Genomic DNA, 101112 nt, shown 5'->3' on the forward strand with positions numbered 1-101112 from the left:
TTCCCGTGGGGGCTGGCCTCTGCCAGCTTGGGGGCATCTGCCAGACCAACGAGGCTTCTTGGGAGCTCAACCACCAGAGATTAAGGGAGAAATATTAGGGCTGCGGAGCTCGCTCCTGTCCTCTCCCCAGCGCTGCAATGAGCAGGAGCTCCCGTCTTTGAAACAAAGGTATTTGTTTGCAGTAGGGTGTTTGCTTGAGAAAGGGACGGATTTAGGTGCCTAACCGAAGTCTTTGCCCTTTAGTGTCCCGCGGGGCTTTCTTATCTCTGTACTCGAGGATGAATGATTCCTATCACTTTTGCTGCTACCTGGAAGTTTGCACAGGATCAGGAGGGTTTCTGAAGCACCGCTATATCCGCTGCTGCAGCAACAGCTTCATGGGAAAGCAGCCTGATGTGGGGCTCTTGTTTAGAGAACAGCACCCTGAGCACCAGGGCAGCTCTCCATATTCAAAATCCAGGGAATGGGGAGATGTAGAACAAAAGCCAAGACGGGAGAAAAGCTGCCAGGGAAGCGGTGTCCCTGTTTTCTCGCCTGTTGGTCGATTCCTTACCAAATTACACCGGCGCAGCTGTTCATTTGACTCCATTGTAAAACTACCTTTGCTTTCCATGGAAATGCATACTGTATTCTTTAGTCTTCCTGGGGTATTTGAGTTGTTAGCCTGTTTAGAAAAAGGGTTCCAATAAAGATTCAGATGGTATCTGGTTCTCATCACAGCCCCGTTTCTCATGTTCCTTTTGGATGCGGCTGGGTGCGGCAGGATATTTTGGGTTCTTTCAGCTGCTCGGTGGGGCAGGACATGTGCCTGCACTCTCAGCTGCTGAGAACTGGGTCCTCAGGGCACGGACTGGAGCAAAAACAGTTGTTCAGGTTCCTGCCAGCTCTCCTTTCCTCGCTGGGCTGGGCTTTTGCTGCCCTTTGCTGTGGGATTTGGGTCACCCCCAGTTCAGCCAACGCTAGCGCAAGCCAGAAACACAGCTGTCGTGCCAGGGGGGTCAGGGTTTGGGGGCTCCACAGGGATGATGCCCCTCACCTGGGGACGCTCCTCGGGACCAGCCGTGAGTGCTGGTTGTGGCATTGGGCTGAGCCCCGATGGCAGCTCAGTTGTGCACCCAGGAAGGCTCCGGCCATGGGACAGAGACAACAGGGACATGGGGCAGTGTCCCCACGTCCCTCAGCAGATGGGTGGCCGTGCCGCACTCCCCAGAGCTGACGTGGCGCCGCTGGCAGCCGTGGGGCTGGCTGGGCGGTGGGAGGCGACTGGGAGGTTTGGAGTGACAACAGGAGCTAAATCGGGATGGCCCCGGAGAGGGACGTGTGACTAATCGGGATAAACAAGGCGACAAGGCGAATTCCTGGCCGGGGAGGGAGGATGGCCCGGAGCTACTGGGGAAATGCGGGACTGAGGAAGTGGGGAGGCTCCTGGGAATGCAGCAGGGATGGTGGTGGCCATGGGGCTGCACCAAACCTCCCCAAGGCTCAGCCCCTCTTTCCATGGGCTGGTGTCACCCCCAGGACACCTGTGTCACCCCGATGGGGGGGAGCCCTCAGCCAGGCAGGACAAAGGGACAGAGAAAGGCGCTTTGGCCTCTGCTGGCAGCTGCCTCCCTGCTCCTCCCAGGCCTATCCAGGGCGTCCCCTTCGGTCCCCAGGGAGCCCCCGCCATGCCTGGCCATGCCCCCACGCACGCAGCGGTGCCGGAGCCGAGGGATGAGCAGGGGAAGCGGCCGCTCCCTACGCCAGCCAAGGCAGCTCCCTCCCCAGCGGTGCCGCGCCGGCGCAGCGTGATTAATGCCGTCAGAGTGACCAGCAGCTGAACCGCCGCGCGGCCTGCAGCGCGTTGCGGCCTCCCCACTGCAATTAGCGCCGTCGAGTCCATTAGAAAAATTGCAGGAGCGGGAGGCAGAGCCGGGGAGAGGACGCGGCGTGAGGAAGCGGTCCAGCACCTGGCACTGCGCATCCCTTGTGCATCGCCCACCCACCCACCCCAGCCGTGCCAGGACCCCCTGCAAGGACACCACCAGGTACCCCCACTCGCACCACCGGGCACCCCGCTCACGCCGCCGCCACCGCACCCCTTCCCCCTGCACGCTGCCCTGTAATTAGCTCTGCCACCACCGCGCGGGCTGTGATTAGCGCCTCGCCCTGCTGCGGCAGGGCCGGGCACGCGGCGAGGAGGAGGAGGGCGAGGGGGCGAGGACCCTGCCTGGCTGGGCTCTGTGGGGTCCCGCTCTCCCCAGGCAGTTTGGGAGCATTGCTCCAGGCCCAGCCCCGGGCATCAGCCTGCAAATCCCAACTGGCTTCGTCCCCTCGTGTGCCATGCTGGGGGGTGGCGGTGATGCATTTCCCAGCACAGGGGGCTGCTCAGTGGCATGGGGACACGTGGCCATACAGTGCGGGGGCCGGACCCACCGGGGGGGTATTTTTAATGGGTGACATTGGGGCGAAAGCGATGAGCTGCGGGGTTATTTTTAGGCAGGGGCCGGGGCAGCTGCTGAAAACGCCATGGCCCCGTGGCTGCAGGGATCCTCGGGCCAGCAGGAGAGGTCAGCTGCCGCAGCCCAGATTCTCCACGGCTGTTTCATCCTCTCCAAAATACTCGGCTGACAGGGCAGGAATTGCAAAACACAGCCTCCCCCCCTCCCAAAGCCGTATAAATAGCGCTCGCCCGGCGGCTGGAAGGTTACAGAAGTTTCTCGGCTCCGAGCTCAAGCATTTATTGCGGCTCTCACCCGGGAGCGGCGGGGAAGCCGCACCGTGATTGTAGGAGAGAGAGGGGAGAGATAAGCTTTTAATCTTGGGATATTCGTGTTTGTTTGGTTGTTTTTTTTCTTCCCTGGCCGAGAAGTTTTATTTTCCACCGCCCGATCCCTGGGACTGAAGCCAACCAGGAAGCTTTTTTTTTTTTTTTCTTTTGGTCCAGAGATCTCCTCCGTCCTTCCTGCACTTGCTTTTCGAGCGCCGAATGGTTCAGCCCTGAATCGGGGTTCCTCCGTCGCCCTCCGCCTGGTACCGGGGAAGGAGCAGCCCCCACCGCGCCCACCCCAGCCCCCTCCCGTGTGGATGCGCCTGCCCCGGGCCGGGCTCCCCGGGGAATTTTACAGCCAGGAGCGGCCCCACTGAGGCTCCGTGAGCCCCGAGCCGCCGGAGCGGCGAGCCATGGCCGACAGCCAGCTGCCCTTCTCCTGCCATTACCCCGGCAGGCGAAGCGTCCGCGACCCTTTCCGGGAGCCCGGCTTGACCTCGCGCCTCCTGGACGATGATTTCGGCATGTCGCCCTTCCCCGGGGACCTGACGGCGGACTGGCCCGACTGGGCTCGGCCCCGGCTCACCACCACCTGGCCGGGCCCGCTGCGCGCCGGCATGGCCCGCGCCTCCGCCATGGCCCCCGGCTACGGTGCCCGCTTCGGGGGCTACCCCGAGAGCCGCAGCCCCGTGCCCGCCTCCCGCGAGCCCTGGAAGGTGTGCGTCAACGTGCACAGCTTCAAACCCGAGGAGCTGACGGTCAAAACCAAGGACGGCTACGTGGAGGTGTCAGGTGAGAGCCAAAGTGCGGGGACGAGGAGGAGGAGGAGGAGGATGGGGCATGAAGGTTCTGCCCTGCCTGCGGCCACCCCACGGGCTTGGCACAGAAGGGGTTGGGGATGTGGTGGGGGACCCTGCTCAGGAGCCGCGGTGGCACGCTTGCTGCCCAAATGGGAAGGAAAGGCCTCCTTTGGGGTAAATCTCCCTGATTTTAGTCCCAGCTGGCACCCAGCAGCGAGCTGCCGAGAGAGGCCCCAGCTTGTCTGGGTTAATTATAGCCGTGTGAGGCCAGAGCAGAGGGAGAGAGGGAGATTCCCTTTAAAGGGGCCGAGAGCGAGGCAGCCAGAAGCACCTCCCTAAAAACCCAGCCACGACGCCCCAACACGTCGCCCCCAGCCCCGAGCATCCCCCGGGCCGATGTCCCACACCTCCTGGGGCTGCCACAGCGCAGTATTTGCCCTGGGGGCTGATTTGGGGTGTGGGGGGACACTGTGGGTTGGGGGGGCCCGAGCAGCCTCGGAGCTCCAGCCCCATCTGGGGGGTCCTCATGCAGCACCTGGCAGCTGGCAGAGGATGGGGGCGAGGGGATGGGGCCCCTCCAAAGATTTTATCACGTCTGGGGGCTCCTTCAGCTCCATCTCTTGGCAGCAAGCAGGACCCAGGCCTTCATGGGAAACGAAGGTGTTTGGCAGGGGAAAACACCCCCTCCTCCTCTACTTCCTCCTCCTCAGAGCAGTGCAGCCCCAGAGGCCGGGCACTTGCTGCTGCCTCAAGCTGCTGGCATCTCCCTTCACTTTTTTTTTAACAAACACTTCATTGTGACGATCGCTCCCATTTTAAGCTCAAGGCCTGGCTGGGTCTGGCGTCTCCCTCCCCACGTGGAAGCCTCTGTGCTGGGGAAGGGAAAACCTCTCCTTTGGAAACTTTCCTGGGTTTGGTTTTGTTTTGCTTGTTGGGTTAACCAAAGGAGCCCTGTGGGGTGGTGACACTGCCTTTGTCCTTCCCCCCAGGCAAACACGAGGAGCAGCAGGTGGAAGGAGGCATCGTCTCCAAGAACTTCACCAAGAAAATCCAGTAGGTATCACCCGGCCCCAGGGCATCCTCCTACGCCCTCTACAAGCACAACCCCATCCCCGTGACATGGGATGGCCATAAGCACTGCTGTCTCCACCCCAAAATCCACCCTGACACAAGAGCGGGCAGGCACAGAGTAGCGCCCGCGGTGCTTTTCGGTCCCCTCCCTGCATTTTGGACCCCAGCAGGAGAGGGGTGCACGGTGCCAGCACATCCTGCGGGGCCGCGATGCGCTGATCCCATCACCAGCCCCAAAATACACCCATTCATCAGCGCGCGGCCGCGTGCGTACCCGAGTACACATCCGAGTGATGTCAGGCAGATCTCTATCGCCTTGACTCACTCGGCTAAGAGCAGCGGGGAAGGGGAGCCAGCGCCAGGTGCAAACCGCAAGGCAGCGGCGGGGGCTTTTTGCCGCTCGGCTTCCCCAAAATATTCCTGGGAAAAGGCTGCATGCGCGGGGCGGCCGCGCTGGGCGAGAGGCAGGCGCTGAGGCTCCTTTTACGGGCAAGGCACCGGGCACGGGGCTGATTTACTCGTGCTCGGCAGAAGCCGGCGCAGGCGGCGGTGACGTCCTGTCAAACACATCTGCCGTGGAGATTAAACAGAGCGCCCGGCGGGTGGCGAGGCGGCCAAGAGACCGCTCTAAATATCCCCGGCGCGTTCCTGGGAGCTCCGGGAACAACGGGGGGATTCGGGGAGCGCCGCGGGGGCTGCTGACCCTGCCCATATGGGCATTCCCAGCAGGGGTGCTGCGAGCCACACAGCCTCCCCAACTCCCAAACCCATTTGTCTGTCTGTCCCCGTTCCAGGCTGCCCTATGAGGTGGATCCCATCACCGTCTTCGCCTCCTTGTCGCCGGAGGGGCTGCTGATCATCGAGGCGCCCCAGATCCCCCCGTACCAGCAGTACGGCGAGGGCAGCTGCGGCAGCGACATCCCCGTGGACAGCCCGGAGGCCACCTGCGCCTGATGGCCCCCCGCACCCCAGCAGCCTCCTCTCTGCTCCCCGCTCCCCCCTGACCCCGCTCCCTGGTCCCCGGCGGGGTGGCCCCGGGGCACAACCTCTCCTGCTCGTGGGGACGGCAGCACCCGCCACCCCCGGGACCAGCTGCCACGGCCGCCAGGCCACTGTCACCGCAGTTTTGCAGCGGTCTGATGCTCCGGTAGAGGGTTTTGTGTCCGTCAGACCGGGCAGAACGGGTGTCCTCGGTACAGTCCTGTTGGTTTTTTTTTTGCTGTAAGGTGAGCGGGCGGGATGTTTGTAACGATAGCGAAAAAGTGCCCTTTCCTCCTCTTAAATTGAAGTGGAATCCTGTGGTCCTGTGTCGTCTTCTTCTTCTCTGTTTTTGGTGTTTTTTTTTTTTTTGAACTCCACAAACGGCCCCTCGCCAGCCTGAAGGCACGCGTCCGGCAGCAAGGGCCGATGGCACAGCCCTGTCCCCCCGACAGCCAAACCCCCACCGGACCTGCTGAGAAACGTAAACTGTCTGCATGTTTGAACATTTTTTTTTTCTTTTTCCAAAGAGAACTTGTGCTTTTACTTTTCAGACTTGAGGAATAAAGATGAGTTGATGTTCTTAGCCTCTGCTGGTCTTGGCTGAGCTGAAGGGCTGGGAGGCGAGGGCAGGGGCGGATGGGGATGCTCGTGGGCATTTCTGTACCCTCTGGATGGGCTGCACGCCTTTCTTCCTACTTGGAGATGCTAAACCAGCCTCTCAGCTGGGAAATCGGGGTTTGTCCCCACATCCTCCCCACTCACACATCCCCCAGCAAGCTCCTGGCCGCAGCTCAGCCCTGCAACCCAATGCCCAGGGCACGGCAAAGCAGCGGTGCCAATGGGCGCCTGGAGCAGGCACCTGGTTTTCCATGGCGCCAGGAGGGCCTTGGAGTTAAAAATACAGCTCACATGCTGCACCCGGGCTCGTTCGGGGCTTGGTTACCAACAACAGCCCCGCCATGTGCTGTAAACCCTGGCCCTGGCATTCCCCCGAGCACGGCAGCCTTGCTCGCACAGGGGCTGGGGGGGATGAGCTGCAGCTGAGCCCCGTCCACCCCTGGGTATTTGGGGAGGGCTCCAGGCCTGGGGCATGGAGAGCCCAGGTTTGGCCTTTTGGGAGCTGGAGTAGAGGTAGGAGCTGCTGGGTGGGTGTTGGTGAAATGGGAGCATGTGATTCAGCCTCTAAAACCCAGCAAATGTCCCCAAACTGCCCTGGGGGGTGGTGAGGGATTGCCCAGCTGGGTTCCATTTGCGGCGTTCCCTCCTGCTCATCTGCAGCTGGGGGAAAGTGGTTTATTTCTTTATTCACCTTCTGGTCTATTTGGTTCTGTTTCCCGAGGAACTCCTTAATAACATCTTAGAAACAATGCTGTGAAGTGGACCAGTGGTAATTCCTTACCAGCTGAGGCTGCATCGGCAACAAAGCCCCCTAACAGGGGCAACTTGCCAGGGCCTCTTTGGTGAGCACCCCCTCGAGCTGCTGGATCTTCCGGGAACCCCACGCCAACAAAATGGGTGCAGATCAACACTTTTTCTTTCTTCTTCTTCTTTTTTATTTATTTATTTATTTAAGTGCTGCCTGATCGCTGCAGCGAGGGAGGCTTTAAAAATAAATACTGCTCCGAGTGCTTCAGCAGGTGGAGGAACAGGTTTGGAAACGCTGCGGCGTGATTCCAGCAGCTCGGCCCCGTGCCCGGGGCTGTCTGTCTGTCCTCAGCCCCTGGGTGAGCTGAGGCTGTGAAACCGTCAGCCCCATAACAAAACACTGCGATAGCCACTCCAATTACATTATGTTTTTATGGCCTCGTTGCAATTAGGCTGCATTTTATGGTGTCACGGCGTATTATTGTGGCTTAATACCCGCTCCGGCGTGGGGCCTCCCATGCAGGGAGCACCGAGGGGTGTCCCACGTTTCCTCCCCCCCCCGGGGATGAGGCGAGCTCCTTGCGTGTCCCCGAGGATTCGTTTCCCAAAAATGGAAGCAAAAAGCTGAACTGATCGCTTTTGGCTGGCAGCACATGGGGCAGGGTGAGCAGCACACAGGCAGCTCCGGGGAGGGCTGGAGGCACCAGGCATCCTCGGAGGCCCCCTGTCATCCTGTGGCTGAGGGGGATCTGTGCCCCTCGTCCCCCCCTGGCTCCCCCCCTGCCCTGCTCAAGTCTCTGCAGGGCTCGATGCAGCTCCTTGGGCGTTTTTTCCTTCCCAGAGCATCCCTCAGCGTGCTTCCGGCTGGCTCTCACACAAACCCAGGCTCACTCAGCGTGAATCCGTTCCTTTTCTCCCCAGAGACCATCCCATGATGGTTCTGGTTTTCCTCTGCCGAAGTCCACATCATTTTTAGAGGTGCTTTTGTCACACGATGGTCACTGGGACAGAGAAGCAAAAATGCCTATTTTTCCCATAATAAAAATGAACCCGATGCCATAGAAATAACACAACCAGGTGCCTTTCCATGCCTTAAATCAGAGGCTGAGCACTTCAGCAGAAGCTCCCAGCCTGTGCTACCACGCTGCGGAGCATCACCAGCCCCTTCCAGGGACCCCTGCTTCCTCCCCCAGCAAATAATGTGCTGTACCCATGGGGGAGGACTTCTGGAAACACCACAGATAACTAAGGGCCATCCTGCCATTTGGTGTAGCAGACAGATGCTCTGCAGCACCCCCCCCTCCCCCCCCCCGAAGGAGCCCAATTCCCTCTCCCTTTTCCTCTTTCATCTTGCAACAAAAAGCCCCCTGTCCAAGGCAGCCTTGGAGATCTCTCCTTATTAAGCAATCTCCTTGAAACACATTACATCAGCTGAGGAGGGTGGTCATGAAGCACAGAAAGCCTGCAGAAGAGCTCATTAGAACAAAAAAAAAAAAATTACAACTAATTGGAATAAATCAAGCTAAACCATCTCCAGCGTGAAGGTAAAGCAAGGTGCAAGTGAGTGCTTTTCCTAGGCTGGTGCTGACCCCAGGCTCCTCTCTGGAGCAAAGACTTTGTGGGAAGGCTGCAGTGTTTCTGCTGCTGGGATGGAGCGAAAGGTGACACAGAGCTGGGCCTATGGGTTTTGGGGGTTTTTAGTTGGTGGTAGTGAGACCGCGTTGGCTTGAAGTCACTTCTCCTCTGGTCTGGAAAGAGGTGTGGGATGCGTACCCTGAGATGGGTGCTGGGGGGCACCTTAGGGTTCCTGCACCTCCCAAGAGAAGTTTTGGAGATCTCACCATGCTCCTCACCACCGTTAACACCAAGGGTGCCAGGGAGCACAGGGCAGCAGCATCAGGGTGCCCCACAGTGCTGGCTGTGGCCGGGGCACCAGGGCTGGTGGCATCACTGCCACCTGTGCTAGGAAGGGACATCGCTCCAGCATAGGGAAATGAATTAGTTTCATTAAGTCGAAACGATTAGCTCCAGGCATTGATAATGGTACTTAATGGGTGTAATACATTTTTTTCTGATTATGCTGTTGTATACAGCAGTGTATATCATTAATATCCCTCTTTAAACCTCCTTCCTTTCACTACCACTCGTTATTTTTGAGTCCTTATGCCCGAGCACACTGAGCTGCCTGTGGGGCCTCTGCCCACAAGGAACACCCTGGCTGAGCTGGTGGCCAGGATCAATGGGCAGCAGGAGGATGGGATTTGGCTGCAGGAGATGGGGAAAAGCCTGGAGCTCTCCATTGCCCCCTAGGAGCATCACCACCTTCTCCATGCTCTTGCTGAAATGTGGCATTGCCCTGAGGAACAGCCAAGCCCGGTGGCTCTCCTGCTCCTTCCTCTCCCGACCCCTTGCGATCTGATTAATTCGTTAGGATTAACCTCTCTTTAACAGCTTGATTAGCTGCATTTTAAAACTCCATTTGTTTTCTCTTTGCATCAAGCCTGAGCCAAAAAAAGCGGCCAATTTGCAGCAACGCTGATTGGCTGCAATTTCCGAAAATCAGCGCAAGTTGCGGGGAGGCGTGCTCGGCATTTCGATCCCTGCTCGGTGATCAGGAGCTAGCTCTGGGGGAGAAAACAGCAGGAATGGCTCCCAGCGAGGGAGGAGGGAAATGTCCTGCTGGGGGGAACTGGGGCCCACACGAAGTGACGAGCATGGGGCAGCAGGGCCAGCCCCCAGCGGGGTTTGATGGCCAAAGATCTGCTCGTGTGGTCCAGAAGCTGTTTGGGTGAACTGGCTTGGGGTCGGGCTTGCATTATTTATGCAGCTGCTGAGCTTGAAGGCAACCCCCTGACCTGCAGTTAGCTCTCAATTCATCCCTCGGGTGTTTCCTTTAGGTGGAAATCAATGCTTGAGCATCGATGGGGCAGTACAAGTCATTGACATGTACACGTGCGTGCCTGCAGCTTCACCTAGTTAGGAAAGCAGGTTCAAGGCAGGTTCGCAGTGGGTCCAGAGCTCTGCTAGGGAGTATTTTCCTCCTTCCCAAAGCTAAACAAGCATAAAATGAGCAGAAATCGCCACAAAGCCAAGCACAGGGCTTTGCTCAGTGGCACCGCAATGCTTGAAGCCAGGCTCACCACCAGCCTGCGTGGTGGTGCTGGGGCTGGGGAATTCTCGGAAGCCGTCTGTGAGCTGTCAAAATATCTCATAAGCGGCAGCTGGGGCTTAAAATGCTTCACGCTGCCGCACAATTTAGGGGGAAGCATCTCGCATTTCCATAGCCATCCAGTGCGATTTCCTGAAATTGCAATGATATGAGAAAATGTCTTTTAAAGTGGCACCCAGATGGCGGGGGGGGGGGGGGTGGGAATTGTGCTGCTTGGGTAACACTGAAGCTCAAAGGACCTTAAAGGTCGTGTAGGATTTTCCCTGGCGTGGGGCTGCGGTGTTTGGCCACCAACCCCCTGAGAGCCGCAGAGCTGGCTCCGAATCCATCCTCAAATAATCCAAATCCATCCTCAAATAATCCTAATCCATCCTCAAACTGTGCCCGCTACCAGCACTTTTCCTTCTGCGATGGGGTGAGGTTTGGGCAGCTCTGCAGGAGCTCGAGGTCCCCTCCCAATCCTCAGGGCATCTTCACGCCCACCTCCATTTTCTGCCTGGTGTAAACTCCCCCCCCCGCGCCTGCCGCAGGGCACAAAATGGAGGATGGTGCCGGCGAGGGGGCGGCTGCTGTTTTTGGAAGGATCTCTTTTTGGAAGGATTTCTTTGAGATTTGGGAGCAGCGAAGATGCTGTGAGACTGAGACCTGACAGCACCTCAGGTTCCTCAGCCTGTGAGGCGTAGCGCTGATGAGCCGGGCCTCAGCAGCCTCATTGCAAGGAGCCGAGAGCTGCCTGCCCCCCAAAGAACCCCCGAGGCCCCAAATCTCTTCATGTTCTGCACCATGAGGGCTGGGTGGTCGGTGCTCCCAAAGGCTGGGAGCTGGGACGCAGCTATCGTGTGGAGAAAATGGACACGTGGAGAAAAGGGTGAGGACTGAAGAGGCCGTTCCCACAAAGCTGCCGAAAGCAAAGGGCTGCTGAGCTCAGGAACAGCTTGGAGTATCCACGGCTGTCCTTGAGGGGTAAGAAAATAAAAGCTAAGGACAAAATGAAAAGAAATAGCCTTACAGGCGGTGACAGCAAACACTGAGGACAGCAGTGATGAGTGTAACCTCCTCCTCTGCAGCAGCAACAGAGAAGAAGATAGGGCTGTAATTGGTAAAAGCTGTTAAATTGCCACCAAAAATTGTAAGTTGGACAGAGAAATGACATGGAAGGAAAAGAGGAATAAATGCATACCTGTCTGTCCCCAAATGCCTTGTGGAATGGGAGCTGGCAATGAACAGGGTGGGAGAGAAATGTGCCCAAGAACTGGGCAAAGTCTGCACCCAGCACCTGCTGTGGAAATGCCTTCATGTGCTGACCCCCAAACCACAAGTTTTCAAGGTTTTGAGGCTGTTTTGTTGTTGTTGTTTTAATAAAAAACAAGCATGCACTGGGCAGCAGCACAAAGTGGGGCACACATTAGGCACAACCCCAAAGCACAACAGCACTGCAGCCTGCAAGAGCAATCAAGCATCTTTTTTTCAGACGCAGAAGCATCGTTGTGTTGGTGCAGAAGCACATTTTTAGGCATTAATGCTGCTTCCAAATCCCACTTCCATAGTTGTCATAACCTTGTTGTGGTATTTCTCACAGCTGTCGCAGATACCAGGCATGGGGGTGTTTCTTCTCGTCACGATCGTGCTGCGGCCAAGGAGAAACTCCATGCTAGTTGCTGCCTCCTGGTGCCCCCCAGTACGGCTTTTACAAGAGGAACCCCTTTGCAATCCCCAGCTCTGGCCCTGTTGGGGGTGCAGCAGCGCTTGCTTTGCATGGCCGTGCAGCGCAGCCTCAACCCGAACACTGAGCAAGCTGCCATAGGAGGCACCCGTGGTGCAAAGCTTGTTCCTCAGCCATGCAACGGGTTCGCTACATGGCCCCTCGTGCACGGCGCTGTGCAATGCTCGCTGCTCAGCCCCTCGTGAGCGGCCCCGTGCAACGTTTGCTGCTCGGGCGCGTGCACGGCGGGAGGGGGGGGGGGCGCTGCGCGCGCGGCGTTTCCCGGGTGACGGCGGGCGCGCGGCTCCTCGCGGCAGCGGCGCCGCCTGAGGGCTCCCTCAGGGGGTGGCGGGGCTGAGGGGGGGTCCGGTCCTCAGGCGGCTCCCCCACAGGGGTCGGGGGCGAGGGGCTCGCTGTGTGAGGGGCTGTGGGCAGGGGGAGGTTGAAAACGGTGGAAAATAAAGTTTCTGTGAGGTGGAGCCCTTCAGAGGGGTGTGCCGGGTGCTCCCCAGGAGGCAGGTTGGGTTTTGGGGTCCCCTGAGGGTCAGGGTTCGTTCCGCAGGGTGAGGGGGAGTGAGGGGTAAAGTGGTGTTAGTCCATGGCTGCTGCGGGGTTACACCTCAGAAGGGTAGGAAGAAAGCTCGCATGGAGGTTTGAGCAGCAGGCGTTTGTTTTCGTGACTGGAAAAGTGGAATTATCGATAGCATAGGGAGTTAAAACACAGCGGTCCCCCTTCAGGAGCAATGCCAGCACCAGCTGCACCTCAGAGCAGCAAAGTTGAGGCACCTGTGGCCACCAGCACGGGTAAAAGTGGCAGGCCCAAGGCACCTTTGTTGCCAGACTCTGTTAAAACTGGTGGGGTTAAGGCGCTGGCAGCCACTAGGGTGTTGAACCCTCAGGATTTTGTGCGTGTTCAGGCTTTGCCTGGCGTTGCTCAGAAGGAAGGGAAGGTCTTGGCCAGAAGCAGGACGATTTACAGAAGCAGTGAGCCTTCAAGAAAACAAGTGTTCTGGGAAAACTACCACAGAAGGCAAAAGCAATTCACGCAGGGACACTTCACCCCCATGGCGAAGCCATACCAGGAGCTTGGTGAGATTCTCTACACAGACCCAAAGAAACTCACCCTCTACTCCTTGGGACAGCTCGCGCAGGTAGGCACAACTTTCCTGTTTGTGTTTAAAATAAAAAATCAAGGAGGCTTTTCTCCTAAGTGCTTTGCATACCCCTACTTCCTGGGAGAAGAATGACTATTTCTGTTTAATGAAGCGTTTGAAATATTCTATGCCTTTCTGTCAGTAATTGTAATCTGCTTTTATATTTGATGGAAGTAGGGTCTTTGTAGGTAAAGTGTAACCACTTTGACACGTGTATTATGATTTTGGGAACTGATTTTTGTAATTTCTCTAAAGTTCTTCATGAGAGCAATTAAAATGGAGCAAAGATGATAGCAGATTAATGAATGAAAAGGAAAGTGTAGGATAATGAGCATACTTAAAGGAGAATACTCGGGGCAAGGTATGAGATCCATCTTGAGAGGTCTTTGAAGGAGAGGAATCGTGCTGAGGGCATGAGGATAATAGGGTGTAAGGCAGGGATGAGAAATGGTGGTGGTTAAGGGGAGGGCATAAAGCTCAAAGTTGAGCATAAGAAGGGTATGAAGAGTAACGTGTTTGTGAGACAATTCACATAGGTACGGATGGCTTTGGTGGTGGTGGATTAATTATTTTCTTTTTTATTTTGTGTCCATATTTAAGTTTCTGGAAGGTCTGACAGGATTAGCTTGGAGTGCCTGTGTTTGTGAACATTGTTATTTTCTCCTGGTCTCCATGGTACTACATACCTGTGAACTCCCTGGGTCTTTTTCTATCTCAAGTTGCTTTTAAATGCAGCTGGAATCGTTAAACCCCAAGGACAAGGACCAAGCTGCTGATCCTTGAGATGAGACTGGAGCATTGTGCCATTTTCTTTCCATTCTGCCATTGCTTCATGCAAGGACATCTGGAGCAACCTGAGTTTTCTGTGCTCCTTCGGGTAGAGAGCAGTTGTCCTTGTGGTCTCTGTGCACAGAGAGGAGTAACTCCTGGCTCTACAGCCCACAATCTGCACATTCGGTCCCTGCGACTTTGAGCCTACTCCTTCTAATGGGGTGCCCAAGGGACACTCTCTGGCAGCTGCTACAGAAGCAGCATGGTTGTTATTTAGGGTAGGCAGGAACAGGAGAGAAGGTGCTGTTGTGTTGTGTGAGTAAAGGCTCCCAAAGGGAGTTGAGGTGTACCCAAATGCTTCTGTGGGGAGCACTTTTTGATGGGAGAAAGTAGCGCCGTACATGTATTTTAGGGTCATAATTAGGGTTAGGCTTAGTGTCCCAGTTACGCCACTAAATGTGTAGTTGTGTGATTTGTGCTTTAGATGCATGAAGCTGAAGCTGTTGGGGGATATAATTGCACATCCTTCCTTTTTGCGGAGAACGTGGCTAAAAGCACTAGATAGTCTTGAAATATCAGGCTAACTATTTTATTTTCTCCTAAAGGGGATTGGTTACTGTGTTAGAAAATCTAAACGCGTTCTTGGTACTGAATCTGACCAGTTTTTGGCTTCCCTCCATCAGGACAGACTGGGGAAAGCCCTGAATTTCATGCTGTTCATACACCAAGTCTCACTACTGAAGCTACTCTGCAGATACCTATTTAAGTGTGTTTTTTCAAAGATACTAAACCAAACAAACAATGTATTCCTACTGCCTATTTGAAAAATACTTCATATATAGCAAAAACACAGGTTATGGGTTTTTTACCCCCATTGCCACCCACCCCAGCAGTCTCTGCTATTCAGAACACCTTGAGAAGATTGTAGGTCTACTGGATGTGTCTAATTACAGGTGTCTGAGAGCATAATATTCCTAGTGTTAAGAAATATGCTCTCCTTAATTATTGCATTTGTACTCATCTCTGCTTTCTGAGTTAATGTTTTCCTCAGCAATAACTACAGCTGATGATTTGCAGTGGTGAATAAATTTTTTTGTAAACTGCAAGAAGATGATAAAAGGCCTGTGGGTTCAATGGGACTTGGGTATGCTAATATCTGCCAGCAGATTACACTTTGTAAGCTGGTATTATCAAAAATAAGATCTTAAGAGCTAAAAACGTTTGCATAATAAGTATGCTGGGGTAGTAACACAAAATGATGTGGACATTGGATATGTAGTAATTGCATGTTTAAAATTCTTTCTGTACATATACATGATGACGACAAACGTGTTTAGAAAAGTGGTATGTTCATTGATGCTTTTTGTGTCTGTATTAAGTAAATTTGACAGCTGAAGCGTGGTATTTGAAAGTTCTGACTGTTGCGTTGGAAACTCTGCTGTCCTGTGGTCACACAGGGAGTACAGCATCTGTCTTACAATACAAGTTCTAAGTAAAGCTGGGTCCATGCAGTGAAAGAATTTCTTTCCCATGCAGCCTGATGGAACAAAGTAACCCCCTTCCAAACTTCTAGTGGTACCACAGAGGGAGGGGGGAAGCTCAGCAAGTGGAGAAGTATCCTGAGAAGTTGAATGGGCCATGCATTTTAACCAGAGCAGCTACACCAAGCAGCTTCCCGACAGTTTTTAAGTTCTTGCCTATCAAAATTCCCTGGCCTGGGAGGGAGTGGCTGCCTGGTTCTGCGTTGTCAGTAGGTGTCTGTGCCTACATAGCGTGATGGAACCTTTCAAGCTTCCCTTACAAATAATTGCAAGTTAGTTTTGTTTGAGATGTTTTTTCCCCCTGTTCTCAAAGGTCGGGCATACATTGCAGACAGCGCTGATTCGTTAACAGTCAAAGAGTGTAGCTTTCCAGACAGTATTTTTGATTTTTTTTTTTTTTTAAGTGTTCAGAGCAACGTGTTAAAGGTCTTTTTTCTTATTCTTTAATGTAACAATGCATGGTGATGTTAGTCATCTTTTATCATGTTTATATAGCTTCTTTCCCTTAATTGCTATGACAAATTAATTTGTAAAACCTCTGCGGTGACTTGTTGACTTTTTACATGGGAGAAAGTTGGCTTTCCTGACCAAGCCCTAAAAACAATCCAAGTCCACAAAATCTTCAGTGTTATTAGTGTCAAAACCTGCTCTGTACTTGTCATAAAAATCTATACTGTAATTGTGTGCTTTACGTAAATAGATCACCAGATAAGACTGACAACAGCATCAGCAATGAAAGGTTTTAAGCTGGAAACTGGAGAAGAAAATGGAGCAATTTCTTTCAAGAGAGAAATTACACTGATGTTATTTGTTACTGCTCCAGTTAAAGATCTGTCAGTTTCCAATCTAATACCTCACTTCCCAGAAGACTGAAAAAAAGTATTGCAAGGCAGAATTTAGAATGCAGGGAACCTTTTTGCTGCCAGCCATGTGAAGGTCAGTCATAATTCCTTATCGCTCTGGGAAGAGCAGGAAAACATTAGTGGTGGTTGTCTTACCAGTATCCCCAGAATAGGGAAGCTGGTCTGGCCAGACCACATGGATTCGGTGGCATTCCTAATGCTTTCTGAATTGGGTAACCAATCTGTGGTCATTTGATGAACCCAGGTCTCATATATGCATCTAGGAAATGCTGTGCTTTAGTCTTTTTTTATTAAAAACAAATGAAATTAAATAAAAAGAGAAAACTTAGTTATGATAGATTTAGATTAGGTTTAGACGAAGCTTCAGAAATATCTTGGAACTTCTTATTCAGACAGTGTAAAATTTCAACAAAATCATAGAAGTGATTTATCTTAGCTAATTGCATATAGAAAACTGTGAAGGTGGTACTACAGTGAAGAATTCTCTGATCCTGAGCTCTTGCTTGTTCTCACAGGACTCCTTGTTTTATCTCTTAGAGTGTGAAACACAAAAATGGTGATACAAGTGAGACTGGAGATCAGGGCAATATGTTTCCAAAACTGATATTTTTTTAATTTGGCTTTACTTTATGACATGAATATTAGATTTTAGGTGGTACTCCTGACCTGAGCTGAACTACCGGAGAATGCTGTGTGCGATAGAAATAAAAGCTTTATGATTGCTGAATGAGTTTGACATATCTCTGGAATAGCAGCTAACCCGCGTGGTCCACACAATTTCTGTGCTATTAAATGCAAAACAGTCTAATCAGTTTCAAAAGTTCAATTTCTATTCCTAAAGGCTGCTTCCATAATGAATTAGGGGAAGCATAGCAAATGTAATAATGCATTGTTATTAAGGTTTTAGTAAACTTGCCAAATGCCAGGCTGCTGGTACAGTCATGGTGCATTACACTTGTGTGATTACATTTCAGTTGTCATTTTAGCAAATTGCATTGCTCACCTAGCTTTGGGAATCGATCTGCAATACTGTGCCTCGGGCAGGAGAGAAGTGAGTTTGAAAGGTGATGTTTCCCTGTAAGTATTCAAAACATGAAGTTTTTTAGTGTGTTTAATGTCTGCTTCTCCTAAATAGTGCATACAAATACTCTGTAAGTTACAGAATGAAAGGAATAGACTCTTCATCCCATTTGAAGAATCTTGTGCTCCCCACAAGTGTGGCCAATTAAGTGTCCTTTGCTATCTGGAAGCACTTGGTCAAACGGTTATTTTGGGGTGAGAATGGGGAAAAAGATGTTTCATAAAACACTTTGAGATTTGACTAGAAGTGCCATGTAAGAAATAAATGGTTGTCACTGTTTGTGGGTGCAATTTGTTCTGTTTAGAACTTGCGGTGGACACTAAGGTTAACACTGTTTGTAATTCATGGATGAGTTTCTGGTTTAAGTTCCTCTGTATTGCTCTGAGAGCACAAAGGAGTGTTACTGCTGATCTTACTGGGCAGTGGAGGATTTCCCTAATGCCATGTTCAGTGGAGCTATGTCAGAAATGCATACTGGGAAAGTAAGAAAACATTTTAGATAGGAAAAGCTGCACTCTTTTTTGTATGTGGCATTTTTTATGAACCTCTCTGTGCATGTGATCACTAGTAGGAAGTAGTTATTTAATTAGGGGAGGGGGAGCATGAACAATGTGGAAATTTTTATAGCCACATTTAAAAAAAAAAAAAAAAAAAAAGAAAGAAGAACTATGTAGTAGTGTAGGACTAAGTTTGTGGATAGGTTGGGTTGTGCTTGTTTGTAGGAAGGATGTGTATATAGAGATCAGTTGCACATCCTAAATGATGCCAAAAACATTTTGCAGAATGTAGAGGCCATGTCAGCAGGCTGTGGCTAGCCATGGCTGGCAGAGCAGTACTACCTGAGTGTTTAGGATAGAGTCATGAAGAATAATGTATCCAGTAGAAAAAGGGAAGGCAAACTCAGATGGGCAGACAACAGTTTAAACAAGTTTCGCCAGGACAGCATGCTAATTCTCCCCAGATTCTGCATGGAAGAAGAGCAGAGGAGAAAGTATCCTTCTCATAACAAAGAGAAACAACTTTGGGGTAAGTTGATGAGAATGTGGAAATGTTGAAGTGAGTTCTGAAATTGGGCTTTCTCCTGCAGGCAAAGCAAATGAAGATGGTCAGTAGTGAGGGGGAAATTATAGGATTTAAAGCTTGAATTTTACTTACAAAGGACAACCTTTTGTGTACAAAATCAGATCGATGGTATTTTGCTTTCCTTGAGACTGTAGGATGATGTCTTAAATTACAAGCAGTAGAAAGCAGCCCTGTGTGTGGCTAGAGTCACTTCTCATTATTCATGTGATGTCCGTGGGAAGTGTTAAATGCACAGAAGCAATGGGGGGAGGATGGTAAGCAGGGGGAGGACATAATGTAATGTCACTACACTCCTTGTAGTATAATGTGGCCTTTCCATTAAATTAACGTTATGCCATTTGCACAAAAGGAGAGCAAAGATGGAGAGTGTTTTTAGGGGACAATAGCGAAGTTAATTGGGTAGCTATATAACTGTCACACTTTACATAAGAGCTCAAAAGCAGGATACAGGGAAAAGAGGTAGGAGCTGTAATGTTATTGTGGATGCTTTTGGTTGGAAAAAAGTTACTTTGTGTGGAAACTGGGCATTGAATTTGTTTGGGGTACTGTTTTGGAACACTGTTTTTTGTCCTCTCCAATGTATTAAGACCAGTTTTGACATAATTCCTCAATGACTTACAGCTAGAAGGTTTTCATGGCCTCTGTGCTAATCTGAGCATTATGAAAGAAGGATTCTGAAGTCCCTGTTGGTGTACAATCCTCAGATATTTCATCTCTCTACCTATCAACCTCTGTGGGTTAATCGTGGAGTAAGGCACAATTCCTCAGGTGAAACACTGCCAGACTATGGTCTGACTTCATTCACACCCACACAATTTCATTTATGGGTCAAAAGGTGCTTCATGAAGCAGTTGTGATGTTAATTTTAATCACTCATTTGTACACTCCATCCATTACTAATTTTAACATTAAGGATTATTTTTACCTTTTAACTCATAAAAGGCAAATTCTTGCTATGTTGCATTGGGCTCCAGGTAACAGTCTACATCTCTGCACTAAAGAGACTGCAAAACTGGCGTGTGTTTGTTTGTTTGTTTTTTGTAATGTTTTCTGTGCTGCAATTAAAGGTAGGTTACAGTAAATTACAGAGCCCACTGAAGTCTCTGGCCCTTTCTCATCCCGATGAGTGCGCTTTGCTGTGTCTTTGGCCTTGAGCTAATGCCTGTGGAGCTTCTGGGGGGATGAAATTGTGTGGTTCCTCACTTGTTAGAGCAGTCCTTGCACTGCAATCCTTCATCCTTAATGTATTTACTTCAGTGCTGACCTTTATGCTGCTTTACCTTGTTGATGCTTTATGTGTTGGGCTCAAATACTTAAGCATTCAAGAAACTGAAAGCCTTTGTCATATAACAGAAGCACGTTTATTGTTTCTTTTACCACTATCAGCAGGTGATAGGTTAACTACAGGTATACCACACGCTGCTTCAATTTTTTTTTGGTTAGGTTCCCCTGAAATGTTAGAAATGAATTCTTGGGGTCAGTATCTGCTAAACTGACAGCAGATCAAAGCTGTGAGACAAATTGCTCATCACAGTTCAGGGAGCTGAATCCTCCATGCAGACAGCTGTATCGTCACTGGAGGGTTCTCAGGCACTTCACCCGCGAGCTCTGACCTGAGAAATGCTGCCATTGTTCATTGGCGAAGCTCAGAGGTGGATTTCTGTAAAATAAACTGACTTTAAGCTCCTATCTGAGGCACTGCTGTGTTCTTGAAATTGTTTGGGTGTGTTTCTTGTCACCCTATATAGAGCTTGTGTCACTATGCAACAGCCTGCACTGCAAACAATGATGTTAATCCGTGAAAAATGAAAAATTACACCCTGGCTGTATCCTAATGATCCATTTCCAGATTCGTCAGAACAAAGCTTTTTTTTTTTCTTTTCCTCCTGGCTTTTTTCTAAAGGCTTGGAAGTACTGAATTCATTCAACTTTGCTGTCTGACATTCAGAAATCACCCTTGCTTGACAGTAAGTTTAGTTCATCTTTTAGTGAATGCAGATTCTAAAAAAAAAATATTAAAAAAATTAGAAAAAAAAATTGTTTTCTAAATAGGCACCTTGCCATTTCATTTAGCTCATCAGAAGCGTTTGAATCTTTCTGTTTTAAACAAGTTGCTTCTGGTAAAATACTGTCTGTAACTTTTTCTCCTTTTGGGTATTTCATTTCTAGCTGTTCTCATCACATACTGTTAGCTTGTATCACTTACATGAGGTGTCTGAGGTCTGAATTGGTGCGTGGCAGTAATTGGGAAGTCAGAATGAGTTGGCTACGTAAGATACGGGCTCTAGAGCAAGGCTTTCCATCACCTATTGGCTGTACTGGCAAATTGTATGAATGGAAGTCTTTGTCCTGTCTTGCTCTGAGGTCAACTAGAAGACACTATTGCTTGAAAACAGTGATTTAATGGCAGAATGACATACAGCCTTAAAACTAATGGAATACAAAATAGGAAATCAAAACAAAGACAGTGCTTAAGGAGAATGGGCCACAGATGCAATGCAGTCTGTGTGTGCAGCTGGCATGGCTATCACAAAATGTTTCTGAAAATAGCTGTCCTCTGGAAAGTCAAGTTTTTGTGGCTTAGCTGTGGCTTACTCCCTTATTTGTGTCAAATGTTATCAATTTTGTATTGAATTTCTTTTATCAGAATTGTAGAGTAGTTCCTAAATATTAATCATTTTTTTTTTCTTTTAAGTCACAGATAAAATAGTATAGGGCTTATTAGCAGATAATGTAGTCAAATCTTTGAAAGAATGCTAGTTAGCTTCATGTGATGAGTCAGCCAGATATAAGTGAGGTGTGCGTGCTTGCTAGTGTTTTAGTATGAGTTACTAAAAATCCCTTTTTTTGTTCAGTATATTGTGCCTAAAACCCATGCAGAGCTGTTTGCTAGGACCTTAATGTAGCTATCAAGAGCACTTGGGGCTTTGTCTCAGAACTAAAGGGTACTCTGATCTTGGAAAAAATCATAGCCAATAATTCTTTTCTTGATGTGGTCCGTGTTTGTCACGGACAAAGTTGGTGCCAGCTGGACTGTGGGTACCCTTCGTGCTGCTGTCACGGTATGGACTGTATTTATCCCTGTCAAAATGTAAACTTGGTCAGGAACTTTATTTCAGCAGAGTATGACCCTTAAAAAACATAGACTTGAGTGAAATTACCAATGGTTCAGAAGTTGCTTATCTTTTTCCTTGTAAAATTTGTTTTCAGTTTAGGTGGGTAGAATGTCCGTGTATGTCGTAACCAGTGAATACTCTTTGAATATTCCTTCTTGAAGTTGAAAACACTGGAAAAATGTGAAGAGATATGTCAGCTTTTTAAAATTCATATTTATTTTAAGGAAGTAACAAGAGTGGCTGCTTGGAAAAATAGACTGGAACTGTCAGTCCCATATTGTGATGTGCATGTGGAGAAAAGATGACTTTTTTAGGGCTGGCAGATGTGCTCTGTTCATTTTACAGGTCATTAAATTTCTCATTATACCAACTCAATCATCTGAGTTTTTTAAAGTATGATTTGGAATATCCAAAAGATTAGACAGTGTGCAAAATAAATACAGAAGTTTTTTCAAATTGTTTTGTCTTTCAAAATTAAAATGATAGATAAACTCCATAATGATCATACTATATTATTCTCATTGTCTGCCTACCCCATATGGAAGGTCATATCCTGAAATTAGGTATAGCACCGCATGCAGAGTAACACCAACCAACGTTGTATTTGTCAGTCAGTTTAGAGATTCTGATTAACGTGTCTGAATTCTTAGAGGAGAGAATCTCTAATAGGAATTTGTGCATTAGAATATTATCTTTCCAGGCATAGCTAGCAATCTGCATCCCTTTTAATACTACTACAAAGCGCTGTGATGGCAGAAGAGAATTATTGTTGCTAAACTTCTCTACCCTTTGTAGGGTTTTATATTTCCTAGTCAGTGAGTCTTCTCTGTTTGGGGGGGGCGGGGGGGGGGCAGAGAGAAGAATCCCCCCAACCTTCCCTCTCCCTGAACTGGATATAATGTGTTTTTTTCTTTCTTTCCCCCAAAAAGCTCAAGATTACAGACATCAGTGACCTCTTTTCCCCAAAGTTGCTAGTTGTGATATCAAAATAAATGTTTGACTGCAGAGTTTAAAGTTTTGTAGATGCTATTTGTGAGTAATGAGTAGCATAGAGCTCTGGAAGCTAAAGACACTTTATGCAACAGACATGTTTTTCCATGTTGTTGCTGTTCCAACCTCCCACTGGTCCTGCCCATCCTCTTTTAAGAACAGTTTCTACAAATCACCTCAGTCTAATAGGCGGGGCATGAGCCATGTTGGCATCAGGCTGCCCAGAGATTACACCTTACTCCCTTCTGAGGATTCGAAGTCATCATTCACATTAGAAAGCTTTCAGACTTTATCTACATAGGAACTGTTCAAAAGAGGAATCAACTCGGGTGGCATGACAGAGTGCTAAGTTGGAAGTCCAGGAACCCCCCTGTGGCTGCTGCAGGAGGCCGGTGTGCCCCAAACGGCTGCCCTGTTTGCCCCGTATGCACTGATCCTAGACAATTCTCTTATCTTGTTTGAGTGTACCTCTGTAGTAGTGCAATTAGTATTGGAAAATTTAAGTAACGTAGAGAATGTATACTATTTTTTAAATATACATATATATACCTCCAGATTGGGCCATTCCAGAAATAAGTGCTAAGTGGACACACAGCTGGCTGCCATAATCAGAAGCCTAGCAGCTAGTAATTTGACTCAAAGTACAAGAAAGGGCTTGGAAAAATTTCCTCCTTAACGTTTTTACTCATTTACAGGAACTGAATTCTAATAAACCTTATGAACGTAAGCTATCAGGTTTTCCTAAGACATCAGTAAAATCAACCACATAAAACTGATAATTCTGAACTCTGTATGAGGCAAAGCTGGGCTTGCTTATGCATCCCCAATTCCTTCTACAGGCCAGCTTCAGGATAATTAGTTGCTCATTCTCTCAATAGTTTTTGTGTCCTCATACCTACTACAAAAAAAAACCTTCTTTCTTAAGATCAAGGAAGTTCTAATATCTAGCTTGTTTGAAACAACATGCTTCAGAAATCACAGCCAACTCTTTCCTTCTTTCCTTCTGATGTACTGGGCCAGCTGTTGTTTGAGCAAATTGTGCTATAAAGTTTGTCATATTGTACTATAATGTGTTTTCCTCTGTTGTTGGAGTTTGAAATGAATGTAGATATTATGAAAAATGCTCAATTAAGTCTGTACAGAATGAGATTTGCTATTTATTGACTAAACCAGTAGGAGTGTTGCATGTTTGTTCCCACTGTTTCTCAGAGAATGTATTTCAGGAGGAATAGATGCAGTAATGGTACTGCTTTTGGCCCCAAATCTTTGTTCTCTAAATGGGCTACAGCAACTTGAAAGACTCTGAAGTGAGTTTCTTTTACCTCGGGCTGTATAACGTATCTCAGTGTATGTCTGTAAGACATTGTCACTTGAATTTTTTCCATGGTAGGTCTGGCAATGATATAGGAAGTAGCTCATTGTGCTGAAGATTTTTCTGGGCCAGTGATGGTTCTTTTAGTAGAAGTCAGGTCTGTTTCACTGAAAAAGCAAATCAACTGTTTTGGTATGTCTGCCTTGAATCAGACCTATTCAAAAACATGACATATATTGCCACGGGGGAAAAAAGTGCTGTAATATTGAATTAAGAATTCTGAAATTCTTGCTAACACGACTGTGGCCTTTGAGAAGAAAAGGCTCAAATCTTCATGCACTTTATTTGCTGGATTGTTCCTTCATCACTGCCCTGCCTCTTCTGTCCAATGTGTAAGGATTACACATTAAATTGGCATTGGCAAAGTGGAATGATGTATTACCCCCTGAGTGAAGGACTTACTCTGTATATAGTTTTAAGGTGTAAGCTGGGCAGGAGGGGAAGAAGAATTCAGTTACTGCTAGGGAAATGCTACAGCTCAAAAGGACAGCTCGCTATTTAAAAACAGGTGAGGTATCTCCATCATCCAAAGCTGCCTTTACCTTTTTGTTTGTTTGTAGAGCTTCTGTTTTTATTCATTCTAACTGCACTTCTGTGAAACATTCTTTTAAGCCTTTCAGTCAGCACAGGGCAGCGTGAAGATTGTTGCACATTGCTTTACTTTATCTCAGTCTCTGGTGCCAGTTTAGCATTTTGCAGTCTTTTGCTGTTGCCAGTTAAAGTAACTCCTGACTAGAAGGCTTGTGTGTGGGGGGGGGGGGAGGGGGAGGGGGAGAGGAAAGGTCATATCAAAACGCAATTTCTTTTACTCTGTAAACTCATGGAGTAACTACACTGTCCTGCTCACATATGAATGCCAAGACTTTTAAAGGAACTGCTTGAAACTGAAGACCTTAAGGTCCATGGGGAGTGGTGGAGGACACAGAGAAAAGGGAAGAGAGCGAGGTGCTAACAGTACACCTGGTATTCAGTTTAATTTGATGTTCAGCATCCACATGATCAACAGTTGTGGCATATTAAATTAAAACCTGGTTGAGAAAAAAGGAGATATTCAGAAATCTGCCTCCTTTAGTTTTCTTCAGTGATAGTCAGATGTGCTGAAAGATTGAGTCAGACTGTGGAGTTAGACTTCTAGCTCAAGTCAAGAGGTGAGCTTTTGAGCTTCAGAGACCTGCTTTCAATTCCATGCCCTTTGTGTGTGTATTCTGTGTGACCAGGGACAAGTCACTTACCTGGTTGTACCTTCATCCTTCATATATACAGACTGACATGTATTGCGACCGTTAATACTTTAGGTGGTAGATTGCTGTAGTAATGGGGACCCTGCAGGTACTACAGGTAAACAGGTTCTGGAGTCTTCACTGCTCTTGGATGCCAGAGTAGCCCTTGTGGTCCCTCCATCTCTGCCTTGCTTGCAGATAGTCCATTGTGCTGAAAGCCAGCTGTGTTTGGCTACACGTCTGTGACCTCCAGGTGTGACTGTTGCTACTCGTCTGTGGTACAAAGCCAAAGGAGATGTAGGATCTTGGTCTGTTTATTAATACAAGTACAAGAATAAGCGCTATGCCTTAAACTGCAACAGCAAATAATTCCTACGTTGCTGTTTAGTAGATAAAAAGAAAGTGTGGGAGAAACTGCAGAAGTTCAGAAAGAAACAGGTGGTGCTTTTTGTTTTGCTAATCCTGAAGTGGTGACTGGACAGTTTAAAATTCAAGTAAAGTGTTAACAGTCTTCACAGCTGAGAACAGCGTGTGTTGGCCAGGATCAATTATTAACTTTTATATGCACTGCTTATTTATTGAACCAATATCCTTAACCCTCTTTCTTTCTTCCTGTAAGAGAAAAGTTCTTTGGTCTTAACATGACCGAGCTTTGTAGTAACTTTCAGTTTTTGTTTTGTCCTCTACCAGGTGGCAGTCATTGTGCTTTCTATTCTGTGGCTCTTATTGATTTGGTCAAAAGTAATTAAAGAGATAATTCGTTCTCAATTACATTTCCCTGAATTTCCTGGGGCTGGTAACTCTGCTTACCAGCTGTGTGTTCCCCCAACTCATTCTCAAATTAACTTTGTTTTCACTATGAAATAAAACAGAATGGCATGTTCTTTATTTTGTTTGTTGCTTTTGGATTGAATAGTGACTCTGTGCTGTAGAAGGTATTGATCTGTTAATTTTATTATGTACTCCTGCCTCGGTTCATGAACTTTCATGTTTTTAGCATAGCATTCCAATAAGAAATCATGTGTTAGACTAGCAGAACTAAGAAGCTAATTTTTTAGAGATGTTAATAAGGGTTTCTGTTTTTTTGAGTTTCCTTTGTTACTAAGTGGATCTCTTCAGCACTTTGTAAGTTATTTTAAACTACTAAATGCAAGAAGGAAATGAGCATTATTGTGGTACGTGAGGGTTTTATTTTCTCAGTTAAATACTGTTTACATTAATTTCTAATACAACAGACTTTCTGGCAATCCAAAAGCTTTTTAGGATATTTGGTTTTCTGTAAGCAGATCTGGGGACAACATTTGTAATTCTAAATTGAGTAGAAGTAAATATCTAGAAAACAGTAGTGAAGGCTAACTATTATTTTGATTAACAGTATGCCACCAAAAATATAAATAAAAGGCTTTGGGAGAGCTGCATAAACCTAAATTATTGACATGTTGCCCAGAGACCAGGTAAATGGCAGAAATATGAGGCATAAAGAGACATGTTGTATAGGAGCAGTTTTCTTTTATGTTTACTTGTAAGGACACAATTCAAAACCTTTAGATCATGGAGTTTTCAGATCATCCTATAATGAAATGGTTTTACATAGACTGTAAAGATGGCAGGTCAAATAATGTAGTTGCCTAAGGGGCTAAAAGCAACTGGGGGGTAAATACAATGGCAACAATGGCATTACAGTCGAGATTAATTTGATCCAATTATTTTTACATAATTTATCCCTTATCAGAATTAAGTAAATATTCTTTGGAGAAAATAAAATGCAAAGAGGATTTCCCAGAGAAACTCCCTGAGGATAAGCTGAGGCAAAGTGATGGAATAAACAATAATAAGCTATAAGGCAGGGGGTTAGAACTAGGTGGACCTTAGGGGTCCGTTTCAACCCAAAAGATCCTGTGGTTCTGTTTTGGTATGAAAGCAATGGTCTTTCTGTACGTATGCTTTCCACCGCTATAATAGTTGAATAGTTCATAAAAGTTAATGAATAAGAAATGTTGTTTTCCCCATTTTTGGATATGGGGAACAGAGGCCTAGTGAGCTGAGGTGCTTGTACCAAAATTCATTTAAAAAAAAAAAACAAAAAAAAAAAACATGGGGAGATAGGGGAGGGGAAAGCTCTTAGTGGCTGATGGAAAGTGTTAAATGTTTTATTTAGGATGTCAGAGGAAGTTTGATAGAGATGAAATTGAGTCTACTTATTCTAAATTTCATTCTTACACCTTTACTGGTAAACAACCTTTCTCTCACTTAACAGGAAAAAGGAAGGAGGCAGCTGAAATGTCTTTATTGACAGTAATATGTTCGTTGGAGCATAGAAGGAGAGTGGACGGAACTGGAGCTCCCTCCCTCATTAATACTATGGTGAAACAGAGGGATGAGTACCCTCCTCCTTCGATAGTGGGATCATTTCTGACCAGAGACCAAGGAATGGAAGCTGCTGTAATAGCACTTAACAAGTGCTCCCCTTGGCAGCAGAGATTCTCAGCTGCAGAGTGCTTTGAATTATTGATATGGTACAGCACAACCTTAACAAATCAGGTGTCTTGTGTTTGAGGCTGAGATATATTTGCATCTGCGGATTTAGTTGTGGCATAGCTTAAGCTGGAGCACTAAAATAACATTACTCCTAGAGCAGACTTAATTTTCTGCAGAATATTCTTACTGAAGTCCTTTGCCTAGGAGTCTCTTGTGTTTAATTTAAAATTCTCTTTTGGCCCTGATGTCTGTTCCATGTTCCCACATTCTAGTGAAAGGGCAAAAAGGGTCAGTATTGAGCAGCAGCAGAAGCAGAAAAAAAAATGCATACCCTGAGTACTTGGCTAGAATGCGTGCTTTAAAAATCAACATTTAGAATGGTACCTGCAGAATAGCAGTAATCATCTCTGTATGGAGTGCTTCACGAGAGCTTTCTAAATGTTTTTGTAAAATTAAAAATACATTTCACCAGGTTGGGCTTGCATCTGGATGACTAAATGGGTGGCTTGTGATGAAGCTGTGCTGATTTATTTTCATCAAAACACAGTCACCTTTTGCAAATGTAATCATAATGCTCCTATTCAAGCGATATTAGAAAGAAGAGCGCAATAGGTGTGTCAAATCTATTTTTCACAATAGCATACCAACCAAATGGGTTGACCAGAGTGGAAAAAAGCTTCATGAATTGTCAAGGAAAGAAGTTCTTTCACAAGCCTAAGTAAAATAAATAAATATATGAACACAAACTGAAGGCAAGCTTGGTGTACCTCAGCTCTCCCATCTGTAGATGACATGCAGATCACCAACTCATTTTTCCACAACAGGATTTGGAAAACAAAATTGGAAGTTTTCAAAATTTACAGAATGACATCTGCAAAGATAAGTGTATGAAATGGGAAGCGTGTTTATTAAAAGGAAGGAAATGTCAGCTGAGGAAATTCTATTCTGCAGAATTTAAAATAGAAAGTGGAAGTGTCTGGGAATTGTTAGGATGAAATCTAGTGTCTGGAGGTGGTGGCTTGTGATTGAAACAAGTTATTGAAAAGAATTTATTCATCCAAAAATACTTGGAACTTTCAATCTTCTTCTTGAAGCTGAAGAGGACATGCAAAGAGCAGCCAAAGCCAGTAAGGAGGAATGCCAGACCTTTGTGTGTGCCACCTGCGATAGCTCTGGAAGGGGCTGCCTCCAGGTCCGCAGGAGCAGTTGATAGGGAACCAGATGGCATCGAGCTCCACCTGCTGCACTATCTCTGTAGTTCATTTTACTGAGAGCTGCTGGGTGTGATCTCAAGAAAAAGGACTTCAAACATTTTCAGGGAAACTTTTGGATTAATTTCCTCAAGTGATCTCACTTAGGACCACATTTCCTATATTACCGTATGATTTTTTTTTTTGTATCTGTTTAAATTGCCGTTCTTTCTTACATACGGAGTTGTATCTTATTCTGTTACTTCACTATAAAGAAAGCAGGAAATGATCACTGAAACAAACCTTTGATAGCTTAAAAGCAAATTAGATGGACTAGGATAACAGTCTCCTTAAGTTGGAAACACTTTAAAAAAAAAAAAAAAAAAAGTGGGGGGGCAGGGGGGGACCTCCAAGCCTGTTCACTGTTTCTGCACTAAGATTGTTCAGGTTGTCATGATAACATATTGTTGAGCCTAACAAATTAGACTTGGCAGCATTATCTCAGTCTTTTATATCTGCACTACAAATTATGAAGATGGAATTCTCCTGTTCTATCATTATGTACTGTTACTGCTTTAAGCTCAGGTTGCACCTTTTCAGTACACGACATAATGAAAGATATCGTTGTAGGAAAGGAAGCTATTTCCTTCTGTTTTCTGTGATAAGGCTGATTGAATCACATTATCAGTACCTGGGTGGAAGGGTAGCATATGTGATACCTCCCTCCCCTTCCTTCCTGTCAAACTGTGCAAAGGTTAGGTAGGCTTACAGCTCTTTTCTCTTGCCTTTCCTCATGAACTGGCAGAGCTGCCTGACCAGAGGTGGGATGCAGGATAACATTGCATCCTGTAAAACGTTGATCACAAATTTATTTTTTCCCATTGTATCCAGGAATCTCTGAAAGTTCTCTTTGAAAAAAACTTTTCTCCCAGTGCTCTACGGCATTGCACATTTGCAAAGAATGTGCCTAAATGGATTTTGAGCCAGTACTGGTGGTCAACGTACCTCTAAACCATTGAAGTCTTTGGAGTAATGAGTTATTCTGAGAGATTTTTTAAATCGATTTTAATCACGTCATTCAGGGTATTGCCAGCTGTAAAAACAATGGTAGCTGGCCATGGCCAACATATTGCTGCTTCTGCTGGGAGAAAAAAAATAGTTTCAGGAACAAATCAGACTGGAAATTTGGCTGTTTCTGAAGCCTAAGATGCTTCTGCTCCAAGTCCAAATCAGGTTTCTAATAGCTTTCTCTTTAAATACAGATTAAATGTTTGCAATTATAAAACAAAACAGTAACAAGAAAAACCACCACCAGCATCAGTCTGCATGCTATTCCTGTAGCAAAGAAGATGAGAACTCACATGAGCTTACAATTTTGGGTTTTGTTGCTTATTATACTATGGGATGATGCTCAGATAAGGTTGGTGGTTAGCATTGTAGATTGCAAGTACAGAGGAGAAAGCCAGATGAAAGTAGTTCAACCTTTGTTCTCCTCTGCTACTGTGTCAAAAGACTGAGAATTTATTGGAGCTATTTTTTCCATTGTAATCTCAAAATGATGTGTGCCCTAATGTAAATTAAATGTTGTTCAAAATATTAAAATGTTGGATGGGGGGAGGAGGATGAAAACCTTTCACATTTTGAAATGAAATTGGTTCCAGGCCAGGTTCTCTGAAGGCTTGTTTCACCTAGGAAGTCATTTACCCATCCATCTGGCACCTTTCTGCTGTGAAGAGTACTCTGAAGTTTAGAAGGGTGGATCAGCGAAAAATAATAGTTACATCGTTTAGCATTATGTTTCAGATATTGTTTGTGTGCATTAATATACATACAGTTATGAATATAGTTTTTTATGCTGAAAATAAAAAATCAAAACCACAAATACTGTGTTTTGTTTGGCAACAGATTTCTGAGATCCAGTCAACTTTTGAAAGTCTGTTTTCACAAATAAAGACATGGGACTATTCAGACAAAATGTATTGATTATGGCATATAATCATAAATAGTTGCACTGAGTTTTAGGAAAAATAAAATTTAAGACTCTCTTCACTGACTGCATACTTATTTCCAGTAATTTCCTCTGATGGGGTGAAATACGGGTGCCTGCTCAGGCTGTAAAATGATTCCTTTCTCATTCAGTGTGTGAATGAGCTTTTCTTCACACACGGAGGCAGCTCTTGGATGTATCAGGGTCCCTCTAAGATTTGTACTCCCAATCCCTGTCAATTTGCCATCTGTCCCTGCTCCTGCTGACCAATCTTGTTCAAGTGCTCCCCAATTGCATGAAATAGCAAAGCCTTTGGACACTTGTCTTTGACATTTTATTAGTTCATCTTTACATGCTGCAGAAAATCTTATTTCTATTCCAGCTACTTTGCTTTTAGTACCATTGCTGCTTAATTTTTTTTCCAGTCTTTTGTTTATGGGCTGCCTCAGTGATTACATTAGAATGCTGGTGTTAGCAGTTTTCTAGGGGGTGAAGAATACTGCTCCGTACACCTTCAACCTTTGTTCTGCTGAAATGTTACATTGGAACATAGATTTGGAAAGCAGTTTGTGCCTTCCCAAGTCAAGATTCTAAGCAAAGTGCTGTGCTCTTAGGGATTTTTAAAACACTTAAGTATTTCCAGGCTTTGCACTGTTGTGCAAAAGCTATATAGTGTAGCAAGTATTTCATCCACAGCTCTGAATTTGCTGTGCAGAGACTTTCAGACTTCGTTGTACATCAGCTCTGCCCAAGCTATATGGCTGTGGCTTTCTAGGGCCTCCAGCTTTGCTTTGCTTGGAATCAATAAATGAGCTCTTTGATCTGAAACTACTCCAGGAAGGAATTTCTATTTTCATATCCTTTTAGCCTGAGCACCATACACTGCTGAGTGATCTAAAATCTTTTATTAATCTACCTGCATATATACCTATGTATATAAATATTAATAGGAGGGAATCTGTCTTCCTTCCACTTGAATAACCTACTGGTTGAAGGAGAACTAAAAATGGGCTTGTGTTTGACTTCAGGGCTTTTCATGAGTCTGTGCCATCCTTGGGGGTGAAAGCACAGACCCAAGAATAGTGATCTAGCGTGGTATCTATCTTCAGGGAAGAACAATTACTGGTAAGTAATTTCCTATTCCTGTTTTGGAAATTGGATTTTCTTTTTATGTTAGACGCAGTAGATAAATCTTCCATAAGAAAAGTGTTTTTTTTAAACATTCAAGCACAGTAATTTAGAAAGCGTGTATGCACTTTGCGCGGTAGGTTTTCCATAGGTGCTTCACATGAGAACCTCTCTGTGTGCCAGATTTACTCAGTGACATTTTAAGTGTTTCTACATAAGACTAGCCATTATATTTGTTTTAGTTTGCCTCCCTGTAGGACAACTTATTTGCACCACTTAATTTTGAAAATGGTGACCAGCTACTGTATGGCTAATGAGCACTTCAAATATGGTTACATGTTTTTGTTAATATTTTAGGAACCAGCAAAAAAAGATGGGCGGGAAAGACCACGCAAAGAAGTAGCTAAGGTTCCTACTAATGAGTACTCTTTCAAACCAAAGGTAAGACTACATAGTTTAATTACTGTTGAAGCTTTGATTCGGGATTAAGTTAAAGAAGCCAACAGACAGACATCATATTTAAAATATATACATAAGTGTTTACTGTGTTCAAGGCTTAAAGCCTTACTGTATAAAAGGAACTGGCCTTTTTGCTGGCTGATGAACATATCATAGGTTTTATCTAGTAAAACGATCGCTAATGAGTGAGATAAGTTTATAGTGTAATTTGGTAAAAAAAAAAAAATACTATTCAGAAAATTCACTTTAGTGTTGCTAGTTATTCCATTCATCAACTCTGGAAGGCCAACCTTCAAACTATACAACAGTTTAGCACAGAAATGACTAACGTATTCAGAATGACTGTTTAAGCATTTTGTTTTTTGAAGGACGTAGGTCAGTATTGCACATCCTTATATCTCAAAAACCTGTAGGTGAAAGGGGTGTTGGTCATCTTTATTTCCTTTACTGGGAATTTATTTTTATGGGCACCCTAGGACAACTTACAAGATGCACAAAATTGCCCAAAGGAATAGCTTAGGCTGCCCCTCAGGTTGTGCACGCCAATATTACTCTTCCCAATATATGGCAATTCAGCCATGCATTCCTTGCACATTGAATGCTGCCTCAGCTGCATATTTTATTAGCTTAACTAACACATGCAAAAGCACTGTATGCACACAGCATGTGATCATCATTCTATAAAACTGATGCAGCTGTTCTCTGGAAGCCCCAAGGATACTTCTAAGCCATGGCTAGTTCAACAACAAATGTAAACTTTTATCTCAGAGATGTTCAGAAGAAAACATGTTGCATGCATTTGAACAATGTACTAAGTTGATGATTTTAATTCCCTTGTGTGAAATTGCTGACCTTGTGTATATACTCCTTTTAAAAATAAATAAGAAACCATTATGTTCTATGCTCCAAAAGCAGCCACATCTGTGGAACTTTTCATATTGCTTTCATCTTTTTGCTTTGTTTATGTGTGTTTGTTTAAAAATGCCTATCTCCTTGTTTTGAGTCTGAAAATCTTCTTGGACTGGAACTGCTAAAGTATTTCTCTCTCATGTATACTTCTTGTAGTTTGCATAAGCAGTCACAGCAGTCATTCCCTTAGTCTAGGCAATTGAACAGTCTCTTCTTGTCTGATAGTTTAATGAGTCTCACAGGTCCTTAACTGCTTGTAAGGCTTCTGTTAAATCCAAAGTCAGCCAATGAGTTAAAAGCTGTTGAAACGCACGTGTCTACACAGACATATCATATAAAGTTTTTTTACATGCTTATGAAGTGTCCTAATGCTGTCCCAGATATTTTCTGACCATCTCAGACAGTGTTTAGTGATTAAAGCTGAACTCTGAGACTGCACATATCTTATCTCTGCTGAGCTCTTATTAATACCCTAATGCTAATTATCAACTTTATCACTTTCAGTCTGACCCACCGGAATCAGTGAAGAGACTCACCTCATTTAGAGAAACAGGAAAGGAGCTGAGGACTCTTAATAAAGCTTTAGCTCAGTCAAGGTAAGGGAATCCAGAGCACACAGAAACGGACCAGTCAAGACTAAAAGAATTGTTGGTTCTGCAGTGGCAGCAGTTGGATTAGAGACAAAATAATCAACTGTACTAACAGCTTAGGGAAAGATGGCTCATAATTTTCTCTCTATGTGCTGTTGTGTATACTCAAAATTTTGACTCTGGTGCATGAAGAATGATTGATAGCCCTGTTGATAATTCTACGTTGTTTAAGTGTTCATTATAAAGGTGTTTGCTATTTCTTTGCAGTTTTTTTTGCATAAAACAGTATTGTGCCAAGATCTGGTAATCAAAGTAGTCAGAAATAAGCAAAGGTGTCCACTGTGGTGGAAAATATAATGGTAGATATTCTCACTACAAACAGAAATACATGCAGAGACTCATTCAGAATATTCCAACTTGAGTCTCAGGAAGATGCTGACTTGGTAGGAACAAACTCTTGTGCTCCTTAGTTGATGGGAATGGGGATGTTTTAATCAGACATAAATCTGGGATCCTATATAGCCTTCAGCCAACTGTTTGAACAACAGCCATTATTTGATTTAGGGGGTTGACCATAAAAATTGGTTGGGCATGCTTGCTTTTCCTAGAATGTATCTTCTATAACCACTGTCAGAGATGCAGTAAGCTGTCTCTGCAGGGCATTTCTTATAGTCCCATTAAAAAACAAAACAAAACAATGAAGCCTATTGGGCGTAGTCTTTAGCAAAGAGTGGTTTCCAGTTTAGGTACTCATACTTTTAAATGCACTTATGCTGTGTTGACACCTGTGTTTCAGCATTGTCACTACAGCTGCTCCTTAAGTTGATGAGACCGAGCCTTCAATATGCTGTTCTGTTTCAATCATACATTTTGATTGCACTCCAAACTTGCCTACAGAAACTATTCACTGTATTTGCTAAGTATTAGCTTAAGTAATTGCTAAACCGTTTAAGTCTTGCAGTAGGTGACTCTGGAGTTTCTACATTTTCCTGGAACCTTCTAGCTTTCTTGATGTGAGTATTAATCTAAGAAACAAGAATCATTTGCAACTGAAACAGCAAGCAGTAGTACAAAAAGGTGATTTACATCTGGCAAGGTTTAGTTACAGCCTGCTGCAAATAAAATTGACAAATTGCTGCTGCCAGCCCCAGCAGGGTACACCTTACATGAGTGTTTACCACGTTTGTAGACTTTGAGCCTTTGAAGAACATTCACTAGATAAAAATAGTTGAATCAAAGCAAGCAGCAACAAGGCAGACATTTATATGGAAACTTAATTTAATTGGTTAAATCCAAGGAAGTCTGCCAGTCAAGAGAACACGTGATATTGTATCTTCATAATATGTTAAAGATTGTTTGAGATTGTAATGGTACAGAAATCAAGGAAGTTAGAGAAAAGTAGCTTCTTGGCATGTGCTACTCCAGAGGAATCACAACTTTACTTTTCACAATGTAGTGTTTATACAATGTAAACATTTTGAAATATTTATACTATAAACATTTTTACTAAGCTGTATACTACTTACTCATTATAATGTTAAATTTCACATTCTTCCCTTTTATCCTTATTTTAATCCAGTTATTTTTCATTTATTTTGTTAATTTGTGAATTTTCACTTTATAAATTTGACTGAAAAGGTGATAAACCATAAGCAAAATAATAAATGTTGCATACTTCAAATGTTGAATGAGCCATTTTAGTAAAGGCTGGCTTGGTTTTGCTGTAAATGCAGTGTTAATTATGTTTGTCTGCCTTCATTGCTAACTATTAGTGGCATTGTCTCTTTGAAGTCAAGTTAAAGTTCTTTTGATGAAAAGCTGTCAGAGGTCAGTTTCTTCTTGATTTGTGATTTGCAGGTGCTTGCGGCTTGTTTTAGGATGTTTTACATCCTTTAATTTTGAATGAGTAGGATAAAAAAATACTTAAAACGTTTTGTAGGATGAAGTTTACCATCACCCGTGATATGAAAAGGCTTGATTTTTAAGTTTGATGCAACTGATTTGCCAGGCATTTGGATGAAGCTAACTGAACCATTCTTCTCATTATAATTTATAGTTCAAAGAAATTGAGTGTCATTTTGCTAGTAGGTTAACCTGAGGGGGCCTTGGTTTGTTACTTGCTGGGAAACATTTTGAAATGTCAGTAGGAGCTACGTAGTATTTTTGCATACCTTGACCAATGTAGAGATGTTTAGGATCAACTGAGCTTTTCCACATCGTTGAAATTCTCTGCAATTAAATAGACTGAGTGAGCTTCTAATTATATAATTATAGAGATTTTATACCTACAACTTATTCAGCATATGAATGGACAATACAGGGCTGTTTTTGCAGAACCTGGTGTTTTGAGCTCTTGATGAGGAGTACTGAATCTGAAGGATTCAGTGGCAAGAAAAACAATGCTTTTCCAAGGTGGCTTTGCTGTGTGCTAAAGCAGCTCCATGTAGGACAAGTGGTACAAACTGCAGCTGGATGTGATTAGTTCATACCAGAAGGAGAAAAGTAGATGGCCTCTCCACGCTTCCTGCACCTTCTGCTCCCTGTTTCTGAGCATTATAGCATTGTGGTGAGTGCTCTATAGGGAGGTCAGAAATTGGGAGTGGGGGTATCAAGACGGTGATCCTAACTCCTGCTGAGCAGTGCTCTGTGTACCTTTGTACAAATCATTTGACCTCACTGCACCTCCGTCAAGTAAATTGGAATCAGAAACAGTGCAGTGTATCTGAACTAAACTTACTGCATAAATATATAGCTTTTAATTTGGCATGGATGGCAGAGTGTGAATGAAAATTGCTTTTTTTTTTAACATACAGGGTTTTTTTCTTTAACCATTTGTATTTACATTCTTTATTTTCAGTCTTATTACCGTTATCTTACGCTTTCAGGGATGTTAGCTTGAAAACTTGTATGATGCCTAGCACTCAGGGCATGCAAGCATTGTCTTAAGTCCACAGCTCTGATGGGTATCAGGTAGATGATGATTACTCTGATAGGAAATAGGAAAAAATCAAATTGTGGATGTAAGATTATCACTGGAACAATTGTGACTGGAACTCAGGTGTCTCAGGTAAGTAAATACTTGAGTTGTTATTCTAGATTTCAGTGATGTCTCTTTCTCTGATTCTTTTTCAAAATTGGGCCACTAAATCAGAAGCTCCAGGGAAAGACTTTAAGAGATCCAGTCCATCACTCTGGGTGAGTGCAGTTGTTTCCTATAATAGGTGAAGTGATTTGTGTAGCCTACTTTTAACTCAAGACACATGCTTCACATAATCATAAATGCAGATTCACCTTCAGCTGGATGTTTAATGGTAATGTAATCTGCAAAATTATGTTAAATGCAGACTTTTAATGATGTGAATAGATTTGATCCTAATGTATTTTGATGTTATGTTTTCTGAGTGATTTAAAAAAAAATAACAAAAAAACACAGCTAAAAGGACAGAGAAGTTCTTATTCTTTTATGGACATTATCAGCAGAATTGTCTGTTAAGTCCTGATCAGTTGTACCTGTACCACAACCACAGAGGACAGGAATGTTGGGCAACTTCCTAAACATCTAATTTGGCCCACAGAATGTTTTTTTACTGCTGATGCAGAAAATAGACAGACCCCAACTCTATTTTAATATCCCAAGCAGAACTTGGTGTGCTGACAAGTAAGAAAATCTATACCTGTTAAAGCATCTCCAACTCCTCCGTGTTTTTCTAGTTCCATAAACTTAGTTTTCAGTTGTATGCAATACTTGCTTCATGTAATTTCAAATGCCTGAGTGGGATCTATTCCTGTCCACTGATTTTCCATCACCATTGAAATGTAGGTGGAACACAAAGCAAAAGAAGACTTAATCTTGTGTTACTGCACAAGTAAATTTATATTTACTTTTTACATTGACAGCACAGTGTGGTGCCTTCACACTGATGGCTAGCAAAGTTCCACTATACTTCTCTCTCAATCTTCTTCCTCAAAGGAAGAGAGGGAGAAAATAAAATGAAAAGAGCTTGAGGGTTGAGATAAGGACAGGGAGATCACTCACCATTTACCATCACAGACAAAACAGACTGAACATAGGGAGATTAATGTAACTTACTGCCTATCACTAACAGATTAGAGCAGTGAGAAACTAAAAGCAAACCAAAAGCATCCTCCCATCCACACTATCCTACCTCCTTTCCCCATGTGGTGCAGGGGAACAGGGAATGGGGATTACAGCCAGTTCATAACACTTCATCTGCTGCTCCTTCACAGTCGTTCTCTGCCCCTGCTCCAATGTGGGGTCCCTCCCAGGGATGCCATCCTTCCCTAACTGGTCCTATGTAGGTTTCCCACAGGCAGCAGCTCTTCAACAACTGCTCCCGTATGGGTCTGGACAATCGGGCTGATCCTTCAGAAGCAGACTGCTCCAGCATGGGTCCCCCACAGGCTGCAGCTCCCCTGAGACCTCCTGCTCCTGCGTGGCCTCTTCTCCACAGGTAGCAGCTCTGGCTTGGGGCTTGCTCGGGCAGGGATTCTCCATGGACCGCAGCCTCCTCCAGGCCACATCCACCTGCTCCACCGGGGGCTCCTCCACCCATGGAGGGGCTGCAGCATGGAGATCTGCTCCATGTGGGACCCATGGGCTGCATAGGGACAGCCTGCTCCACCAGGGGCCTCTCCATGGGCTACAGAGGAACTTCTGCCCCCCTTCTGCACTACCCTTGGTGTCTGTAGGGTTGTTTCTCTCTATATTTTCTTACTTCTTTCTACCTTAGTGCTGTTGCACAGCAGGTTTTTTGTTTGTTTGTTTGTTTTTCCTTTTCCTTTCTTAAATCTGCTCTCACAGAGGCACAGAAGCATTGCTCTATGGCTCCACTCTGGCCATTAGCAGATCCCTTTTGGAACTGGCTGGGACTGGCTCTTATCTAATGTGGGGCAGCTCCTGGGCTCTTCTCACAGAGGTTGCTCCTCAGCCCCCCTGCTACCAAACCTTGCCATGTAAACCCAATCCACACAGTAAACGATAAATTTACACATTTGGGTTTTGGTTATTCTGTTTTATGAATATCAGAAATTTAGCTTGTTCAGTGCCTAATCAGAGGTTCTTAGCAAGCTCATGAGAAATGTGTTTGCATACTGTTGTGCAAGCAATGGTCACTTGTTTCTTGAGAGCATTTGTTGTCTGAATACATGTTCAAATGAAGTTTGCCTGTCATTTTGTGTAATACCACACATTCTTTACATTGTAATCCTGGTGGTGATCCTGCAGCACATCTAATAAAGTTTATTCTATTCATTGTGGGAATTAAGTCACAAATCCTATATGCCTTATATAATTTAAGAAGTGAAGTATGATGTGAACTACAATGGCCGTGGAGAAGTTTGCTTGAGAAAAAATAGGGAAACTGATTTTTGAGATGTAGACTTGCATCTTCTAGTGCTTTCTAAAATATGCAGTAGCCAAATGACGTGATATGCAGAAATATATCCAACATACTTTATATCTGGAAATCAAGAGTAAGCAATAACTTTTTTTTATATTATTCTGTTGTATAAGCCTGGATATTCCTCAACTGTCGCTGTATGACCTTTTAACAATGAAAATGCTACCCATTCACCTTGAGTGTTTGTACAATGCTGCTTTGACTAAATCTGCATGTAGGATAAAAAAGAACTGTAAGAAAAGCAAGGAGATGAAACCAGCACCCTTTTTAACCAAATATTGAGATACAGAGTTTCAGGAAAAGATAATTTCAAATGAGAATTACTGTACTGATGGTTTGGACCAAAGAGCATGTCAGCAATACTTCTTAGTAACAAATTCAGACTACAGAAAAGGAGCTATTTTCTGGGGGGGAAGCAGAGTGGAAAATGCACAAAAGAAGAAAACTGGAGTGTAAATCATTAGGACAGCAACTTTTTATTTCAATGAAAGCAGTCAGGCTAGCGGAGCAGAATGCTAATACATACTACAGGGAGTCAGTGAATACAAATGACCTTTGTGGATTTTTTTTTGCTGCCTTTCCTTATGATTGAAAAGGAACAGCGAGCAGTTGTCTTAATTGGATGTTAATTGATACATATTCATGGAAAGTAATGTCTGTGATCTTGCAGCTTGTTTGTATTAACAAGTATAATGGAACAAACTGAGGAAGTTTTTTAGGAATAATGATCAGAGTGACATAGCATAGTAGTATGAATTTTAAAATTATCTCAAAAATGTTTGAAGTCGTTACCAGAACAGACTTAAATGCATTCATAACGCTTTAATATTCCACTTTAAACATTAAAAAACATGAAGTGCAGATAAACCATATAATTATGAACTCATACCTCCTCTTAGTAATATTCTCTTTAAGTATAAGATGATCTTCATGATAATATACAAGAGGGTGATGGCAATGCAGAGGTTGTTCAGGCTGTCATCTTTCATAAATATCAGTCTATTCTAAGCAGAAAGTCTTACCAGTGCCTTCCGGCTAATGAGGTGTACCAAATCACTTTAGGGAGGTATCAGAGAGCTGGCAGGTTACCATTTTAACTAAACTACAAGTTAAAATATAGGAAGGAATTGCATGTCTTTTTGTAGCATAAAAAGATCTGTTTGGGAAATCTGTAGATAATGGTAATTCTTCTTCGGGGATCAGTGCGTCTTAGTTCCAGTGGAGGTTGCACATGTAGACAAAGAAGTCCTGAGTTACTTGGCTCAGAATTTCTCATTGATTCAGTGGGTGGAGTACAGTATGGCAGAAAAGATGACACCTTTATTTGTGACACTAGGCCAGGCTACCCATGAACACCTCCAGGAAGGGGGCATCTGCAGCTTCTCTAGGCAACCTGTTGAGCACCTCACTGCCCTCAGTAAAGAATTTCCTCCTAACATATGATCTACATCTGATGTCTTTTAGTTTAAAACTGTTCCCCTTGTCTTACCACTATCTGCCTGTGTAAAAAGTCACTCTCCATCTTTTTTATAAGCCCCCTTTAAATACTGGGAGCATTCTCTTCTCCAGACTGAACATCCAGCTCTCTCTCATAGGAGAGGTGTTTTAGCCCTGTGGTCATCTTTGTAGCCCTCCTCTCGACCTGCTCTATAAGGTCCACATCCTTCTTGTGCTAGGGGCCCCAGCCCTGGACACAGCACTCCAGGTGGGGCCTTGGGAGGGCAGAGCAGTGGGGGACAATCCCCTCCCATGACCTGCTGCCCACTCCTCTGTTGATGCAGCCCAAGATGCAGTTGTTCTGAGCTGCCAGCACACTCTGGCTCATGTTGAGCTTTTTGTCTCCCAGAACCCTCAAGTCCTTTTCAGCAGGGCTGCTCTCCATGAGTTCTTCTCCCAGTCTGTACTCGTGTCTGGGATTACCCCAACCCAGGTGCAGCACCTTGCACTTGGACTTGCTGACCCTCATTAGGTTCTCATGGGCCCACTTCTCCAGCCTGTCCGGGTCCATTTGGATGGCATCCCTTCCTTCTGGTGTATTCACTGCACCGCTCAGCTTGGTGTCATCTGCACATTTGCTGAGGGTGCACTCAGTTTCAGTCTGTCACTGATAAGATGTTGAAATATCTTTAGCTTTGCTCTAACGATTATATTTTCATTTCTACAAGAGGAAATATTCTATTGCTATTTTTTACTAAGACAAGAAAAACTGAATAAGTACAGCCACTTTGAAATGACATTCAGCTTTGAAGGAGATACTTTTTTTTTTTATTGCTTTGTTGCAATCACATCTGTAAATGTGATCCAGAAATAATGTTAAGTCATCCACAGCTGCATGAGGATTGTATGAGAACCAAGAAAGTAGAGGTCTTTGTAACTAATCATAAATTGTAGCAAGATGTAGGAACACTTACACAGCAAAAAAAGATTACCAAAGCATTGGAGGCTTGTGGTTGTTAACACAAAATAAAAGCAGGTAGCCATAAATCACTTCTGTGAGCTAACTCAGCCAGAAAGACCATGCAAGTGTGCTGGAAATACTTGTTATTAAACATCACCACAAAAAAATAGAGCTTAAAAATATATATATTGCTTAAAATGAGACTAGTTGAAAATATTATCTTTATGTAAAAAAGAGGCACAAAACGTGAGAGCAACTGGAAGCAAAACCAAACAGAATGTGTTACAAAGGAAACATCTCAATTCCATTAAGGAGACAAATGTTTTCTTGTTTTTCGTGTTTCTGCCTCAGTTAAGTCCTTCTGATAAATGGATTGCCAGGCAAAATTGGTAATTATTTTCACTGACCCCCCAAAAGAGGTAGAAATACAGATTTTTTTTTTTTGATGCCAAGAAAGGTGAGAAGAGGGATAATGTTTTTGAAAGTCTCTCTTCACCTAAGCTCTACAAATGGTGCAGGCTGCCAGACTGCTGTCCTTGTGTTCCTCTTCCCTGCACGAACTGATTAATACATCCCAGTTCCGCTCTGTGGCAAGGCTGAGGATATGCACTGAGGTGCACAGTGATGGAGTAGCCTGTTAGAAGGTCATTGTACTGGTGGATTTGCACAGTTTAAATACCTGACTGTAGGCATGGGGCTGAATTTGTTTCATCTAGAATTAGACATTTACCTGAGCTTTCTGAATTAGAAGCCCAGTCCCCCTAGACTACTTTTGCCATTGGATAGAAATAGACGTATTGAAGGATGATTCTGATCCTATGTTAACTTAAAGTCTGCCTTCAACTTGGGAGGAATATATGCATTGTAGAGGAAATTAAATGAGTTTAGACTAAATAGTTACTTCTCATGAAACAGAGCTACATCTTGAAAAGCAGATGTATTTTTTAGGTTTAGTCTAACATAGTCTAACAAACTACATGGGAAAGGAAGCAGAGGTGATGTGACTGCTTTGCCAGGGCACTCTCATTCACTTTTGGCAAGAAAAATAGGAGATGAAAAATCGTGTTTACTTTGTTAAGTGTGTCTATTTTCTTTAAACTGAAGCACTTCAATTATCACAAATTGCAGGTGTTTTCTATGGCTTCCAGCTATACCAGTAAGATAGCTTGTGGTTATGATATGTAGTATCAGAAAAAAAAAAAAAAAGAAGAAGAAAATGGACCTTATCTCTGTCAACATAAAATTACAAGAACTGCTCACATGGTGACTTATCTAAGCATAGGTGCCCATGTAAAAATGACACGTTGTGGTCATCCTTAGTCAGTGATGCCTAGGAATCGACAGCTTTGAGCTACAAGCCCAAAGGGAAGGAGTTCATGCCATTTTGTGAGCCATTCAAGCCTTTATTTGCAAAATGGATGTGCCAAGCCTCTGTAGATGTACTGCATTTCCTATAGTTTGGAGAAAATTGGCTCCCCTGCCTCTGTTCCAGTAGTGTTAGTTAAATAAAACTAAATGTCAAACTGTTGGCAATTTTGCAGTATTTCAGTGGCTGATTTTTATGTTTTAAATTCGAAACTGTATGTTTCTTTAAAATGGTTCAAGTTTCCTGAAGGCAGATCTCTAAAAGTCAGTCTGCTGAAAGCTCAGGCTCTACTAATGCATTCTTTATGCCCGCAACAGCAATTAGACTGACATACCCTAAGAGCTGTTTCGGCTACTTCTCTTCCTGCTAGTGGCTTTGTAACTAGCTGTCTTTGAAGGATACTTTTTAATACAAAGCCACTTGAGTTTTGTGATTGAAAAGGTAGCTACTATGGGAAGACTTTAAAAGGCAAGAGATGAGTTGGGTTTGGAATTTTGGTTATGAATCTTGACTGTCCTTACCTGTGGATCTATACCAACCCTGTTTTAATATATACAGGCAAAGAAAACTTCAGTGGAGATTCTGATATATTGGCATTCATTAATGTGCGTGGTTTACTAAATGATTCAGTGGAGCGTGTGAGAGTGGAGAGGAGACCGTGGTTACAAACCAAAAAAGTCAGGCAGAACTAACTGAGAAGGTGCAATGTCTATCTGCCAATATTAGTTTCCAGTGTACTTAATACTTCCTAATGTCAGTTGCTTGGAAACCAGTGTTGTGTGCCCTTTTGCTGCTTGGCAGAAATCACTCTAATTGGCATGTTTCTAGCACTGTCACTGCTGGCAGTCTGCAGCATTTTTTTTTTTCCAGAAGCAAAAATTTTCTTTACATGAGTGATGGCTCACATTAATTAGACAGCAGTCATGGCCAAAGACATCCATTTAAGTGTATGGATGTATGAATCATCATCTCTATCATCAATCACTGGAAAGACTGCTATTCCCATCAACATTTCTGTCTTTCCAGGCTGTTCATTTGAGTCTCAATCTCTTTTCTTCTCATGCAAAAGTATGTTTATTATTTGAAAATGTGTAAGTGGAAATAGTTCATTGCGTATTAGATTTTACTACCTAAACATGACAGTCTAATTCCTTGTATTGTGACAAAAAATGACACATTATGACTGAATGTTTGAACAAAGCTACCACTTAAAATGGGTTTTCCACTACTTAGTAGTAAATGTCATTGTTCTGTGTATACCTTTGTGTGGTAAGGTAAAATGCTAGATTGTGAGGAGTAGATTCTACTTTCATGTGAATATCCTGAACTAACCGTATTTCTAAGAGGGTCGGGACCTCATTGGAGTTCCACTTACGAAGTGTGTTTTTATGTGAAACGTGAACTTAAAGTTGTTTTTGTACTTTCAGGGAAAAAAAAAGTAAGCCTAAAAATCTTCAGATGACTTTTTTTTTTTTTTTTTTCCTTCTGAAGTTTAAGTAATCATTTCCCCAAAGCTTTGGGAGAAGAATTTGAAGCAAAGCCTCAAAATTGATAAATTTTTCTTCCCTTCATCAGTACAAAACTATCTTATCTGTGCTGCTCTGTAATTACTTCCCCCCCCCCTCCCGACCTTAGTTTATGTACTTTTCCAGAGAAACCAGGGGCTAGAAACCTAAACATACCTGCATCCTGCATGCAACTTTTCCATTACCAAAATCGGCAAGAATAGATTTTACAGCACAGTGCAACTGGAGAAGGACCTGTATATACTTCCAGAAGTGGTAGTTGCATGTTCTTGCGTTCTGGGGCTTCTTAAAAGTGAAATTGCTACCCTTCATTCTTTCTAGGTTCAGAACACATTTACATGTAAAAATAAGGTCTTTTGTATATTATTTTGTACCTCCAGGTAGCCAAACATGTTTGTGTTCTTCCACATTAGAGAACCTCTCCTCACTTCACAGGGGAAGCAGCATTTTCATTTTATTTAATGTCTTTGTAGTTAATTAAATAACACTCCAAATTATCTTTAAATGTATGATAATATATTAATATATTCACCTGGTCACATCTTTTATAATAGTGTTACGTTGTTTTCACTAGAAGGTCTTTATTTCTTCTTGCAGTCTGTGAACATACCACAAATTTATTCATGTTTTATTTTGTTTCATGACTTCATAGTCAGCTTTTCATTTGAAAATATGCATCATCACTTTTGTGCAGAGCTTGTTTTTTTTCTTTTTTTGGTGTATGTTTTTTTTTTAACAAATATGTTTGAGTAGAGAGTATTGTACTCATCTTCAGGAGAATAAAACAGAAATCTACATCTGAAATAATCTGGGTATTCCAGATTGCATCCATACCTTGAACTGTCCAGGACAGATGTTGGTATGGTACCACTTTAGTTCCTTGCCAGAATGGTTAATGGTTCAGTACGGTAAATGATAACGGATGTCTGAGTTTCTGTGGATGTCTGAGTATCTACATTTAATAGATCTTAATGTAATTATAATCTGTTGTGTTTTTTTTTTTTTTTTTTACTGAATTTAAGAAGATAATATGTATTAATATTTACCTATTAGTTTCTTACTGTGTGATTACTCAGCCATTAAGTAGGGTAGTAAGCATTGTGTTCCTGTTTCTCTGTTGCCTTATATATATTGTTGCATCTCTGTAATTTGGCTATAAACACTACCAAACCAGAATTCTTAATTTACATTAGTACCTATATATTAATTGTGAATACTTGCAAGCGTTTTCTGCCCATGTGCTGAGACTTCAGGACGTGACCTAAACGCCATGTGTACAGAGCTCAAGAGCAGGTTCACCACTTGTGGCTTTTGGTAATTTAAGAAGGGAGGTCATGCAAGCACTTTTTAATAACTCTCCAAGTATACCTTAAGTGAAGAGTGCACTAATTCTCATTTTCAATGAGACTGTCTTACTTTGAGATCCCAAATGTGTAAAGCACTCTAAATAAATAACTTAGGGACATACAGGCGTAGATACATATGCATTACCATACTGAACATATGGGCACTAAAGAATTGAGTGGAATAGTCAGCAGCTCCAGTATATACTGAGAATGGAACAGGTTCTCCACTGGTGTGAATTTGTATCAGTGTTGACAGTTTACAACAAATGTGGAGTTTACTCTCCTGTTGTTCTACGTGCTTTGTAAATGAGAACAGTACTGTGTCATAAGGATTTTCTTTTATCTCTGCACTTCCTGCTGTTTTACAGATACTATTTAAGCTTTACAGCACCTTGTCAGACAGTTAGAGGACATATTAGAATTGCTTCAGCTATTAGGATGCAGCAACTGCTCAAATGAAGACTGATGTGTTATTGCACATACACACCACATAGTATTTTCAGGAACTGGAATGATTAAAACAAAAAAGTGTCCTATTCCAACTGAAACAGCTGTCAGGACAGTAACATTTAATCAGCTGAAACCTGATGAGAATGCAGGTGTTAACACTTGAGCACCTGCAGAGATTGCTATGGGATTCTTAATGACTTCAAGCAATCAGAACTTCCATCTTGTTTTAAGTTCAAAAAGACGGACTGTCCACTGCCACAGTGCTGCCTAGGCTAAGGCCTAGATTTTAAGTTTAATACACATGAAGTGTTTAATACACATGAACTGCTCTCACCACTTCCTTCTGTGGATATTTCTTTGACTTCTTCAGGATCTAGCCGCTCATCAGCCTCATTTGAGGGTTTTGATAGGATCACAGCTTTCGATGGCATGGCTGCAGATAATTCAAAGTTTTCATTAAGAAGACTTGTGCTGTTTTTTAATTCATTGGTTTAGTCTGTAACATTCAGAATGCTGCATACAATTTAGCTGTCTTTAGTTTCCAAGTTACTGCTTCCTGTGCTTTTTCGTATAGATATGGGTTGTATTACTTCTGCAATAGAAATTATTCACTCAGCATGCTTTCAAGTGGCAGTGTGCATAAAATTGCACTTGGTTTTCACTTGAGAAGCCTTAGCTCTTAGTGAATTTGTCACAACTGCTACAAGTTTGGCAGTTCCCAGCTGCCATTCACCTTGCAACACCCTCAGCAGAATCTGGTCTTGTGCCCAAGGAGAGAAGCTTTTACTGGGTTTGCAGGGAGTTGTTGCAGTTGCAAATTGAAATGCTTTTATGAAATGAAAGGAAATGGCATTTAGAAAGCATGTGCTTTCAGTGGCTTTTAGAGTAATGCCACATTGGTTTTATTTATATTTGCAATTGGCTATAAGCCTCTGGAAGAGGCTAAATGCCTACTGTACAGTGTCTGGAGCAGGAGATGTTCTGTCATTAGTTTTATTGATATGAAGGCTGTAACCATTAAGATAAGAAAATTATATAAGCTGTTTTATGAAACAGAGACTAACAATTTCCACGATCAGAGAAATGATGCATATGTAGTAATTGTATGATAGATAAATAGTTATTTTCCTTAAAGCTCACAACTCAATTTTTATTTACCATGATTATAATGTGAGGCCTTAGAGAGAGGAAGAATCAAGCAGGTACATAGAGACTGCTCTTTCTTTGCACCTCGGGGAATGGGATAGGGGAAGACTAGCAGGAAGAATTAATGAGACTCAGGTGTCCCCAGTAACACCACCTGCTGCACTGAATACAGCTGCTTAACAGATGAGCAGCCTCATGGTAATGCAACCTTCTGCCCTTCTTTCTAGCAGGTCTGTTCAGGCTGGGGTTACACCAGCTGATCTGAGTGAGAGCTTGGCATCATGTGTTCAGGAGTATATGTCATTCATTTAGTAAATCACCTCCCACAGAACTTGTTTTTATGCAAGGTAAATGTGCGGTGGTTGTTAACGGTAAATCTTGATTTTCTGGAACAAATAAATCCTTAGTATGATTCCTTTGAATTTAGTGAAGATGAGCAGTGCACTTAAATAAAATATATTTAAACAATGTAAAAAACCTGGAAAATGTCTAGCTTGTCTTTACCCTAATGGCAAGGTTTCTGGTATTATTATTATAGCTTCTTAATGTTAGTCTAGCACCTAAATTATGATTAAGATAAATATGTGATATCCTTTTGTTTTTGCGAGTCATTTCTTGCTCAAAGAAAGGTACCAAGAATCACATATCAGCAGTAGAAGTTCAACTCCCTGATACTTTAATGGCTTTGTATTACAATTAGCTGATCACCTTTATTCCCTAAAAAGTAAATTGAAGAAAACTTAATAAGTATGTAATCATACCAAACTTGTAACAACTTTTCTTACTGGGCTATTCCTTTGTGCACATCATTGATGCTTATCTATAATAACTTCCTGTTGAAAAAATGAAGTATTTGATGGTACATTATCACTGCTCAGGAAACTCCTTTAATTTTCATACTGACAAAGATATTAACTTAAAAAATAAGACGTCCTTTTATCTGAAACAGTTGAAAATCTGTGTTGTGACTACAGTTGACTGATACTCAGTTACTTTAATAAATGGATGCCAAATTTTATCTTGATTGTATTTTAATGAATGATTCTCACCTACTTGTCAAATAGACAACACAGATAAATTTATGAAGTTATTGTACAAACAGGGTATCCTGATGCCAGAATTAAAAATGCAGAAATATATGATGTCCTGTTTCAGCAATACACTATAAATCTTCAGTGCCGAAAAGTACTCTTGCCACCTCTATATTTTAAGCTTGGGTTTATTTTAATGTTTTCCTAAAAAGAGTCCATGAACCTTCAGAGTAATTCACGAATATGCCAGAAATAATCCTATGGAGTTATGAGAGGGCTTTATTTAGAGACTGGAGCTAATTTTGTGATACCTGAGACTTCAAGGAAGTCACAGACTCAATGTTCATTCACAAGCATGTGCAACTTTTCTTGTTCCTATTGGTATATGAGAGTGATCATTGATTTTGGCATACATATATTGAAGTCTTCTATATTAGATAAGCGTTAAAAAATTGTAATGAATGCACTTTGCCACTTATACATCTTTCTCCAGTAGTACTGGTTATGGCTGTTAATGTAAAAAGAAACAAACAAATCCTTTCTAGTTTATGTATCTTTACCAGATATCTTTGATTTATCAAATAACTTTATTGTTCCCTATTTGTGGTATTATAATGCACAGGTACAGCAGTGGTTTTGATCTTAAAGGGGGAATACTTATATGAATTACTGTGTGCAATAATATAGAACAAGCACTATGGAGGGGAAAAAAATATTTTAACATACAAGTATCTTGATGGCTGGGAGAAAAGAGAGAGCTCGAGAACTACTGGAAAAGATCAGAAAGCCGGAGTTTGCAGTTACTAAACATTTTCTAGTATTCCAAGAGGTGTCTGTTATACAAAATACTAGGTTCTTATGGAAGAAAAAAGACAATCCAGTCTGACAAAGCTCTGAAGTCCTCATGTTTTTCTAAAGCATGCAGTATTTCTTGTCAGGGACATTTATTGTCTCATTTTATTTTATTTTTTAGCATAGAAATATCTGGCAGATGGGTTGCCATCTTTCTGCAAATGAAAGGTGTTCAGACTTGCATTTATGATTGTTGGACTTAAAGTTTACAAAACCCAGTCCCAAAACCATTAAATTGTGCAACTGGTTTTTCATCAAGGGAAGCAAGGAGGGAGTAAATGGTTCCACTTGAGAATTAGTTAATTTGGTGCCTGAAATGTGTACCCTATATGATTTTCAGGTGCTTTAATGCATCTCTGGTAATAAAAGGAGGGGTATTACTTCTAAGTAAAAAAACAAGACCCAGCTTTCAAGACTAGATTATTTTTGAAAGAATCAATACCAGCTGATGACACTTAATTCCAAAGTCAGCAATGCCTTAATTTAAAGGGCCCCATCCTATGCTTGAATAGCATGCTCTTGTCTGACTTAGATCATCTGCTCCATTCTAGGTAACGTGTTAATAAGTGGTGGTGTGCCATACACCTTTTCCTCCCCAGCTCACCTTTTCTTTTTTTGTCTCTGTTATCATCCTCCAGGGAGTGCATTATGGTTTCTTCATTTCCTTCTCTTGCAGTAACACCCGTCCTGTTGTCTTCGGCTCGCTCACTGCCTTCTCTGGCAGCTTCCCTTTGACTAACAATTCAGCCTTCTGACAGCAAGTGGAATTTAACAGCTAACAGGTAGCTTCAGGGTACTGCCTGTCAGCTGCTGACAACTGAATGAAGACAGTGAGGGGCCCACTGGTCAATTGGCTGCTGTAAATTAGAATGAGTCAGGTAGTTTTTAAATTAAGTAGTGGACACAGTGGTGTCCTGAGTTCAGTAGTTAACCTCCAACATTGAATAGTTAACCTGTGCTGAAAGAGGTAATGGAAAGATCTCCCAGTTCACATTAGGGAATTGTTGTCCTCTCTCATATTGCAGAAAGAAATACTGATGTTGAATGTAGAAGAATGTGAAATCTGTTAAAAGTGCAGTTGGTGGGCTGCATAGAAATTAATTTTCTAATATGTCTTTAGTACACTGGCCAAATTATGATGATTTTTGGCAGGCATCATGTCAGTGCTGTGAAGCAAGGTGGAGCATATTTCCATATACTTCATCAAGAATCACTGGAGAGGAAGAACACACTGAACAAACAGCAGGCTCAGGGCACAATATGGGAAACTGATTTCCAGCCACCCACACGTTTCTCGGATCCAGAAGAGTCAGAGGAAGAAACAAGCACGTAAGTCAACTCAGAGGGCTTTTGGTCATCCAAGGTCAGTGATTTTAAAAAGTAACAATCTCTGGTTTCTGTCATTACTTGGTATTGAGCCAATAGTTCACTACTTGTGTGAACTAAAAGAAAAAATGCTTAAAAATCTGTGTGAATACATCTGAACTTAACAAGCACGGAACAAAAATGTTTGAGGCACTGTTAAAAAGGGGTAAGTTTAGAAGGTGGAAAGTCTTTTGAACTAGGGAAAGGTTTCATAGCCAACTTAGAACTGATTCTCTGAGGAGAAGAGGAGGTCTGGTGAGAATTTGGCATGCTTTTGTCCCCAAAATAGGACCACAGAACTAAGAATAATAAAGAATTGCATGCAGAATAAGTGGCTTGGCTTGCAGAATGTGTTTCTTGGCTAGTTCAGACCTATTACCACCTTCCTCTGGTATTCTCTCCATTAGATAGGTTTCAATCTTTTGCCTCAGTCTGATCTATTCAGTGCACCTCTAATGCTTGTTATGTTGTTCTACTTGTCTTCCATCTCTCAATCCTCACTAGGTGGTGAGATAATTAAATACTTGCTCAGCAGGACAGAATGGTTATTCTAGAGGTTACAGACCTTTGGGAGCTTTATTGCATCAAAAGCTCATTCATGTCTAACAGTTTTCCATGGCTGGCTCTATGTTCCCAGTGCTTCCAACTATAGTTTTATCTGAAGATAAAAAGACTAATGAGAGGCAGAGGCTAATCTGATGATCAAAATGGATTTGGAGTTTGTTCTGAAAATCAATACGGCATTGTAATGCCAGTATGCCTGACTTCTGTAAAAGATTTCCCAGGAAGTCACAGCACAATGTTGCCATCATGAGTTAGGACTGTAGTTAACTATGCTTTCCTCAACAGTTTGCTGTGGCTTATGTCCAACCTAGGTACTGGGTTCCTATCATTCACCTTTCTTTCATGAGCTGACTCTCAACTTGGAGAATTCAGTCTCCAGAATCATCCAAGATGCAGTCAGACCCTAGTCACAAAGTGAGTTGACAATTTATAACCGTTATTAAAAAACAAGATTTTTTTTCCTGTTAGTTTGAAACCCAGTCCAAATAACCAACCAAACACACAAAAAAAACACAGATAAGTAGCATAGATAGGCTGAGAGTTTTCAAGCAGAAAAGTATTATATTTACTAGAGTCACGTTTAATACACAGTGTTCTAAATGGTCACTAGCTGAATAGCTAGAAAAGATGAGAAAATAATAGCATGTTACTGAAAAATAAATGGTGTTACAGAAGGAGAAAAGGTATAGGGTATAGAGGTTAAAGTATTTTGGAAGTTTTGCCTCTATCTGCATAATCTAAAACGTTCTTCTTACCTTAACCAAGTCACCTACGACCATGTTTTTAAATGGCTCTGTGAAGCACTGTGATCCCAGGATAATGAAGGCCACATAAACGTTTTAGGTAAACAGGACTATTTAATAAAAATAAATTCTTGAATTAACCTCCCAGAAAGCCTTTTGTAAACTCAGTGCTCATTATTCGTTTTTGTATGTAACCGTTCTGTCACCTAAAACTCAGCTAATCCCCCATTTATTGCACGGGAAAAAAAAAATTGCACGTATGAAAAATATCATTGCCTTTATTATTGTGATGATTCAGATCATTGAAGGCATTTATTTGCTTCTGTTTAGATATAGCAGGGCTGACCTAAAAAGATTCAACATTCCTCTTTCCTTTATGAAGGTATAGCCATACAGATAATTTTATCTTTATGTAGAAATGGCTTCTTCTAGCAGTAAAAACAAAACAAAAAAACCTTCTAGTGCAGTTACTTCCAGGCTTGTGGGTGAATACTGACAAAGCCACTTTAATCTTATACCTGTACTAGGCTCTTTGTCAGTTGTAAAAATAGCTAAAAAAAAAAAAAAAAAAAAAAAAGACCCCAAACTCTACACTAGCAAAATGTTAACATGTTAATTGAGAGTTTAATTTCATTTTTAGAGTAAAGCTTTCTAAAATCTGCCAACATTTCTACTTGGAAGTCATGAGAATGTGATCAAATGTCAAAATCTAGGGGGGGGGTTATGGAGAATTTTCTCAATTCCAGGATGTGTTGAATGGCACAGGAGGACACACTGAAACAAGTGAAAGAAGAATGCATGGTGTTGTCAGGTGTGCCTTTGTTCATTCAGACTGTCCCATGTGATTTACCCATGTGGTGTTAGCTCCAGTTGTGTGACGTTTTACACATATTTGTCTGCAGTGGTAGGCAGTTTAAAAGAAAAAAAAAAGTCTAGATACAAAATACAGATCATTATCTGTTGTGGAAACTTTCTTCACTCCCAGCTTTCACAGTGCTGACTTTAAAGATGAGGAACTTCATGGAATAAGTAAGTCTAAAGCAGTGTTAAACTGCTGGAGGAGCACAAAATGCCTTTTTAACAGATGACGTCTGGCTTCAGTCTTTCTCAAGAGATGAAACTATTGGCATGGGTTTATATGCTCAAATTTCACTGAAGGTGTGACACAGTGACGGGTCTAGGCATTTTCTGTCTCCCCCTTCCTCTTTTCCTCTACAAGAAAAGAGCAAATACTAAGTCTCTGCTGGGACTTCTTTATTGCTGTTACGTAAATTGTAGCATTTAAGTCTGTTATCAACAGTTTTAAATATATCAGTGCTTCAGACTTGGTAAGTTTCTTTTCATAACACATGACAAAGTAGAAGCAAAGTGCCACCCAGTAGGAATAGGGATTCCATCGAGGACTTAAACGCCTATACAATAGTCCCACTGTATGTACCAGTATTCTGTTATTCATTAGAACTACAAAGAAGTTAGAGTGATTTGAAGAAGCATAAAACAGGCATGTTGTTCCGAACAACAAAGTATGTGGAATTCATGTGCTCTGGTTATCTCTAATAAGTACAAATTTAGGTAAGGTTATCTGAATGAAGAAGATGCTTAATGAGGTTTTGTTTAAGACATTTCTTTTGGGACAGAAGGAATACCTGCCAATTTTTATGGTTCTTAGATATCTTTGTTAGACTAAATAATAAATGTGTTCATTCGTTTCTTAGTTGGCTGTAGAGCTGCACTGATCTCTGTAAAAGAAAAGGTCCCTGAACATAGAGCTGAAATGCCCCTGCCAGTATTGTATGTACTATTCACAGTTGCTGCTTTAGAAAATGTGTAGCAATTGAATGCTTGGGGGACATGCTCCCCAGCCCTTGTTCCAATTATTTACCAGTTTGTAGTAGGCAATAAGAAGTCTGAGGGTGTCAGCTTCCTTAGTTTGAGGAAGGAAATGTTAATCCACAATTGTTCATCCATCTAGGAAGTCTGTGCTAAAGAAATTTGCATGTAACTTTAAGTTTGAAGCTCCACCCAGTTCTCAGTTAACCTCTCACCTGTTTAAGGCCAATATCATTTCAGTTTTATACTAATTTATTATCCAGCTTATAGTATTTCATGTTATATTTTCTCTGTGGATCTCCTGTCTTACGTAGGAGCTGTGCCATTCAGTCACTCTTCTAAATTGCACTGAAGGAGAAAGCAAACTATCGCAGATATATCTGACATGCTTCACTCTTATTGCTCTTTTCTTTTTGGCTTCTTTGACTATCACACTAATTTTTAATGCAGTGATGAACCATTGGAAGGTTGTTCTATTTATTCTTGTCTTCATTAAGTCCTCCTCTGCCACACATAGTCACTTTACACAGCTCTATGTACTGTCAGTTTTAAAAGCCTCCTTCACTTGTCTTGGCTTAGGTGATACAGACTTGGAGTATGTGTTGATTGTAGGCATTTTTTCTTATTTTTCATATTGTGATCTTGACATGATGTGAGCAAAAAGTGTTGTATTTCTGAAAAGATGCTATATTCTATCTCCACTAAGTCCATAATCATGCTCTCTCTGCTTTGGAAAGGTATATGAGGTTTCCATATACTTCTGCTGCCTTTGAACTATGAGCTGGTGCTTTTGACATGAGGACCTGATTCAGCATCCCAGAGGAATATATTTTGAAAAACAGGTTATGACATACGCCTATTTACTGACAAGTGATTTGTTCATTCTTTAGAGACAAAAAGGTCTGTAGAAAAGGTCATGTTCAGCTCTGCCTGCTGTGCTCACTAACTTTACGTGATTGCTTTCTGTGATTTTTAAGTTCTTGTGATTGTTGTGTGAGATTCTCTGTTCATTCCTTTCTGTTTCCTGTGGAAAACAAACAATCTTTCTGGTTATCTAGTATGTCTTTGTTACAGTTCACATTTGTGGCTACATTTGGGCCTTGGAAGTAAAAAATGGCAAAGATTGAAGCGTATCATTAAACTAGCAGGAGCAAATTCTGCTTTTCCAGAGCCCTTTAGAAAGTGTCTGCAGACAGATTGTATGCTCCTATAAGACAATTTCATTCTGTCAGAGTTACCAGCAACAATCTTTGTTCTTAGGTTAAAGGCAATTTTTGAATTGTTTAAGGTTTAAAAAGTAAAGAGTCTTGAATGTAAGGAAAATAAATATCTTTCTATTTGGCAGACAGCTCAGTGAAATGTGTACCTTATTGCTAGGGAGTTGTCATGTCGTGTTCTATAAAAGGTTTGGACTTGTCTGTGTCATACTGGGCCCACACTTTGACTTGACGTTTTAGCCATCCATGCATCCATGTCGTAGTGCAGAATAGCTCCATAGTCAGGTGTGGTCTGAACAGGTAGATCACTGGAATAAGCAGTTATCATAAGCATACTATGAATAGTTAAACATCCTGGTAAATATCTGATTTGCAATATTTTTAATATATGCAGTAATTCCAGATTTAGAGAAATAGTGTTTTGTTTTTTTTTTAATGTGAGGAGGAGAGTGGGAATGTGGTGTGGTGATGTGAACACTGTAAATGATTTTATTGGTTCTGTCTTCATTTCACATACTCCTTTTTTTAACTCTATTCTGTTCTTTCCTATAGCTGTTCTCTAACAGAAAGCAACCACTTGAAGAAGTCAGGGAAGAAGAAAAAAAAGATGACCTTAAGGTCTTTCACTCCTGCTTATACCAGTGTCCTGATTCCAAGACCCCCTGAAGCAAAAAGGTATATTTGAAGGCAGATTTATTTCATGCTTTCCTTGGGAGGACACCAGGGGGATTCACAGCAAAACAGACCCCATAATGCATATGCATCTTTTTAACTGGTGGACAAGATCAGGTGATCTTTAAGGTCCCTTCCAGCCTAAACCATTCTACCATTCTGTGATTCCTGAGAATTTCATGAAGATAAGTCAAAATAATCAGTCTTCAGCGACTGTTAAATTTCAATTGTAAATGTTTGAATCCTAATAAGTTACTGAAAACCCTGTGTGGGTGCATGTGAACAAACATACATTGTTTGCCCTCCAGATTTTGATTCAGAAAATTCTGACTTATTTGCATATATGGTATAACTTTTGAGATAAGGCTTATCTTAAGGAAAGGCTGTAAAAGTTAATATTTAATTTGCCTAGTTTAAAAAAAAAAAAAAAAAAGGTAGGCCTAGGAAAGACAGGGAAAAGACAGTACACATATCATGTACGCTATTTTGTTTATTAACCTGTTGCTCACCAAAAGTACCTTTATATATTCACACTTGCCTGTGGACTAGGTTAGAATGCTAAAGATAATCTTAGTTCAGAAAAAGATCAGCCTGGCATTTTGAACTAACACATTGCCTCTTCTCAGATGCAAAGCCTTAGAAGCTACTGTAGAATCCAAAAAAAACACCCAAAAAGATACATAAGAATCCAAATCATGAGGTCATAAATCCTGGAACCCTCATAGGTATGAAAGTACTAAGTACATCACAAAGGCAAGTCTGTTGGAACATTTCCCACCAAATAATATGCATCAACATTGCAAAAACCTCAAGAGGTGTCTGGAATTCACTGGGACAATAAACAATTTGTTACAGAAATGCCTTTTATCAACAAGAGCTTTTATTGCTAGGCTATCTACTTGGCAACATGTTGCCAGTTGAACTATATTTTCCTAACTGTAGCATAACACATTTGTTTCTCCACGTTATAGCGAACATCTTTTCCGGCAGCTGTGTGCCATACACTGGCTTTTGGAAGCTTTGACCCTTGAATCCAACAATTCGATGCATTCCATATTAACCTGCTGGAATCCAATGTACGTTCATAATGCATGGTAGTCTTTGGAGTTAGGATTTTGGAATCTTTTATCCTTTATACCTTGTTGTTTCTCTTATTTCAAGTAATAACTATTTGAGTGAAATGTTATTAATTCCATGCCATGCAGCATAAACAAATTTTGCATTGACATTGCCCCCATGCAGTCAGCAGGGAATTGTACAGTCAAATTAATAGCACAGCATGGTCCTCTATTATTGTAAGTTACAGAACTAGCAGAAAATACTGAGTTAACCCAACCAAATTTAGTTATGTTTTCTTTCCTTCTTTCTTTTGTTAATAATTATGAAAATTAAATATATGTATTAATGTGTATGCATATTCCTGGAGCCTTCTTTAGAGGGTTATCTCATTGAACACAACAGGAATTCCAGGAATGTTATAATTACAGAACAAAGCCAGCTATTAGGTGATATTTAGTGGCTGCTTTTATTCTATCAATTATGTTACAATGGTGATGGTACTTCTAACAAAACTGCATTGTGTTGCTTCTGAATTTTTGTGCTGTTAAAAGTAAATAATAATTTAAATTCTCAGCATTTTTAGTTAATAAATATAACAACATTGACTCTGTTTTAAATTATTTGTGTGTGTTTGGTAAAACATTGAACAGTCAATGCTTGATTTACAGGGCAGAGCTCTTCTGTTTTCTCTGTATATTCTCAGTCAAGACAAACTGCATTTATATATAACAAGAGTGTCAGAGTAGCATTATGTAGAATTAGCCTGATAAATTAGACAGGAGAATCAGTCCAGTCCAGCATGTATCATAGATGGGTTTTTCAACCCCTTACATATGAGGAACGACCAATAGACTGGGATAAGAGGAACAGTTTGTCAATAAATCTCACAAATACAGGCTGACAGCAGAGCATAAAGACTCTGGATTCATTTCCAGGTTCAGAAGTAGTATCGTCTTTTGTATACTTTCTGTTTTCTGTTGCAGTCTGTAACCACCACTCCTCTTCCTCAAAGTTATTTGAACTGATATGCATACCCATGTACTTCATGTTGCAGTAACCATGAAAAATCAGGCTTGCATTTAGATCACATACTGTCTGTCCACACAAAAAGATTTTCAGATGTGGCAAAGGAAGCAAGCTTAGAACACTAATCTGCTTTGTAAAACCTTTGACTGATTAGATTGGGACCGAATGATAAATGAGCCAACCTCAGAAGTGACCTGTTGTTATACCACAGCTGCAAATGCTGCGGCTTTCACATTTTCCTTTGTCAACACGATGTAACATTTAAGCTTTTGGACTAGTACAGGTCCTCGCTCTGCTAACAGCTTTGAAAAATCAAACTTGTATGAACCTCCTGTCATTTCTATCCATGAAATCTGGCTATACTGGATAAGATTCTTCAGTACTTGCACAGAGGAAGTTGAGAGCAAAATCTGACCCAGTACAAGCGTGATATCTTGCAAAAATGACTTTGCTGTATTTAGGTTCATCTGCACTTGTGACTGTAGTGTAATCACAGCTTGTATGTTTACTACATTTCTTAAAAGAAGTTGTAATAAAACAAAGACTCTTGAGATGAGAAACTGATTAAATCATTTTCACTCAGGGACCCTGGTGGCTGTAAAAAAACAGTGAAAGAAATGGAAGAGGAAAAGTTAGTAGCATTCATGTGGGAGCTCTTTGTTACAAATACAAAGGTAACTTCATTGGTAATTTCTTCCTTAGGAATTAATCTAACTTTTCAAGCTTTTTTTTTGTTGTTGTTGCCTAATTGAACTTCCTGATACCACATTTTATACTCTGGATCCTGTGAATGCAGATTGTTTGTCTCTCTGGGTTTTGATGAATAACAGTGTGATGCTAAGTAATAGCAAAAGCAACATGTAGTTATTCTGCAGATTGAAACTGTGGCTTGGCCTTAGAGATAATCACCGATGTGGGAAGAATTAAATACTTTGTTAAAATTTATGTAGCCTTTGGCTTGCGTTTGCCCCCTTTTCTTTATGAGTTGGGCACCTGGGGATTTCAGACCAGTGTCCTGGAAAACCTTGTTCCAGTAAGTTCTAGTCACGATATGTTTGGTTGCCTTTTTACTCAGAATATACAGCTCAATTTGAAACAAATTCAAACTAAATTTCTATTTGAAGAAAGCAAGATTCACTTGGCACATTCAAAGCAAAGCCAAGGAAAGGAGAAAAGCAATTCAGATGAAAGCCTTTTAAAAGATAAATAAAATTATTATCCTAGAGGATGGTAATCTGGTAAGGCAAACATCATTATAAACACTACAAATGATCTAAAACACTTGGTAACTGTTTTGCTATGATAGTCCATCTTTCTGAAACCACAGCAAGACTTTTGTTTTATTTTGTTTTGGTTTTTGAAACTGCTAAAGTGAATGGAAGGAAATAAAGTGGGAATGAGTTTGGCTTAGGAGCATAACTAGAAGAGCTCAATACGAAACAAGTGGATTCTGATATTTTCCACTCTAGCATATCTTACATTTTGATATTCAGCAGTTTGCCTAAGATTTTAGTTCCTTGCTTTGCCCCCTGTAAGGCAAATTTAAAGAAGTTTAGTAAAAGGCTTTTAAAGCCCCAGGTGAGGCACTCTTAGAAGTATGGGCTGTTGTTACATGCAAGCTGTTTGCTCTTGTTATTTGTCAGCACTTGCAGCTTGTACCCTCCTGACATAATAACAAAAATGATTTAATGGAAGATGAAGATTGCTGTTGGGGAATAAGCAGCAAGAGTTGTGAAACTTCTAAAAGACCAAAAAAAAAAAAGTGTTTTTATGCAAATATTCTTTTTGCTGTTAGCAAAGTCAGCAAGTCACGGAATTAACGGGTGTTTCTAAATAGAGGTCTTTCTGACTTTTCCATATAGTCTTATCTATTCTCTAAAGTCAGGTCCAAATGAACATGAGCAGAGGAAAACAAAGTGTGTGTCAACCTTTGTGTGTCTTTTAGCATCTATATTGCTGGGATTATTTTTCTGAAATAACTTTCCTGACTTAATGATAATTTCCTCTCTGTCACTTACACTAATTATGACTTGAACACTGCTTTTCATATTTGGTATGAAACTTGTAGTGGAATTACTGTGTTTCTCCAGGGGTACTTGCTTTATAATGCATGGTGTTTTGATTAATAAACCTGTAGAATTCAATCTGCTTTCACATCTACATTCCTGACACAGGAAACTTATTTGCCAGGTTAGTGGGTGTAGGGAGGAGACCCAAACATTTATCAAACCATTTTGACCTATTCCTCCATGGACATGAGAAAGTTGCTCTATTACCAACCTTCTCCACTGCTTCAGTGTTACTTCAGCAGAGGAATGTCAAAGAAAAGTAACAAATTGAAGGAGGTATGATCCAAGAAATCACTGCTTTGTTGAAGTCACTGAAGAAAAATCTTTGAAGTTACAGGAAGGCTAGAAAAACCTACTGCTCTGATTAGTTATGGAAATGTGTTTCTTGTCAAATTTGCAACAGAATTTTGAAACAAACTTTGCTGTTAACATTTGGTATTGAAAATCCTTTCTATTCTTTTTTCTTTGTACAGAAATACATGCGGAAAGCACAACACTGTCCACTTTTCAGGAAGACAAACAAGATATTTACTCCAGTCATCTCTCAGCTTAGTAGTCAGTCTTTTTATGGTCAAACCCCTCAGGGTAGTGTAAATTCCCTTGTGCTTTACTCTGAAGACAATGTCAACACGAATGGAGCTTTGTCTGATGTTATGAGTGAGTCAGTGCAAACTAAGGAACAACATCGTCTTTTTCCCTGTAAGTTTCTTTTCTTGACTGCTAATATCAAATAGATTTGTTTTCAGCATTACTAGGGAGTCCTTAGTTCAAAGACACTGCTAGATGTACAAGTGTATTTCTCTTCAGACTTAGGGAGACTTGTACAGAGTTCCTTGCACCCTCACTGTTAGCAAATTGGTTTAAAGACAGTGTAGTCCCATGTGAATATTAAGTAAGAGTTTTAATTAATAGTCAGTTGTAGCAGTTTTATGATCAGCCACTCATCCACATCTGTAATATTCAACAGGAGGTAAAAACAGTAAAACTGTTCTGTGGTTTAAACAACTGATCCACTAAATACATGTCTGTTTAACTCAGGGGTTTGTTACTCTGTATTCCTTTACTCATCCATTAGTGACTGCCCTATGCTTGATCTGACAGAATAGTTTATCTGCCAGCTCTGCAACGCGTTTTAGTACAAAACTAGGTAATCTTCAGTCTTTTCCTCCTAAGTCAAGACCAGAAAAGCACATATTAGAAATAGATTATAAGCCAGTAGCCTTTATCTAGAATTCACAAAGCTTCATGAAACTCACACAGACAAAATTTTGAGAGTACACACAACTCATGTACCCACATGTAAGCACATATTAAAAGTGGGAAAGGTTCTGTAGTAGGTAGCTAACTAGTAGTTACACCTGAGCGTGCCTCTTAGAGATAATACTTATGTTAGGGAAAGAATTCAAAATGCAGTTGGACAAAAGGCTTTCCATTAATTTAGATGCTGTAGTTTTAGGACTGCTGCTGTAGAATGTCTGCTTATACAAGTTTGATTTTTCAAAGCTGTTGGCAGAGTGAGGACCTGTACTAGTCCAAAAGCTTAAATGTTACATCGTGTTGACAAAGGAAAATGTGAAAGCTGCAGTGCTTACAGCTGCGGTATAACAGGTCACTTCTGAGGTTAGCTCATTTATCATTCGGTCCCAATCTAATCAGTCAAAGATTTTACAAAGCAGATTAGTGTTCTAAGCTTGCTTCCTTTGCCACATTTGAGAATCTTTTTATGTGGACAGAGTATGTGATTTAAATGTATGAAATGTAAACCTAATTTTTTGTGGCTACTGCAAAAATATACGTATATGCAAATCAGTTCACAGCATAAGTTTTCTTCACACTGAAAATTAAAATGAGACCTGTATCTGAGAGGTCTTAGCCCCAAGCTCTAGGCTGGATATTAGCTCCAAAGCTTTTCAGCCAGCAGTGTGGCTTTGAATTCTCAGGCAAAAACTTTTAAAAGAGGATATATGCATATTTGTGCAAAGGTTCTTACTTATAAAGGTTGCACCTGTATTTTGGCCTCTTCTTTAGGGTTGATCAATATCTTTACAATGGTTTAATCAGTGTTACATCCCTACATAATAGGTATATATTTGTACCCCATTACACAGATGTTTAAGATGTAGAAATCAAGGAGGTTTGCCAAGCTCATACAGCTTGTCTGTGGGAGAGCTGGAGATCATAACCCCAATTGCTGCAAATGCAGTCTAGTGAAATTACTACAGTCTCTGCTGTTTTTCATATTTCTAATTAATGTCTGCCTAGCTCACAGCTATGGAGGTTAATATTTCAAAAATATTATGAATATGGACAAGCTGGAGTATTCATTTCCCCAGTTTTTCTAACTTGGTAATTGGAACGGATTATAATACTATAAAATGGAGGGCACGGAGATATTCACAGAGTTGTAGGCTATCCTGAGTTGGAAGGAATCCAAACATCATCAAGTCCAACTCCTGTCTCCACATGGGATCACCCAAAAATCAAGCCCTATTTCTGAGATCATTGTCCAAACTCTTCTTGAACCCCGTCAGGCTTCGTACCAGGACCACTTCCATGAGGCCCTCTGTTTCTGTTGATAGTCAAAAAAAGGACCTATATCTCTCTGGTATTAGCTGTGCTTTGCTTCCTGTTCTCTCTCTCCAAAATCTGCCAGCTGGGCTGCTATCAGGAATGGCTTGAGACAACTTGTCTCATCTTGGAGAAAGCACCAATTGCAGCCACTCCTTAGAACAGTTCTTCTCCCCCAGACAGACATTATCAGCAGCATAGATGGGTTTCAGATATCCAGCTATTCTATCTGCCTGTATGGTAACCATAAATAGAAAAGATAATTGGATTCTTTTTAGAAGGGCTTTGGCAATACATGCCAAGAACAAATGAGATCTGTATGCAGGCTAAGCTCAGTTTTGAGCAGAGGCTCCAACCCCATGGGAGTCAACCTTCATATTCAAACTGCTTCTCAGTTCTAGAGCTCTAGGAGGTTCAGTGGTATAGCCAGCATCTTAGAGGCTAACACACTGACTAGTAAGAGTCACAGGGGAGCCATCGTTTAAACTAGTCAATGGTAGAGCTTTGAGGTTGGCTAGGAGTCTGGCACTCTTGAAACTTACCTTGGCCACAGTTAATAGAGGATCTTTATTATAAGCATGTTTCTTAAAAATTTTAGTCCATTAGCTGGTGCCCAACAATTTCTAGCATCCATGTCTTACATTTATAAATTCACAGTATAATATTCAAATCTGTACTTTTAACAAGTGGAAGTAGTTTTTGCTCATATTTAATACAGTTAACGTTCAGCAGTCGTTTTCTATTACAGTATATGCGGTGCTTCACAAAAATACAGAGAAATTACCTTTTGAAGTTGAGGATTGTAACTTCAAGATGCTGAATGCTCAATACAATACCACTTACTACCATATGGGACATACCAAGCACCTCAAAGGATGACTTAGAATTTGACAGCTAACACTGGGATTTTTAATACATGTGTTTGGAGGGAATAACGTACAGAAGATGGCCACCTCAGTGTCTTTCCAGGGAGTTGGCATAAAAGCAGGAATGAAAACAGCAGTGGAGAGGAAAATAAAGAAGTCAATTTTAAGGAAAACAGTGAGTTAAAGTGGCTTTCCAGGTGTTTGAGAGAGGAGAATATAAGCATTCACATTACAGTGGAAGGCAGAAAAAGTAGAGACCATTGTTAGTGAGAAAGATCTGCTCAGAGGTGGATAGTCTGGAACATATAGCCAATGAAGGACTACTTGAGGTCTTATGTTTTAGTAGATGACAATAAAGAGACGCAAAGATGTAACTGGATACCTGTTGTTTTTAAACGTATTAAATTCCATTTGATATTTAAAAGAAGAAGGGCAAAGTGATGCTGTAGGCTCAAATTCAGAAGACTTGACAATTATGCCACTAGAATACTAACAAAACAATACAGGAACTGAAGATTGAATTTCTGTGTATTTTGTTCAAATCTTCCAGTTTTCTAATGTACTATTATTACAAGCATCTAATGTTAATAATAATAATAATAATAATAATAATAATCTGTTATCTCCTACTTGATGGTTGTTTGTTTTGTTGTGTTGTTTTTCACAGCTTGAAAGAACAATGTTTTTGCTTTCAAAAGGGATTAATGATTTGGGTGCCTTTGTATTTGGTTACCTATCTTGAAACCTCTTTTAAAAGTCTGTATTTTTTAAAGAAACTTAATTTTTTTTTTAAGTACTAAATATTAGGTCTCTGAGGATGCTTCATTTGGGCCAATGTATGTGACATCCTCTCTGCTAGAAGAAAATGCACAGTTGAGTTAGCATGTTTTTACAGATTATTATTATTATTTTTTTTATCAGCCCTGCAGAAGCTGATCCAGATACCACAGGGTTACATGTCAAAAGATGTCCCTGACCAAGAAGATGTGGTTGAGAAGACTGGACTGCAGAGGTATGTTATTCAATGTGTTTCTGAATGACTAGGAGAAGCAACTCACCAGGACAGAGCTTAAGCATGTTTTTCAGAACAGCTGAATTCAGTGTTCAGTGAATTCAAATGATACTAACATTTCTTGGCATGGATGGCAGAATAAACTTACACTAGGTGTGTTCCTTCATTATTCACTTCTGTGGTGGTTTCTATAGCTCTAAGACGAACACAACAAACTATTCTTACAAGTAGACTTCGCTGAAGCATTTTTTTTTCTTGGAGTAGAGATCAAGAGAAAAATAAATCGGAAACTTTGTACCTAGATAGCAAGGAACTCCAGCAAGTCTGTCATTTTAAGAGTGTTTTATCAGCACCTGTAGGATGTCTCACGTTCTGGACAAACCAACTGTACACTATTTTAAAGCTTGTCTTGTCTTACGGTTTGCTGTTAGTGGCTCAGACGGATTACAGAGCAAACATGCCATTCATTAAAGAGCAAGAGAGAATATTAAAGAATCAGAGGCTCAGAAGGCAGGGATGAGTTTACAAATATGTTTTTGAAGGACGATATATGCTGTATAAACTCAGTTCAATGTGTGGAAAAAGTTTGGCATGCAAATGTCAGCATTTTATTGTAGTGAGGCAAGAGCAAGCCAGTAAAAACTTGCAGCACAGTTAGTACATTTCAATGCAGTGCAAAAAGACTTTCCTGGAAGAAAGTGACTGGCAGGAAAGTTGGAAACAATCTGAATTTAATATAACTTATAATTTTAATCAAATTATTTTGTAAATTTCATTAATTAAAAACTGTATATGCTAAATTTGGATATTACTGTGAATGAGATCTCAAAATTGACATGCATTCACATTGCTGTATGTTGTAAGCAACACAGATGCTTGTCACAAGATGGTTACCACAAGATGTTAATTCAAAGGTTTTTTCTTGTTTTTTTTGCAGCTGCCGCATCAGCTCTTTCATTAAGAGAAAATCTAATTTGCGGGCTGACACGAGGCAAAAGTTCGCAGAAGTACGTGAAGAAGCAGCTTGTTGTTTACATGACACCCTAGAGAGCCTTGAGAGGTAAAAAGAGACTCTTCCTGTATATTCTTAAAAGACCCTGCACCTTGCTTCTCACCAGATTTAGGACTTGTCTTCAGATGTTTTAAAATGCATCTACTGATTTAGATAAAAATAAGAATAAAGGCATGGTCCAGAAAACTTCATGACTGTCCACATACAAAAAATACACTACAGGTTAAGAACTTATGGAAGTGTTTTGGGATATTTCTGAGTGACTCTTGTGGAACACAGTTCTGATAAATACGTTGTATATACTTACTTTGGGTCTAAAGGACTGTGACATTCAAAGAGAGAATAATAAATTCAGTTCGCATATGGTCTGCATGGCTATCTTGTAATTTCATTTCAGAGATTGCTGTATTGTTCTTCATCATTACTTTGACTGTTCTCATAGTAACAGTTGCAATGTCCTCTCTCAAGGCCTTTTCCCAGATCAGTGACATTTCTCCTTAGTTGATCAGCTGAAATCTGTCTTCCTTTTCCTTTCACAGATGAATGTTTCTGGGTAATAGTTGTGCAAGTTGTTTTTTCTCCATAAGCAACAGGCCTGAAATCCTTCCCTACGTGACTGTTCTGCAGGATGTTATAGGCACAGTTTTCTTTCCCCTTTTCTCTTCCTTCTTCTTTCCAATCTTTTGTTCTATTTTGTAGCTAGATTTTTTTTGCCCCAGAGATTTCCTTCTTTGGAGCTGGGTTCTTACTTTTTTCCCTGAGCAGCTGTTGTGACTGCCTAAGCAACTAATCATTCTGATAGTATTCTTCAGTATGGAAGGACAATTTTACCCTAAATCATTGTGAAGCATTGCTGTTTATTTTGTTAGTTTGTTTTTAAGTAGTGGATACCTTATAGACAGTGGAGTTTTCAGTTAAAACTTAAAATTAAAATTTCAATTTGTGTTTTGACTTAAGTTTTTCTTACCTCCTAGAGTTGACATAAAACATAAACAGTTTTAAATATGCTTCTAGAAGAAATAGGAAGTTTATTAGTGTCCACAGACTCGTCATATGATGTGTTCTTCACATTCATTGTTTTGCGCCTTCCTTAGTATCTTCGGAATTAACTGTGAAGATGAATGGTAATTTTTCAAGGACAGCTTTATTTATTTTTTTTGTAGGAGCCAGGAAGAGCGATGCTCTCTAAAATACCTAGCTTTGAAACGATTGAAGTATTTTAAAAAAGACATGGAAAGACTAAGAAAGCTGGACGTAAGAGCTGAAAGAGAACATGTTGAAGATGAAATAAAATGGTAAGGAGTCAGAGACCCTCAGATGGTCATGGTCACAGAGCTGTCATTAGTAAAAATAAAAAAACTAATTAAAAAAAAAATCTTCTACACAAAACAAAGACATTGCAGAGAATGCAAGCTGCATGGAATGTGTTTTTCAGTCTACCCTCTTTTGTTCTCCGTGCTAGTAAGCCTTCTGTCCTTCACATATAGCAGTAATGAAAAGCCAATTTCTTATCTCAGGCCCAAAATGCAGGTGGCCCAGGAACTCATCCGTCATGAGTTAATGAATAAACCTAGTCTTGGCCTATATAGCAAAACCCTGGTTTTAGTTCTCCAACGTATGTTCCAGCTGTCCACTAAATTTAAGTTCTGACATGTAAATAAGCCCTGAAACTGGAATGAATGTGGTTTTGCTTTTATATGCTCAGTTCTGCTACAAAAAGCCTTAACATGGACAGAGCTCCATGAGAATAAGGAAGACTTACACCAGTATAATTTTTCACTTTTCCCCCATATGAGACTAGTACTATCAGCCAGCTATTCCTTCATATAAAAATCATACTTCCACAGTAAGGAGGCTTGTCTTCCTTTGACTATACCAGCATAGTTAAATGAGTATACCTTTTTGTTGCCTGTCCTGCGAAGTGCTAATGAGAGAGGTGCAAGAATAGTGAAATCTCTGACGCAACTGGTCAACCCCCTTGTGGAGACATTAGGTCATGACAGAGAAATTGCGTTCATCATAGCAGTTACTTCATTTACAACACGGCTGTTTTTTTCCCCATACTCTTGCAAACAGTGCCTTGCTAGGAAAGCTGAATTGCAGTGGAATGCTTTACTATGTTATGCTGTCAGTCTAGTTGCTTTCTCTCTCTCAAGAAGTGAGAAAAATAAAATATGAACAGTATGATATGAGCCTACTGGCCCTAGCATCCCTTCTCAAAGAAAATATCTTAATGCACGAATGTGTTATACAAGACCTTCTTGTGACACAGTTCTGTTAACTGGGATAGTAATGAGTTGGCTAAACAGCCATACTAGCAGTATGCAACTGAGTATAGAAATGGTTCTACTGAAGACAAGAACCTATTTGTTTCCTTTTTTTACTGATTTAAGGAAAAAATTCCTCACCCCTCTCCTGCTGTACCAGTAATGTGCATCCTAAACTGTGGGGAGGCAACACTTCCTGCTGGTGTGCTGCCAAATCTTCAGCCAGCAAACTCCAGTCATGCACAGTCTGGAAAGGCTTGGAACATCAGTCTTTAGGACTGTCAAAACAGCACTGCAGAATTTACACAGAACATTAAAAAAAAATGGAAGTCTTTTCACAAGAGTTTTATTTTTATTGTAACGTGTAATTCTCCTTCTGGCTCTCTATATTCAGAATGCAGTGGTAAAGACTGTGTGTTACTGCATGCTCACATCAGTGAGATTTATGTCAGCACGTAATGAAGAATGATGTTAACGGGGAAAAAGGAATAGTAAAGAAAAATCAGAAAGTGTTTCAGAGAAGGCACTGATTGCATTAGAAAATCTGTAGAGGCTAAACATAAATGGGGAAAAGGTGAAGAGGACATATCCAGTAAAAATGGAAATATTGTTCAGTTTTTTATTATTATTTGCTTTCATAACCAAGTTTGTCATTCAAAATTTAAACGAACAATGAAGAAGCATCTATTTTAATGCCCTGTAAAGGGAGATAGTGCACAAGTTCTATTAAATAAAGCTCCTTTGCATTATTCAATGGGAATTACACTGAGTATTGCATTCCACAAAGAACCCTTTTTTTAAAAAAAAAGCCATGGAGGTGGCAAAGTGGCAGAAATGTCAAGGAAGACCTTGAGTTATCCATCAGATAAGCATTTGTTCCTAGGGCTTCTCTTTTACTGCTGTTCCTCTTTTTGCTAAAGGTTTCCTGTATTGCTGGCCAGACTCCCAGAGTCTGTGAAGAATGACCATTACGTGAAGAAAATCTTAAAGAAACTGGAAAAATTTGGCATGACTCCTGATTTAAAAATTCATCATGACACCTTTCTTAGGGCTTTGACTGATCTACAGGTGTGGGAACTGTGTTCTCCAGAAATTGCTGCAGCTGTGGAGGTGAGACAAGTCCTGTTCTTGATTCTTTGTATGGTAAGGTTGAGGAAAGCAGACACCTATCGGTGAAATCCACACAGTGGAAAGTTACCAGATGAAATCATTTAGGATCTCATTATTGAAGATGGTACTATTCACCTTTTACAAGGCACATTGAACTCTTCAGGAGAAAGCTGTTATGACAAGCACTGGATTATTAATCGGTATAATTTTATTATTATGTCATTGTTGATTTATTTACTGCCACAGTGGAAGTGACATCTGTCATAAATTGTTAAGATGCTCGACAAGAAACATTCACTTCTTGTGCCTTGAAGAGGCCTGTCATTCCCAGTAGTTATATCTATGAGCTATTACGCCACCGATTCTGGAATTCTGCAGATATCTTTGTTTTGCTTCAACAACGTGTCAAAATAATCTGCTTCTCAAGATCTTAACTTGGGCTCAGCTCTTGTAGTTGTAGAAGTGATTTGCAGAAAGTAAAGACAGAAGAAAGAACCCAGAATACATTTAGAATGTATACTGCTACATAGTCTAACCAGAACAAAAAAGGCAATGATGCCACCTTCTGTTTTTTGTTCTTATTACAGTTCTTTCTTATTTGCAAGAGAACAGTAATTTCAGAGGGGCAGCAGGTTAGTGTCTGTGCATCTTCATTTACTGAGTATATGATGCCTAACAAGAGCAAAGCACCCAGTGTATTGAAATCAGACTACCTGCATTTTCTTGATGTTTATGAAAATAGCCATTTTGTCTTGTGCATATCTTGTTGCTAACCAGAGAGGCAGCCTTATCTTGATGCTCAATATGTGTCTCTGTTGCTTGTTTTTTCTTTTTAGATTTATTTGCTATTTTCTTTCTGTTTCCTTTTCATTTGACCCTTCATGTTAGAGTAGTATTAATAGAAAAAAAGAGGTAAGTGTTGCTGAATCTCCTATCTGCTTATTTATACATCTTTCAAAAATAGCCACTGAGGAGGGAAGACCTTGGTATTTCTTCTGACTGGAATTGATAAAGGAAACTAGCATTTTAGGAGCAAGAAGAGCATCAATGAATATAAATTAAGAGATTCCAGATTAAGTTTTTTATTTAACTCCAGTTTGCTTTAATGTACATGTATGTAGCGCTATGTCAGGCAGGAGACAGACATATGTTTAAAAACACAAGAATTGTCTTTGAAGGATTCAGGGTATAAATGGCAAGGAAGATTGTAGAGTTTTGCTTTTAATTCATTTTAGAGCAAATCCAGCTGTTCTGAAAATTGTATTAAAATATTTTGGTGATATAAAGCACTGTACTGTTTGCAGAAATCAGTATTTTTCTTCCATTGTCACAATGATCAATTTTTTCCCGCATGTTATGTCTTTCTCTTACATATAAAATCAAATGCTCAGGAAAGAACCTTTTTCTGTTTCAGTTTGTACGTGAAAGTATTGTGGAGATGCCAGAAGAGGATTTCAGTGAGTGGTTTCGGACAAGAGTAGCCCCTCTCAGTGCACAGGCCGCTGCCTTTTAATCAAACGGCCAGATGAGTGTGTTTTCCAGTTACAACTGTCTGGATTCAAGCAGAAAACCTACTGTCTGTTGAGAGTTGCCTCAAGGAAGGCTGGGGAACAAATTAACTTCAGGAAGTCCTATTGACCACTCTTGCACACCCTGTACAGTGCTCTGCTGGCTGAGGTCAGCCACAGAAAATAAAAGCTCAACACTGTTGCTCCTTCCTGTATGATGTCTTGGACTCACCAACAAACTTTAATCTTAACCAACTTTTTAGGATGAACACTGAGTTCCTAATCACAGGCCAGGTGGCTTCTTCAAACATTTCTACAACATATATAGCAAGCATCTCCTCATTACAGATATGTTGTCATATCTAAATAGCATTGTCTCTGATTGCTCTTCATTTTGCCTACTATTTACAAAATATAACCCAAACGTAGGGAGGTTGTAAGCTTTAAGATGATTGGGTTTTGCTCAAATTATTTTCTGAAATCTGGATGTTTTATTTTTCTATTGACTTTATTTTGTAGTTACTCTGATTATGGCTTATTTCTTGCCTTATTAAAATTACTATTGGAAAATCAGGCATCCTTAGGTGCATTTTCCAAGTTTTTACCTGAAGATGTGCTTTCTGCTGATTACTTTACCGTATATTTTCCATTACTCTGCTGGGTAAGACAGTAGAATAGCACCCCTGAACTTGGAGACAGTGATAATTCAGGAGCTCTGCGAATCATTTTGGGCTTAACCATCTATTTCATGGTGGGTCACAGTTGCTGGGTAATGGAATCAATGACCTTCTAAGCTGATGATCTTAATGAGCTGCCTACCTGCCTGTCAAAACTTCCCGAAGGCCCATTTGCCAGAAAGGCTGTTAATCCTTCAGCTGCAATAAGGAAAAACACTGCCAACTCAGGAGTCAGGTGAGTATAGTGACCAATGATGTGTAACATGTTATTGATTACCAACCTTTTTTTGTTCCCTTCCTCATCCTCGTAACAAGAGGTGAATCTTTTTCAAGGAAAAGAACCAAAATCACGATTTTCTTTAACTTAAAGCCACCATAAAAAGTGAGCCTTAAAAGTTTTGTTGTGCTTCCACTTTTCTCACTCTGTATGTGGTGGTGGTAGCCTAGCATTTTTACTGGTAGCAAAGCCATATATTTCCCTGTCTCAGATTTTCTTTCCCTCCTTCTTAAAATCCAATGACAAACTTATCTGCAAATGCTGGAGGACAGATCTACAGTAAAATCAGTGTCAATACTTCTACCAGATAAGCAGGATCAGGTCTCAGTCTGACCTGTCAGACCCCAATTCTGAATGTTCACTGTGTGTGTGGTTTTTGTTGTTGTTTGTTTTTTTTTTTTTTTTAAACAAAAACAACTTCCTTGCACGCCTTCATGGGTTTTGAGAACCCCTACATCTACTGCCCTTTTGAGATCATTTCACAGTGATCTGAGTGGAGTTTCATTGTCTGTGCTGTTGTGTCACCCTGTGGTAACAGCTGATACTACATGCAAACAGAAAGAAATCTTAATTTAGCAGCTTTGAAGCTTCTGGTTGATCTGTTTACACAAGGTGAAACCTTCACTTTAGCCATTCCTCTCTATATGGGAGATGCCAATGAGAAAGCTATTATGAGTTTTCCTCACATATAAGAAATGGTAATGGACTTGTCCTCAGATGGAGTATATCAGCAATGCTGCTAAAATCAGCAGTTTATAAAAGCTGAGCATGTGACTTAATGTGTCTGCCTGCGTGTAAGATGAGATGATTGTGCCAAATATAATTAGGTAATGTCTGAGAAGTAATTTGAGCTCCAAAAGCAGGAAGCCGATCCTGAATGTTAGGAGTCTGTAATGTAGCTTTTGTAACATTATAAAATATCTTGTACATGATTTAGTTTGACAATGGCTCTTCTCTCTCCTGTTGTCACCAGGTAATTGAAGGGACTCCTGTAGAAAGTACATGTATATCATCTTTTCTCCTCTTCTGGCACCATCCTAATGAAACATTTTCTGCTGCTTTTATCCTGAGGTGGGAAAGAGCTTCTCTGTAGAAAAATAGCAGCTTCCCTTTTCCTGCTTCCTGACAACTTAGTTTCCTCATTACTGACCAGACAAGATCCTCAATCCTACTCCAGTCTCTGCTTATTTAAAGGATTGAAATAATGCAAAGAGATTTCTTCTCTGAACATCTCAGTCTTCAACTTACTCCTTTGGTACACTCTTGCAAGGTAGGTTCAAAGTAACCCATTTAACACACTGGAGCTGGACACACCAAGAGTCCAAGCCAAAGGTCAACAGTATGTGTGGTAGAGTTGCTGGATTAGCGCTGCTTGCTCACCCTTCCTCCAATTCTGTTCTGGTCCTTTACAGTTTCAGCAAATAGGCTAGTCATTCACAAATGCCTTTAGCCCAAATGAACCATGCAAACTTGGGTAGGCTGCTTACTTCATGCACTGAAGACGTGTTTGGGGCATTCAAGCAATGAACTCTCAGGCAGAGAATCTTGCTGTTTCCCACTGCCTGCTATGTTCCAAGTGTCATCCAAATCCCACCCTCCTCAGATCACACCTTTGTGAAACTGAAGTAAGAACATTTTCTGGGTCTTACTAGTAGCAAGACAAAGTTATTGTTGTTTGAGAATTGCTTGGCTATTAGGCTGGCAAGTGGAAAACACAACAGTTAGAATAAGTAATTCCTCTTTCACAGCTCACCCCTTCCTTCTGCTTCACAGTGGTTCTGAAATTGTCATCTTTGCTCTTCTTGTAGGAAAGATTTCACCATGGTAGAAAAGAAGCCAGCCATTCTTTTACATCAGCAGCAATACTCCCACTGTGTTTTACCTAGGACATAAAAAGCAGTATCTTATAAATAGGGATTATAAAATAAACACCTCTTTCTTGGAGATAGGCTGTTTTACCATAAATAAATGTCACAGTCATTGTACGGGTATTCAGAAACCAGTGTATGTCTTTCTAATTGGAATTCCAGCTTTATGTATCACCATTCTATTCTGCTGTCTTGTAAATTAATGTCTTCGTGCCTGTGTGTTAAAGAGATGTGACTATATTTGGCCTCAGACATTAATAACAGCAATTTTTTTTTGCTAAGTTTTAATAAATATCACTGTTGCAGTATTGCAGAAGATAAAAGCTCAGGCTAACAAACCCCAGGATATTTGGGCCCAGATCTAACTTCTAATAAGGTCAGTGGAAAGATTCTGATTGACCTTGTTTGGTGTTGATTACTGTAAAATGAGAATAGCTTGTTTTGACAAGGGCAAAGGCTGATCTCAAAGCCAGCGGCTCAATCTTTTATTCAAGGCACTGAGTGTCTGTAGCCATACTTTTTGTTATGCAGCAAGCCTACACAAAATAAAAGACACTTCCCAGTAGAAAAACTGGCAGACCACCAAAAGAAAGGGATCAAAGAAAATAAAAAAGATGTCACAGAAGGAATGCAGCTAGAAAGGATTCTCAGAAACCCCAACCTTAATTTCCTGTCTCTGGTGAGATTTCTTCTCACGTGCCTGTAAACAGCTTCCAAAGAAAGACCAGTGCTGAACTCATAGCAAAGGCAAGAGGTCATTGATCTGGACAAATCCTTTAGCTGTTCATTGGCACTGAGGTTTCTGTACAGACCCATTCTTGCTGAAGTCTCCATCCTGTTTCTCTGACTATAGAATTCCAAACATTCTGTGTGTGCTAAAAGGCTCAGAGACCCCTTCATAATGCATTTTACTGGAAGCCTTTAAGAGTGCTATTAAAGGCTGGTTTATGGAAAATAAAATCAGAGCTATTTTGAATCATCAGAGAAGAAATACTGATGCAAATGTATGTGTAGATAGGATTGTTCTCCATCCAGAGCCTGGAAATTGGTGAGTGGAAGTAAAGCTTAATCTTTCCTACTTTGTCTGGAACTGAATTGCACCTTTGAAGGTAATAGCCTTCCCTGATATGGAGTCTGCTACCTTAGCCAGCCTATCAGGCTCATCACGTAGAGAACCTGGAAGAAAAGATTTCAGAAGCAGACATTTTACCCTTCTGTTCTCCTACAACCAACGCAAGGGTTAATTAACATGGCTTGTTCCATCTCACTCTTCATTTGTTCTAGGTAAGAAACACATTTCCTTCTACTTTTAAATTTATGATCCTGTATTTGAGGTATTTACCAAAGGTAAGGTTGTAAAGGTGTTTACCTTTACCAAAACCTTTGCTTCTGTAATTTAACTGACTACTGGCTGAAATAAATCAATGTCTAACCTCGTCCTTGAAAAGTCCATAACCAGCTGATTGCAGGAAGCTGGAAGGATGTGGTGGGGCCAGAAGCACCATGTGACTTGTTTCTTGTATTCTACTTAATCATCTGTTAGTGGTCCATGTCAAAAATGGAACATAGATGGATTTTGATCTACCCAATGCTTGTGTTTTATAACAGTATTGGAGAGGGAGGGTAAAGTTGAGCCTGTTGGGTAAAAGTCCAATATAGCAGTGTCACTGTAGCATGTTTCTTGTTGTATTTGTCTATTCACCAGGGTAACAGTAAGCAGGAAGGATGTTCATTCAGGAGACCTTTTGACAGTGAGAAGAGGGGAATGTTCTTTTGCTGCTGTGCCAGAAGGGCAGGAAAGCAATGGCATTTATCACATTAAACCAGCTACTGAGTTCCATGTTTCGAGCAAGACACCACAGCTGGTAGTGACTCTTACTCTTCAAGGTAAGTGGTCTTTTCCATACTAAAAGACAATTCTGGGGAAGAAAAGTCAGATTCTAAATTATTCTGCAGTTGGGCAGAAGGGAAATAAAAGACATATTCCACCAGAAAAGAAAGAATGTCACAAGAATCTCTGCACAAATCAGAGCAAGCTCAAAGGTAACTCTTTCTCATGATAATATGAATTCCAAAGGAGCTGCATGCTGTAGCTACGCAAATGTCCTGCAGGTTTTGGTCTGGTTACTGCAGCATCCGCACACAATTACATTATTTTCAACTGTGTCAGTCCTGATTAACAACAGTTAACAATGTCAGCTTTCAAGATTCCAATTTTCCATTGTTGAACTGGACTTTTGCAGTTCAGTTTGCAAGAATACGAATAAAATTCTGAAGGAGGGAAAGGCTGAGAAAGAGTTTTTTCTTGTTGACATTTCTTTCCTTTTTTTCTGACAAAGAATTGTTCATTTTCTGTATGATTTTTGTTAGGGTGGCTGTGCTTTAGTACACAGCATTGTAAGTTGCACCTAACTATATATGATGGATTTAGTCATTGTACTATAAATTGTAGTCGACAAATGTGGCATTTAATTTATTTCCAGTGCTAGATTACTGTAACAGTCATTGAAACATTGTCTTTTGTAGATAATTTATTAGAATATTTCCCAGAATGTTCTAAAAAATGTTTGCCTTTAACAGGCTATTTCCTACCTATGGTTCTTTAAACCATATTTACAAAGTAGGTCAGGTTACAGCTAAGGGAAATACGTATGGTCTATAATGGAAACTCCACACAAAAAGCGTGGAGGAAAGATTACAATGCCCAACTGCTCCCATTTGTTGTAGGAAAAGAGGAACAACTATGACCCATATAATATAAGAGGCTGAGATAAAAATTACAAAAAGCGATCTTTTGCTTTTGGAAAAAAAAAAAAAAAAAAAAAGAAAAAAAAAGACTTTATTACTGCAGGCTTGCAGTGCATCCTGCTACAACCTTGCAAAAAGAATTCAGAAGATGAGAAAGGACAGAATGTTGTTCAGCTTTCTGAGAAGCCCTCTCCAAATCCTTCAAGAGGATTACCAGATTTTTTCAAGCATGAAGTGTAAAGAGAAAACACTGTAATTTTTAAACAAAACAGTCACTTAGCATGAGAAGCTGCATGGGGATGAGCAGTGGACAGTCAGACTCCTCCTTCACAGGCTAGGAACATTAACTAGCTAGTCCTTCTCTACAGTTACAGCTCCCTCTATAGTCAAAGGGGATGAGAAGCCCTTCTCAAGGGTACCCACACAAGTTAGTGTAAGTACTCTGTATTCCAGTCACGTTTGGAGAAGCAGTTATGTCTCTTAGCTGTGGAGGGGGCTAAGATAAGTTACCTGAGTAGAGGCATACAGCTAAAGCTCAGTTTTCCAAGTACCCTTCAAGGTGCATTCTGAGACATCTTTTCTGAGATAGTTTTGTACCAGGATTTTTGACATCCATAGAGAGTAGTGTGGCAATTCTGTCCCTAAATGGAGTATTTGCATATTTATCAACCTGATGTACTCGTGTCAACACAGTTGTTTTATCAGTGCTACAACTTGACTTTACATCACAGGACGAAAGCGAACACTGAGTTTATACACTTGAACAGATTTTTTAAATAGTCATCCAATGTAATGTATAAATAAGGAAAAAGAATAATGTCCTGTTACCTGTACATCCGGACTATTTCCTGGTGGGTTACACATCGCATTGTCTTGGTTGCCATTTTTACCTGTTAAATGATCTCTCAATGAGTTCTGGGCTGTGTTCACCAGTGTGTTCTAGGACACAGCAATTTCATTGAAGTAAAGCTGCAGGGGTGTTGATCAGTCAGATCCAAATTAGATGACTGTTCTAATTACTCTATTTCTCCTTAATGAAAGGGGAGTACGTGAGTATATGTGTGAGAAAAGGAGAGATGGTTCTTCGGGATGCTACACAGCAGAAAAGTGCTAAATATATTAATAATTTATAGAATGATTGGTATTCAGCTTATTCCACAAGTTCAGATCTGAATCCAGATCCAGACTTTCCCTACTGGGTGCATTTAGCCTTTTGGTTTAACCCCTACTCTATTTGTAGGTAACGTTACTGACCTAGTCCAGCCATAGAACAATATGCAGAGCCATGCCTGTGTCTTGCTCTTGTTTGTTCCTGTGTGAAGCTGGAGCTGGTTCAGAGTAGTCAGTGAAAAGATTACAGACTCACCCTGTGGTGAGTGAGAACTAATTTAATTCATTGTCTGCATCAAAAGCCTTAATTAACAGAATGAGATGAAACAATAAATAATCTTAAAACACTTTCATAAAGCGCTTTCAGAGAATTTATGAAAATTATTCAAAACAGCAATTTTCTGTTATTTGCTAAGTAAGAATTAGACAGCAAATTACCATTGCCGTTTCTTTGATAACACAAATACCTCACAAATTGCAGAATTGCTCAAGTTCTGCTATGAACACTTATTAGCATGGTAATGGATTCAAAATGTGCTTTACAAGTGACTTATAAGCAAAATTCCTGGCTGGAATTTCTCTCCCCTAACTTTAATCATAATACACGCAGAGTCTCTTTGGGTGCTGCCTTCTCCATGGATTCTAAAAGAAGTCAGACTTCGGTGAGCTTTGATGCTCAGCTTTGAGATGTTTACAGTGAGGTAAGATAAATTGTGCCATTTCAGTGCTTCAAGGGGACTGCTACAACAGACTGTCTTGTCAATCATAAGGAGAAAAACTTCCAAGAATATGAACTCATTTCCAGGAAAACGGAACAGTGAGATAAAATAAGGACTCCTCACAGCACAACGCAGGTCACCCACAGCACTGAGCAGATGCCCGTTGCTGTCTGAGCTGCGTTAACAGATTCTTTGATGCTGATGTGTGATGAGATCAGGCACGTCAGAAGCTGGGAGATGGAATAGAAGAAGGATAGATCATGACAAACATGTAAAGACGTCTTCACATGTGTTTAGGCACTAGCGGGTTTGTACAAACAACTTATTTATTGGCTTCAATTTATGATAGTATTTCAGAAGTTTAACAATGAATGAAAAAAGTCTCAGACTGCAAAGGAAACTTTAGTTTTTATCTGGACATTTCCCTGATCACACATTAATTTACCATGAATAATTTACCAAAGCAACAGCCCATCAGGGATGTTTGATGTTTGCAAAGCCACAGCCTACTGTTACAATCCACAGTGAAAAGTAAGAGTATATAGCTGCAAGGGTAAAATAGGGAAGTTATGTTTAAGCTAAGAAAAGCATTTCTCTCGTGATACCTATTAGAACATCAGTAGAAACTAGTCCCAGTGGTAGAATAATGCATCAGCCCCTCAGGCACTGCTGACTCAGTAACACCCACAAAATACAATAGCAAAAAAAAGTCCTGATCCACGTTTTTAAGGAAGAGAACATGCATACTTCCAGCTAGTACACTTCCAGCTATTAAATATGACACATATTAAACCTTGCCCACTTCAAAAGCAGAAAAGATGAGACATGCCCCCGTTGTGACCTAACTGGTTATATACTAGAAGAAATAATGACAGTGATATGAACAGACTTCGGGAAAGGTCTGAATTGATTCTTGAAGTGCAGGGTAATGCAAATATATGCAAGTTGGCCAAAAATAAAGCAAGTTGTTTTTTGGCCTTTGATTCCTGAATGTTCTCATTTGTTTATGACAAAGAGTTAAAGGGCAGATATACCTCTTGACTCAACACCTTGTGCCATGCACAGATGTTGACTCTTTCTGTTTTTCATGGAAAATAAGTAATTTTCAGACAAGTTGTCTCTATCTTCTTTATAAGCCCACCCACTACTGTGGTGATGAGAAATCACCATCAAAATTATTCTTGTAACATCTTGACTACCGTATTCAGTTAAATAATACGGCAGTTCTCTGTCTAAGGAAAAGTATAACTGTGTGAATATTTAATATGTATGAAAACCAATGAGCTCAACCTATCTGATTCAACATCATAAATTAATAACACCTTTGCTAGGCTCCCACTGAATCAATGGGAATGTAAGGGCCCTCAAGAAAGCTTAGTTTCAGTCTCCTGGATAAAGGGTTATTTGTTTGTCATTATCCTGGATGCTACATTCTCTTAAAAACCTTCAGTTTCTCTTTTTTTTTTTTTTTCTAAGAGCAGTTGGAAAAGGGCAGTGTGCTGATCTTTGCCATCGTGAGTGCAGATAGCATGATCTAGGCCCTCACCAGCTCTGCTGTTGTAGGGATTGAGTGTGCCATGTAAGGTCAGTTTGATGGTGATGCATCACCATGCTGTCCCAGAAAGAACTACATTGCTAGAAATGCCTCCTTTACCTTACACTGAGCTAGGGAAGCCCAGCTTATCTGACCAGCCTCTCAGGCCAGTACAACATCTCACCAGGTCCTTCTGGCATGATGTCAAGTGCACTTGAGAAGAGTTCATTGTGATTTGCAAAGTCTCTACTGCCTTAATGCTGTGGAGAACCAATGAGGAATCTCCTTTTATCATGTTGTCTGGACATATACATGAGGCCCAAACAACCTCTGAGCATTAAACTCTTGGTTTTGATCATTCTCTGGACTTTGACTTGTGCGTGCAGACATTACAACTTCTTTTCAGAACTGTGAGCCATGAGCATGCTTTTGAGGAGAGCTCCACCAGTCAGCAATACAGCAAAGCATGGTGGAGAGATCATATTCTGTATTATGACAAATCCTGCTGTCAATATATAGCATCATCCAAAATCAGGGGAAGAAGACCTTTAACAAAAAATCTTGAAACTGCATGTCTGTAGCCCATCTGCTTTGCCCGTCATGATAAGCAATTTATCCAACATGTTGCCTTACTCATATCACTGGGAAAATCTCTGCTCTGTGCAGAGTGATCAGACAGAAAATTGTTTCTTTTTCAAGACTCAGCTTCAAGCGCAAGGCTGCAAGCAAGTATATTGGGCGCTCTGACTCATACTCTTGGAGGGCTGTTTTTATGATTCCTTTCCACAGAGCTATACCTTAAAACTCTCAGTTAATGCTTTTAAAGAATTTTCACAGCTTTCTGCTGAGCTACCTCAGCACCTCTTCTCTCTGAGATAAGAACCTTTCCTAGGTTCTTGGGAATATAACCACCCTCCATCACTGCACTATGTGAAACCAAGCTATTGGCTGAATATCTTTTTTTTCTTAACCTCAGTAAGTGGCTACAACTCAGTACCATTTAAAATTTAAGCCAGCTTGTCCTAGCGTGATATATTTCTTAGATTTCAACCCATCTTCTACATAAAACAAACCACTAAATTCAGCTACACTAACTGCCTTATGGCAGAACCTTTGTCTCACAAACCTCTTAATGAGGTCTCATTATCACAAATTGCCCCTGAATATCTTATAACATCTTTCATAGCTACATGCATCTCACCACTTCCTGTCTCTTGCTTCCTTTCCAATCCATTAGCATGCCTTAGCAGCATCATTTGCACAATGAGACTTTGCTGTTCCTAGAAGTGCACAAAGAATCCTGGATTCTACTTTTAGGTCTGCATCTTTGAGAGACATGGGAAGGGATTCACATAGTCCAGCTTAACAGAGCCCAAATTGCTCCTGTAGTTCATGCTCCACAGTGGAAAATTGTTAACCTTCAGTGGCTGGTAATTCCACCACTCTCTGAATCACCTTCTCTGAGGTTCCCATAAAGGCACTTAAACTAAATGTCTGACATAAGATAGTAAGAATATATATCCCATCTTCACACCCCAGTTGCAAGACTCCCTGGCTAGTCTCTGCACGCAACTTTGCCTTCTCTTTAGAGTTGATTTGCTCACAGCTTTTTGTTGTGCTTGTTATTTTCAATGCTAGTGGCTCAACTTGTCCCACATAAATGAGATATTTACATTCACATGCCTCATAGTAGATTCTTATTTACCTGTGAGCATTTCAACTAAAACCAGACACACCAGACTCATAAAGCCATTGCAGTGTTTCTCAGAAAATGTTTTCATGGATTAAAGGTTTGTGTGGCCCTGAAAGATGCTGGTCACTTGCTGAAGGTAGGTCCATGGTCTCCACCCCTACTGAAATCAATTATAAAAGTAATTGTGCAATGTGATGCAAACGGTGTTTTCTGAGCTTGTCTCATGTATGTTTAAAGTCCCCTGAGAACAGGGGAGAATCAAAGATTTTACAGCTACAAAGAGCCTGTGCTCTTTACACTAATGGGTAAATTGGCAAGCAGATTTAATTTTGGTATTTCTTACTGTTTCCTAAAGATACAGAATCTTTTCTTTCAACATCTTGATAGATCGGTAAATTCTCATTCCATGTGATATTCTATGGATGCAGCCTGAGAGGTGATTAATGTTTATGGAAGTAAAAATACTGCACTTGTATAGGTCTTTACTATGTTGTCTGTGTTATATCTTGTAGGATGACAGACACGAACAGAAAACACAGCGTGCATTCAAGTCAATTGCAAAACTCCCAATGATAATGGTAGCTCCTTCACAAAGCTGTAAGTATACCTTACTGTTTGCTGTAACTTGAATTAATGAAGTACTTCTGGTAGGAGCCAAACACAGTGCAAATGTTCAACTCCAACCTTCATCTGCCCAGAAGTCCCTCCGTTTGGCTGAATCTTCATGCGGATATAAAGTTGTTTGTTTGTTTTTTTTAGTGATACATGGCATGATCAGACATGATCAGAGCCCATTCCTTTCTGGATACTGGCTGTTTTCCTCACCAGCTTCAAAGCCATAATGGAAGCAGATCTTTGTTTGACTTGTGTTTGGTTTTGGTTTATTGATTTCCATGCTCCCCCTCAAGCTTTCCCCACAGTGGATTTCACCTTACAGGTATAATGTTTAGTAGGGACTGAATCACTTGGTAAAAATTTGCCAAAATACTCTGAGCCTGAGCCACCAAACTTCTTAAGTAGGCTATTTTCAGCCAAACTTTAATATTTTTGCTAAATTTAGGAAGTCACTTGGGTTAGATGACAAATTCCCATCAATTCCCCATTCCCTTGATCAAAGGAAAATACCTTTGCAGACCTTATGCCACTTGCTGATGGAGCTCACTGACACCAGAAACGAGAATCTGAGAAGACAGCGAAGTTCTCCCCAGGGACAACACAGAGTTAAAGTCTTTTAACTGTACCGGTTAAAGTTTCAGAAAAACGGGGGAGCAGCCAAGGGCCATGTGGCTCCGGGCCCTGCTGTGCCAGCAGCAGCAGCATGTCCTGGGGGACGCTTTGAAGAGTGGGACAGCGACAGCTCGGGACCCCTCGCCGTGCCTCCAGCCATCCGCAGCCCGACCACGCTGCCACCCTCGACGGCTTGGTTTTGTATGTATTCCATCCTTGAATTTGCTATGTTAAAACATATGGCAAGAGAGGAGCTGTCTGCGGGCTGCCCCCCCCATACACACACCCCCCCCTGCAGGCGTCGCACCGCACCGGGCGGCTCCCTTGGCTCGGTGCCGCCGTGGGTGCCGCCTGCCCGGTGCGCGGCGCTGGGCTTTCCGAGCCGCCCGCCCGCCGCGCCGCAGCCTCATGTCCGCTCTCCCCGCAGGCACCGACATCAAGAGGGCTTTGGAGAACAGCCCCGAGACCAACATCGAGGATGAGCTCCCCGACGGACCGCCGCAGCCGCGGCCCAAGAACTACCTGCTCCTCAGCATCCTCGCTTGTTTCTGCCCCGCCTATCCCGTCAACATCGTAGCCTTTGTTTTCGCCGTCATGGTAAGTTGTGGACCGGCCCGAGAACGCGATCCCCCCTCCCGGTTTGGGGTTCCGTGTATGTGACAGGCGACCCTCTGCTGTCTGCTCCTGCACGGAGCCGGTCTGGCTGGGGCTCTCCCTGTCGGGAGCTGCAGGAGCAGAGTGGGGCTGGAGGAACTATCTGGATAAAGAGCATCCAACTGCTTCTGTAAACACTTGTCCCCGGTGTGTGGACAAAGTTCGGTGAGGTAGAGAGCATGAGAAAGGGCTCCATCAGGGTTTCGTACAGCTATCCCAGCAGGTATCAGCTCAAAAATTTATCAGGCGTAAAACGCAGAGGGAAAGGCAGTTCAAATCAAGTTTTCAATGTCAGGCTATGTGAGGGAGGGAAGTTTATCCCAGTTAATGAGATTTGTTGCATCAACTAACTTGCACACTGAATTGGACGTACAAAGTATGTGGAAAAGCAGCTGGGGAGCAGAAATTAGATTTGCAAAGGAGTGGATGTGTTTTCTGGTTCAACTAACCAAATTTGATAGTGTGTTTATTATTTTTTCAGTAAATAAGCCCTTTGTCATGATGGTGATCTTATTTGCAAGAAAAGTAGACAAACCAATGATAATTTCAGTTTATTAGCAAAAACCCTTATAGAATAAGTACCAAGTATGCTGAGAGAACAGACTTATTCCTATGTAATTCATTCGCATAGTCCTGAATAATGCAGTAGTCCTGTTAAAGTTAAAAGGACTGTTAGAACAGAATCTTTTTCTCTCAGTTAAAAGTTGCACAGTCAGGTCCAGATTTCTCTAATAGAATATATGATCAGTGTAATCAGTAATACTGCAATGTATTTCTGTTGTTTAGGAGCTGAAAAGGGTTTAAAACATGTTGTGTATTTTCATCCTTTTCTCTGACAGACAGGCTGAAAAGGTAAGCAAAAATATAGCTTTTTTTTTTTTTCCATTAGCTATTACAATAATTACCTATATCCAAAATATACACAAACATAATCTTTTAAAACTAGTAAAATTGATTAGTAATCACACCTTGATACTAGGATACATGCTTAAAAAAAATACTTACAGAAGCCATTCCCAAACCATCTTCACAACCATTTTTGTCATGAAAAGTATTATGTCATTTTATTTTTTTTCAATTTGTTTGTTTTCTCTGTTATTGATTATGCAATAAGTTCTTTTCCTTGATTTAGAAAGATCAAATCTACTGGTTTTGGTACCCAGCAACCTTTCTTTCAGTGGACACTTAGGGCGCTATATAAACTAATGAGCTGACAATCTGGGCCTGGGGGCATCTGTTCACTATGACAGTACTTTCACCAAAGCACTGGGGTTGCACAGAAGTTAACTGTCAAGGACAGAACCTGGCCTCTAAAGGTTTTTGCACCCCATATGGAGAAATGTCTACCCACGCCCTAGTTGAAGTTTGTGCGGGCTTCTGGAGTCAGGCTTAAGTAACTGTCTCCGTGAGATATATAGAAACCAGGGTGGGAAGAGCACTTCCTGAATGCTAAGCAGTCTGTGCAGGTCACAGCTGCCCATTCCCTTAAAGAGAGGAAACCAAAACTAAACCAATAACCACCACTGTGTGATTGTCTTCTGTTTCAACATTATTCATACCTAAAATCTCACGTTTTCCATGAAGATAATACATCCAAACTTATTTTCCACAGCCCTACTCCCCTGCCTTTTGGAGCTGCAAACTTGTAACTTGCTTGTAACTGCTCTATTCACCACTACTCCTGGTTCTCCATTTTAACTTGTGCTGGTTTCATCTCTCCTTTTGCTGGGACGTACATCCTCCCTCTCTCTCAGTGTATTTCCTAGAGCTGCTAAGAGTTAATGCTGGCATGGTTTTTTTTTCTTTTCTTGTAGAAGATACCTTTGTAGTCTGCACAGGTTGCCTGAGACCTTGTGTTAGAAGAGGTGTAGACCCATAAAAGCAGAATTCTCTATAACAATTTCCACTGTCTAGAATGAACCTGAAAGGAAAAGTCATGTTGGCCTCCAGAGGGGCATGGTTCAGCACCCTGTTTGTCTGTGTGTGTCATGTCCTCTTTAAGTGTTCTCAATTCAGACAATGAAAATAGCATTCACACTAAAAGTAGAGTCTGGGCTCTAACACACCCCCAAATTAAATGACAGACTTGTCTTCAGGCTCTTCAGTTGCCCTGCTTACAGCTCTGGCACTGGTTTCATCGCTCTGTTCTCACCTGTGAGAGCACAAATCTTACCATTCTAGATCTATCTCCTTGACTTTATTTTTGGAACCAACTTCTCCCAGGTCCTCCATATTGTGACAATAAACTTCTTGTTCCTTACCCACTTTGTGAAATCTATTTCTCATAACAGAAATAAGAGGATAGCCAATGAAATGAGCGGTAAACGGCCTCAGTGTGTTGATATTTTGGTATTTCAAGAGCTGCCCCCTCAAACTAGGTCCTGGCCTCTTGTAGATGTAAGGTGTACTTAGCAGCTTTCAGCAAATGGAGATCTGTTTTCCTCAGCAAGGAGAGCCCTTTCCAGAGCCCTTTGCCTAGGGCTCCTGGCTGTAGGATTGCTGTTCTCTTTGGTGCTCTTCTGCCTTTCCAACCAGATGCTGTTATTTCTCCTGCTTCCTGTTGCTTCCAACAGCTGTGTTGTATTGCTGTAATATCTGCAGGCTTACTCAACCCCAGAGGTGCCTAGCTCAGACTTTCCCTGTTCTTTCTCACATAGGTGAGACCACAGGCATCAAGACAGGAGGGTGAAGTGCAGATGCCAGGTCAGGAGGCTTGTGCGACAGAATAGACTTCTCTGGCGTGAGTCTGTGGCTAGGTAGGGTGCCACTGAGCTTTTTGATTTCTTATCTGCAGTGGTGTCTTTCCCCCTACCATGAACTCAAACAACGCTTAGTTGGCAGTGGATTGCCAGCTGTATCTGAGGATTGGTTCGGGTGAACTTCTGACAGATGGAATCAAAGCTAAGTGGTAGTTGTGGAACAGGATGAAAAAATGAATCGTGGATATTTCTGATACCACCAGGTCTCGTAGTTGAATGAACCTTGTTGGCCTTTCTCAGTACAGCACCTTCAGCTACCTTTATTTCAAAGATTTGTGTGGCAGACTGGTCATCTAACCCTGTGTGGCTTTTATAAGCAGCTTGTAGGTATGTGGATGCGTAACACCATATGGAACATTTTGTACTTAATTCAGTAATATTAAACAAGACTTGACAGCTGTTCTTAAGCATGTTCACACAGACCTCATCTCTGCAAACTGGTTATGCCTTTCCTCTGCACGGATACTTTCAACCTGTCCCCAGAGTTGCAGAGGTACAACGTCTGCATGCAGCTATACAGCCTGCAAAACAAACTCTCCTTTCATTGTGTCCTGTTCATCACATGCCTGCTTCATTTGTCAAAAAGCAGAGATCAAGCCTGGCTCTGAGTTGTTCCCCAGGTCCCTCTTCTTGCTCCTTCCCCATTTGTTGTTCACAGTGAGGAGTCATATTGAGCCAGTACATCTCGTTCTTCCTTTGGTCTGAGTTAGAGAGAGTATCTCATTTCCAGGCACAGCCAAATAGGGTTTGTTGCAGCCTGGCTCATCCAAAGCATAGCAAATGTTGATCAGAGCACCTCAGTCTGTTCTGCCCAGATTTGTTAAAGACATGGAAGAAGTGGGGACTGTTAGCGTTAGGTCAGAGGTTGGACTCGATGATCTTGAGGTCTCTTCCAACCTAGAAAATTCTGTGATTCTGTGAAGATTTCTGTAGTAATTTAGTAGTCTTTCTGTTTTTGCTATAAATGGTCTTCTGGGGGTGTGGAACAGAAAATGCATGTTAAAAGGGATGAATAGTCTGTAGCTAATTCAACATATTTCTGTTCATATGAGGTTAAGTTGCTTCATTGTTGAACTGAGAATATCTTTTGTAAATAGATGTGTCTGAACCTGGTGAAGTCGTTAAGATTGCTCAAGTAAATAAGCAGCTGCAGAACTGTGGCTTTAATTTAGTTTTTGGCTTCACAGAGAATGAGGTAGCAGAAACTTGAGAAATCGTCTGGTATTAGGCTGAAAATGGCTGAAATTTGTTCTAGAAGTTAGACCAAATGTTGCATGCAGATACTGTGTTCTGCATATATTGCATAGCTACTGGAAATGTAGCATTTAAAGCTTTAACAGTTAATGTTGTCTACCATGTTGAAAACTGAAAGCTAGATCCATGGGTTCTTTGAGGTACATGGAAACAAGTCAATTTCAAAGAGCTTTACGTCAGACCCCAACCACTCCCCAAACCTCTTATTTTTTTCTTGAATGCTGTCTAAATTGCACCATTTCATTTAAGCCTCTTAATAAAACAGCTTTTGTCTCCTTCCTGTCTCACCCAAATCCTCTTCTTTATCATTAATGCTATTTTCCTCCTCTTCATTGTGGATTTGTATTAAAATGACAGTACTTATTAAAGTGCACAGGGTGAATTATTTATGTGGTACCTGCAGGAATTGCATGGACATTCTCCAGGCTTCCTCAATACATTAGCAAAATGCTCCAGAACTGCAAGTTTATTGCTATCACGTGTTGTTTACAACTCTGTTCCTGCTTTGAGACCTCATGGGGATCTGAGTTTAGATTGTTTGCAGGACCACTGTCTAGATGTCATGGAAAGCTTGTCCTTTGGTGGGCGAGGGAAGCAAAATCAGGGCTGGGGTGTCAGTGATGTTTTTGCAATATTCCTCCCTGTAGCCACAGTCACATTCATAGCTGCTATAGTTGCTGGCAGAGGCAGGAGGAGAAGTCAGCTTGCTCAAGACCAAGCCAGGCCATTTTCCTTTCATTGACCTTCCTGAAAGTTTTTTTTTTGTTTGTTTGTTTTTGTTTTTTTTTTTTTTTCTGGAGGAAAAAAAAAAGAATAAACAAGAAAGGTCTTGTCCTGTAGACAGGCCTGTTGAGGACAGGGGTGTAACAGGTGAGAGGAACTGTGCCAGCCAGCTCTTGTAACAGGAGGCTGCACTGGTGGAGAATCAGGGGTGACTGTGCCTGAATGATGAGGTGTAGCTAGGCTAATACTCTAAGGAAACAAGGCTTGGGTGGTCATCCTATTTGTTTGTGTATGTCTCTCATCTCCATCTCTTCCCACTTTCCCCATTATATATCGTTTAAGTCCACTATCCAACCTCAACAAAATTTGACAGCAAAGCAGAGGTATTAGAGATATTCTTTAGGGAACTGTAACAGAGAAATATTTAGGCATGTGGGCTGCCAGGAAGAGATGTATCAGTGCTCTCTTTAAGGGCAAAAGCACATCAGCAGCTCAGACTCTCTTAGACACAAGAGAATATGTACCTGTACTTATCCTTGAGATGCAATTCTAGGAATACAGGCTTCAGTGCTCTGGGACTGCCTTGGCACGAGAGATCTTACTGCAGTGCTAACACCAAGATGCATCTAGCCCATTAACTTCTGTGTACGCTAATTGACAGAACATACACAGATAATGTCCCTAATTATTTTTCTGCCTGGCAAAAAGGCTCTTCCTGGTATTCCATGAAGTCTAAGTATACTTTAGCAGCCAAAGTGCTTTTCTTCGAAAAGCAACAAAGCTATCTAGTGAGGTGTTTCGTTTTTTCAAGTTTACCATAGCCATTCATGGTTATACATGTCTGGACACAGAATAGTATAGGAAATGGAATAGCATTAAAAGAAAATGAAATTCAGCATTAAGGCTAAACTGAATAGAAGCACAAATTTTTGAAAGCATGTAGCGTAGTGATCATGTAACTAAATGATGTTCCTTGTGTCATTTTGAGGAAAATCTCAGCAACTCTTGATACGTTACTGTGGTAGTGTTTATGACCTGAGTGAAAGCCCATGGAAGCTAATAAATCAACCAGCATTGGATAAGACTGTGGGATTTCCTGTTTGTACAGTGGTAACCCAAGTCTCCTTAGAGCTAACAACACCAGGGCTTCCTAAGTTTGAGATGGTTACATTTCCATGCAGTGGCAAAAGTATGCTAACTTGTTGTGCTTGATGTGGGAGAGGTGTATGACGCTGAAGCTGTCCTGTAGCCAGTGAATATCATTGGCAACATCACCTTTAATATCCCATGTACTTTGAAGAGACTAATTTTCACAAGAAGGAAATCACTGAGTGCCTTTGGTCCTTTGCCCTTGTTCTCATCAGACCTTTCAAATGAGCTTTACTCTGAAGGATCTCAGCCAAACTCTTACAGAAATAAATGATGGCAAAATATTAGAAGTAATTTCCTCTCTGCAGAGCAGCTCTTCTTTCTTTTGGTTTAGTGCAACTGCTGTAAAATTATTTGTCTGAATAATCTCAAATTAGGTTTTAAACCTCTCTAGCTATAAAGTGTGTGTGACAATAAAGGCACTTCTATTGCCATAGCAGGGGTAGAACTAGGCTTTTATTGGGGGGGGGGGGGAAATGACCCATAGAGGGGGCATATTGCTGCTCTAACTCTGTGTCATTATCACCAGATCACCAGTGTTCATTCATTTCCAGCTCTCAAGTCTCAGATCTGGTGAATTAACTGTTGTCCTACCTTTGCTACAAAAAGTGATTTGTAACCAGAGCACTTTAATAACAGAAGCTGGCAGTACCTCGTGTGGTCATTTTCTAAAGACAACTTGTATTATTTAGTCCAAAGAACAGTTCATTTGATCAGGTCCTCATATCCCCCCACTTCCACCCTCCACCTTTTTGGGATACTTCCTATAATAAGATACTAAAGAATAGGTCATGACTAATCTGATTCCCTGAGGAAATATACTGAGATAGTGCAATGGTGTAATCTGATAAAGAAATCTGGACTCAGTGTCATGGCTTATGAATTCAAAGTCTCCTGATCTTTTAAAATAAATTCTTAGTAATAACACCCTTCTTAAAAACTCTTGGATAGCATCTTATTTTGGGGAAATAGTTGCTACAAACTCTCTTAGACTCATATACTGGAGTATTTCAGTGTCCACTGAATCTTCTATTTTAAAAATATTCCCTGTTTTTTAAAAAAAAAAAAAAAAAAAAAGTTCAAAAAACCATACAGTCTGTCTCACAGAAGACTAGAAAATCAAGAGTGTTCTTATCATACCTTGCAATCTTTACATGTGATGAATTGACAGCATCTGCCACATCATGGGTGGATAAAGATAAACGTAGGCTGTTGAGAAAATATCTGTATTTCTTATCCACACTTCTGAATTTACATGATAATAATTATCAGCACATTCTAAAAATGCAAAGGGAAAGAATTTCTAGCCTGTGAAGATGGCACTCATGTGTTGTTCAGATGATCTAGTTTTCTTCGTTTTGTTTTCTCCATCACCTGCAAACTGCCTACTGCTTTGAAATTAAAACATTGGTAAAACAGGAATTTAGTAAGCCTACTTGAACCAGTTTTACTGAGGCCTTCTGTAAAAACTGCAGCTTATTTATACTCATTTTCCTGCTTATGGCCCTGCAGAGGGTAAGAGTTTATTTCATTGCAGGTGAAGTGGCCAGCTTCTGTTCAGCTGTATATACTTAACAGTTCACATATCCTACAGAAATATTTTCAGAGATAAAAGCCACTGATTTATGCAAGTGGGTGGATTAGCGCTGATATGACAGCTCTTACGCTAGTGTGTGCAAGAGAACTAATCATATGAGTATAGCTTCACTACTGAAATAAAACACATTTAGGTACAATGAAAGGTACCGAAAATGAGTGGAACAGAAAGCTGGACTCCCTGTTTACCATGGACTGTTATCAGTGGAAATTTATTTTTACAAAGCGAATAACCATTTTCAGAAGTTCTTTCTACAGCGTCAATGTGCATAGAACTTATCATTAGTTCAAAGCAGCTACATTGGTTTGTGTACAGATTTCCATTTTGTTTTTGTTTTAAATCACGAACTCTCTGTTTCTCTTCTGCAGGCTTTAAACAGTTATAATCAAGGAGATATAGAAGGGTCAAAAAGACTGGGTCGCAATGCACTCTGGGTTGCTGTTGCATCAATTATCATTGGACTTGTCATCATTGGAATCTACTGTGTAGTTCATTTCACAACGGTAAGCAAAATACTATCGGTTCCAGTGCAAACAGTTCTTCTCTGTGCAAGGGCTTCAGAGTAAGAAACTAAAGACTGTCAGAGTCTGACTCTGTTAAGAACACGTACAGGGTTTCCAAAAGATCAATTTTTGCTCTTTCTCATTTTGAAATTTAGAAAATGCTATTTTCTGTGGAGAAGTGCAAAAGATTGTGCTAGCAGCAGTGGATTTTCTGGAAACTCTTGCAGCTCCCATAGATTTTTTTTTAATTTATGCCAGTTTAATTTAGTCAGTTTCTCCATCTGCAAGACCAAGTGCATAGAGACCCCTAGATTCCAAGCAGTGGAGCCCATAGGTGCTAATTTTCAGTCTCATAATCTGTCCAACATTTCTTTTTTTAACTTTGTAAGCAGAAAACAGTCAATTACTATTTCACCATTTGATATTAAGGTGGTCGTCATAACTATATCAAAAGTGACCACAAATGTAATTTCGACTTGGCTTGCTGTGGGTGAAAGTTGTTCACTCTCGATGCATTGTAAGTAACCTTCATTCAGATATCTGGAGTGGTAGTGAAGAGACTCAGCAAATGAGTCTCAGCGGTTATGCAGATGGATTGCAAGCAGAACAGGACAAAAGTAATAGGGCATCAATATCCTTTCTTAAGGTTGTGCAACATACATTGCACATATTCTTTGCAACAATGTCTTCTTAGTAATGTGCACTCTCCGATAAAATAGCCAATTGAAATCAATTTATTGGTGGCTGTTTAGGTTGGCGAACCTTTTTTCCCTAACACTTCCAATGCACATGTTCAAACTTACGTATAAACTATAAATAGAGATCGCCTCAGTCACCACCGAAATGCAAACGTATCTGGGGAGTGGAATGAAGTAGCTGGTTAAACATGTGCAACGTTTTCAGGCACAAACTTAAAAGTATGAGCTGTAGGGAAGTTAGTGGTACTAGGGTCCATTTCTGTAGGATATTAGTGGGTGGTGCCACAAAGTCAAAAGCTTACTGTATCATTCAGTAGTTTCCCTTGCATCTTGCAAGCAGGAATCTCTTTTCAGTACAGCTTGTGTTCGGTTTGTTCAGCCCTCACAAATTTAAAACCAAGTCACTTCAGGCTGGGAGTGCCAAGTTTTGTAACTGACAGCAGCAGTAAATTCCTCTGTTCACTTCTACTACCTTACTCATCATTTCTCAGACAAGGATAGCAGCCCAGGCTTTTTTTTTTTTAAAGTAGGAGGAGCGAAAGGCAGTATGAGGAGTGGTAGAAAACACTGCCTTGAAGCATTCACATTAACTAGGGCACAAATGCCTATATTTAATTGCTGTCAATATTTCACTTCCCCTACAGTGAGACCCTGTGTGCTGAATGTGAATGCTTCTTTGTGCCTGCTGCCAGATATTAGGAGTAGTTAGCACTTTACGCCTAGGTTCTATTTGTAAGTACTTCTAGCCTACCCTCAAGGAAATAAGCAGCAGTAAATCAGTATAATACGTCTTCATTGCTTTTCTTCTTCAGTTTTGTCTTTTCAAAATATCTGCATTAGATAAAAGCATTGTCAGAAACCTGGGAACCCTCAGCATACTACTGGGGTATTACTTATTATTACTAATTATTATACTTCCTGTAAGACAGCAAGATTAGATGTGCATGTTGCTGCAGTTCACTTGGACTATTCTAGCCAAATCTGTTGCTTCTGAACTGTGAAATGAATAGGAAGGAACAAGATACAGTTAAGTTGTGGTGCCCATAACTCATCACTGCAGTAGCTCGTCATCTGAGTGACACTCAGATCGCATGCGAAGGAGAGTGAGCCTGACCTCAAAGCTCTGTCTGGGATCTGGTGGATGAGATCATGGACCTGTGTCTGTTAATTCACAGACTACAGGAACACCCAAAAGGCTGTTTTGCATCTGACTGAAATAAGATTGGAAGGGACTGGTGGACTCAGGAGGAAGATGATCCTTTCACTTTTCAGAAAGTTCCTACCTTGTGAGCCCTGAGCGTCCTTGCATGCCTTGCTTGGTTTACTGACTTGCACAGTAATGGTGACACAGGAAGAACAGCAGGAGACACCTACGTCTGCATGGAAGAAACAGCACTGGCTTTTCATTTTGAAGATCTTATCAGTGCTAAGCCATTTCTGGGCTCGTGCTGCTGCCTTGGAGAGCCTCATTTGTCTTTAATACTAGCATGTTACCTTTAGCAAACTTACATTAAGGTATATGTTTACACATAGGCCTATAGCCTGGAATAGGGCCCATCCAACACTTGGAAATCACCTACTTTCTGCAGTCTTAACCCTGAAAGTAGACAAGGGGAAGCCTTGCATCACTGCAGTCAAGCACCCAGTGATGAAACTCATCTCTTTTGATCAATGTAAACTGGTGTGTTGCTTGCTACATGGAGGAATCACAAAGTGTTAAGCTGCAGCCTGGCTGTCACCCATTCCGCACTAGGCCCAATTTCTTATTACTCCATTCTTTAACCTCCTATCCACTTCTCCTGCACACTTGCCTTGCTGGTCCATTGCACTGAATTACACTTTCACTGATTGCTCAGATGAACTTAAAACAGTATTTGTGTCATCACTAGGTCTAGCCATGAATAGGTGCTCGTAGGCATGTTGTCTGTCAAGAACTGCAGTAAGAGAGGAGCCGTATTTATCTTCCATGAGGAGACATCTCTGTGAACTGAAACAGTGCAGAGAGCTGCATGCCACAGCCTGTGTGTGACCTTAGTCTGCTGTGATATGCCTGGTTTGAAAGTAAATGGCAAGATACCTAATGGCAGGTGACACTGAGCTGCGTACCACATTCTGAATTCTGCCTCTAGTTCTGATATTCTTGACTCAAAAAAAGATGTGGTAGACAAAAAATAATGATGGAGAATGGCTGAAAGGTATGAAAAAAAACCTCTGTTGTGGAAAGATAAAATAGACACAATCTCTTTGGCTTGGGAGATCTGGTAGTTGAAGACAGGTAGTTAAAGACAGTGAAAGGAGGTAAACAAAGAGTGGTTATTTGATGTCTCTTCTGAACGAGGTCAAGAGATATCAGAGGAAAGCAGCTTCAAATGAGATGGAGGTACTTTTCCACAATGCAGCTGTGGAACTTATTTCTGCCCTTTGCAATGGATACCAACAATACAAATCATTTGAAAGAGTAACCAGAGAAGTTACAAAAGAAAGCTTAAATGCAAAGATGCAGATATTATGTCAGGCTCAGAGAGTTTCTAAGCTGCAGATTGCCAGAGTAGGAAGATAATAAAGAGAGAAATGTCACCCTGGATTTAGTCTTCTCATACACACTCCCTGTAGGCATCTGCAACATGTCACTGTCAGAGACAGGATGCTGCAGAGGTGGCTGTTTGCTCCAACCCAGTACCATCAGTTTTATATTCTTTCATGAAGCCTGTTAGCAGCCTTTCCACTGACTTGAACGGATTTGGAGTAAGCCTTCCTGTTTCTTGCAAAGTATTTTGATCAGTGAAGGTTGATAATTTCATCAGTGAAGTGTTCTCCAGTAATTGAAGATCTGGGTTTTCAGATCAGTCTCCAGATTTTTGGACCAGTCTCCAAATTATGTTTTGTTTTACTTTTTGATAACACAAGACGCTTGGTGTCTTTGGATTTTATTTGAGTCTCCCTAGCAGAATACAGGAAAACATAATCCTGGGCTAGGACCTCCTTAGTTAAGGAAGCCTCAGGTATCCCAAGCCCTGATTGTAGCTGGATTGCAACATGATATTATACTTCCTGCTTGTATTCTTGTATTTTTACTCCATTACCAGTCTTGCTGCTTAATAGTCTGAAACAATACACAGCTTCTAATAGCACATGCTTTTAGGCTTTCTAGTGTCTGAGTGATGCTTGAGATCAGGGCAAAACTAGAGGTTGCATGAGTTTTACTTCCCAGATGAGCAACGAAGCGTGTATCGTCGGAAGCACATGCCTCTTGTGCTGCTCTCCAGTGATTCTCTGCAGTCTAGGCAAGTGGGAGTGAGTCAGTTGAAAATGTGGAGATCTAGTAAGAGGTTTTGGAGTGTAGTAAATATACAAGCTTCTCTGCATAGCTCTGTATGAGATAAGGGACTGTTTTGGTATGAGGAAAGGTATCTGAAGCACTGAAGGAAAGAAATGAGAGAAACTCCTGGCAATGGACCAGAGTCCAAGGCTTTTTCATTCGCATCAGGAGCCCTTTGTCTTTACCTTGAACCCCAGGGATACGTTCAGGGTGAAGTTACCTTCTGGTAAGAGCCTGGGTGAGAAGGGTAGTCATGTTCAGTGACTTCAGAATTTCATGCAAACCATTATGATATTTTAATGTTTGTGTAGGGGAGTGTGAACTTCTGACCCCTTCTGTAATCTCACTTGAGCTAGAACTTCACCCCAAGGAAGGCACAGAAATACCACCTGTCAGCATAGCTTTGAAGAACACAGAGGCTGTTCACACAGTCAAGCTGTTCAGAAAACACTAACTCATAATGCTTCATGATCAGAAGGGCCTTAAATCAAGCACATTTGTGTATGTAGCATTGGTAATTAATGGTAGAGAGAAAAGAAGTAAGCATTTATACTTTGCACCAGGGACAGATGTATACTTATATTCTTTTTACTAACTTTTAAATAGTTCTTAAAGAGAAAAAAAAAAAAAAAACATGCAAAATTATTTTAAACATCTCTGCTTTCCCCTTTCTGAGGCTCTCAAACACCTTGCTACCATTTCACTGAGTGACTCTCTTTCACAGATAGAATAAATGGAGTGCCAGCAAGATCACAGGAATTATGCAGCCAGCTTGCAAATCTTTACATTGCCCATTCTGCTTTCTGTACCTTTTCATAGCAAAGATTCAAGGAAGTCTACCTGTCTTTGGCTGCAAGGATTGACCTGCCAGTAACTGAGTACAAGACCTGAGGTCAGGGCATTCCTGTTGTCTTTTATCCACATTAATTTTTGGCATCCACCTAACTAGTGAGCTCACACTGCTGCTTCTTCTATATGTAAAGGCACTAACCAATTCTTTCCTTCATCACCTGCCTCTTTACTGGATTTGTAAAAATGTAAGAGCTTAAAGTCGACTGACTACTACTGAAGTCTGACACTATATCAAGCATGTTCAGTGAGCTCAACAGCTGGGTAGTGGGCAGACACACATGTAGAGATACAGAGGCAATATGATTGCTTTAGCCTCATTCCTTTAGCAATCCACATATAAAAATCTGGTCAAGTTTTTTTTTTTTTTTTTTTTTTATCTGTGTATGGAGAGAACGTTCCCACAATAGATTCAGCCCATTGGAGCCCTCAGTAGTGTCCAAGACAAAATCAGCAAATGAGTTAATGTTATCTGCCCCATATATTTAGTGTTGAGTGCCGAATGTATTGAGTCCTCTTTTAAGGAGCTGCTAAGAAGTAGCTGCTTGATGGAAAAGATATCTCAGGATTCCAGGAGAGAGCCCATAATCCAGAGACAAGTCAGTGAGATCAGTACAACCATGGGTAATGTCTGACAGCTACCCACAACAAAAGAATTTGAAGGAATTTCTCAGATCTTCCTCTCCTAACACAGATGCACAAGAGAAGAGGTATCCCAGTCTTTTTGAAAACTGTCATGTATAGCTGTTGTATTTACCAAGTTGTCTACTACTGAAAGTATTGTTCCTGCCTGACTGTTTTTATGTACCACTTTAAGGAAGCAGAGATGCTCTTGCCCTTACAAAACTATGGCAAATAAGAGACCATTTCCTGGCAATGAAAGATCCTAACTTGCATTGATTCAGGTAACCCAGTTTAAAAATTCAGTTCAGATTGACAGATGACTGGTGCCATTAGAAGCTTAGTGCTTTGATTCAAAACTGTATTGAACCACTAATCTAGAGGGCTGTTTGTTAAGGGAACAAGTGCCACTAAATAATGCATCCATTAGATCTGTAGAATTAATAATTTAAACTCACAGGGCAAACTCTGTCTCTTCCTTCTTTAAAAATACATATTTTTTGTGTCCTTGCAGCATGCTATCTGAAGACCAGGACTGCACTTGGAGTATATCACCATGTAAATCTCAGAAGGGGAAAAGTAAGAAGAAGAGAAGGAACCCCTTCTTTCCAGACTGTTAGATTTGACCCTACAAGTCTGCAGAGGCATGTTGCTGGTGGATGAAATGATAGCCCAGTTAGTTAATCAGCATGGCGTGACCAGGTTTTCAAAATTATTTATTTATAATGAATCTCAGTATAAAGCAGCATTTTCTCTTTTACCCTAATATATAATGTGATTTGCCCTAACTACTCCTTTTTTTTTTTTTCATTTACATGGAGTAATGTATGCTGGGTCCATGATGTTCCCTGGCTGAGCCTACCCAAAGCCTAATTATCCAGACTGTTTGTAGTGTGCAATGTAAGATCTGATACACAGCCCACTGAAGCCAGTAGAAATCATGTCACCTCCAGTGGGTTTTGGATCAGGCCCTTAAGGATTTTTTATTCCTGTAAAATAGTCTCAATATAGCATAATCATAACAATGGGTTTGTGATTTTATCCTGATATGTGATTTTATAATGCTGTGGGTGTACTCTGACTCAGTGGCTGCTTTCTTCTGTCACCCTCAGCTTTTAGGTCTTTCCATTGGACTTTTCACCGTCTGGGACCGATGCCAATCACCTAATTGTTAGAAGACGCTTTTGTTCCATAGCATCTATATTTTTATTAATTATTTCTTCTTGTTTTGTTGTCTTTCATTGTTGAACTCCCTTGACTTAGCTCCAGTCCTGCATTAGAGTTGCATTGATCGTATTTTCCTCTTTAAACTTCATGCAAGAAGTTTTTCTTTTTTTAATCTCACAAACAATCTTTTTAAATAGTTGTCCTTCTTCATCCCTTTGTTGTTGTTCCTCTAGCAAGTCACATACTTCCATTGTGTTCTGCTGTGTTCATGCCTTTTTTTGTTTAGTTCATCCTCTCGTCTTGCTATGAATAGTCTATATATCAATGCAGTTAGAGATGGACAGACTATTCTACACTTAATGACATTATGTAGACTCTTGCTGATCCTGAGTTATTTCTCAGTGAACAGCCTTAGATTACAGAATTGATGGTCTCTAAATTACAGCAGTTTCTTGACACTTTATGAAAACTTAGCATGGGACAACTGGTTTTTATTAGCTGAAAATTGTTTGAAAGAACATGTTTGTTGTATTGGTTAACACCAATATTCCATTTTCAAAGGAGTAAACTCTGTGAGCATTAACACAGATGACTACATCCTCAGTGGCGGTTGCTCCATTTGCTTTAATTGTTACTACATCTTCAAGCAAGCTATGCCAACTTACACTTACTCTCCTTGCACTAATGTAGATCTGGATCGACTGGATCTTTATCCAGAAATGCATGGGAGTTTCACAGGTGCATGTGAGCAATGCATCATGCCTGGCAGGAGTACACCTATTGACAAAAATAAATAAATAAAAAAAATCTCCCAGAAATCTGTACCTGTTAAAGCATATGCCTGGAAGTAGCATGTATTTTCTGTGCCTTGGTATTATACTTTTAATGTGCTTTTTCACTTTTCTTTCTGCCAGATTCTGTTTTTCATTGCAGTCAGTGATGCACAGCCTATCCTTAATTGCTCCAGTATAAAACCTCACTCACATCAGTGAAATCAGTTGATTTCTTCAGCATTTACACTGATCTAATTTGTCAATGTGAGAATCTTGCCACTGATTTTGAGGATCACAAGAATTGGCTGTCCTGTGAACTTCTCTGTTTTTTGAATACTATTTCAACAGTCTGATATGTCTTGTGGGACTTTTAGTAGCTTGCCTTATTATCAAATATGATAGAACTGTCATTGAGAAGTGGAATAAAATTACTTTTAATTCACGTCCATTCTGGTATGTGGGAAGTTCTTTCCTAACTTTTGTTGCCTCTCCTATTTTAAAGAGTAATTTCCCTGTCTCAAACCTACTGGACAATTTCAGAACGAAATCAGTGAAAACAAAAACAAGACTTCTGACCTACGTGATACTGTTCAACCAGTCTGTACTGCAGCTAATACATGCAGAAGTTGTTTGAGATGAAGTAGTGCTCAAAATATCAGCAGGGCAGGCTTTGTGCTTCATTTTCAAAATGCCATCCAAAGAAAGAGTCTTGAGGCGTTTTCAAAGTGGGCCTTCAGTGGTTTCTTTAGGGCTTTGGTCAAATGAGTTCACTAAAGGAGGTCACGCAACAGGTAACAGAGGTCAGAGGCCCACTACCTTGCGTTGCTGGCATCAAAGCAAACACCCCTACATCGCTGTAGTAAAACTTCTGTACATCAACGTACTAAAAATCAAAGCATGCATAAAAAGTTTCATCATTCTGCAAAACATTAAATTCCTGCACTGTAAACTAAACCAACAATAGAGGGCTGATGGGGAGAAAGAATTTCAAAGATATTTAAGCATTAGAGGGTAGGGATATGTGACTTGAAGTATTTTTTCAAAGTTCCTAACAAGCATTTAAATCAATAGGAGTTAGACAGCTGCCTTGTTCAGATGCTTTTGAAAACCATGCTGGAAATCTAACTTGCATCTTGGTGTTTGTAAATATCTTTGAAGTCTCACTCTTAATATAAGTGAGAATTGAGCCATTGTATCTTCAGTACTTCTGAAGGGAAATGTTGCTACCTTACAGTGCTATTGATTGGTATAAAAATAAAAGCATTATATTAAACCACTTAAAGTGACAGATAGGGAAAAATGTAGCAATTCCTCTAATGTCCTTTAGTGCTTCTATGTCATAGGTAATCTTATTTTTGCTTTACTAATATATTGGTATCAGTTCTCTTCATTTATTTATGCTTCTATACATTTTCAAGCATGTTTGAGAAATGCAGTTGAACTCAGGTCCTTCTCCAGCTTCACCTCACTTGTGCTGGAAACAAAAGTGGTGCTTGTATGACCAAATCATTCTGTGATAGACCCAAAGTGAGGTATCCAATGTTTTGGTAAAGAAAAAAGATGAACAAATGCCCAAATCAGCAAGACCCCTGGGTGATAGCATTAGTTATGGAAGGCAAAATGCAGTTGTCCCCCTGAGGAATTAGTACCTGCTTTATATTTTGAGGGCCATACAAAAAATTTTCAGTATCTATGATAGGCACTGGAAATTACTTCTCCTTCATCATCATCCCTCTAGGTTTGGGTTTGACCCATTACCATTATACATTGCACCTGCCAAGGTTGATGAAGAAAAAAAGAAAAAAAGCTCTCATGTATGCTCTGAATTATGCTAATTCATGAAATAGGGGGGAGAAAAAACAGTAAAATGTATTTCAACTCAATGTCTGTGCCCTGGGGAAAAGAATAGTGTCTTCCTTTCACAAATCTGCTCCAAGCTTCCATTTTTTTTCTGCAGTATTCCTGCATGCTGAAGGCACCGACTAATGTCTGAAGTCCAGCTCTCTTTTCTTTCCTGCATGTATTACAGGCAGAGACAGATGGAAACTTGAAATTGCTGGCCTCAGCTCCTGGATCAGATTAGCATCTTTCGCTTCTTACAGGGCAGCTGCATTCTGCAAAACAGCAGTGTGTATGTATCTTGATATGTAACCCTAGAACAGGGCTTCTAAATATAAGAGGAGTTTCTTTGCTGCTGTATGAAGGGGGCCAGCCAGACGTTTAAGCAGCATGTGGTGTATGTTTCATCAGATTGCACAGCAAAAAAAAAAAAAAAAATCACATCAAGAGGAGAATATGAAATTCTTAGGGTGCCTCCCTGCAAGCACACCCAAGAGTCCGTGTCTTGTGACTTCAAGATCAGCACTGGCTCCTCAATTTATGTGGTCGCAACTATAATTCATGAACAGTGTGCCTCAGGGGTCCAGAAGCTGTTGCCTCTATATCCATATCTATGGATATGTGCTCACAGTATGAGCTGTGTTCTGCCTCTCAGCCTGGAGACAGGTTGTATCTGACTGATACCACAGTGTCTGTCACTCTCAAAATCAGCCCAGATACCTCTGCTGGGACAGTGTGTGCACATCTCTGTAGGCTCATTTCCCTACCTGGATGCTGAGTTCCTCAGTTATTTAAGATGGATTTTATTCCTGATTTGCATCAGTAGGGAAGAGACTGTGTCATCTTCCAGGTTATTTTGTATTTCAGTGCACTGTGTATGCATATATAAACAAGAGGATACATTTGAAGTACTGGATTTCCCAAAGCGAGATTTAACTACAAAAAAAAAGTCGCTGGGCTGATTTGGGGTCAAGGTGGTGCCACATCCCGGTAACCTGACAGCTTTTCAGGGGCCTTTATAGAATGTGTTTCATGGGGGGAAAGGTCCATATAACCAAACCTTCACTCCCGCTGATGTAACTAAGAGGAAGCCAAAGAAATGTGGAGCCTGCACTGCCTTTGGAGAAGATACCTCCAGGCAAAGTCACATGGGGAAGGCCTG

The 101112-nt window shown here is 41.3% G+C and overlaps 3 protein-coding genes across 4 annotated transcripts; all 3 read left to right on the top strand.

Moving 5' to 3' along the window:
• The first annotated feature begins 1769 nt into the window (after nt 1-1769).
• HSPB8 (heat shock protein family B (small) member 8) lies at nt 1770-6186 on the top strand. Of its 2 annotated transcripts, XM_032199357.1 has the most exons (4): nt 1770-2027; nt 2927-3541; nt 4539-4602; nt 5415-6186. In XM_032199357.1, exons 2-4 carry the CDS (start codon nt 3163-3165, stop codon nt 5572-5574), a joined length of 603 nt encoding a protein of 200 aa, XP_032055248.1. In that variant the 5' UTR covers nt 1770-2027; nt 2927-3162; the 3' UTR covers nt 5575-6186. The 2 variants fall into 2 exon arrangements, with proteins under 2 accessions (XP_032055248.1, XP_032055249.1); XM_032199358.1 differs by lacking the exon at nt 1770-2027 and having other exon boundaries at nt 2619-3541.
• Nucleotides 6187-12901: 6715 nt separating this feature from the next.
• CCDC60 (coiled-coil domain containing 60) lies at nt 12902-82234 on the top strand. The gene is made up of 16 exons (XM_032199088.1): nt 12902-12988; nt 32169-32252; nt 33684-33775; nt 50457-50633; nt 55576-55698; nt 56667-56771; nt 58364-58454; nt 60323-60548; nt 64205-64295; nt 65233-65355; nt 66471-66602; nt 68495-68684; nt 70099-71104; nt 72120-74901; nt 81331-81415; nt 82069-82234. Exons 1-13 carry the CDS (start codon nt 12902-12904, stop codon nt 70195-70197), a joined length of 1620 nt encoding a protein of 539 aa, XP_032054979.1. The 3' UTR covers nt 70198-71104; nt 72120-74901; nt 81331-81415; nt 82069-82234.
• A 156-nt stretch (nt 82235-82390) lies between these two features.
• TMEM233 (transmembrane protein 233) lies at nt 82391-98559 on the top strand. The gene is made up of 3 exons (XM_032198832.1): nt 82391-82642; nt 90550-90684; nt 96686-98559. Exons 1-3 carry the CDS (start codon nt 82454-82456, stop codon nt 96695-96697), a joined length of 336 nt encoding a protein of 111 aa, XP_032054723.1. The 5' UTR covers nt 82391-82453; the 3' UTR covers nt 96698-98559.
• The last annotated feature ends 2553 nt before the right edge of the window (nt 98560-101112 follow it).

The sequence above is a fragment of the Aythya fuligula genome, chromosome 17 (assembly GCF_009819795.1).
Source record: "Aythya fuligula isolate bAytFul2 chromosome 17, bAytFul2.pri, whole genome shotgun sequence".
In the NCBI taxonomy this organism is placed as follows: Eukaryota; Metazoa; Chordata; class Aves; order Anseriformes; family Anatidae; genus Aythya; species Aythya fuligula.

Excerpts from the sequence above, each read along its gene's own strand:
- HSPB8 (XM_032199357.1), top strand. The coding sequence starts at position 3,163 with ATGGCCGACAGCCAGCTGCCCTTCTCCTGCCATTACCCCGGCAGGCGA. Across the intron at positions 3,542-4,538 it reads CGGCTACGTGGAGGTGTCAG|GCAAACACGAGGAGCAGCAG; the intron begins GTGAGAGCCAAA and ends CCTTCCCCCCAG. Across the intron at positions 4,603-5,414 it reads AACTTCACCAAGAAAATCCA|GCTGCCCTATGAGGTGGATC; the intron begins GTAGGTATCACC and ends TCCCCGTTCCAG.
- TMEM233 (XM_032198832.1), top strand. The coding sequence starts at position 82,454 with ATGTCCGCTCTCCCCGCAGGCACCGACATCAAGAGGGCTTTGGAGAAC. Across the intron at positions 82,643-90,549 it reads CCTTTGTTTTCGCCGTCATG|GCTTTAAACAGTTATAATCA; the intron begins GTAAGTTGTGGA and ends TCTCTTCTGCAG.
- CCDC60 (XM_032199088.1), top strand. The coding sequence starts at position 12,902 with ATGGCGAAGCCATACCAGGAGCTTGGTGAGATTCTCTACACAGACCCA. Across the intron at positions 50,634-55,575 it reads TCAGAGGAAGAAACAAGCAC|CTGTTCTCTAACAGAAAGCA; the intron begins GTAAGTCAACTC and ends TCTTTCCTATAG. Across the intron at positions 68,685-70,098 it reads AAATTGCTGCAGCTGTGGAG|TTTGTACGTGAAAGTATTGT; the intron begins GTGAGACAAGTC and ends TTTCTGTTTCAG.